At 38.0% G+C, this 144,179-nt stretch overlaps 1 non-coding gene across 1 annotated transcript; it reads right to left on the reverse strand.

Moving 5' to 3' along the window:
- Positions 1-71,044: 71,044 nt before the first annotated feature.
- On the reverse strand, positions 71,045-71,146 carry LOC119822051. Its single transcript, XR_005286660.1, has one exon. It is a non-coding gene; the product is annotated as a U6 spliceosomal RNA (small nuclear RNA).
- Positions 71,147-144,179: the final 73,033 nt, after the last annotated feature.

Here is a 144,179-nt window from a genome sequence, read left to right on the forward strand (position 1 = left end):
GTCTCTACTAAAATTTCTATTACATCTCTCACAGTATAAAAATAGTCAAAGCAATCCTAAACAAAACAAAGCTAGAAGCACCATACTATGTGATTTCAAAATAAACTGTAAAGCTATAAAAATAAAAATATCACGGTATTTGTATTTTCAATTATTTGGTAAACAGGGAGCCAAATAGAGAACACAGAAATAAATTCACACACCCATGTTCAGTTTATTATTAACTAAGAGTCCAGAAACATATTTTTTTCAACAAATACTATTATTAATTAAACATTATGTATTATTAGAAAAATTTATTGATTAAATAAAAGAATCTTAGCAAACTTCTTTCAAATACTCTCCAATTTTGAGATTTAAATTATTTAATTTTTGTAAAGTAATATATATTGTTAGTAATACTGGAGGAATATCTCTGAAGTCTTATTTTGATTTCTGCATTTTTTTATCTGTGGAAAACTGGAAACCATTACGGAGAATTCCTCTTCCCAGAAACCGAGTAGTAAATTGAGTGACTTGGAAAGCCCAAACCCTCAGCTTCTGGAAGGCTGATTAATTTACTGTATTTAAAGACATTTCAGTCTTTCAAAGGATTCGCTTTATCATTTTTACTTTCCTTTTGAATAGGAACTTGACCTTTCTATACAGTGATTCCTCTCATGTACTCGAGTACAATGCCCTTTCCTATTGAGGGTTTACAAAGGATCTTACAGTTTCTTCTTCTGGTATTTCCTTTCCCTTTTATTTCATGTTAGCGTGTGTGGGAGGATGCATGTGAGCTATAATACCCACATGGAGGCCTGTGACAACTTACAACAATCAATCCTCTCCTTCTACTATATTAAGGAAGGATGCTTAAAAGAAATCTCACACTACTTCAGAATTGAATATAATAGAGGGTTATTCATTTAGGGGTAGACGCACAGATCACAATGCTCTGCTCAAACAGGGAACAGCAACTAAATGCTGCAGCCAGAAGAGAGAGCGCAGACACAAGCTCTACATCAGCATATATAGGTTATGAGGTCCTGCCCAAGTGGGTGGGTAACTTCAAAGCTACTGGCTGCAGGAATTCCTGCAGCACTTTATTGTTCTCAGTATTCAAGTTCAGGCTTCCAGGCTTGGCAGCAAGTACTTCCAACCCCTAAACTATCTTTCTAGCCTTGGCGTTGCATGTTTAATAACCTCTCTGATGACAATTGGGCCAGGCATCAATCTTGTCAGGGGAGATGGCCTGTTTAGGTAATTTATCCACTATTGCTAAGAGTCTAAGGGGGGGGGGGGGTCCTTCCATAGACTCCTGGGATATTTCTATGTGCCAGGCTTCCACCAACTCCAAAATGTACCCCAGCAGTTCCTGTCAGCACTCTCCCTCTCTGCCCCTACCCCCAGCCTGATTGCTCATGTTCCAATCCCCACATGCCCTCAGTCTATGGTACCTTTATCTCTTGTAGTTCATTTTGGTGTATGGTATAAAGAGATGACATAAAATTATGTTTTCCCAGTGAACCAATTGTTTCAGAAATAGTGATAGAAAAACAATCTTCTTTGTTGATTTTTTTAGTTCTTATAATTATGCTTAATATTATTAAGGATAAAGGTGTCTAAAATATATGTCATCCTGTATTGATGAATCTGGTTCTATATCAACACCATCTTTAATTGAAGTGACTTTGTAGCATGTGAAGCAAAGCTAATTCCATTTAATTTCTGTAAAGTTTCTACAGGTGCGTGCAGAGCAAACACACGTAAGTGGGAAGGGTCGCAAGGCACCATCCGTACATCTATCTTTCTGCCTAGGCCCTGGGGAGTGTCACCCTGCTATCCCTGGTATCACCCTTTCTTAAGTCAGTGGTTCTCAACCTTCCTGATTCTGTGACCCTTTAAAAGAGTTCCTCATGGTGTGGTGACACCCAAGCATAAAAATATTTTGTTGCTACTTTGTAACTGTAATTTTGATACTGCTATGAATTATAATGTAAATATCTGATACGTTGTCCCCAAAGGGTCAGAATTCAGAGGTTGAGAACAATTGATTTAAGGGCTCTCATAATTTTATGTCTAGCTAATCTATCAGTTTGGCTCATCTTTTATTTCTTAAATTCTTTTGTCCAAATCACATCAGAGTAACTTTCTGAGCCCCCTTTGAGATTTGCAAAGTCACACTGCTTTGCATTTTCTGAGATTTACAGTTCAGTCCTCACCCCTACAACAACTCTGTTTATCCTCAGAGCCTCAACGAGTAGAGAGTGGTGGGCAACAGTGACTTGGGAAGAGGTGTGACAACATGACATCTAATGATATTTTGTTGGCTTTGTGAATTACTGTATGGGCTTGAAACACTCCTGTGTTTTCTGGCCCTTGTAATGTAGTCTCTCCATGCTTGGTGTTGTCTTGCTGGACCATTCCTGAAATGCTTTTGGCTGTTTCTCCTACAAACTTCACAGCACACAACTACGGGAGCAAATCTGTGTTACTGTATCCTTTCCCCAAGGCCCTGGTATTTTCAGGAGTGCTATCCAGTATTTCTTTGAATCTGTTTTCTGCCCAGATATTCCAAAAGAGAGGTACAGAAACAAATTTGTAGACATTTTCTGTCTAGTTAATGCACGTCTAGTGTGCAACAGACAATTTTTTAATACTTTCAGATTTTATTTCTTGATTTTAATAACGTGTGTCTGTGTGTGGTACATTTGAGTGCATCACCACAGAGGCCAGAGAGGGTGTTGGAGCACCCGGAACTGGAATATGTGAGACCCCTGAGATGGGTGCTAGGCACCAAAGCAAAGCCCTCAGCAAGAACAGTAGCGCAATTAACCCCCGAGTCGTCACTTCACCGGAAGGAAAAATGGGTAGGGAAGTGGGTACAGAAGGCTTGTTCTTCTAGGTTTTTCAATCAATGTAAATGATCCAAAATTTGAACACTGAACGTGATTTTCAAGGTCTTTTCGATTTACCTAGTACTTCACAGTGCAGGCCACGGTTAAAGGACCTCGCTCATTACTTGTTTTATAAGATGACCTGATATTTATCATAGAGCAAACGAATAAGAAGAAAATACAGAAACCTTCATAGCAAGTCACACACGTAGCTACTGCTTTGTTCCTTCAAATGAGTCATTCATATCTTTTCATTGTGAAATGGTTGCATCTTCTGGCTAAGGAATGAAAAAGCACTGTTTATTATTGCCATGACGTTTGTGTTTTCCCTCTGCTGTGACAAGGTGAGGAAGGCCAGAGTCGGAGGTTGGTTAGTCATGGGAGGAGGTGCAGCCAGTCCCCCATCTGTGATTTGCCTCCAGGGGTCACCACTGTTTCGTGCCCACAGGATAGATCACAGGCACATCCCTCCACATGTTATCATCACTGAAAAATTATACAAAGCAGACAATCAGTTCATGAACCCAGAAGAAGGACTTTCATGAATGCCTTCTAGACTGGCCAGACTGCTTGGAGCTAAATAATTAAAGGGATCCACAACAGGAGGGCGAATCAGCAAAACTTTCTGGAGATTTCCCATCCAGTCTTCCTCTTCCCTGAGCTGGAGAACTGTTAAGGGCTCCTTCATAAAGTCCCCTAACCCTGACATTGAACTTTGAAGGCCAAGGGAGTTTTCTTCTCATTTTGAAGATGACACATGAAACATTGTTTAAATTACAAGAACAAACTCCAACAGACCTCTGTGGCTTTCAAGCTTCAGAAACCACAGGAGGCTGGAGTGTAGGACTGCCTCATTGGAGATCAAAGGATGACTTATTCTAGTAGGTCCTAAAGGGCTTCTGGGTTTTGTCGTCTAAGTGGCAATGGCTTTTGTTAAAGCTTAGTTAGCTGTTCAAACATTAAAAACCACTTTGGTTTGAAAACGTTCTTGTATTAAAAAAACCAAAGAATTGAGGCAGATGAAAAGACAGGACTGCATAGCTACTAGTGAGCACGTATGACCACCTCTTCCTTCTGTAGGACTGCATAGCTACTAGTGAGCACGTATGACCACCTCTTCCTTCTGTAGGACTGCATAGCTACTAGTGAGCACGTATGACCACCTCTTCCTTCTGTAGGACTGCATAGCTACTAGTGAGCACGTATGACCACCTCTTCCTTCTGTAGGACTGCATAGCTACTAGTGAGCACGTATGACCACCTCTTCCTTCTGTAGGACTGCATAGCTACTAGTGAGCACATATGACCACCTCTTCCTTCTGTAGGACTGCATAGCTACTAGTGAGCACGTATGACCACCTCTTCCTTCTGTAGGACGCAGTATTTCTGAGGAGGTTCCAGAAGCATCCTATCGCACCACTGTTTTATCAGTGATTGTAATCCTGTATGTGTTCAAACTCTGAATCACTGAGTGATCACCCTCGTCATGCTTAATTCATTTGTCCAGCGTCCTCGGAGAAATAGTTCAGCTGACAGTGATGTTTCAGAATGACTGCTTTCTTTAAAGCTCCTGATGTTCCCTGGATGTGGCCTCGGAGCTCTATGAGCAGAAATTGGGTGCATTGGGCGTGCTCACATTGGGAGCAACACATGGATATTCATCGAGGTGATGGCTGCTTTGAGTTTTTGGCTAAGGGTGAAGACAGCAACAACCTGGAATCCCAGAGGCAGCCATTTCTGCAGAATTCGCCCTCTCCAGGATCACCTTGCAATTGCTCTGCAGCCACAAGCTCACTAGTTCATTCACAAAGCAGTATGAAACAGAAGATTTAATTAATATTTTTGAATCAGGCTCAGGCATTCTTCCTTATGTAATGTTGAAAGATAAAGATAAATTGATGTGCGTTTTGTTAATGTTGGAGATTTTTCTCCCTGACAATGGAGAGATAATGCGTGGAATTGGAGGGTTATAACAACCTGCATAAGAAACAATATTTTAGAACAAAGAGTGCTTTAAGCTAATAACTACCAGGCTAAAAGAACATCCACTGGGAAAGTTTGACGGCAGAGAGAAATGTGCCAAGGAAGTGGCAAAATGTAAGCACACACACAAAGCCGCAACTGTGAAAGCAGGCATTATCACAGTGGGTATAACCGCCATGGCTGAATTGATTAGAAGGGATTACGGGCAATCTAGAGAAATAAAATTAAATGAAAGGACTATAAACATTAGGGTTTAATCCTGTGGTTCTGAGAATAAGCCAAAATAGGAATTAGGCAAGATTGTGGAACTATTGTGGGGAAAAAATGATTTTTCTTCAATGTGTTTTGCTTAGTACAGTCCTTGAATAATAGTTTCCCTTCCCCCCTCAAGTGGAAAAGACTTAGCAAGGCAGAATTTACTTGGAAAAGTTTATATGTGCTGCACAGTACACGACTAAGATAGGATAAGCAGAGTTATGAAACAATAGCTAGCCTTCAGTGCTTTGAGAATCTTCTCTTGTAGCCCATCGGAAATATTGTTATGATGTATATTTTTAAAAAGCACAGGCAAGAGGAAGTCCTGCCCCACCCACCTAACTTTAAGGTTGCAAATATTGAAAAGAAGTCTGTTAGGCTGGGCACAATGGCACATATCTGTAATCCCATGATTTAGGAAGCAGAAGCAGAAGAATCATGAATTTGAGGCCAACTTCAATTCTGTAGGAAGACTGGTTGTCTCAAAACAAACACCAAACTGTTAATGATTAAGAAACAATTTCAAGAACAAAAGCAAGTATTTTTAAATGATTTATTGTGATTTTATGTGAATGAGTGTTTTGCTTGTATATATGTAAGTATACCATGTATGTGCCTGGTGTCCATGGAATTCAGAAGAGGGTGTCAGACATCCTCCTGAAACTGGAGTTATGGACAGTTGTGAGCCACCATGTGAGCCACCTGAGCCCTGTTCCTCTGCAAGAACAACTACTTTTAACTGTAGATTCATCTCTTCAGTCCTAAGGGGGAAAAACTGGATTATTTTGGTGGTAGTGAGGGGTGAGTGTGTGTGTGTCTGAGTGTGTCTGTGAGAGAGAGGGACAGAGAGACAGAGACAGACTGAGACAGAGAGAGCATATAGTGTATTCCGTGTGGCATATATTCACATGTATGTTCAGGAATGTTAGCTTTGCGTGTATGAAATTCAGAATAAGACATGGTGCCCTAAGTTTGCACTGGGTAAAGGAAAACACGTGTGTCTCCGTAAGACTAGATTTTCCCCTCAGAAAAGCAGTGTTTTTCCAATTTGACATTTCATTATTTTTGTTGAGTTTTTAAAAAGAAATTAGTTGATTAAAAGAGGAAAATGTCAACAGCAGTATTTTGCGGTAATTATCTTATGCTCAATTAAATTAATAAAGCATGTAGAGATGGAAATGCAATGACATCATTATTTGGTTGGAACTTTGGAAAAACTTTTAAAGAAAATTGGCCACAGAACTCATTTATATCATAATTATCAACGGATAGCAGAGCTCCCATCAAAAAATATTGCTGTATTTGTATTTTCTGGATAGATTAAAAATCCAAGTGTTAATTACAAATTACAAGAGTTAATACATGAGTTAAAAATTTGCCTGCTTAATTTTATAGGACATAAAAAGCTCAGATAATTAAGTTTTTTTTTACTTTATTTCATTGTTAGAAATCTTGAGGTTTTTACTGTGTAATTACAGTAGTGTGAAAAGAATTACAAAACTATTAATATTCTTGATAATTATTAATCATTAAGTTACCATTGAAAGTTGATTTTTCTTAACCTTAACCCTTAAAGTTAACTGAGATTATTTTAAGTATAAAATCACTTAAGTAATTAAAGCTATCTTAATTTCTTGAATGGCCACTGCCATCTCTGGAAAATATTCGTGTCTCTGTACATCTCTTAGACAAATTCCAGACTTGATTCTACATTGTATAACTTGATGTTATTAAAAATTGTCTGAATTACTAAGGGGTTGAATAGAATTTGATTAGTAACTATCATACATGAAATACTTAGATATTTGCTTTGGACAAAACTTGATTAGTTTGTATAGCTATTCAGATTTTAACCAAAATCTATGACTACCTTTTCCCAGGCCTTTCCTATTTGAATAGTTCACTCCTCCTCCATCTTCCAAGAAACTGAGTCTCGTGACTTTAGAGTGCACTTTCCAGTCAAGCATTTTGAACCCTCATCAGTCTGACTGATAAGACAATTATAGTGTTTGTATGAACTTTAAATTCCAATTTTAGCTTCACAGAGAACTCTTGATTTCTGTTACTAGAATCATGAGCAATCAACAGAAGGTGGAAAGTAAAGAGCAACTACTCCTAATAATTCTGGGTAGACATGCTAGAAATTTAAGTCAATTTCACACAACCATATCAGCTCAGCTGTTAAGTGATATGTGCATAGTGATTATTGAGTATAAAAAGGGATAAATCAGAGAGCATGCTAAGATATCTGGATACTTAGGATACACAAATACCCTTGCCCTTCCTATTTTCTTATTTATTTATTTGCTTATTAATTTACATGAGAACTGTGTATTATGTGGGTTCCTATGCTACTCTGTGTGAGTAAATGTCAGAGGATAACTGTGTGCAGTCTGTTCTTTTTCTACTTTTACATGGCTTCCAGTGATGAAAATCAGGTTGCTAGGCTGCATCACAAGTGTCTCTACCAGCTGAGCCATCTGGCTGACCTCTGTATTTGCTTTCAGAGCCTATTTGATACACCAGGACTAGATTCTGCCTCATGGGATTTCCTTTCATCACAGATCCTAAAACCATTCCTCCCATTCCTCCCTTGATTTAAAATCATTTCCTCATTCCTTCCATTATTGTTTTCTTGGTCTGCTAAATCCTTTCTACTTTAAGTCATATTGTGCTTTTAAAGCCACCATTTTAAGATTGGTGTTAATACAGTATACCATATTATTTACTAATTCATTATAAAAGATGAACATTATGAATGTGGAAGTATTTTTTAAAGCAATCTTCTTTCACATACACCAGTTCCCTCTTCCTCCCATCCTCCTGCTCCCCACATCTTCTCCATCCTCCATCCCCCATCAACTCCTCAGAGAGGGTGAGACCTCCCATGGGAAGTAAAGTCTGTCCCATCACTTGAGGTGGGGCTAAGTCCCTTCCTCCTGTATCTAGGCTGAGAAAGGTATCCCTTCATAGAGTATAGGCTCCAAAAAGCAATTTCATGCACTAGGGATAAATACTGGTTCCACTGCTAGTGGGCCCACAAACTTCCCCTGCCACACAACTGTCTCCCATATTCAGAGGGCCAAGCTCCATCTTATGCAGATTCTCCAGCTATCAGTCTAGAGTCAATGAGTTCCCACTAGCCCGGGTCAGCTGTTTCTGTGGGTTTCCCCATCATGATCTTAGCCCCTTTGCTTGTAACATCACTCTTCCCTCTCTGTGGCTGAACTCCGGGAGTTTGGCTCAGTATTTAGCTTTGGATCTCTGCATCAGCTTCCATCAGTTACTGGATGAAGGTTCTATGATGACAATTAGGGTAGTCATCAATCTGATTATAGGGGAAGGGCATTTTAGGTACCCTCTTCACTATTGCTTAGATTCTCTGGTCATCCTGTGGATTCCCGGGAATTTCCCTAGTGCTTGGTTTCCCACTAACCCCATAATGGCTTTGTTTTTAAAGGCATCTCTTTTCTTGCTTTCCCTTATCTTTCACCCAACTTGATCTTTCCAATCCCTCATCTTCTCCTACCCACTCTTCTTCTTTCCTCTTTTCCTCCCCCACACTGACACTTTACTAAAGAGAACTTGTCTACTTCCCCTGAGTGGGTGGGATCCATGTATTTTTTTCTTAGGGTTCTCCTTGTTTCCTGTCTTCTCTGGACTTGTGCACTGCAGGCTGGTTATCCTTTGCTTTATATTTACTATCCACTTGTGAGTGAGAGTCTGGGTTACCTCACTCAGAATTGTTCTTTCTAGTTCCATCAATTTGCCTGCAAATTTCAAGATGTCATTGTTTTTTTACCACTGAGTAGTACTCTAATGTGTAGATTGCCACATTTTCTTTGTCCATTCTTCAGTTGAGGGGCATCTAGGTTGTTTCCAGGTTCTGGCTATTATGAATAATGTTGCTATGAACATAGTTGAGCAAATGTACTTGTAATATGATTGAGCATCCTTTGGGTATATGCCCAAGAGTGGTATTTCTGGGTCTTGAGGTAGGTTGATTCCCAATTTTCTGAGAAGCCACCATACTGATTTCCAAAATGACTATACAAGTTTGCACTAGCATCAGCAATGGAGGAGTGTCTGCCTTACTCTTCATCCTCTCCAGCATAAGCTATCATCAGTGTGCTTGATCTTAGCCATTCTGACTGGTGTAAGATGGTATCTCAGAGTCATTTTATTTGCATTTCCCTACTGGCTAAGGATGTTGAGAAATTCCTTAACTGTCTTTTGGTCATTTGAGATTCCTCTGTTGAGAATTCTCTGTTTACATCTGTACCCAATTTTTCAAATGTATTATTTGATATTTTGATATCTAGTTCCTTGAGTTCTTTATATATTTGAGAGATCAGTCTTCTGTCCAATGTAGGGTTGGTGAAGATATTTTCCCATTCAGTTGGCTGCTGTTTTGTCTTATTGACTGTGTCCTTTGCCTTACAGAAGCTTCTCAGCTTCAGAAAGTCCCACTTATTATTAGTCGATCTCAGTGTCTTTGCTACTGGTGTTATTATATTCAGGAAGTAGTTTTCTGTGCCAGTGTGTTCAAAGATACTTCCCACTTTCTCTTCTGTGAGGTTCAGTGAGGCTGGTTTTATGTAGAGATCTTTGATCCATATGTTTTCCAGCATATGATTTAAAGGAATTAAAGGCCAGCCAGCTGAGGCTTATTTTAATATCAATGTGGTTAATGAAGAGCACAGAAGACATGATGCCGACCAAAGTGATTTTTATTATTGGTTTGATCAACTCATCTATATTTAAATAGTTGCTGAACCATATTTGTTTGTAGTTGTCTGCTAAACCCACTGTAGCTCATCATGGGACCATCTCTTTCACATGTTTCACAGGTAATGTAGCGGTTTACAGGTAATTTGAGATACATTCCTTTGCGCAGTCCATCTCAAAGAAGCTACTGTCCTTAAGGTGAAGTACACATCTTGTTATCTATGACTGTGAAAAGTATGGCATTTATACTTACATCCACCACAATTTGTGTTGAACATATATACATACATACACACACATCCATTATAAAAGCGATATTTGGAGATTTATCATTAGTATTTTTGGAAGTGTCTTTGCATTAGAGCAACAGAAGAAACTGAGCTACTAATTTTAACCTAAATCACCACAAGGTTTTGGTTCATTAACTTTATAGGTGATAATTGATTATATCCATAAACTTATTTGATGTGGGATTCCTCTCTGTATGCTGTGAATACCCTTGGTTAATAAGGAAACTGTCTTGGGCCTGTGATAGGGTAGAGTAGAGCTAGGTGAGGAAAACTAGACTGAATGCTGGGAGAAGGAAGGTGGAGTCAGGGAGAGGCCATGCAGCCTCTGCCAGAAACAGACATGCCAAAACTTTGCTGGTAGGCCACTGCCATGTGGTGATATACAGAATAATGGAGATGGGTTAAATTAATATGTAAGAGTTAGCCAATAAGAAGCTAGAGCTAAGGGTCAAGCAGTGATCTAATTAATACAGTTTCTGTGTGGTATTTCAGAAGTCTGGGCAGCTGGGATTTGAACAAGTGGCCTCCCTACAATATTTGTTTACAGATTTCACTGAAATTAAATGAAATAAAATGTTACTAGGGTGTTTAATCTGTGTTTAGACAATAACAAGACATAGTACCTTATGCTCCTCCATCTTTACTTACTTAGATTTGAGTACCTTATATTCTTCCATCTTCATTTGGATTTGAATCTATACACAACACATAGGGAAAGGGAATAAAGAACTCACAGAAGCATCACGATGGACAATTACATTTAGTATTGCAGGAAAATGCTGCACATTAGGAAATGATACTTAAAAAGTAGGGGGAACATGGGGGTAATTTCTTACAACTTCCAATGGAGGCTTTACCTTTACACAAAAATACTTTCTCAGGGACCATAAAAATGGGTGTGATCTTTAGAGGGAAGTAGAGTTAACTTTAAATTTTAACCTTGGATCTTCCTAGAAAAAATACCTTGGGCAACTTGCTCTAACTGGGCATCTAGTGGCCCAGAGAAAGGAAAATCATAACGTACTGGTAGTGGAGTTTGGGGACCTGGGATGCTTTGGTCTGACTCAGGGTGAAAGGCACTTGTCTTCATGAGTCATGAAGGTAGACCTATGCATTCCTGTGCTATGCACCTGATTTTCTAAGATATTTATTTGTTGATATACTTATGTCTTTACCGCAGCTTCCCCTCCCTCCTTTCTTCCTAGTCTCTCCCCTTTCCTTCCCTCTGCTCTTTCTATCCACTCCTCCTCCATTTCTATTCAGAAAAGAGCAAGCCTCTCATGATATCCACAAAACATCGTGTATCAAGCGTAGTCCCTGATTTTTAAACTCTGATGAATAATTGAGCAACAAAAAATACATCAATGGAAGACGGCTGTCAGCTGGATGACATAAGACTGCGAGTCTCTACTTTTTATTTCTTTGAAACAGGATTTTATTCTGGAGCACAGGCTAGCCTGGAACTTACTAATGCAGTTCAGGCTAGCCTCAAATTGTGGCATTTTTCCTTTGTCATTCCTCTTAATGCTTGAATTATGGGTGTGAGTCCCATATCTTGTGTGTGAGTCCTTTTTCCTTTTCAGTGTATGGAAAGCGGTACTTGTGAAGCTCAAGTTAATATATAGACACGTTAATACACATGTTAATATACAGACCCCTGACACATTGTGGACATGTAGTACAGGTTGTTTCTCATCAGCCTTCCATACTCCACATTTGTCTTCTTGCCTTCCATTCCCTTAGTCCTCTATGTAGCTTTTGTCTTCTTCTTCTTCTTCTTCTTCTTCTTCTTCTTCTTCTTCTTCTTCTTCTTCTTCTTCTTCTTCTTCTTCTTCTTCTTCTTCTTCTTCTCCAGAAAATATAGAATAAGTTTTGTGTTTATTTTGCTTCTTTAAAACTGAGCATCTTTATCTACTATGACAACATTTTTACTAGATATCTACTTATAGGGAAAAGGGATGGCTCATGAAATTAAGTAAGTTAGTTTAAAAAAATCTATTAAGCATCTCCTGGCACATCCATTTAATCATATATCAGTGGGTCGAAGCACCTGCTGTCACTCCTCCATGTCACCTTCTACTATGTACAGAACCCAATCACTTGACTGAACACTGGATGAGGTTCTTCTAACATGCCTAATATAACATTGTTCATTGGGGATTTTGTATGGAATCTTGGAAATACAAGGTTTTGTGTCAGATAGAAGTTAGTTTGAATCTTGTCCTTGTCATAGATTTAGTTGTGTCTGATAAGATTTCTCACACTGTCCATTTCTTGCCTGTTAACAGGATGATGTTCATACCTACTTGGGAAGTGCTTCTGTTAGTTTGCTATCACAAATTCTGCTTATAAAATAATTTTTAGATCCAGTGACATCATTTGTTACTTTTATTATTTTTTCTTCCTTTTATTCTATTTATCATTCACTTCTTGCAACTCTTTTCTCTTAATATCCATCCTACAATACATCCTTAATTTCTTCATTCATTTTAATTTTTTTTGGTCAGGCTGACTTTCTGAGTAGTCTGTTGCACTGAAGTTCACTTATATGTTGGGCATGAATTATACTGTTTTGATTATTGGCCCCCTAATGAAATTCAAATCCAAGACTGTTAGTGTTTAAATTAATTAGAAATGCTTAAATAACATTTTAAGTTAAAAAATGAAATAATACTTTAAAAAATATCCAACTACATTAGTACTTACTGCATTATATGTAGACTTTTAGTGTTTGTATGGCTCAAAGAAGTCACATAAGTTTATGCTGTAACTGTAAATTTATATAGTTTTTGAGTAATGAAATGTAATATACCTATGTAAAGAACTTCAGTATGCTGCTTTGTACATAAGAAGGAATGGACAGATATAACATATTCACCTCTGTTTTCACAGCTTGTGACTTTTGTGTTTGATAATATTAGAAACTTCTTAAGTGTCTCTTAAAACTATTTGAAATATCTGGTTTTACTCACTTTAAATTATATCTTAAAGTTGTATAGCACTGGGAGTTTTCTAATCATTGGTATAATCTTGTTAAAATTTTCCATGTTAATAAGATAGCATAGAAAGGGCAGAATGGGAAGATTTATTGGCCTAGGTGTTCAACTGGATTTGAGCCTGCCAAAAGAGGCTGTCTTTGCCATCCTCGAAACAGGAACAAGAGTGTATCAGTAACAGCAAAACATTCATCTTTGCAAGTCTGCTTACAAACCCAATTTTAATTCAGTTTCTCAGATTGCTACATTACTTTTTCACTCTTTCAGGTAACTGAATTTAATCCTTGTCTCCTTGTTTTGTTTCTTGCAGGACATATTTGAATGAATAGTTAGTTCTGATTTTTCAGAGTACTCTGCATTCTCTAGAAAGGTTGAATTAATGCCTCCTTTTGTTTTCTGTTTTTCTACCTTCTTGAGTGAACTATTTAAAAGTTAGACAATCTTACAACAATTCACTTTGCTTATGATCAAAGTTAATAAACTTGTCTGTTAGTAACAATTCATTTGTCTTATAAATGTAACACAGATACAATGTGAATTAACAGCTAAAGAGAGAGCTGGATGGCTGGATGGTGGTGGTGCACACCTGTAACACACCACTTGGAAGTTAGAGGCAGTTAGATCTAAGTGAGTTCAGTAGGAAGTAGGGGCTGCACAGTGATACACTGAAGAAGGAAATAACGAATAAGAAAACTAAATTTTGGGGCTGGAGAGATGGCTCAGAGCTTAAGAGCATTGCCTGCTCTTCCAAAGGTCCTGAGTTCAACACCCACCAACCACATGGTGACTCACAACCATCTGTAATGGGGTCTGGTGCCCTCTTCTGGCCTGCAGAAATACACACAGACAGAATATTGTACACATAATAAATAAATAAATATTAAAAAAAGAAAACTAATTTTTTTCAGTTATGCTTAATCTGTTGAATTATCAGAATAAGAGAATGTGCTGTTTGGTTCTGTGACAGACATATTGAAGCATATAATTATCTAAGGTCCAAGCTATCCAATTAATATAATACAGTTTTTATTCATTCATATTACTCTATTACCTTGAGTAACCAGATATCCTAGAAATTAGTTGCATATCAAAAATGAGGCTAACTCTGACAGAAAAAAATTGTTCTAGCTAGAATTAACCAATTTTGAATGCCCAAATATTTCAACAAAAGTTAACTTTGAAGTAATATTAAATTACTTTCCAGTAATAAAGTGTGTCAAACCATGACTTATTTTACTAATTTACGTTCAAGTTAGTCATAAAATCTGCTACATAATTGGTGTATTTTAATAATAAGTAAGTTTGGAAGCTAAAAAATGACCTCCTATAAATTTTAATTGGTATTTATTCTTAATAGCTAAGTGGATGCTTCACAGGTTGGAACTTATTAAATAACTACTTTAAGGTTAAGTAGTTTTTTCTCTTTCTTTCTTGCTCTTATAGAACCCAAATGCCAAAGTAACCTCATGGTTTGAGAAAAGGTTATTCAAAATATGAAATTTTTATACAAATTTATTTTCCAAAAGAAGTGAATAACTTACAGGTCTAGTTGCCTAGTCAACATCTGTTCTACACTGTTCCCATAAAAGGATATAACTAGTAAGTGTAATATTTTCATATTATGAAAATCACACTAATATGCCTTTATTTATTAACAATCTGACTGCAGGACACTTTTAAAGAAAGTTTGCACTTGAGACTGAGAATTTCACTTTCCAATTTTACAGATTTCCTGTAACTGGCCTGCTGTGTCAAATCAAATCTTTATGCCATTTCCATTGCTATTAAAAATTGCATAATCCTTGTTTAGATAGATTATTACACACATGTCAACTTCCTTGATAGTATAATATATCTTCACTGGTAGTTTCCCTTTTGAAAAATTTTAGTTTCTCTCTTTTTGTTAGTTCTTTACGAACTTCACCCAGAATACTTTGAACATATTCATTCCCCGACTCCTCCCATATTCACCTCATTTTCCTATGCAACCAACTTTGGGTCTTCCCCTTTTGTTCACTCCTCAAGTACAATTTGTTCTGTTCACATATTCATGGACATGTGACCTTCAACTGGTGTGTGATCCACTTACTAGAAGCTAAAAATTTAAAGAATATTAGATCTTCCCTTTCCAGGAGCTACCAATTGCTAATAGCTCTGTAGTGAGCAATGGGAATTCAGGCCCACATCCTCTCTCCATACTTGAATTTGGAATGACTTAGACTTACACAGATCTTGTGCATGCTTTCATAACCATTGGAAGTTTGTGTGTGTGTGTGTGTGTGTGTGTGTGTGTGTATTTCTGTCCTATTATGCCTGAAAACACTGTTTCCTTAGACATCCAGCACCTCTGGCTCTTCCAATCTTTCTGCCTCCACTTCCAGAGTGGTAGCTGAGCCTTTGATGGGAGAGTCTCCTCTCCTCTCCTTGCATACTCACCAGCATGTGTCAGTTATTTTCTTGATTTTAGTTATTAGGGTAAAAGGGTAGTTAAAATTTGTATTTATCAGATGGGCAAGGATGCTGAACATTCTTCAAATGTTTCCTGACCATTTGTACTCCATTTTTTTTTATAAACTACATGTCCCATTTTTAATTGGATTGCTTGTTTTCCTGATGTTTAGCTTTTTGAGTGCTTTGTATATTCTAGTATCAGGATTCTTATCTCCCATCCTGCAAAATTCAACACTAAATGAATAAAAGATACTACCGTAAGATCAGATTCCTTGCTTTTAACGGAGGGAAAATCAGTGGCACTGGAAAGAACTTTATGAACAGGACTCCAATAATATGGGCATTGAGACTAGCAGTTATTAAATAATATTTCATGGAACTAAAAAGCTTCTTACAGCAAAGGATACCATCATTGGCGTGAAGAGTCAGCCTACACAATGAGGGCAAAATCTTTAGAAGCTACACAGCTAACAAGGCGTTAATATCTAGAATGTACAATATATGAGCCCTCAGAGTCTAATCTGAAATTATTTAGGGTAAGATGTTGAGACTCAAAGGAGATTATAAAAATCGCAGTAAGAATACAGAAGAAGTGGAACACGAATTCCTTTATTGGTTGTTTTCCTAGTGAATTTGACTAGAAGACTTCCTAACCTTGATTGTGAGATAATGATTGCTGGCCTTCAATAAACCCGGTGGGCTTCATGCGGGGGGAGGGGGGGGAACTAACTCCTGTTGTCAAGATAAAATGTCAAGATAAGCTCAGTAGAGTTTTGGGTAAGACACAGGGATTTTGACTTTGGGTTAAAAATAGTGGAGAAAGAACAATAGCTTGACATTAAAATTTCAGATATGAAGACCTCATAAATATCCTATCAATGACCTCATAATTAATTACAATGAACCAAAACATATGTGAACTTATCTTTCCAAATGGGAAAATTAATAATACTTGTTTCCAAACCTTGAGGTCAACAGAAAGACTACACATTGTTAGTATTTACCGGTTTTGATACTTGAATCAAGAGGTACCAAAAGGAGATTCTACTAATTAATTAATTAAATTTAAAGATCCTTTTAAGTAATTTATTTGATCAGTAGATGGAGTTATGTATTATGTCTTTCCCAAATTATTTTTTAAAATCTTTGGGCATTATATGATGTGTGTGTCTCTATGTATATGCATGATCCTGTGTGTGAGTACAGGTGCACACTTGCTACATAGAAGTATGTGGAAGGCAGAGGACATCATGGGTTGTTGGTCTTTGCATCCTGCCTTGTTTGAGACAGGTTCTCTGTGTAGTTTGTAGGTATAGACAGTAGGTTATCTGGCCGAGGAATTCTGGGAATTCTGACCTCAGCAGCAGTACTAATATAATAGATGCATGCTACTAATATGGAATTTATGTGGGTTCTGGGAATTCAAACTGGGACACTTGTACAGCAAATATTTTATCTGCTGAGCCCTCTCCCAGCCTTTCTGCCTTTTTGTTTTGTTTGTTCTTTTTTGTTAAAGCTTTACCTTCCTCCCTCAACATGACCTCATCTGAAGATAAGGCTTTTACAAAGTATGGTCAAATAAGGTTGTCATGTAGAAGACCACAGCTATACCTGTAGTTTTTCTTTTTGAGATAAGACAACATTATGCAGCCTAGGAAGCCTGATTTCAAACTTCAACCCTGCCACCTCAGACTCCTGAATGCCAAGATTACAGGCAAGGACTATCACATTTAGCTTGTTTGTAGCTTTATAATAAAGGAGGTTGCCAGCATGACTAGATGTGCCCATGGATACGATAATGGCATGAATATTATGGGGCTAACCAACCACTCTAAAAAATGAATCTAAGGTCCACTCCTCAGGAGGAAACACTTATTTTGTACTGTAAATCTAACAAAATTCCCTTCACTGGGGAGTTCCAGGGGTAAACCTACTAGTTTTATTCTAACGAACTGGCACCGTATCCAACTGCCCTCTAAGTTTATATCTCAATACTCATTGATTAGAGCACCTCTCAGACACTGAGAGCAAAGTTTCTTCATCTAATGGATATCAGTTATCATAAAAATCTCACAAGGAGTCAAAAAGTGCAGAGACTGTGTTGATGGACTGCTCAACCACGATTGTACTACCTGTATCATATCCCTTTGCTCAGCCACAATTGTACCTATATCACCTCTGTTTGCTCAGCCACGACTGAACTACCTGTATCACATCCCTTTGCTCAGCCACGATTGTACTACCTGTATCACATCTGTCTGCTCAGCCATGATTGTACTATCTGTATCACATCCCTCAGCTCAGCCATGATTGTACTACCTGTATCACATCTGTCTGCTCAGCCATGATTGTACTATCTGTATCACCTCCGTTTGCTCAGCCACAATTGTACCTGTATCACACCTGTTTGCTCAGCAACGACTGTACTACCTGTATCACATCCCTCTGCTCAGCTGCAGTTGTCCTTCTTATATCACATCCCCCTTCCCTTTTATTTTGTTCCAGACAAGGTTTTTCTCTGGAACAGCCCTAACTGCCATGGAACTAGCTCTTGTAACCCAGACTGGCCTTGAACTCAGAGATCTGCCTGCCTCTGCCTCCCAAGTGTTGGGATTAAAGCTGTATGCTACCACTGCCCGGCCCTCAATCCCTTTATAAAGGCTCAAGAACCATTGTAGAGGAGGGAAAAGAAAGGTTGTAAGAAACAGAGGTGGGAGAACCATCGCAAATCAGTTATTTTGGACATAAAGCCAAGCCAGGCAACATGTTAGCAGAGAGAGGAAAGCAGTTCTTAAGTCTTTTTTCCCTAACTGAGGCTCTATGGACACTTCATGGGTTCTGAAGGAAGGAGAAGCAGTTTTCTTTAAGGGTGTGCCTACTGATAGGCTGATAACAGTTCAGTGGATGGTCTCTCCCAATAAGTACTTGTTCAGCATGAATTGGAGTCCATGAGTTATTACAAAAAGAAAGACATGAAGTTCAAGGAGGACTGGCCTGTGCAGCAGTGGGACGTGGGAGTAGGTCTGAAAAAATTAGGAGTTGGAGTAAGTGTGATCAAAACATACAAATAAAAGGTCTTAATTTGCCATATGAGAACTCAACAAAGAGATTTCCATCTAAAAGCTATGAAGAAAACTCTTACCCTTTTGGGCTTGAAAACCTCCAGAACTGTAAGAAAATACATTCTTGTTAAGTTGCAAAAATATGACACTCTGTTATGAAAGCCCCAAAAGACTCAGAATATTAATTTGCATTAGACAGTTATCTTAATTTTATCAGGATATGTAAGAATAAGTATTCCTTTGAAATGTCTTATAAATCTGTTCCTCGAGGAAAAACCAAAAAAGTAGACATGAAATAATAATCCAGAGATACAGATAATAGACACTAAGTTTTGTCAATTTTCAGAATCTACTCACCCCTAAAATGACATTGCCTTTTATGTTCAAGAATGAGCACAACATAGCTTTTCTTCCAACAGACCCAGAACTTAAGAAACATACTTTCTTATTCAAAGGTTACAGTTCTTTTTAAAAATCATGTGTTGAAGATATTTAACTGGATAAAGACTGAGACTTCTGTCTAGTCAGTCAGAGACCTTGTTAAGATGCAAGGTGGAAAGCACATGTGCTTTCATTTCCTTTCGCCCATGCAGTTCCTTTCCTCGCTTCCAGGACTTTCCAACCATTTTTCTGAATTTTTCTCATTGGGATGATTTGATTTCATGATATTAAATTTAACTTTCTATGTATGTTTTGTATTTTTCAGCAATCTGAAAAAATTCACTAAATTTTTTAAGAAACAAGTCTCGGACCAGGAATTCTTTTATGTGTATTCAGAAGACTGAAGTAGGTGGGGGTCAGAGGTCATGATGAGAGGTGAGGGTATTGCATTCTGTGTCTTAAATCTTAGTCTAGACTTGATTTGGATGTGTATTTACTAATCCTCTCACAGCATGGTCAAGGATTTTTTTAGCTTTTAATTATTGATCTAATAAAAAGATTATGCACAAATACTTTAAGAAATTGTAGACACTGAGAGGGGAAATTGTATAAAATAATGCATGAGACCGAGGATGCATGGCACAGTTTAACTTCCTCATCCTGGGTGGAGATAGAAGGTCACTGTCATACATGATCATCGGTGCCAAAAAGGAGATGATGCTGGAGACTGGTTAATCTCTCTCTGTTTTCAGGTTTGCCGTTAGAGTTCAATGAACTTTGATTACGCTCAAACGCCTTTGACTGTTAAGAGGAGTCTGATGACAAAAAAGAAAAGAAAAGAAATCAAATGTCCACAAAAAAATTCAAAATCCCTCTATTTTCTTTTAAATACAAGGAGAATAAACAAGCTAATTCAAAGATTGAAGGGGAGGGGAAGAGGCAGGAAAGGGAGCAGAGAAAAAATATAGAGCTCAATAAAAATCAATAAAAAGATATGTAGTATAATGTTTAAGAATGTTATACATTTAGAAATGGCTATAAAATCAACTTCTGAATTCTCACCCTTCCAGTGTGGGACAGCACCAACCAACCATACCCTGTAGTCGAATAAGTTCCCTTAATGTCCTTGGCTAAGCAGATTGAAATCCTAGAACACCTTAATGTACATTTTACATATATGCTTGTTTTTAAATCAGTTTTGCTACTTTAAAGAATCTTGACTAATACAAGGGGGATTAAGAGATTGTTGCAATATTTAGACAGATACAGAATTCCTATAAAAGACTAGTCAGAGTTGGGTGGTAGTGGTGCTTGTCTTTAATCTGAGCAATCAGAAGGCAGAGGCAGGTGTATCTCTGAGTTAGATACCAGCCTGCTCTAAAGAGTGAGTTCTGGACAGCCAAAACTACACAGAGAAACCCTGTCTAGAAAAATGAAGCAAAACCAAATAAAGCAAAACAAAAGACTAGTTAGAGCGATCCTTTCTTATGAGATGCTACTACTGCCCTACAACAGAAGAAGGCTAGGTTTTAGTCACATAGCAGGTAGTAGAGGCTTTTACACTACACAAACACTTACTGAGATCACTGTGAGATGCCACATATTCTCTCATTCTCTCAGATGTCACCAGAGGACCAGAAGGTCAGTATTCAATTCCAATAGAAAGACTAAATTCGCTCTAGAAATTGATAATATATTATTTTGAGTATTTGGGTATAATGAGAATAAGTTCTGATACTTATGTTTGTAATTTACAGAATTATGAATTTTGTATGATAGTGACACAGGCTACTTTTCTGGATGGTGTTTCATTTTTAAACCACAGTTTTTGTTAAACATATTGTTGACTAGGTTCATGTGTATATTAGTATTTGAAGCTCTAAAGTAAAGAGCTATTTGTACTTACAATGTTTTAAACCAATTTTAAACTAAATCTGTACCCACTAAGATATGTTTAGAGATATTTCTGAATAATAGTTGTCACTAAGTCATGTAACTGTGAGATTACTTTGTGCATTTGTTACTTTTCCCATTGCAGTGATTAAAAGAAACTTAAGGAAAAGAGGGTTAATTTAGGCTCACAGTCCAGGGTACGGCATCATGGTAGCAGACATGGTGAGAAGGACATGGAGCAGTTAGTGACCTGCCGTCAACAGGCAGAAGTCCGAGTGATGAACACTGGTTCTCAACTGGCTTTCTCCTTTTTATTCAGTCTGGGGCTTGCACACATAGAATGGTGCTACCCTAAGTTAAGGAGGGACTCGATCTTTAGCTCAACCTAGAAACTCCCTCTCAGTTGTCCAGTGACTGGTTGTTGGGGGATGTTATCTTAAGACGTGTTACATTCATTTATGCCGTGCAACATGTTTTAATGATGCAAAAATATGTTGCATTCTTTTATGTTGCATTTCTTTAATTTGGTGAAGCTGTGATATTTGGCATGTCTAAAACACCTGATTGGGCAAATAAATAGTTGAACGGCCATTAGTAAGGCAGGAGAAAGGATAGGCAGGGCTGGCAGGCATAAAGAATAAATCAGAGAAGAAATCAGGGGAAAGATCAAACAAAAAAGGAAAAAGAGAGAGGAGAACACCAGGGGCCACCCAGCCAGCTACATAGCCAGACATGAAATAAAGGAAAGAAAAGATACACAGAAATAAAGAAATGTAAAAGCCCAGAGACAAAAGATGGGATAATTTAAGCTAAGAAAACTGGCTAGAAATAAGCCAAGCTAAGGCTAGACATTTGTAAGAAAGAATAGCCTCTGTGTAATTTATTTGAGATCTGGGTTGCAGGACCCCAAAGAAGCTAAGAGTAAAAATCAACTAACAACAGCTGATCTCCTAGATGGTTCTAGATCCTGTGAGGCTGAGTCTCAATAAGAACCATCATCTGAACACAGGAGCTCCACTCTCTATTACAATGTGAGTTAGGAAATCAAAGAGCATGTGTTCTCTGTGTATACACAATTTCTCCAGAAATCATTCATCCATTCACCAATCATTTCTGAAGTTATTATTCACAGATAATTTCTTTAGTATATGAACATTTACTCTGATATTTGAAGAATAGTGATTTTCAGTAACACCATGTTTCCTCCTCTAATTAGTTGACATTTTTAAGGAAGACAGCTTTCCCTTTAGCCTTCTGTTTACCTATTAGTGTGCTAGGCTGCCCATGTGGACTCATGGTTCTCATTTTAATCATAACCTATCATCAATTACTGTCCTTCTTAATAACATATCTGACTATTTGATGTTTCGAGAGTTTAAGATTTTTCTGTGTTAGCTATATATTTAATCATTTTTAACAATAATAGAGACATTTTAAAGTATAGTCCTATCTGTGTATTTGTGTGATATTTGTCCAAGCACTATGGAAATTAATGAATCAAGATAATTTTCTGAGTCTGTCTTTCTAATCAATTGAAAAATTGGAAACATCAACAGAAAGAAACAAAATGAATAGCTTTATCTCTCAAAGCTATTGGAGAACTCAAATCTATTGGCCCAGGAGCAATCCTCCGACTCCACCCTGTGCCACAGTTACCCAGTCCAAGCACAGCTTGAGAATGAGGTGCTTTCCACATGAGGTCTGTGTCACTGCATTTACAACCCAAAGAAGCAGATCAATGTGTAAATTCTGCAAACAACAAACGTCAAGACTGGGAGAAGTAGGAGGGGCTGGACATGCATATTTTCTTCCGATCATCAACCAGATCCAAGGAATCACTAATGGGCAACTCTGAGCCTCGGTTTGTTTCATTTTTAGTTTTTTCATGTACAAAAATGTCAGTTCCTTTAACCCATCTGATGTTATGTTTAGGAATTCTTGAATGTTAGAAGATTAAACTAATGTGACTTAAGGAAGGAAGGGATTAAGGCATTAGGCCATGTGCTGTTGCGTCTAACCCTGAACTCCTGTGCAGAAAAGAATGACTTGGCAAAGGAGGACTCCAAAAGGCGAAATGTGGGGAGCTGGAAGTAACCAAGGGCTACTGAAGTGAGGGAAAAAAATCAAGAAAAAATGCAGAGCTGTTTGATTTTTGTCCTGTGGAAATATCCAGGATGGCAGAACCTGAACGGGGCTGCCTGGTCTTTCCCTCAGGCGTGTTGTGATGACCGCAGAGAAAGGGTTGGGTGCAGAGGCCTGGGGAGCAAGGTGTGGTGGGTGGAGGAGAAAGAAGCACTGTTGAGGTTTGCTGTGAAGGAGAATAGCTCCACGTGGAGCCTGTGTGGCACCTAGGGTAGGTCATGAAGCCAGGATCTGAAATTTCACAGTACCTGTGGAGAAGAGGGCAGGAGGAGCAGAGTTGGGGACTGGAGACCTCTTCTTAACTTTGTTTAGGTGAGGGGGTATGGGCCCAAACAAGCATATTTCTAGATTTCCAGTGGTGAGACATCGGTTTATCTTGTGGTATAAACTTTGCTAGGCAGACCACATAATCGCTGGTCCACATTAAAATGGGAATAAAGGAAAAAGTAGAGAGGTGAATACAGTAAATTAAATTATAAAATAGTAGGTGACTAGGAAACACTGTGGTAGAGATGCAGAGAGTGAAAGATAATTATTGCAAACAAACAGAATCCTTTAAAGGATTTGCCAGTATTTTCCTTGGTTGATAATTTTAATTAACAACATCATCAGTGAATTTTTCTAGTCTTGTGTTTCAAAACATAGCATCTATGGTCATACATTTTATAATAAAATAATTTTAAAAATAAAGTTGAGCTCTTAACTTTCAAGAGAATAGAGCTAATCTCAAGACGACATTTAAATCTTTAAGAGAAAAGTGTGAGCAAGCAGCTCACTGGAAACATATTTGACCGATTTGAGCAACTGACATGATGCAGGGCTGTGCTTGCTTTTCAGTGTCTGCCTAGTTTTTTCAATTCTTTATTTTTTTTATAAAAAATTTCCATCTCCTCCCCTCCTCCTCCCCCTTCCCTCCCCTCCCTTCTACCCATACCCCCACTCCACCCCTCTCCAAAGACAAAGAGCCATCAGGGTTCCCTTCACTATGTTAAGTCCAAGGTCCTCCCAGCTCCCCCTAAGTCCAGGAAGGTGAGCAACCAAGCTGACAAGGCTCACAGTGAGCCCGTCCATGCTGTAGAGTTCAAGCTCATCGCCGTTGTCCTTGGTTTCTCAGTCCTCCTCCACCGTTAGCCACATTCAGAGAGTCCGGTTTGGTCCCCTGTTCCATCAGTCCCATTCCTTTTAACACATTCCAGTTTCTTGTAAAGTTATAGGAGCTTGATCCTTAAGCTATCACTTTTTCCTTGTAAAAATGAAGTAATATCCATATGGAAAGTTAGCTCAGTTAACAGGACTTTCGGGATGTCCCTGAGTGTTTCTGTGTCTAGACTAAACACGAAATTGCATTTTCCCTACTATAATGCGAGATGTTCATGGATAATTGCATGGTGATTATGTCAAGATTCTGTCTTGTTGGGTTTTTTTTTTTTTTTTTGTTTGTTTGTTCATTTGTTTCAGACAGAGCTTAATATGTTTTATTTCTCAGGAAGTATAACAGGAGGTATAAAAATGCTTTTTTTTCTTGTCTATAACAGATATTAAAAGAAGACATTTGAGGCTGCTCTTCAGTGGTTCTGGTTTGGATTACTAAGCACTTCCTGCTCTTTTTCCATTTTATATTTAAGAAATTCATATCCATCGGCTCACAAAACCAGTGCTTTATGGACCCATCAAGTTGTTCTCTCTCCTCTTTTTTTTTTATTTAAGCTGGTTCCTAGCACTTTAAATCATAACCCCTGTTCATGTTACATTATTGTTGAGAAAAAATTTGGTTTTTGAGTTTCGTTTTTTTTTTTTTTGTGGGGGGGGATAGCTAAAAGATTTTAATGGTTATGTTGATCATATGTATTTCTCTAAAAGTATTTTTACTATTTAGTAAATATTGGTTCAAGAGCTTGATTTTAATTTTAGTCATCTTTATACATAGATAATATATATATATATATTAAAGATTTGTCTCTTTGACTTGATTTCCACAAACCTTCTGAAGGACTTTCTCCATGGTGACTTTTAGAGATATGTCTTGGTATGTAGCTGGCTGACTGGACTGGGATTAGAAATTTCAAAGTATTTTAAAGCATTTAGAATTCCTGGAAAACTTCAATATGGGTTGCATGTGGTCATTGTTTTGTTTCATATACACTTGGCATAATAGAGAAATTTGATCTCTTGGAATGTTTATCCTCAAATTATTTAAGAAGTATACATTTTAGCTTTCTTTAATGATTTACACTGTCAAAATTCTTAATGTATTCTAGGCCAAAAAGGATACAGACATGTCAAAGTGAATTATTTATGGTAGAACCCAAATATGAATGCTTCTGGAAACATAGCTAAGATTTTTCTTTTGTTTATTCAGTGGTGTTATATTTCTTTATATTGTCTTTAAAAGAAATAGATTACATAGTTTATTATTTTTCTTAAAGAAGCAAAAGAATATTCATTAATACAAATATTTTGAAATCGCTTTCTTTTCTTAAATCCAGGTCTAGGAAGGTGAGCATCCAAACAGACTAGGCTCCCACAAAGCCAGTACATGGAGTAGAATCAAAACCCAGTGCCATTGTCCTTGGATTCTCAGTCAGCCCTCATTGTCAGCCACATTCAGAGAGTCTGGTTTGATCACATGCTCCATCAGTCCCAGTCCAGCTGGCCTTGGTGATCTCCCATTAGATCAGCCCCACCGTCTCAGTGGGTGGGTGCACCCCTCGCAGTCCTGACTTCCTTGCTCATGTTCTCCCTCCTTCTGCTCCTCATTTGGACCTTGGGAGCTCAGTCCAGTGCTCCAATGTGGGTCTCTGTCTCTATCTCCATCCATCGCCAGATGAAGGTTCTACGGTGGTATGCAAGATATTCATCAGAGTGGCTATAGGATAGGACCAGTTCAGGTACCCTCTCCTCAGCTGTTCTCAAGGGGCATCTCCTTGGACACCTGGGAACCCCTCTAGAGTCAAGTCTCTTGCCAACCCTAAAATGGCTCCCTTAATTAAGATACCTACTTTCCTGCTCCCATAACCACCCTTCCTCCATCCCAACCATCCCATTCCCCCAAGCTCTCCCCATCCTTCCCTTCTCCCTTCTCTCTCCCCTTCTCCCCTTACTCCCACCCCACCTAAGCTCCCAATTTTTACCTGGCAATCATTTCTACTTCCAGTATCCAGGAGGATAACTATATGTTTTTCTTGGAGGGGGGAGGACCTTGGACTTCCCACTGGGCAGGGAATCCTGACTGCTCTTTGGACTGGAGAGGGAAGGGGAGGGGGATTTTATAATAGGAATGCTATTAAATTATCCTAAAAGCCTTTTATGATTTTATGATGCAGTTTAAAGGAAATAGCAGCCCTATTCTTAATTTATACAATTAGTAAAGTAGAAGGAAAAATCTACTTATGACTCCTTGTAGTTTCTGAATGACTCAAAACCCTATCACATGAAATATGTACACCCCAAAATAAGCCAAATATCTTTTAAAACTTTTGGATATCACAAGGATTTGGTTTCAGAGATGTATGCACTTGTAAGAGGTTTTCTATTATTTGTAAAATTCTTCTCCCACCTTCTCTTCTGTGTTGTCCATGTTGGTACACACCAGAACACCAAATGTTCTTTTCCACCAGAGACCATTGACTGGAAGATTCTTTTAAGTGATTGAAATTTAGTTTTCTGAGCTACTAATTCACTAGAGATATTCAAATTCCCCAGAAATGTTTTAAATTCAAAAATGTTTTTAAGCAGGGCATGGTGGTGCATAACTTTAATCCCAGAGCTTGGGAGACAAAGACAGGTAGGTCCCTGTGTGTTCCAGGCCAGCCTGAGCTACAGAGAAAGACTGTGTCTCATAAAAAGCAAAACAACAAAAATGTTTCTTAAAAGTTAAGAAGTCAGATGATTATAATATCAACATAAAAATACAATAATATTTTACTTGCTTGTATATGGTAGTAGAGAATAAGGAATAAATTATCAGTTTATAACACCCATATAATCATTTCTGTATTGCAGCCTTTCTTTGAAGTGAAGACCCCCATTCGTCAGGGTTCGGCTCCTGCACCAACACTTGTATACCCGGAGGCAGAAAGCCACTTTGTAGTGCTGTTAACCTAAGAATAAAGTTCCTCTGAGGTTTGCTTAATGTCACACAGAACTGACAACATCCATTACCAGGAACCTGTTTGGATAGATGTAAATAATTAGCAAGGTTACTTCTATGTTTTCCAAAGAAAAAATTACAATAGCAATTTTAAAGTCACTACTTTCAAATTAATAATATCATTCATTCATCAGAGCCATCACCTCAGATCTTGCAATCTGACGCACTTATCTCTGGACCTAAGTACTGGTTTGCACCACATAGAAAGGAGACACCAAAGCATGAAATGTATGTTTCAGGATTCATGCTCTTCAGAATCAATGAAAATAATTTCAATTTCCTGCTTTTTATATAAAGTATGCAGTCAAATCAAGTGTGAATATCATTATTAGAAAGAGCTTTAAAGTTAGACTCCTGCTTAAATTCACATTATATTGTTGAAACCCATTAAAAACATAAATTGTTCCAACTAGTGGTTGGTAAATATAAGAAATTGTATAAATTTAAAAATTACTGAGAAATTTATAGCAATAAACCATTGGATGCCCAATTTATTTTTGCTTCATAATTAAAGAAGTTAATAATAATTATATTTGTTTTCTCCATTGTTTCCCTATACCAGTAACTTAAATCTATGAATACAAAAAAAAAAAAAAAACAGCATTCATTGACACAGGGTGTGTTGGAAGCAATGGTAAATGTTTGTTAGGACCAGAAGAGTGGACTAGCTAAGAGGCACAAATCCTTTTTCTCTTTTCTTTCCTCGGTGCTTGGGCTGCTGATAATAATGAAGGAGGTTGCAAGCTGGGAGAAAACAGATTGTGGAAAATAGAATCTGTGTCTGCATGTGGAGACAGCCTTGCACCTTTATCTCTGTACCCTTTTAGTCTGGGATGTGGAAGTGGTTAAGTAGAGGAATAACATAATTAAGAAGTAAACTACTAGAGGCTTTTCTGATATTGAATCAATAACTGAAAATCATCAGATGAAGCAAAGGCTACTTAAAACCTCACATATTTCATACTCATCAGAATAATTAATATAAGAATACATTTTATTAGTTACAGTGCTGTTGAGAGATATGCTTATATGTAAAAAATCAAACATAGAACTTATAAAAAGTGCATCTGTGTAACAAGATTTTATTCAGAAAATTAGATTATATAATTAAAAACCAGTTAGGAACTCATATTGTGATTTTCTTAATTATCCTTTAATTTGCATCAAATGACATTGCTTAATGAAAAATCATTTTTTATTAAAATTGAATTGATTAAGGTAATTAACTTAATTGCCAAATTGAGCTTTACTATATCTGTTTGGAAAATTTTACACTAATACATTTGCTAATGGCGACTGTGAATAACTGCAAATATAATTCCTTTATGTTATATTGCTTATATTTATTATTTTTATTCATGCTTATAGGAAAGCATTTTCAGAGATAGGCACCATTACACACACTTCATAATAAAGAGAAATTAATTTTCCAAGGAGAATTACTTTATCAGTAAGAGAAAGAGCCAAGATTTAGGTTAGTCTCTGACATCTGTGCTAATGATCATGGGATTTCTCTTCTCACTTGGGAAATTATCTCACAAATACTCACTGAGCTCTTACAACATTCCCAGAAATTGAAGATACTAGTTCTGGGAGTGTAAATAAACCAAGAAAAAAAATCACACTCTGTCAGAGAATGCAGCGGGGGAAATTAAGTAAGTGAAGTATACAGTATGAAACAGATGTCAAAGAGAAAGAGGGGCCAGGAAGAGAGAACGTCGAGACAGTGGGTTGCAATTTTACGAAAGGTACTGATAGAACGAATTCTGAGAAGGTAACACATTGAGTTAAACCTTGCAGGGGCTGAACATGAGTTGTTATGGTTAGTTAGGGAATGAGCATGGTTGCCTGGCAACCTCAAGGCACATCAAGGAAAGCAGAGTGTTTGGAGTAGGGTAAATGGGATTACAGAAGAGTAATCATAAAAAAGCATTTTTGAAATATTTGTCTTTAATTCTTCACCTGTCTCTGTCTCTCTGTCTCTGTCTCTCTGTCTCTGTCTCTCTGTTTCTCAGTGTGTGTGTGTGTGTGTGTGTGTGTGTGTGTGTGTGTGTGTGTGTGCCCGAGTCTAGGCACCCAAGCTTATATGTAGCTTAATGTTGGAGTTGAGAATCAGACTAAAGTTCTCTGCAAGAGCAGTGCACATTCCTAACTTCTGAGTCACCTCTAGTCCCATGAAAGTCTTTTTTTTTTTTTAATATTGATAGGATAACTTGGAAGAATTGGGGAGAAAGATGTTGTGGGAGACACTGTGCAGGTACTGGAGAGAACAGGTAAGAATGGAATTTCAGGGGAGAGGTTGGACTTGCTGGGATGAGTGTATAAACAGAACTGCAGAGTTTCTCTGTTTTAACCTGAGATCAATTTTATTAGGTAGGAAAGGTGTGTGTGTGTGTGTGTGTGTGTGTGTGTGTGTGTGTGTGTTTGAATGCTTGGGTGTTTATGGATGTTTTCTTCTTATGTTCTCAGTCATTGAAAGTGAAATGTTTATGCATGGCTACATGGAACTATAAATATTTAAAGTAGGTGGTAAACCACACCTATTTTGTCTTGTTCAATTAATGCCTAGATCATGGCATAACATGGGCAATGACCTTTTAGAAGCTGTAGATGGTTGATGTCATGGTTAAGTAGTCTCATTGTTATTACAGTATAAGCTATGCTCATATATTTATACAAAATAGAAAAGCTATTTTTCTCTTTTCCTTTTATTTCTCAGAAATAAGGAGACTTTTCATCATAATTAAGCTCATATTAGAGAATAAGAGATTCTACCGCATGTACTGTTGTTGGCATGAGAGCCAAAACATTTTTGTCTAGACAGTATGGGTGCTCTGTAACCGCACCAGGGACTTCCTTGGTGACACAGTAGAGGGAGAAAACATGAAATGCATGTTTGTGCTTTCAAATATCACATCCCAAGCACCTGATAACATTACTTGTCGAATTATTTTAAAATCTCCCACTGCCTTGGGGAACACTTGAAAAATAGATTTCCCCTTTCTCTCCCCTTTGTCCTTACTTCTCTGTGAGCAGGTACCATAGAAGTGCAGGGTGAGATGTTTTTCAAGGGGAACAGTCTCAAATGATTCCGAAGTGGAGACGGTTGAAAACGCTGTACATTTATGCTACATTTAGAATGCTCTGTGAACTTGAAAGGATGTTTGGAGCTCGGTTTGAAAACAGCGGGATTTAGTGTAATAGATTTGGCAGAGGACTGTGTGCAGATCATGCAGCTGACACACTGATGCAGACCCAGCGGACTAACACGGACCATGTGTTTGCTCTGGCAGAAGACTTGGAAAAATAATTTGGGGAAAGGATTCTATTATTCAATGGATTTCACTTATGTTGTTCTTTTGTGGGGTTGTTGAAAATTTTCTAATCATACTTGCAAAGGTAGAGCTCACAAAGTTCTTCCAAGTGTCTGGGACCATTTTTGAGCCTTCCGTGGGGGGAGGGGGAAAGATGGAAGAGTATACTTTCACTTAGTTTATGTTTTAAGTATTCACTTCCCCGAAATAGGCTTATGACTAGTCATGTCTCAAGTGATAACACATCTATAAACTTTTCCTGTTTAAAAGCAATATTATAACCTTCCCCTTATCAACCATAATAATACAGTCATGAGATATAGAATTTTCTATCTAAACTTCAATGTCAACAACAGTGCTACCATTTCAATAATGTTTAAGTTTACCATTTTAAACCTTCGTTGTTTGCATTTTTAGTCATTGAGTTGCTTTTATATTCAGATGTAAGATTTAGTCTTGGGTCTTGTTTGTAAGTAAATTATTTGAATATTGCCACACAGTTTCAAAAGGGTTCCTTGACCTATTAAAGTCCCGGAATTATAACTGTTTACTAAAATTTGGACACATTAATGACAGGATGAGGTTGGGTCTGGAAAGAGCTCTGATTCCATTTTATGGGCTTGAAAATTACTTCAAAGGCTACCCCGATCACTATGACATAGACTTGTTGAATGTACTCCTAAACTGACTCTAGGAGCCAGGCACACTGTTTTCTCCTCTTAGTTTGACTTTCTATTTAAAACAGTTTTATTATTCGTGTGTGTGTGTGTGTGTGTGTGTGTGTGTATGTGTGTGTGTGAGTGTGTGTGCATGCGCACCCATGTCTGTTATTTTCAAATGTGTGAAAGTCAAAGGACAACCTCTGGGACTTGAATCTTGCCTTTGCCTTGGTTCGGCAAGGACTCTTCTTTCTGTCACTGTGGAATACACTTCAGGCTAGCTGGTCCATGACTCTGTAGCCAATTCTCCTATCTATATCCTCCATGTCTCTCTGGGAGTACTGGGATTACAGACACACACTACTGCATCCAACTTCTTACAGAGGATCTGGGAATCAAACTTGGGTCCTCAGGCTTGTCTGTCTAGCACTTCACTCAATGAACCATCTCCCAGCCTCGAGCAGCTTGACTTTTCGGAATCTTGTTGCTAAGCCATGCCATTCAGTAAACTTATCTAGTTTCTTCAGAGAGTATGACAAATTCTTAAAACGATAGCCAGTTCAGTGTATCATTCGATTTCCCATACAGAAAAGAATTGCATGCTGGTTGCCCTCCCCTCTACCACATGAGTATATCTCATGTAACCCTGACTGTTCTCATATTCCCTATGCAAATGAGATTGGCCTAGAACTCATAATTCCCCTGCCTCTACCTCTCAAGGGCTTGCGTTATCGATGGTAGGTGTGACACTACACCTTGAAAGGCTTAGTAAGTGGGGAAAAATTATTTAAAGACCCCACCTCTGTATATTGATGTCATTGGATAAGCTAGGCACTGTAAGACAAAGTTACATACAACGGTATGTTTGGGGATGGAGGGATGGCTCAGTGGTTAAGTGTACTTGCTGCTTTTACAGAGGTTCTGAGTTCAGTCCCCAACACCCGTGGTCACCCACAACCATTTTTAATTCCAGTTCCAGGAAGACCTTTGGATTCTTCTGTCTTCTAAGGGAACTACGCATATATGGTACGCTTACATACACACAGGCAAAAGATTCATACATGTAAAAATATATTTTTAAAGACAGATATGCTTATACCTAACTAATATCCAAGGCTGTTATAACAATGTGACATGGATTATGCAAGGTGTGTGAGATGTTTTTCATTCCCAATAGTTGCAACCTGACTGTGATTATGCAAATAATTAATCTCTTGCCTTTGATAAATGCCTAAAGGGAAAGACATTTATTACTTATCCTCATGTCTTAAAATAGATGTGAATTTTGTAATTGAGTGATTGCCAAGAAGAGTTGTAAAATTCCTCATCTTTTCTATTTATTGCTTGTCTTTTGGAACATTATTGTGTGTTAACAACCCCTTCATGTAGGGTGTTGAACTCGAGTTGAAGATGTAATGTAGTTCCCCACAGGGATTTGGTCAGGGTTGAACGTGAAGGTTAAGTACCATGGTCAGCATATTCTTACAGGTGTAGGAAGAATGTTCAGGGAAGAGAAAGTAATGTTAACAGGCAGTGGGAGAGGTGTGTGTCTAATCCACAAAACTTTCTGCAGCCAATTTTATTATCTCCATTTTATTAATAGGAAACAGAAGACCAGAGTCTGAAATCAAAAAAGATAAAGCTAGTATGTATAAAGGTTAGAGTTCATACCAGGATGGTCTCCTTTTAAAGACATTTGTTCTTTGTTATAGAGTTTTCTCATAGTGGTGAACTGGGAGAATTAACTTTTCTTTTTGAAGCTGTATGGGTATGCTTTGTGTTCTCAGGGGACATTCTATAATTTATGAACAGTACTTGCCTTTCTTATTTTGTATGGGAAAGAATTTTAAAACAGAGATTGTGTAATCTTCATAAGGCTGTAAGTTATTAATTTATGAAAATGATTCAAATCCAATTCTGGATAGTTTCCAGACTTGACTTTAATATATCCTAGTAAATGGAGATACATGAAGCAAGCACAATTGGTACACATACCTGGACAAAGATATAGGGAGGTGGTTAGACCCAGTTCTGGGAAAGCAGAGTCTTTGAGGCTAAGTGCCCTTACTGTACACTGTGCAGGGGGAATCAAGAGGTACACAGTCTCAGGATAAGTCCTGAAAAATGCTCATCATCGCAAATACCCACTGGTGAGACAAGAAATGGAGCCTCTGTAGAAGAGAGTAGACTGCCACTTTGCCGGAGATGGTTAGCCATGACAGGCTTATCAATTTACCCATAATTTTTAGTAGGACCACATCTATTCTGCAGGTCTGTGATGAGATGGGTAGAGACAGAAATGAGATACAATTGTACTGGTCAGGTTTATGTCAACTTGATACAAGCTAGAGTCATCAGAGAGGAGGGAACCTCAACTGAGAAAATGCCTCCATATGAGATCGAATTGTAGGCAAGCCCATAGGGCATTTTCTTATTTGGTGACTGATGGGGGAGGGTCTGTGGGTAGGGTCACACATGGGCTGGTGATCCTGGATTCTCTATAAGAAATCAGGTTGAAGCCGGGCGGTGGTGGCGCACGCCTTTAATCCCAGCACTCGGGAGGCAGAGGCAGGCGGATCTCTGTGAGTTCGAGGCCAGCCTGGTCTACAAGAGCTAGTTCCAGGACAGGCTCTAAAAAAACTACAGAGAAACCCTGTCTCGAAAAACCAAAAAAAAAAAAAAAAAAAAAAAAAAAGAAAAAAAAGAAAAAATCAGGTTGAAGTAATGGGGCACTGAACTGAACAGAGAATTCTCAACAGAAGAAGTTCGAATGGCCAAAAGACACTTAAGGGCATGCTCAACCTCCTTAGCAATCAGGGAAATGCAAATCAAAACAACTTTGAGATACCATCTTACACCTGTCAGAATGGCTAAAATCAAAAACACCAATGATAGCCTTTGCTGGAGAGGATGTGGAGTAAGGGGTACACTCATACATTGCTGGTGGGAATGCAAACTTGTGCAACCACTTTGGAAAGCAGTGTGGAGGTTTCTCAGGAAATTTGGGATCAACCTACCCCAGGACCCAGCAATCCCACTGTTGGGAATTTACCCAAGAGATGCCCAATCATATTACAAAAGCATTTGTTCAACTATGTTTATAGCAGCATTATTTGTAATAGCCAGAACCTGGAAACAACCTAGATGCCCTTCAGTGGAAGAATGGATGTAGAAAGTGTGGAATATATACATATTAGAGTACTACTCGGTGGTAAAAAAACAATGACATCTTGAATTTTGCATGCAAATGGATGGAAATAGAAAACACCATCCTGAGTGAGGTAACCCAGGCCCAAAAAAATGAACATGGGATGTACTCACTCATAATTGGGTTCTAGCCATAAATAAAGGACATCGAGCCTATAATTCGTAAAAAATCCTAGAGAAGCTATATAAGAAGGTGAACCCAAAGAAAAACATATAGTTATCCTCCTGGATATTGGAAATAGACAAGATTGCCGGACGAAAAATGGGAACATGGGGGTGGGGTGGGATGGGGGGATGGGGGAGTGGGGAGAGGAAAGTGTGAAGTGGAGGATGGGAAGAGCTTGGGGGAATAGGATGGTTGGGATATAGGAAGGGTGGATATGGGAACAAGGAATTATATATCTTAGTTAAGGGAGCCATTCTAGGGTTGGCAGAGACTTGACTCTAGAGGGGTTCCAGGTGTCCAGGAAGGCGCCCCCAGCTAGTTCCTTGGGCAGCTGAGAAGAGGGTGCCAGAAATGTCCAGATCCTATTGCCATACTCGTGAATATCTTGCATATCACCATAGAACCTTCACCTGGCCTTGGATGGAGAAAATGACAGAGCCCCACATAGGAGCACCGGACTGAGCTCTCAAGGTCCTGATGAGGAGCAAAAGGAGGGAGATCATGAGCAAGGAAGCCAGGACCGCGAGGAGTGCTTTTACCCATTGAGACGGTGGGACAGATCTAACGGGAGACCACCAAGTCCAGTCGGAATGGGACTGATGGAACAGGGGACCAAACCGGACTCTCTGAAAGTGGCTGATGGTGGAGGAGGACTGAGAAACCAAGGACAATGGCAATGAACATGAACTCTACAACATGGACTGGCTCACTGTGAGCCTTGTCAGTTTGGTTGCTTACCTTCCTGGACTTGGGGGGAGCTGGGAGGACCTTGGACTTAACATAGTGAAGGGAACCCTGATGGCTCTTTGTCTTTGGAGAGTGGTGCAGTGGGGGTATGGGTGGAAGGGAGGGGAGGGAAGGGGGAGGAGGAGGGGAGGAGATGGAAATCTTTAATAAAAAAAATGAGGAAAAAAAAAGAAATCAGATTGAGCTAGCCATGGGAGGCAAGCTGGTAAGCAGCAATCCTCTGTGGCTTCTGCATCAGCTCAGTCTCCAGGTTCCTGCCCTCACTGCTTTGGGACTGTGGGAAACAAGTTGCTTATGGTCGTGTTGACTCATCACATCAATAGTAACTCTATGACACTGTTCATGGAGGAAATCTGAGAAGTCAGAAATGCTCAGCTTCATGGTTGAGAAATGAGTGAGCATTCACGAGAAGGCGCTCTCTAATACCATGTCCTGCTCAATAAATTTTGCCTAAGGTTCTCACTTCTGCCATTTCCATGAGATAAATACTGTGGGCCTACCCATTTTCGTTTTTCTTCCCATTCCTGGATATTTTCTTTCTTGGCTCAACCATGCGTTCTTTCTTTCCCAGATTGGGACCATGTTGCCTGTATCTGATCAGAAACTGCCTTTGCTGCCAATGTGAGTGTAGGCTTTAGTAAATTCACCCATTTGTATGAACACACACACACACACACACACACACACACACAGAGAGAGAGAGAGAGAGAGAGAGAGAGAGAGAGAGAGAGTTACTTGAGTAAATAAAACTCAATCAGAAGGAAGGAAGAAGAGAGAGAGGGTAGGAATGAAGGAAGGATGGAATGAAGGAAGAAAATAAAGGTAGGTTTGGGGAAAGTGGTGGGCTATCCATGGAGGAAGACAGTGTAGGAGCTGAGACTATGAGATTGTAGAGTTAGCCTTTATTCTATAACTGGTAAATATTACCCCAAGTCTCTCCTCCTTTAACCATGCATTTTCTTCTATCTAGAATATCAACTCATCATTTTTTCTGGAAAATGTTTACTTAATTTTGACAATACAGGTCAAAATATCATTCTCTTGCTTCTTTTCCTTACCTAACCTGTGTAGAATTGGAAACTTTCTTTTGAAGCCTTTAATTTAGTATTTCCTTAGGTACTTATTGTAGGAACTATTGCTGAAGTATTTTTAAACCTTGTATCTAAGCATGAATTTAATAACCTTGTAATATTTCTCTGATCTCCTTTGACCTCAGGTTGAGAGAGAACAAAACACTTCATGCAAAAATAAATACACATGTGTTGATTGAGAAAGCATTTAAAATGCAGCAGAGGCTCACTACTTCCTTCAAGTTCCCTCTCCACCACAGAAGATCTGACCAACTGCCATCTCAGTTAAGGTTTCCGAAGACCTCCCCTTGGCCACCAGAATAAACTATCACTATTCTTAATTTGTCTACTTGATGTCATCTACAGGTTTACCCTATGAGAAGCACTGCAAGGAGTAACTGAGTTTCAGAAGACTTATTAGCACCATTATATGAATTATGAAGTCTGATCAATATTAGAATCAACAAATCCTTTGCAGTTTGTGACCTTTTACTTGGAAAGAGTGGTTATGTCTGATTGTATTTGAGTCCAATGACCTGTTTCCGATGATATCAGTCAACACCCTCACCATTGTTTTTAATTGGAGAATTAGTATTTTATCAAAAATTTTCCTTTTGGCCATAAAATTTTGATTCAGCAGTAAAGTTGGATTTATTGACTTGGAGAACAGGGATTTTTTTTTCTGTTTCATGCCAAGTCTAGAATGTGCAGGGCTTTTCAAACATCATTATTTTTTCCATTAACACATCCAGTGGGAACTGTGAGCTTTGTGAGTAGATTTATCCCTGGTAAAATAAAATAGTGATAAATTCATTAACAGCTGTTTTATCTTCTTGTCCATTCACTGAATTTCCCATATGCACATTCACAGAAATTAAATATCAAAACTATAAAATTGAAGAAAGCAAAATGAAGTGCAATAAAAGCAATTAACTGGTAACTCTAGAGCAGGGGTTCTTAACCTTCCTCAGGCTGTGAACCTTTGACACAACTCTGCAGGTTGCAGTGATGCCCAATGATAAATTTTTTTTGCTGCTTTATAACTACGATTTTGATACTGTACATTGATCATAATGTAAATATCTATGTTTTCCTATGGCCTTAAGTGACCCCTGCAAAAGGGTCTTTTGATTTCCCCAAAGGAGTCATGACTCAGAGATTGAGAAACACTCTTCTAGAGTCTCCATGTGAGAATAAAAAGGCTTCCTTGTCTTTGCTTATTATTTATATTCTCAGATAACTCCTGGGCCTTGAAACTATATTGATCAAAGATAAATGTGAAACAGAGATCCATGGTGTGATTTAATCCTTGAAAATAAAATGTCTTTATCTTTGGAATCAAATTTAGGTCATAGTTTTGTAAATGGTGAAGCTAACTCTGATTATTCAAGACTATCAAGTTTTTAGCTTTTGATCTGTCATAAATACTTGACTTGCACACTGAGAAATGTTAAGAGATCATTATGTAACAAATACCTTCAAGTAAGATGAATGGAAACTTTAATAGTATGAATCTGGTTTGGCATTTTTCTATCATCTTTTGCTTCTAGTCACTCATACGCAGATATTTTAGGAAGTATTTTTACTGTTTTTCCCCCAAAAATGAGGGCTGCAAGATATCTGTTCATTCAGCTTAAGCAATCAGGTGGGGATAGGGTAAAGGGAGTACTGAAAGAGACAATGGGAAAGGGGTTCATTTCAGGGTCATGTAGAAACCTGTAAAATAAATAATAATGAAAAAATAAATAAAATAAGGAAAAGAAATGCCTTCATAGAAGCAGCCTGTTGATGTCACTTTCTATATGGTTTATTGCTTTTATGATCCCTTCCAATGTTCTCTTTCCAAGCATATTTTTTTCTCTTTTCTGGAAGATTAAGTCATGGACTCAATTAAGTTAATATTTTTTTAACCCATGAGGCCATAATGAATTTATTGTACTCTAAATAGTCTCAGGACACCATCACTCAAGCACTGAGAGAAGCCAAATGTGAATGTGAGATTTTTTTTTTTTGCCCTTAATATCCTTGATTCTTTGTTCCAAACCCATTTGGTTACTCTTAAATAAACTTTGTATAATGAACCGAGGATTTTTATTTGAGTCTACCTACTCTTTTCAGAATTAAGGACAATGAAAATTCAATTCTGGCCAACTACAGAAATTTTAATGACCTGTCTAATAGTTGGATTTAAGCATAGACACCTGCCACTGGATTGACAAAAGCAAATGCAAACTCATTGCCAGCTGTTGGAGCCAAGGGAATGAGGAAACTTCATTTTTCATGCCCCATCAGCAGAATGAATTGTTCCACTTAAGTGAATTTCCATATAAGCTTCGAGCTTATCTACTATAACAGACATCAGCGTGTGCTAGTGTCTTCCTGAAAACCCTTCTAAGATGTCCCCTTGATTAACCACCACTGCATGGCTTTGGGCCTTGCTATTATAGATTTACTTCTATTTCATTTATGCTTCACCGATGCTAGTATTTTCTGAGCTTTCTGTCCCCTTGTAGTTCAGGATTCTTGGATATCATGGAGGACATGCCACAATCACTCTTGCTCACTGAACCTGGAGTTGACAGCCAGGAAGCCCCGACTGTCCTCCTGTCTCCATCCCCAAGGAGTGCTAGCCACACATCCATGCCTGACTCTTTCTGTGGGTGCTGAGAGTTTCAACCCAAGTCATAAGCTTCCCTGTGCAGTGCTCTTACGTGCTGAGCCATCTCCCCAGCTCCCATGTTTCTTCTTGGCAAGCTCAATCATCTTTAAGGGTAACTCAGTAGTTAAGTTACCTTGTCAAATGGCTCAGTGAGCTCCACACTAATTCGTTAGATCCTCTGTCCTGCATTTCCATTGCTTCAATGTTTGTTTTCAGTATAGAATTCTGTCGGTGCTGTTTTAAACTTATCTCTCTTGTTTCTGGTAACACTGGGAGCTAAGAATGCCCAGAAAGGAATGCACACCAATAGTGCTACTCCAGCAGACCAAACCCAGAGAAAAACATTCTCCTGTCTTTAGAATCTTTTCCAGTGCCCAGCACACAATGATGCTGATATCTCGGGGTGCTTCAGTATGTGTAAGAACTGGGACTAGCTGCTAAAAGAGTGAAATAAGATTTTGAAATCTGAAAGCAAAGGGTTATCTTCAGGCTGAGCTCTTCCTGGAAACTCAGGGAAGGAATGATTCTTTCTCATGTCACGTCCACTTTTCAGTGCCTGTCGGCCTCTCTGGTGTTCCTTAGCCTATAGCCTCATCACACCCATCTCTGTTTCCATTTTCACAAGGCTTTCTCTGATGTGGTCTGCCTCTAACTCCATCACTTCCCTCTTCTGAGGATTTATAGGATTGCATTTAGACACACTCCCCTTTATAATGCAGATTAGATGCCTCTTTTCAAGACCCTTAACTGAAACATTGGTTTGTCGTATGTTAGAGTTTGCCAAAAGTAGCAGTCACAGGTTCTAGGCATCAGCACATGAAATGTCTTTGACAGCTATTATCAGTTAAATAATATCATGTTAATTTATTTTCAAATTAAAAATTCCACTTACATTTTTACAGTTTCAAAATACTGAATTATATTCTCTGAAGAGATTACAAAACTTTCTTATACGTCTGTTGTCTTAATCACACGATGACTTTTGATGGCAATTTTATATCTTTTAAATTTGTTAAATGTTTTTGAGAATTATATGCAGTAGTACTGTATTTATATTATTTCTATCTTACTCTCTCCCTGAACTCTTATCGTAGTCACCATTGTATTGCAGTGAAGCCACACCATGATGAAAGCAACTATATAAAAGAAAACATTTAACTGGGGACTTGCTTATAGTTTCAGAGGCTTAGTCCATTATCAGCATGGAGGGGAGCATGGAACTGTAGCTGTAGATGAGTACTATATCCTGATTCTTAAGGGGAGAGAGAGGGAGGGAGGGAGGGAGAGAGAAAAGGGGGGGCATTTTGGCAGGAGCTTTTAAAATCCCAAAGCCCTCCTCCAGTGACAGACTTTGTCCAGCAAGGCCACACTTCCTAATCCTTTTAATCCTTTCAAATAGTGCAATAGTGTTACTCCTTGGTGTCTAAACATTCGAATATATGCGCCTACGTGGCCATTCTTACTCAGACCTCCACAAACTCCTTTAGTGCTCTGCCCCAATCCCTCTCAAATTCATGACCTCCTTTAAATTATTGTTTCATACTTACATAGGTGTGTGTGTGTGTGTGTGTGTGTGTATTATTATACTGAATCTATTTAGTGTTGCTCATACATAAACATGTTAAAGAATAATGAGTTAGAATTGAATAATCCATCAAGGGACTTATCTCACAGGTATTAATTGCCAGAAATTCTTCATTTAGGATTGGGGCTCTATGGTATAAGGTGAAAGGGTCAAAGAAAAAAACACCCTGCCCCTGACTAGACTCAAGACCTGGGCCAAGGAAAAATACTGTGACTTGGACTTAACCCCAGGACCAGGGCTTGAAATCCCACCAACTCCTGAGCTTGCCCCAGAAATGGGCCACAAAAACCCACCAAACCCAAGCTACTCAAGAAAGCTCTTCTCCTTCCCACAAGATAGTTGTTTCACGCATATGACCAGTTGTAAACTTATGTGATGATCTCTATCAGCTGCAGAAAGCAACGTCTTCGGTAATTTGGTAATAATCTACATTTATTTGCGGATATAAGGATAGGTATTTTGAGTGCAATTAGGAATTATGCCAGTTTGAAAGTGACAGAGTAGTAGATGTTTTTCTATGGTCCCTGATGTCACCAGCCACAGGCTAAGTTTACAGTACCAGGTATGAGTTCCCTCCCAGTGAGTGTACCCTAAGTGTGCCTTAAACCTGTAGATGGAAAGGCAGGCTGTGTCCCGCCACCTGGATAGCTTTACCCAAAATAATTACACGGAAACTGTATTCTTTTAAACACTGCCTGGCCCATTAGTTTTAGCCTCTTATTGGTTAATTCTCACATCTTCCTTTAACCCATATTTAGTAATCTATGTAGCACCACGAGGTGGTCACTTACCAGGAGAGATCTTAACATGCGTCTGTCTTGGAGAGGAGAAGCATGGTGACCTCATATTGCGACTGCCTGAAGTGTCTGCCTCACTGCCTTCTACCCAGCATTCTGTTCTGTTTACTCTGCCTACCTAATTTTCTGTCCTATTAAAGGGCTGAGGCAGTTTCTTTATTAAACAATGAAATTAACACATAGACACTCCTCCATCATAAACCCAATTAGGTGGGTGTTGATCATCCCCAAGATATAAATACTAGTATTCTAACAGTGGAGGAAATCATATCATGAGAGTCATTGTTGCGATCTGTAGGCTGGATAGAAATTTGGATTTCTTTTCTCTCTGTGAAGCTTATATTGCACATTCATTTGCTAGGAGAACTAATCCTCAGAAAGGAGGCTTTCAGGTTAGTTACAACTCTGTTCCTCTAAATCATGTGTTGGAAGTGTATGACGTCTTCAGTAATAGTGTCTTCCCTTCAAGGTCTGAGAGGCAACCAAGGGCCATGGCAATAGCCTATATTATTTTGGGATTCTCTTGGACTCCCATGACCAACAACAAAAAAGGAGACTTCCCATCCCTGATGCTGGCAGTCTATGGCTCTTAGGGAAAGCATTACCATTTCAATTGTAATAAATCCATCTAAATTAATTATGTATGTGCATAAATACACTTATATGTATATATTTTGTGTCTATTTTGAAATAAACATAAAGATATGTTTTTACTTTGACTTTTTCAAGCATAGTCACTGTTTTTATTCCTCTCTCTTCCTTTTTTCTCAGTCATCTCAGAAAAATATTCACCCCCCACATTTCCCATTTCCCTCTGGCTACTACTCTTCCTCCTGCTAGAGCTTCCATGACATGGTCTTTTTTTTCTTTCTTTGTTTTTGAGGTTACTACAGGTTATATATATGCACATCTAAAAGACCAGAGTTATATAAGAGAGAACACATGGTGTTAGTCTTCTGGGGTCTAGATTACCTCACTCAATACGACCTTTTCTACGACCATACATTTACCTGCAGATTCCAGTTTCTTTTACAGCTGAATAAAATTCCTTTGTGGATGTACCACACTTCCATTATCCATCCATCAAGTGGAGAATATTAAGGTTGTCCCTACCACCTAGCCATTGTGAATAGAGCCTCAGTTGGATGTTAACATCTTTAGAAATTTGATAAATATATATTTAAAGAATGAGATTTCATCTTACTTCAGCCAGAATGGTTAAATTAAAAAGAAAATGATAACTCATGTTGATGAGTGTGTGGGAGAAGGGGACAGTTATTAGCTGTTGGAGAGAGGGAAAAATGGTACAGCCACTCTGGAAATCAGTGTAGGGAATTCTCCAACAGTTAAAAACGGATTTGTTATTTGGCCAATGCTCAAATACTACTTGGCATATGCTCAAGTTCATAATTCTTGCTAATTTTTTTTCTAATTTTCAAAATTAAATTGAGCACTTGGTGATTGGTTAACTTTAGACACCTGAATGCTTAGGAGAGTCCTCTAGCTCCTCCATAGGTGTTCTGAGAAGGCAGTAGTTACTGCATATTATGTAATGTGAAGCTGTGCATATAAATAACAGGTGACTCTTTTTTTCAAATCACATGGTAGGGAAAATGGACATGAAAGAAACCTCATTTAGAGAAACTGCAAATGTTTCATGTCTAAAAAGTTATTAAAATCTCTTATCTTTATTGTAAGAAGTTGACCTCAGGTTAACTTTCTATCTTCATCCCCCTGGAAGCTGATAAAAATGATATGGAAATGCTACTTTCAGCAATGTTAGATATGAAAAGAAGTTCTGCTGGCCATGGAGATGGTTTGGTGAGCAAAGGTGCTGCCATCATGTCTGATTCCATGAATTTGATCCTTGAATGACAGGGTAGAAAGAGGACACCAACTCCCAAACATGTGTCCTCATCTCCACGTGCACACCGTGACACCCATTCACAAGCACATGCTTGAAGGCTAAAAAATGAAATGTGATTTTAAAAATAATTTGGAGGCTAGGGAGATTTCTTAGTGGTTAGGAGTTGTGGCTCATCTTACAGAGGATGGGAGTTGGGTTTCCACCATCCACATTAGGTAGCTCTAGGAGATCCAGCATTCTCTTCTGGCTTTGGTAGATACTAGCATGCATGTGTGCGTACCTGTCAAACACACACACACACACACACACACACACACACACACACACACACATTGTTTTTCAAATTGACCTTTGATTGGCAAATTTTATCCAGCCTCGAAAGAACAATTTTATAAAAACACAGCAGAAGGAGAGAGAACATGAGAAAGAAAGTCAGGAACGTGAGGGGTGCGTTCACTCATGGAGACAGTGGGACAGAACTAATGGGAGATCACCAACTCCAGTTGGAATGGGACTGATGGAACATGCGACCAAACCCGTCTCTCTGAATGTGGCCAACAGTGGGGGCTGACTGAGAAGCAAAGGTCAATGGCGCTGGGCTCTGATTCTTCTGCATGGACGGGCTCTGTGGGAGCCTTCTCAGCTTGGTTGATCACCTTCCTGGACCTGGGGGGAGTTGGGAGGACCTTGGTCTTAGCATAGAGTAGGGAACCCTGAGGGCTCCTTGGCCTTGAGAGGGAGGGAGGGGGGGTATGGGTGGAGGGGAGGGGAGGGAAGGGGGAGGAGGAGGAGGGGAGAAGATGGAAATTTTTAAATATAAAAAAATAAACCATGAAAAAAAAACACATTAACTATGAATAATGAATATGGAAAGGAAAGGATGCTATATGTTCTTTGGAATCAACGGTGGATCAAATGATTCAATAAGATAGGAGGAAAAATAAGCTTTCTCCATGACAAAAGGCGACAATTGTCACCGCAACCAGGAAAAACAGAAGGGAAATGGCGGTGGGTGAAATGCTGCATGAATGGAAGACACCAAATGGAAGGACATACCGTGGTAACAAGCTTGTGTGTAAGGAGCAAGTATGTGAAGACACCAAATGGAAGGACATACTGTGGTAACAAGCTTGTGTGTAAGGAGCAAGTATGTGAAGTGTGGAAGTTTTAAAGTTATGACATATTAGAAATTTTAATGGTACTCTGTAGAATGATCATTGACCCAGATGTCAAAACTTTCTAGAATCACAAAATTATCTGAGGCAAAAATAAGACTAAGTTGCTAACCCCCATACCTGGAAGAGTTACCAGACCAAATAACCAGCAAGCTTCTATATACTCACAGATAAATGATCTAGGACAGAAGTGGTGCCTTCTCCAGGCTCTGAGATGGTTAATGGGTAAAGACATGCTCAGTACTGGAGGCAATGGTGTTGTAAAACAGGATGCACTGTGCAGGGCAATAAAGTAGGGATGCATGTTCAGAAGCTAGGGCTGGATGCTCATGATGGCTGACAGGGACCTGCATGGATTGAATTAGGATCGCAGGAGAACAGCTGGAAAAGAGGCAAAGAGCTGTGCAGGAGCTGTCACTAACACGAGGTGGTTAGGTGGTGCAAGTAAAAGTCCTGGAAAGAGGACTCAAAGATGCAGGAATTAATGACCTGACATAGCTAAACTCTAATGTAAAAACTTGTCTGTTTTTAGCAGAGGCGGATGAGAAGCATTACAGGGCAATTGAATTAGTCAGAGTTCTAGAATAGCACCGATACATACATATTATTGCAAAGGGGATTAAAACTGTCTTCCAGAATTCAGGGTGTGTAGTTCAATAGAAGTAACTTGCTGGGCATACTGAGAACCAGATAGCTTCTTAGTCCCTGATGCTGAGTGCCTAAGCAGCCCCAGATTGGTAATGAAAGCCTGGGTGATTTCTGGAGGGCCGAAGATCTTTAGTCCATCCTAGGAGGCCAGAGAAGCTGGCTCCTGGGTTCAGTGACAGATGAAAAAAGCAGAGGAAATGAAGTCACTAGCTGGGAGAGAGGGAGAGGACAGGCAGTTCCAAACAGCAGCTTCTCCTTCGGACCATATTATCTGGGCTGCATTTCAAGTATTCCATACTCTAGGGAGAGGTCTTCCTTCCTCAGTTAATCCTTCCAGATAGTATTCTTACAGACCTATTCAGAAGTATGTTCCTTTGTTTATTCCTGATCTAATTAAATTGAAAGCCAAGTCCCAATGTAAGCTAAATTGTCACCTCTTAATGACAGGGATAAAGGACATTTTGTATTATAAACTATGTCACCTCAAAGTTTACTGCTTTTAATTTGTTTAGAGACTAGAATTGAATTAAAAATTTGGCAAAGTCAAATTCTTCTGTTCAGCAAAATTCTCTTTAAAATCCTACTTGACTGTTCCTACTTCTAGTTTTCTACCTAGGTTTCAGAGAGTTGCATAGACTATTTGTTTACACAACATCTTTTTTTCAGAACAAAAAACCCCTGAATTTTCGTTGTAACAAACCTCCTAATCCATTCCTTCTACCTATCTATGTTGAGAGAAAACTTTATTAAATGTTTGAATAAAATTAATATTTTAAAAATACTAGGCTAACTATTGCTTGCTCGAAGTAAATTCTGTCTTGTGGGGAGACGTGTGTCAAACACTCATTAGTTTTTCAGTTTAAGTATAACTGTTTATTTTTCTCCTCCTGCAGTGTGCACACGCCTGTGCAGCGTGAAGATCGGAAGCCAGTTTCTTTCACAAGCTGGGCCATGAGTCTCCCTCTGAGTCAACCCCAGCTCTTTCTTTAAAATTGTTTGATTGGCCCGGAACATAGGTCAGTGGGTAAAGCGCTTGCTACAGAAGCATGAGACTTTGAGTTCAGATCCCTGGCATTCACATGAAAAGCTGGGTGGCATGGTGGTATACAGCCAGCACAGCAGCTTGAGTGCTGACAACAGTGCAGGAAGCAAGTCTCAGGAGCTTGTTGGGCATGCAGTCTAGCTGAACTGGTAAGCCCCAGAGTCTGGGAGAAACTGGCCCTGTATTTTAAGAAAATAAAGTAGAAAGCAACATATGTGGGCTCCAGTGCCTCTACTGCCCCCAGCCCAAATGCATACATCACATATGCACCGAAGAAAATGAACAAAACTATGTTGAGACAGAGTCAGACTTGCTGTCCTTCTTCCTGAGGAGCTGCGGATACAGGTATACGCCACTTTGCGAGGCCCATTCGTTCATGTTTTATAAACAGTTTAACTTTGAATATAAGATTCTGCTTTTCACTCTTAAGAATCTTTTCAACCAAGAACTCGTGTGTGTGATTCCCACTGCTCTGTTCGCACACTGCAACTCAAATGTGTAAGCACATGCTCCTCCTTGACATGTTTATATTCTCGGGGCTGGAAGAGGAGTAATCACTTCCAGGTCCATCATTCCCGATACTTTGAAATTGGTTAAGAAAAACTTAAAGTCATTTTAGTCACCAGAAAATTGCAAAACAAATTACTTTGATTTCTTCTTATGACAATCAAAATGACCAACATCAATAAAACAAATGGCGCATCATGCTGGCAAGGATATAGAGTAAGAGGAACACTCATCCATTGTTGGTGGGAGTGAAAATTCTACCGTGACTATGGAGATCAATGTTGTGGCTCCTCCAGAAACTGTGAATATATCTACTTCAAGATCAAACCATACCACTCTTGGGCTAATACCTAAGGTCTCTACATCCTACTACAAAGACACTTGCTCATTCGTGCTTATTAGTGCTATATTTACAATTGTTAGAAATTGGAAATAGCCTAGATGCCCATAAACACATAAATAGATAACAAAAATTTGGTACATTGTATAACATACTAATATTCAGCTCTTAATGAAATCGTGACTTCTCCATGGGAAGTGTATGGAGCTATAAACAATAATCTGAATGTGAGGTAACCCAGTTCTCAAAAGACAAATATGATATGCATGTTCTTATATGTGGATATTAGCTGTTAAATCTTTGATAAATATACCGTAATCTATATAACCAAAGAATTTTTATATAAAGGACTGGGACAGTGGTTCACAAGGAAGAGGAAATAAAATATAAAGTTTGGAGTGACATGGCATAGATTGGAATGGAAGCATAAAAGGAGAGGAGGAGGAAAGAGGAGCATAAAAAAGGAAACACAGGGAGGGATAGCTAAGACTCGGGGCCATTTGAAGGTCATATGAAATCATACTAAGATTCTCTAAATGTGTGTGTATAAAAAAGAACTCTATGGAATCACCAAATGATGGGAGAGACAAAGCCCCATTTAGATATCTCTCACCACCAAATGAAAATTTCAGTACCCACAATGGGTTGCCTCAACTGGGTTGTTGGCCAAAGGTACCCCATATAAATCTCCATACAACACTGCTGGTTGCTCTCCATAAACTGATGGTAAGGTGCTATTGCTGAAGGCAATACATATATCTCTCATTGGACACAGAGAAGTCAAGCCGGTGCCTAGCTAGAGCCTTACTGATACTGACTAGTTAGTATTGAAAAGTAAACATCAGTCCAACTATAAACCCTTTGATTTACATGATGCAGGATACACTGATGTAATAGTGGCCCTAAAGCTTTGGGAATAACCAACCACCATCTGATTGGATTTAAGACCCAACCCATAAGATGGAACTCATTCCTCACATTGATGGCCAAGAGACTAAGATTCAATAGTGTAGAGGAAAACCAAATAATACTATTCTGCTAAACTAATACAGCAATAAAATGACTCCTAGTAACATTATGCAATATTCATATATATCAGTGTTTTGATTAGCCATTACCAAAGAAGTTTCCTCTCTGTATTAGGTCTAATACAAAGGGTTATATTTGGACAATATGCAGAAAGTAAAAGACCTTGAAATACTCAGTCATAAATCACTATCTTCATCAAACCCTCAGGGCTCAGGGAACTAGGCAGAATAGGAGACCAAAAGATTGTAAGAAGCAGAGGTGATGGACAGTACCAATGAACCAGTGTCTTCCAGACACTGCAGGACTGAAACACATATGAACTCAAAGGAGATGTGCATGCACAGGGCCTGCACAAGTCCAAATGAGATGAGGTTCCAGTGAGGGAGGTAAGTGGCCATGAAGTCCTATTGATAACTGATAATTTCTCTCTAATCTCAAAAATGAAAACTTAGGATTTTTTCAAGTGGTGTATCACTAGTATATACATGTAAGTGCAGCTCTCATGCCTAGCAGTAGATGACCAACACAAAACAAAGTCAATGGTACTTTTTGAAGAATATTTGTCTATATTTATTTGAGCTTTTTTTTTTTTTACTTTACTTGTGTTTTGATTGCATGTTATCACTTCTGAGTTTGTGTTTTCAGGAGTTCTGTTTGTGCATATGTTTTATGTTTCTCTCTGTGTGTTTGTGCTAAAATATTTTCTGTGTGCCATGATCCTGTTTTCTTAGAAATTTTTATATCATTCTTGGTACCATAAATTCATCACTCATTATGCCAGGTTAAAATTTGCAGCACAGTAATGTTCTCAACAGGTTAAGTGACTTTCATCTCCTCTGTCTGGTACATTAACTTTCTCCCCTTGACTATATTATAAATGAATAATGGATACCAAGATCTTTGAACACTTCTTAGCTACTCAAGTTTTCAAGAAATTTTTGGAAAGCAAAAAATCAATATTCACTTACTAATTAAAGAACTTTAAGTATATACATTTTTAGTAGATATGTACACCTTGAAATAGGCCTACATAAGTGATCAAAGCTTGCTTTTTTTTAGTGCTTAGCAGTTTATAGAGAGAAGGTGAAAAGTGTGATAATAGGTCTTGTTAAGTCTTACAGAAATAATTTAACCAGCCTGATATGGGAATGCACACCTGTAATCTAACACTCTGGAAATCTGATGCAGGGGATTGTTATAAATTCAAGTCCAGCTTGGGTTAGACCATGAGATTGAGGCTAGCCTGTGTTACAGAATGAGAGTCTGTTTCAAGACAAAACACTAAAAGAAAGAAAAAAAATTATATATCTGGTAAGTCTTTAAAAAAACCTGGAAGCTTTGTATTTGTGATTTATATATTTGGCTAGTTTAAGAAATATTTTTAATATTTAGTATATAATTTAGTATAGTGATCAATAATGGATAACTTTAAAGTTGTTTTCCATTCTTTATTATTATTCTATTTAATTAAAATAATTTCAGAATTTTTCCCTATAGGTCAAAAAGAAAGGATAGCTAAGAAATGAAACAGATTTTTATCAACTTTACATTTTTGTAAATGTTTTCTATGGGAGAAATATTATTAAATATGATGAAATTAATGTTTTTAAATGAAAATTTATGCCTCTTCATCGCTTTGATCAATTCTATGAAACTAAAATGAAAATTTCCTTTATCTCATGCAAATGTGGAGATAAGCCATTATTAGCCTCTTTCCCTTAGCAATGAGAAAAGTTTATTATACTCAAACTTTGAATTAAAGCATGAGAATATCACCGTGATGTAGCTTAATCTTAGAGTTATTCTAGAAAGTTATTAGAGTTAAAAATATGTTCCCCAATCTTTTAATTAGTGATAGTATCTGCAGTTAGTTAGCTCTTACTGTGGAAATGACTGCAATGTAATCTGACGGATGAGGTCACTATCACATTTTTACAAGAGACAATTGCAGGCCTTGCCTGGAACCAACTCTTCAATAACTCATCATATTGAATATTCAGGAAAAATCATGAGAGTTTAATAGCATTTCTAAAACCCTCAAGTGTTGAGATAGATGTCAACTAGGGGTTTAGCCAAGTTGCTGCTTTGGTTGTAAACTGGTTTAAATTTTATTTAATAGGATTGTTTAATAATGTTTGATTTTCAAACTAACCGGAAGAGAACATTTTTTCTGTGATTCTGGGATTTCAGAGCCCAATAGTCCCTTTCTCTAATTACTGCTCTCTGTAATTGATCTGACATTTAGCTTCCAATGCCTGAGCTAAGATTGCAGTAGGTAAGCTACCACAAAATGCCACATGGGTTTTCTTCTTTTGTGTACTAATAACAGTTTAACTGGTTTCTTGTTGATATCTTTGGAAAATGACTTTTGCTCTTCATCTCCCATTATCTTAGTCAGTGTTCTATTTTTGTGAAGAGACATCATAACTCTGGTAATTCTTGTAAAAAAAAGCATTTTAATTGGGTCTGACTTACCCTTTCAGAGGTTTAGTCTATTATTAGCATGACGGGTATCATGGCAGCACACAAGCAGACATGGTGCTGGAGAGATAGCTGAAAACTCTGTGTCCTGCAATAGGAATTCCTACCATCAGTAGGCTTTAAGTTACCTGCCCACTTGGTAGGTATACTATGTAAAGCACACATCTGGCCTCTTTTCTTGCTGCAGGATTTGGTTGTTGTTCCCCGTTCCAGCAGAGGATTGTGATCTGTGAGTCTACCCCTAAATAAACAACTATTATACTCAATTCTGAGTTAGTGTGGGATTTCTTTTATGCATCCTTCTTCAATGTCCAGATCCACAGGCATCAGGAATAGAGAAAGGGATGCTGGGCACGGCTTGAGTATTTGAAAACCCAAAGCCCACACAGTGACACACTTCCTCCAGTAAGGCCATACCTTCTCCAACAAGGTCACACCTCCTAACAGTGCCACTGTCTAGTGACTAAGCATTCAAATCTATGAGCCTATGGGAGCCATTCTTATTCAAACCACCACACCCAACTTTGCTGAGTCTGCCTATCCCTGTATATTCCCTGAAACTATCCTTGTATTTATCAACCATCACAGCACAAGAGGAAGAGACCGAATATTAACCCTAAATGAGATATGTATAATAACCTCATCACCACCAAAACTCAGAGAACATCTGAGGAGGAGGAGGAGGAAGAAGAAGAGGAGGAGAAGGAGGCAGAGAATGTAAGATCTAAGGGATGTGGAGAAACTGTGTCTTCTGGTCATGACCTGGGTATTGAAATCTGAACTCACAGCATCACAGCAGCCGTGGTACCTGCAAATGACTTAGAGAAGATCAAGCCAACAAAAATCCCAGCATAGAGGTGGTAGATGATCTCTATGTTTGACCCTTTACTGAGGCAGAATTGGTAATGGACAGTTGTTGGAACGGGGAAAAACTATTCTTTTCGGAATATTGTCACTGGTAGGTGTGGCCCCATAGTCATGCACATATGGGCAGTACGAACTGGATTTAGTGGGCTATATAAAAAAGGATATAAAGTTGGGGGAACGGAATGTAAGTGAATATGGGGGAGTTGGAGTGGAAAATGGGGGTATATATGATCACATTTCATTATATACATGCATGGAATTCTCAAAAACAAAGAAGAATTGTTTTAAAGAAGCACGATATAACTGTACTTTCAGGCAAATCCCAGCCTAAGAAAGAAATGCATTAACCACTTCTAAATCCACCATGTCTAGCTTTGTTTTTGGCATGTAATTTGAGTTTTGGAAGATTGCTAGCTAAATTGTACCACTTTGTCTTGAAAGAAAATGTTGTGTTCACCTTCCTGATCAGGAAACAAATTAGCCACTGCCAAGTAGTAAGGATTTAACTTCATGAGTTCTCAGTCAATAAAATGGAGCTTCTCTTTAGAGCTGAGTTTAATTCACACAATTAGTTTTGTGCTTATATTTACCAGTCCACTATAAAATTTGCCCAAGCATAGTCTGCTTGACCAGAGCCTGTTGTAGAAGGAGGCTTGTTCATTTTCTGGCCACCTAGACTCCCAAAATAACCATACAGAAACTGTATTAATTAAATCACTGCTTGACCCATTAACTCTAGCTTCTTATTGGCTATCTCTTACATATTAATTTAACCCATTTCTACTAATATATGTATTGCCACGTGGCTGTAGCCTACTAGATAAAGTTCTGGCATCTGTCTCCGGCAGGGCTACATGTCTTCTTTCTGACTCTGCCTCCTTTCTCCCAGCATTCAGTTTAGTTTTCCCCATCTAGCTCTACTCTACCCTATCACAGGCCCAAAAGAGCTTCTTTATTAACCAATGGTATTCACAACATACACAGAGGGGGATCCCATATCAAGAGCCTTTGCATTCTATTTTTCCTAAATCCTTTCACCAAAGCCAGGTTCTCATCTCAGCCTTGTGTCTCCCTGGATGATTGGTAGGCACTTGCCCCCAAGTACTTCATTTTGAATCAGATTGATACATCAGTGTAAGCTCAAGTACATGTATATGGATACACCCATACACACAAAGTCCAACTTAGTCACAGATCTTTGTACTTCTGGTTAGAATCACAGAGCCTTTTTGCTTCATGTTTTTGCTGAGATATACTGACTAATAGGGCAGTTCTTTGTGACATTTCTTTTTTTTCCCAGTTTATTTATTTTTTATTAAAAATTGCCATCTCCTCCCCTCCTCCTTCCCCTTCCCTCCCCTCCCCTCCACCCATACCCCCACTCCCTCCCTCTCCAGGCCAAAGAGCCATCAGGGTTCTCCACACCATGTCGAGTCCAAGGTCCTCCCAACTCCCCCCAGGTCCAGGAAGGTGAGCAACCAAACTGACAAGGCTCACACAGAGCCCGTACATGTCATAGAGACCAAGCCCATCGCCATTGTCCTTGGCTCCTCAGCCAGCCTCCACCATCAGCCACCTTCAGAGAGTCCGATTTGGTCGCATGTTCCATCAGTCCCACTCCAAGTGGACTTGGTGGTCTCCCATTAGATCTGTCCTGCCGTCTCAGTGGGTGAACGCATCCCTCATGGTTCTGACTTTCTTTCTCATGATCTCTCTCCTGCTCCCCATCAGAACTTTGGGAGCTCAGTCCGGTGCTCCAATGTGGGGCTCTGTCTCTATCTCCATCCATCGCCAGGTGAAGGTTAAGGCTCACAGTGAGCCCGTCCATGCTGTAGAGTTCACATTCATTGCCATTGTCCTTGGTTTCTCAGTCCTCCTCCACCGTCAGCCACATTCAGAGAGCCCGGCTTGGTCCCCTGTTCCATCAGTTCCATTCCAACTGGACTTGGTGGTCTCCCGTTAGATCTGTCCCACCGTCTCAATGGGTAAACGCACTCCTCACGGTCCTGACTTCCTTGCTCATGATCTCCTTCCTTTTGCTCCTCATCGGGACCTTGGGAGCTCAGTCCGGTGCTCCTATGTGGGGCTCTGTCACCTTCTCCATCCCACTCTTGGGAATTTACCCAAGAGATGCCCAATCATATTACAAAAGCATCTGTTCAACTATGTTTATAGCAGCATTATTTGTAATAGCCAGAACCTGGAAACAACCTAGATGCCCTTCAGTGGAAGAATGGATGAAGAAAGTGTGGAATATATACATATTAGAGTACTACTCGGTGGTAAAAAACAATGACATCTTGAATTTTGCATGCAAATGGATAGAAATAGAAAACACCATCCTGAGTGAGGTAACCCAGGCCTAAAAAGATGAACATGGGATGTACTCACTCATAATTGGGTTCTAGCCATAAATAAAGGACATCGAGCCTATAATTTGTAAAAAATCCTAGAGAAGCTATATAAGAAGGTGAACCCAAAGAAAAACATATAGTTATCCTCCTGGATACTGGAAGTAGACAAGATTGCCGGACAAAAAATGGGAACATAGGGGTAGCGTGGGATGGGGGGAGGGGGGATGGGGCGAGAAAAGTATGAAATGGAGGATGGGAAGAGCTTGGGGGAATAGGATGGTTGGGATATAGGAAGGGTGGATATGGGAACAAGGAATTATATATCTTACTTAAGGGAGCCATTCTAGGGTTGGCAGAGACTTGACTCTAGAGGGGTTCCCAGGTGTCCAGAGGACGCCCCCAGCTAGGTCCTTGGGCAGCTGAGGAGAGGGTGCCAGAAATGTCCAGATCCTATTGCCATACTCATGAATATCTTGCATATCACCATAGAACCTCTTTGTGACATTTCTATATGATGGCCACAGCTGTTTTCCAGTTAACTACACAAGGATGTTTTCATTTCCAGTAAGTTTAAACAGCTTTTATGAGGAGTATGCCAGTGGTAGAGGCCAGCTTTGTTTCCTGATGAGGATAATAAAAAAAGTACTTTCTTTGGATTGCCAGTAATCATGTTGTTTGTCATCATCCTTTGTAACTTTAGGGATTGCCCTGGGCTTATGAACTGTATTGCAACCCATTACATGCAGCATTTCTGTAGGTCCTTCTACCATGATTTATTATCATGGTAATCATCTCTGATTATCAGTAGGTAGTTTCAGGAAAAGGACTTAGGCATATTAATTTGGAGGACTTTCTTGAATTAAATATCTTGCTTTCCAGAAAATGTGTGGCACCTTGTGTGTTTTGCCTCAAAATGCAAAGAACTCTGCTCCCCCATCAGCTTCCCTTCTTTCTCCCTTTTGCACATTAGAAGAGTTACAAACAGGTTTTGCACGTAACTCTCACTGACTAAAACTGTGGAAGCGGATCTTGCCAAAACAGTTCAACTCTGCAATTAGTCACTTAGTGCTAACACTTTCTTCAGCTCTCCACAGAAAGGAGCCTTGAGGTGACTGATCTACCCTCTTAAAAAATAGTTACTAATGTTTTCAAAGAAAAACATTGCTGGGTTTTCAGGATGCTGCATGGTCTTACAAAGTGTTATTTTTAGAAGCGTGCGAAAGCTTCACAGAATCGTTCATTCTGCTCCAAGGCCCACCACGTCACTGACAAAGTCCAAATTGTAAAGTGCTGTTATCATCTGGTTGACTTAACGTGAACATCTGTAGAGCCCTGCTCAGTAGTCACCCTCCCTGCTTCTCAGTTTTCTTCTAGGAGCGCTCTGCCGCAACGCTGCCTTCCTTAAATCTTCAACCCTTCTTTCTCTACTCAAGGAGATCTTGAAATCTCATTTTCTTCTCTGGCTATGACACGGGGAAGTAAGTATATTTTCTTGGATTTATTCTTGAGTAAATATATACTTTTTGCAATATTAACTATTCTACCATATGTATCTATTTGTGAAGGAAATAAGGGTTTGGCTCAATCATTTGCGTACTATTTAGAGAGCATATGCTATTGCTATTTTTTTAAATTTTAAATTATATTTTGTGTGTGTGTGTGTGTGTGTGTGTGTGCATATGCAGGTGTGTGGTTGTGCACATATGAAAGTCGGAGGACAACTTGCAGGAGCTAGTTCTCTCCTTCTAACATGTGGGTCCGAGGGATCAAACTTGGTTGTCAGACTTGTGGAAAACTGCTTTTACTTACTGAGGCATCTTTTTTTCCAGCCCTTCTACACTGTTTTATAGAGTTATTCTTTATTCACAGTTTTACTTTGTGAGACAGGATCTCATATAACCCAGGCTGTGGTGATACTGAACTCACTATGCAGCTGGTGATGACCTTAGACCCCTGGTCTTCCTTCCTTCTTTCCTCCTCCTTCTCTTCTTCCTCCTCTTCTTCCTCCTCCTCCTCCTCCTCCTTCTGCTCCTCCTCCTATGAGCTGGGGTGGTTGGTGTGGACCATCTCTCCTTGCTCTGTTCATAAGGTTATTCTTAAGGAGCTGAAGTAATGCTCATTTAATTCATCTTTTCATTCACTTTTGTACTAATTGTCTTCTGTGTTCCAAAAAGGATTAGCTTTATTTATAAAGTTGAACATGCTGTAATTGCATATTAAATAAATAATCAATCAAGAAGTTGGGACAGGAAAAAAGAACCACATTTTTGCCTGAAAGATTTTAACTTCACAAAGCCAAAAGAGACTCCTGTATAATTTATGGTTTTACATGACCATGAGAACATCAAAACAATTATTTCCTCTTTATTTCAGAAATAGATTCTACTCTGAAATATGAGCTATGCAGCGCCATTCAGGCAGTTTCCATCAAATTCATGGCAAATTGTAGAAATATTTCCCAAGACTCTTTTTTACAGACTTCAGCACAGGCTTTGTTTGGATGAGTATCCAACAATGTGTGTGTGATAAATACATAGTTCCCCAGCAAGGATCTAATGACATACTTCAGACCATTAGGAGGTGAGGCCTTATGGGGAATTGTTGAACTCCAGTATGGTTGCTTCTGGGCTAATGATGTAATTTGTTTGCTCTGTCTCACACTCTAATCACGATGTACTGACTTCAACAATAGGCTGACTGATCTTAGAACTGTACATCAGAAGAATCTCCCCTTTTATTTTTGGATTTTTGGTTTTTGCTGTTGTTATTTTGTTTTTATTTTTGCTTTTGAGACAGAGTTCCTCTGTGTAGCCGTGGCTGTTCTGAAATAACACCCTGTAGAACAAGCTAACCTAGAATTCAGAGAAATCTGCCTATCTCTGCCTCCTGAGTGTTGGGACAAAAAATGTGCTCCACCAAAGCCCGGCTTTATAAATTATAAGTTTATGAGTTAATTTTGTCAGGTTTTTTTTTTTTTTTGTCACAGTCACACAAAAATGCTTCATATTGTAGGCAATGACACTATACCAAAGAGAGCCGGTTAAGCTCACATTTGTTCATTTACACAAGAGCTGTTTTCAAATTGGAAACCTGTGCAAAAATATCCTACTAAGATACCTACCAAAGAAATCAGATTTTATATGATAAATCCTTTGTAAATACTAAACATCTGTCTTCATGGACTATCAATACAGGAGGTGGATTGCCACAAAAACAATGCTAATAAACTAATGAGTAGAGGAACTCTGGGTATAGGGTACCACTGTATGCAGAGAGCTGGAAGAAAAGACATTTGACAGTGAGGGTCTCTGGAAAAGGGACTAGAGGATGCTTCATTTCCGACTTATAATCACAGCATCCACTTCACGGCTCAAGCAATGTTTATAGTGAGTGTGACAGCCACAGTGGGTGTTAAAGAGCTTCTGATTTCCTGGTGACTGAAGAAATACAGCTGCAGCATGCCTTCCTGACGTGTTTCCAGGATTCCTTTCTGGCTTCCCCATTTCCCTGTACAGGCCTGCTCTTGACAAACTACTTCTCTTGTTCCATGGGTAGGTACCAGGCTCCTGAATCGTCTCTACCTCTTCCAGCAACCCTGCCCCCCACTTCACCTCTACAGTTAAATTTCATTTAAAGACACACTCTACCAACCAAACAACTTAACGGACCTTCTTCCCAAAGTTTCCTTTGAACACATCCTTCCTCTACATCCCTAAGTTCTCATCGGTTTGTGGCACTCATCAGCTTACAAGGAAATAGTCACATGAATGGTTTTCCTCTTTCTTCCAATGAATACTCTCTTACATCAAACTTTTCATGTTCCTTTGATGTTCTTTATGGCACCCAGCATAGGTATGAGAGATTACAGGTCTGGTAACTTGTTTTTGTTGTAACAAACTACCTGTGTACAACAGCTACCTTTTTCTTTGGGAATTAGGCATTTCTTCAGCTCCACTTGAGGTTGGCTGGATTGGCAATCCTGTGAGGACTCATTCAGGTAGAACATGGAAGTTGTGTCATGCAGACCTGGCAGTTTATCCTGGATGTTGGCTAGAATATCAAAGTGCCATAGGCTTCTCACAGCACGGTGACTGAACTATGGGAGAAAATATGTACAAAACCAGAGGCCTTACACCGCCAAGTTCCTTGTCTGAGAAATAAAGTTGGGAAATAAAACTAACAATCCTGTTAAAACTGGGATGGCTACAATATCATTTCTTGCCACATTAACTGGGTCAGGGATACCAGAAAGCCAAACCAGAGTTAAGGAAAAGAAAACTGATGTGAGCAATCAAGATTCCCACTGTATGGAGTAAGCTCATTTTTTTCAACCTCTATTAGGAAGCATTTCTGTGAGCATTGCTTTAAATATTAGGGTAACAACAATGAGGAAAAACATGAAGTAGGCAGAATTTCACATTCACAATGAAGCTTTCACTGGCTAGGAAAAGAAAAAATAAAACGAACCAATGTGGTAGATTACACGACAACGGATGCCGTGGATCACATGACTGTGTTCTGTGATCCATTTAGTCTCTGAAGAGCATCAACAGTGAAAACCATTACTGAGAACCAGACTCGGGAGTAAAGATCTTACATGGACAATAAAGAGTTATATGAACATATGTGTGTGCCTCAGATCACTGAAAATTTAAAATGTACTTGTTAAAGCCACACATGTTTTGGTATTATATATTATCTGCTTTGTAGATACGCCTCTGAGATAGTTTTTCTCTTGAAGTAGCATTCTCTACACCTAATTTGATTAACTTAAATATATCGACTCTTGTTTATTTATAGAAGTAGAATTTGCAGTTTGCAAAATCACTGTAATATAAAAACAGCTTCTAAAGTGAACTAAGTTTGTTCAATGCAAGTGCTAGCTTGAGGAAAAAAACACAATAGGGATACTTTTAATATTAGCTTTATCCTTAAATTTAGATTAATAGTATTTGAAAATGAGCCATCTATAAAAACTTAAAGATGTACATAATCATAAGGCAATATATGATGCAGACCAGAATGTCTAAGTCTGGTTAAGCATGCCACTTTCCCCATTGATCTCTTATTTATGATCAGTAATCCAAGATCTCTTCTTATGGCCTTTTGGAAGGTACGAGAGAGTATCTACCTTTAGGCAGTGCTATGTGGTAGCTGTTAAACATCTGTGCCATGGAGTACATCACCTATATTGCTCTGGAGAAAGATGTGAAATAAACATGTTATTCACCAGAGGGCACTGTTGTCATCTGAAATGAATTGTGTAAGTGTTCCCAGGCACTTAGCCATTTACTTTGTATGAACATAGTCCTTTCCATTTTTCCTTGACTTTTTTCCTTGTCTCTTACTTTTCCCAAAACTCAACTGAAGTATTCCATATTGCCCTCATGATATTTTGTGTCAACAAATATTAGAATATTAATAGTGAATATTAATAGTGAGCATGAATTATGAATATATATGCCTGATTCACAAACTGGTGTGAGCACCTATGAAAATTTTGATACATTACAATACACATCCTGTCTTAAATTTACTTAACATTTTTATCATAGTGACTTTGGATCTGGTTATTACATGATGTCTTGTGTATAAATGAATAACTATATAGTTTTATATTTAATACATAGATTGTGATAGTATATCCTTTGTTTGTGCTGTTTAATTTCTATTTTCTAATGGGAGGATTAGATGAACTCACAGCACCATAAGTCATGACAGAATTTAAACGATGACAATGATAGGTGATCATCTTCACTGCTAATTTTTATTAGATTTAGACTGATCTCAGATTGTGGAATGGTTCTACATGAGTCTGTGAGGGCCTTTCAGAGAGGGTCATGTCATAAAGATGATTTATTTTACCTCCCTGTGAATATAAATAATACCTGACCCATGTTCTGAGTTGTGTGGATTATAGGGCTGAATCCACACAGAGCTGGGCACATGGCAAGTTCTTATTTCTGTTGTGGTTTTGGCCCTTGAGTTTGGCTACCTAGATCTCAATCTGGGCTCTATCATTTATCATCTAAAGAGCATTCAATGAGTTATTCATCATACAAATGTCCCACATGGTTAAAGTGGTGACGCCATGTCATCTCTCATGAGCTAATCAGTTTTCATACCTGTGACAAAACACCCGAGATAAATAGCTTAAAAAGAGGACAGGTTTAACTGTCTCTGTTGATTTGGGATCACTGTGTGCAACAATGGAACAGCAAATATGTTTATGTAAGGGCATCCTGGAAGCAAAAGAGAAGAGAGGGAGAAGTCAGAATCAAGCCTTCCCATAAAGGCACAACTCTGGTGATGATGATGTAACTTTCTTGCAATAGGACCCACTTCCTAAGCCCTTTAGCACCTCCATCAGGCTGGCAACCAAGCTTTTAGTGTATTTGAATTCTAAAATCTAGCATATAGTTATAGATTTACTTAGTGTCCTCGGTGAGATAGCAGAACATTTGTCACAAGGTTGTTAGAATTTAAATATAAAATGATCACAGAAACTACTACATTACAGGCTTTGTCCCCATATGGTGACACCATTGAGAGGTGGGCTTTTGAGACATGACTGGATCTTAGGGTTATCTAATGACAGACTAACCCAATGACACTAAGTGGGCTTTTGGTCCGTGATAGAAACTGGGGTAACTGAGGCTGGATTGGAGAAAGTAGGTCATTAGGAGTATATCTTTACAGAGTTTGTCTGTCCCTGTAGTCTTCTGTCTGTCTGCTTCCTGGTTCCCATGAAGTCAGCAGCCTCTTGCTCGGTCCCAACTTAGAAACCTCTGAAACCATGAGCCCAAATCAGAGTTTTGTTACTGAATGTTCTCTAGGGTACTTTGCCCACACCATAGATGACTGTGCTCAGTAAATACTTTGTATAATTTATTTTTGCCAAGATGAGTTTCACCTACTGTATGTGTCTTTCCAACAGTTTCTAATATGTGTTCAACACAGCTACACATGGGGTTTCATTTTCATTCTGCTAACCATGCTTCTACCCCTGCCATATCCCCATCCCACTGCCTGCTGTCTGATTTAGATCACTAGAGATGTACGTTCACCTTTAGATTCACACAATATCTATCACTTGCAGGAATGACTGCCTGTGCTTAACTACTGAAAGAATCACTGAATATGAAAACACTCAATCTGGCTTATGTATGAATGAATAACTGTAGTATTTTATAAGCAGGACACAGATATGTGCTAGCATGTGTTTTGTCAGTGAGATGTATCTTTTAAACTCAAATGGGAGGATTAAACAAATTCTCAGCACCATAAATCATGAGGGAGTTTGAACTCAGACTGTGGCAGGTGATCTTCGCTACTCATTTGATTGGAGTTGAAATGAGCCCATTGACTATGGCATATGTCTGGATGTGTCTGTGAGAGCCTTCCGGGGGGTGGTTAAGTAAGAAGGATGATCTGATTTGAGTATCTGTAAATTCATTGGATCGTTGCCTGCAAATAATCTTTCTTCAATGTTTTATTTCTTCTTGTTCTTTTTGTTCTTGTTCTTGTTTTTGTTTTTGTTCTTCTCCTTCTCCTTCACCTCATCCTTATTCTTTTTTTTCTTTCAAAGTAATTATTTCCATCAGAGATAAATTTGGCAAAGTTATAGGTACCCACGTGGAGGAAGGAGGTAGCTATTTGTGAGGATTTTGATACACATACAGTAAGGGGCCATGGGTCACATGCCCATTGGAAAGCCTCATGTTCTCCACAGACTTCTAGTCATGTGAGGCTCCAGCTTAACAGTCTTGAAAATTTTTGTTTGAGGTTCTTTAAACTTAGCACTGACCCCAGTCCAGTACTTCTTTTGAATTTTTCTCAAATGACCCTTTTTAATAGAAGAGTCCACATGTATGTGATGGCTCTATAATAAAAGTTCAAAAGAACCGAAAGGGTTTATTTGGAAGATATGATCCTAGAAACAGAATACTAAGAAGCACACAGGATTATGTTTTGTTTCTGTGTTTGAGTGTATACAGTGTCTGTGTGTGTGTGTGTGTGTGCATGTGTGTATTTGGGTACACATATGTAAATCATGGTATATGTGAAGGCCAGAGGACAGCCTTCAGTGTTGATTCTCACTTCCTGCTTTGCTTGAGGCAAAGTTTCTTTTCTTATTGTTTCTGCATACAATAACCTGACCCTTAAGCTAACAGAATCCTCCTGCTTCTGATCTTGTTGTGAAAGTGTTGGGAATCCAGACATTGTTACTCCCCCCACTCTAATGTGCTCTCCATATTTCCACAGCAAGAGCTTTCCCCATTGAGTCATCTCTGCAACCCCAATAGTAAAGGATTCTTATTCTTTAAATCTTTTTCTGAGGGATCTCCCCAGGTTCTGTTGCTTTCTCTCCAATCCTACCGTCCCTTGTCTCTTCAATCCCATTTCTCTCAGGAGAAAAAGAAAACAAATCTCCCACTTTCTCTGGAATAACAGCTCAGCCGCCTTACACATCGATTTCTCTATTTTATGTTTATTCTCTGGTCTAAGCTTTCACAGATATTTTCCAATGATAATAAATACCTTGTTAATCGTTTGGAAGAAAATGACCCTCAAAGGGAGTGGCACTATTAGGTTTGCCCTTGTCGAAGAAAATGTGTCACTGTGGGGTGGTCTTTGAGGTCTCTTTTGCTCAAGCTTTAGTGTGAGAGTCAGTTGACTTTCTGTTGCCTATAAAATGTAGTATTCTCAGCTCCAGCACCATGCCATTAACCATTTATAACTAACCATTTTAATATGAACACAAACATTTATAAGCAAACAATTTGGGAATTTGGGCATTGTTTTCTCCAAATTACTTCCAACTGTTTATTGGGCAAGTTATTTTTAGGGTTCATGAAGACCTTTTGGGGTGTCTTGTTCCATCAAACCACATTAGTGTGGAAGGAATGCTCCTGTTCTCTGCGGAAACAAAAGCAGAACCTCTTTTCCAAAGTAACATATCCTTAGACACAAATTTTGAAGTCAAGATAACTTTAAAATATGTATGTTGGCTTAGCTTAGCAGCCCCCAGAATCAAATGTTTTCTAGCAGTTAACTCATTAACAGTCAAAGAATCCAAAGAAAGCATAATAATATGCATAATATAGACTTTGCATATATTCTATCTTTATGTGGCTTAGTTTTTTACTTTATGAATTTTTAATATTTATTATCACTACTCCTTTAATCTATGATTGTCTGTACTTTTTTTATTTTGTAAATGGAGTCTGTGTATTCATGTCTCAGTCACCCCCACCTGAATAATCAGACAAAAACTATATTAATTACAAAAGAGTTTGACCAATAGCTTAGATGTTTTCCTAGCTCATTTTTACATTTTAAATTAACCACTTTCTATTAACTTGTATATTGTCATAAGGCTGTGGTTTACTGGTAAGGTTCTCACAGCCCCATGGCTTCTCCCTGGCTCTGCCATCTTTCTCCCTCTGTTCAGTTTAGTTTTCTCACTTACCTATGATCTGCCCTGCCATAGGTTAAATCAGCTTCTTTATTAACCAGTGGTAATAAAATATATTCACAACATACAGAGGGGAATTCCACATCACTGTATTTCTACATGCCACCATGCTCCCCACCAGGATCATAATGGGCTAAACCTCTGAAACTGTAATCAAGTCACCCCAATTAAACATTTTCTTTATAACAGTTGCTGTGGTCATGGTGTCTCTTTGCACCAATAAAAAACCTTAACTAAGACATGAACAATATGTTAACAGATTACTATTATCCTATTTTATTGAAAGCAGTAACTTTATTGACAATAATTTGAATGTTTGCTTCTCAATTTACTATTGAAAATTTAATATAAAAGTAAACATTTTTGTGAATGCTTATTTTTTTCAGATCATAGATTATTTGGTAATAGTTTTAGTATAATGCTTACAACACTTTACTATTACCTTGATTTAAATTTTTTAGTGAAAATATTGTCATTGGCCATATATAATACAGGCATTATAAACTGGGAAAGTCTGAGGAGTGTTTAGTTCCTGTCATCACCCCTTTTTGAAATTTAAAAGTCATTTTCCACCTGTGCTGCTGTTTCTTGTAAACACACTTAAGTTACATCTTCTGTGCAAGCATTTGTATTATCTATAGATTCGACAAAATCAGGTTCATTACCATACACAAATCCATGCACTTACACAGTTTTTCCTCTGTTCCTCTATTATTTATTTATGCCTGTTTCCACTCAAAACCATCCAGTCACACCTCAAAAATTCCTCATCCCCCAATTTTTCTCCAGGCAGAAGAAAGAAAGGTTTCCACAGACCTGCTCACCAAGGACAGAGCATATATCCTTCCTTTCTGTGGAGAGTGCTACGTACAAAGAAATACATAAAAGGATGGATGAAATCATTTTGAATTCCAATGCATTTATGTTAAAACAGAAAGGCTGGCATTAGTATTTGCATTCCACTTTGCAAACACCGAAGGGTATAGTTGTTAACCTTCCTCATACTCCATGTATCTACAGGGAGTGCAGAATGAAAACAGCAAGAGTATAGGGTCCCTCAGGACTTCATGCTGTAAGTGTGTTGGCCACACAGGCATGGAATACTCACAGATCTTTCACAATGAGGGTAGGTGGAGGGTATTGATTTTGGTCAGTAGGACTCAGCTTTTTAGCAACTCCCCTGCACCTTCTCCTGGTCCCTTCTTTGTTGGTCTTAGATATTCACCAAACTCGAGGTTGCTGTTCATGGTTCATTTAGTGCCTATCAATCATGCATTGTTATTCCAGCAGTGCAGAAGGAGCATAGAAAGTTTATTAAATTTAAAGATTGATGAATGTTGAAAGTTCCATGACTGCCTTGTAGGTTTCAGTTTTAATAACTAACACAGAAAACCATGCCTCAGACCTCTGCTGCTGGATGGCTCAGGACTAAGGGAAAAAACTCACAGAAGAGATTTCCAATTAGAAGTGAACAAGCTCACTCTGCTCTGTTCTGGGGTTGTTTCAATAGTTTAAGCATAAATAAGGCTTTTTTTTTTTAACCCGAATCCATCTCAATAATGTTGTTTGAATTTGAACAAGCTCTCTGAATTTCTCTCCCATCACCTAGGGGGCACAATGGAAACAGCAGTAACATTGTGTATAGGGGGTGGGAGGACACATCACTGGCTAACACCCTGACTACTTTTGAGACTTAACATTTGTACAGGGACTTTCTGGTGAAGATCTTAGCCTGTGTTAGCACATGCAATGACAAGCATTGCTATTTACTGGGTTGGAACCCAAAGCTTCCAAAAGAAAAAGACTAATAAACTCTTTGATGCAACATGTATCTACTGTCTGCTAGACGAAGTGCTAAGGTTTTTACATCCGACAATGTGACCAATAGCATTATTCATATTCTTTTGTAGGTGAATAAATAAAGATGCTTAAACATTTACTCAAAGTGTGAGGCAGATGATTTTGTTTTATAATGTATAATTACACATTTTGAAAAGTGCAAGTGATCTAAGATACTTTCTAGGATGTCTTAGCATCATTTATAATTTTTTTACTTCTGTTGTGAAATACTATCTACAACTTGGTATGCACCTTTTTTCTCCTATTACATTCATCTTTCTCAGGGTTAGAGCAAGTTAACAGTTTAGATCATAGCAACATCTTTGGAGGATAGAAAGGGATGGAATTGTTTTTGCAGGGGTAGGGGGTCATGGATGCTTGCTGAACCAAATCATTCTAAGTGTCCTGATTATAAATTTATAATCCTAAGATTGTTGTGTTGTGTTCAAGTGCAGTCTACATCCTTTCTTCACATTTGGATTTGATGTTGCCAGTTAAGAAATTACAGGCCTTGACTGCCTGAGTTTTTTGAGCATGTGTGAAAATCATTTTTAGTCATTTAACCAACATTATAGGAAAGAGTTTTCTGAAAGAAAACAATGGATTCTTGTTGAATTATATTCTTTTTCAATACTTGCACTATTTTAGACTTTAGATATTACTTCTCTATTTGAGCATAGACAATTATTTATTGAGGCTAGCTAAGAAACATTAGATATGTAAATGAGAAAATCAGTGTGAAAGACAAAAATTATTACTTTATCTTTTAAGATTTATGTTAGTTTAAATCATTTAGGCATTACAACATATTTCATAAGGAACTAGACATGCCTTGTCCTAATACTATTTTAAATCAACATATAATTACAAAGCCCTGATTTTGTAATGAACACCAAATTAGATGCAATGTTTTTGCTGGCTCCCATCTTCTCTGTCATTGGCCTGAGAAGTCCTTTTGTGTGGTTTCAGTTCCACTTTGGGTTTAAATGCTAAAATAGGATGAAACTGGGAGTTTGGTTTTCTTTGTCTTCTTTGAAACTAGGTCCTCATTGTTTGAAACTTACCCTTAATTTCTAAGTGCTGGATTCACTTCTTGCTGGTCTCCTTTTTCTTTGTGAGTTGTCCAGTCTGGAAATACTGACCACTGTGAGCCAAAACCCTTGTCATCCAAATTTGACAAAGCACCTCATGGTGCAGCTGTTCCGTCAGGTCTACCATCCCTTCTTGCTGTTGTCCTGATTGGTCTTGCCCTCTGTAGAAATGTCCATGTTTGCTGTTCAGTCTTTAGTCAATAGCACAGGTGACTTGAGTCCTTGAATTTAGTCATCCAAAGCCTAAATTACAATTCTTGGTTTTTCTATTTTACTGTGATTTATGGGAATGGTTAGTTTAAATTTTGACTGAACAGTTTAATTTCCTCATCAGCTGGATTGTAAATGCCTTTGGAAAGCTTTCATTTATTTATTTATTTATTCTACTTCTTTGATGAAAGATGGAGCATTGACTATGTTACATTTGTGATTATAATAGAATCTCTTGGTTTGGATTGTAATGATTTGATAACATTCTTTTGTTACGTGAAGTAAAATGGGGATTATGTATTTCTAGTTCTAGGGAACGCTGTGCAGGAACCTAGAAATGATTTAGAATTTTATCGTTATTTAAAATTTTTGTGTACATATAGGTGTATGTGTGTGCATGCCATTTGGAGTTGTGCTAATCTTCTGGTAATTTGAGTCAGAACCTCTTGTACTCAAAGAGAGCTGGCTCATACACATCCAGAGATTCTCCTGTCTCTGCCTCCCATCTCACCACAGTTGTGTTGGGATCACAAATAAACGTTGCTAGATCGTATTTTTATGGGTTTTGACAAACCAAACTTCATGCTTGTGTACCAAGCAGTTTATCCAGGAAGCCATTATACTTAATACCTGAGGCAATTAAACTCAAAAATGAAAATTATTATTTGACTTACTCTCCTGGATGTTTCTGTTTAAGGTCAGTAGCTCTAGTGATTTGGGCCTGGGGTAATGGTGACACTTCATGGTAGGAGCATGAAACAAAATGGTTAACACTTCAGCCAGAAAACGAGAAGAGGAGACAAAGACGAGATGAGAGACACAGTCCCCTTCCAAGGCATCTGATGAGCCAAGGAGTTTCTACAAGTTTGCACCTCCTAAATGATCCAAGATTTCCTGGTAATACCAAAACAGGACCATGTCAATAGGACACATGAACTTTAGCGATATTCAGCATTGAAACTATGTCAGATTCCTCACCAATGAAGGGTGTTCAAAGGATCTATTGATAGATTTGGGGTAGCATTGATCACTTGCATCCAGGCAATGGGAACTAAACAACAAAACAAAGACCCATAACAATAATTGGGTTGTTTATTGCACAGCAGTGGCTTGAGATAATATTATTTTACATCTTAGAGATGTTTAAAAATGAGAAAAAATAACGATATGTTAGTAATTGATTGGCCTTTTTGTCTCCATAATTTTGGACATTTCCTATCCAAAAGGTTATTTTATGCCATAATTTTACTTATGAAAATTCATCATGTAAATTTTGCCTTTTAATCTACTAACAAAAATTGTTGGTGTCTGAATAAGATGTCCCCCATTGTCATATGCATTTGAATACTTGGTTTCTAGCTGGTGATGCTGTTTGGGAAGGCTTATGGAATACTGACTTTTTGGGGGCGTAGGTCTATTGCTGTGGACATACTTTGAGGTTTCAAAAACCACATGCCATTCAGAGTGTGTTCTTTCTGCTTCCTGCTTATTATTAATAAAGATATAAGGTCTTACCTTCCAGCTCTAACTATCACACTTCCTTTGTCAATGCATCCCCATAGTGATGGAGATCATCTCTGATCCCTCTAAAACTATAATTCTGGTAAAAATAAACCTTTTTCTTCTATATTTGCCTTGCTCATAGTGCTTTATCACAACAATAGAAAAGTAGCTAACATAAATGTGCCATATTAGCAGAACTGGGAAGTCAATGCGTTTTTGCAAGAACAAGTTAATCCTTCATGTTGTTATTATATGTTCTTGCAAATAGTCTTTCACTTGTCTTTATCAATATTTTATTAGAGAGTTTCACACATTTGCTTGTGGCGGGAGTATGCACTTTTCCTGTGGTGTCTTTATCTGGCTATGGTTTCAGTATGCCTGGACAGTCTTTGCAGTGCCTGTGCTGTCTGATGGTGGATTTGCAGTGTTTATTTTTCATGTAGTTATAGAATCTATCAGTGAAAGTCAACCAGTTCCGTAGTAAAGAAGCCACGAGTGTGACTGTGGCCACTGTAAGTGCCCTTCACATATTTCTATAGTTTACTTTTACAGGAAGGCAACACGCCCAAATGAAGTCAGACGTGATCTCTAATCCCCACGCCCTTAGTCCCACAGGATGACATCAAGCTGCAGTACGGAAAACACAGGAATGCACACTCAGCCATGAAGAAGGGGCCTCGCCTCTCATCTATGTTCAAAAGGCTTCCAGAGAAGCCTCCAGCTGTGTCCCAAGGGAGTGAGCAGTTAGAAACTAAGAAGATGAATGAGAAATCGCCTCTCAGCAGCAATTTCACACAAGAGAGGACTGACAGTGGGCTTAGTCTGCTTCTCATCAGGCATATCTCCCTTTGTTCTAGGATGCTGTGATATTCGGGTAGCAGATGAGGTAGAGCTAAGCCAAGTCTTGCTTATAGGTTTTCCTGCCAGCCACGTGGAGATGCTCAAGGTCACAAGGGAGCCATGGTAACATTATCATTAAAAATTCATGTGGTGAGCCTTGGCTTTTCTTTGTGAGATGATTTTTACTTTTGTTTATTTACTAATTTATTTAGAGGCAGGTCTCCTGTATACCATGTTAATCTCAACTTCATACATTGTGGAGTTGAGAAAGACCTTGAACTTCCATCCTCCTGCACCCTCCCCATAAGTGCTGAGGTTACAAACATGACTTATCATGCCTGGTTTTTGTCATGCTGGGGATGCAGTCCAGGGCTTTGTTCATGCTGGCAAAGACTGCCCATGGAGCCACATCTCCAGCCCCACAAACAACTGACTTCCAAATTTAACTTCTTTCTTTATGGTAGGCTTAGCTAGACTTTCTATACTCTCTTTTGTTATAAAAACCTTCTTCAATTAATGTCGATAACTTCTTTCTTTCTAGAAAGTTCTTCTAAGTTTTTAAATTTGCTGGCAGAAGACTACTCTACAGTCTATTTCATTTCTGTTAGAGTAACATTGATTTCTAATGCTGGCAATGCTCTCTATTTTTTAATAACTTACAAAACAGCTAGTCTTTTATTACATTGAATTTAATTATTTAGTTTCTCAAATCAGTGTTTTTCCCGGTGATTTTTATTTCTTCTGTTCTAATTTCTTCAGATTCTTTTTTGCTGCTCTTTTCTGGTTTTCTTAGGTGGAAACATCTTAATTCATAGTATTTTAGAGTTTGGCTACATTCCTTAAATTAGGATATTTTGTGTGCTCATTTATTATTTGACCTGCATTGTATTCTCCAATGATACTGCTGGATAGTGGTTTTTCATTTCCAGACTAGGCTAAAAGTATCAGAAGATACACAATACAGTTTGATTAGCTGAGTCAAACATTTGCTAGTGACAGGGCTTTTGATACTTCCAACATGGATTTCACTCCATACCAACTTTTCCAGCCAAAGTTAAGAGAGTGGAATGTTTTGAAGGGCCAAGAGCAGAGACATGCAAGGTCTCTGCAGGATTTTGGAAAGAATGATTAACAACTTGATGAGAAGTTTCTCTCACTATAGACAATTGGAATGGAGCACCTGGCACTTCAGTGCTGCTGTCCTGAAAAGGCACTTTGATTCCTCATTTCCATGACTCATGGCCAAAGAGCAAAAAAGTGGTCCTAAGATAACAAATAGCTGTGTCTGATGGGATCATAATTAATACAGATTTGGAGAGTTTTGCATATGTTAGCAAAATGCTACCATCTAAGGGACATGGTATACATATTTTTAAAAAAGAAACGCAATTGCATTTGTTTTATTGATATCTGAAATCTTTGTAGAAGAAAACATATAAGTATGACTGTAATATTTCCATGACAAATGTGGGCCCAAGAGTGCCTGGGATCAAATCATTGATTGTATGGCTTTTGTTTCTGGGTAGCAATGTATTCCATGATACTGACTTCCACTAATGTAATAATTTTGCTAGATTAGCAAGGATGAGAAAGAGAAACCAGGACAAAAAAAAAAAGGTTTCATGTGCTTGAATCTTTTAGTTTCACTATGAAAATGAGAGTGGCCAAGGTCCTCCCAACTCCCCCCAGGTCCAGGAAGGTGATCGACCAAGCTGAGAAGGCTCCCACAGAGCCCGTCCATGCAGAAGAATCAGAGCCCAGTGCCATTGTCCTTTGCTTCTCAGTCAGCCCCCACTGTTGGCCACATTCAGAGAGACGGGTTTGGTCGCATGATCCATCAGTAGGGAACCCTGATGGCTCCTTGGCCTGGAGAAGGAGGGAGAGGAGGTATGGGTGGAGGGGAGGGAAGGGGGAGGAGGAGGGGAGGAGATGGAAATTTTTAAATATAAAAAAAAAAACCATGAAAAAAAAAAGAAAATGAGAGAGGACATGTTAAACTTTTTAGACATTTATCTGTCTCAATAGATAATAGTCATGGCAGCTAACCCAAAGTGTCTTATATAGCTGATGATCTATAGGATTGGAGGTGAGGAGTAGGGACAGGGAATGGTGCCCACACCAGGATAAAAGCAGATGACTTAGTAGCATCTGTAGAGAACTTCACTGGGTCAGGAGTATCCTAATGTTCCCTTCTTTCTTTTCTGAGCCCTCAGGCTGCTGCTTATCCTTTGGTATGAATATTTTTCATGTTGAAACTCATACATCAGCTATTTCTGTATATGATGTTTGTTTTTCCATTCCAAAGATCTTGGGTTTTTGGCTTTTCATTATTTTTATTGTTAATTACTATTATTATTTAAAAATTATGGAACATTTCACAAATTTGCAACATCCTTGTGCAGGTTCATGTTCATCTTCTTTGTATCATTTCACTTTTAGTATATGGGACTGTAAAGCAAGCATTAGGTTTTACATTTTTTAGACAGGGCAGTAACCATTAATAACATGATTTATGAAACTTGTTGGTTATACACAGCAACTGGACAATGACTTCACTTTTGATAAACTAAAATGTATATATCTACATGCATACATAACTATGGAATTTTATGTAACAAAATATGAATACTATTCTAGCAATTAAATTAAATTTATTATTAATTATTAAATTAATTAAATCCTTTGCCTTTTATTTTATAAAAATTTATTCTGAAACAAATGAACAAATGAGTTTTAAACCTTAAGTCAAACCCACACTGTTATAATAGCTGACAGTGTTAAAAAATATACATTGGATAGGAAAAAGGGCATCATATACTTACACTGACTTAATTACTGTACTGTACAATGTGGCTTCCTGTACATTCCCTTGCTTCAAGTCTAATAGATTTTTTCTCTGCCTTACATGTAGTCATTCTACATTTTATATAGGAATCATTTATAAATAAATCATAATTATAATATTGTCTTGTTTAGCTTCCTTAAAATACTTATAAAATGGGACTCAGTGGAATAATGAAGAAGCGTTACGTGCCAAGGAAAGGCCTGTGAAGAGCTTGGAATTTGAACTGAGGTTCTAATTGAATGAATTAAAGAAATTCGTATGTATTTTATACCCAATATTGTGGTATTCTCCTCTAGAAAATAAGAGGTGTTGTCCTGGAAATATCTAATATATTATTATTATTATCATTATCATTATTATTATTAATTTTAAAAATATTTTGTGAGACATGGGTACCACAGCATATGCGAAAGTAAAAGAACAACTTTGTGGAGTCAGTTCTCTCCTGCTCCTTTATATGGGTTCTGAGGATCTAATTTAGGTCACTAGATTTATGCAGCAAGTCCTTTTTCTCATTGAGCCATCTCATTGGCCTGAGACTTCTTCAGTTTTCTGTATTTCTGTATTCATATTAGAAGCGATAATACATTTCTACAGATGTTGTAATGAATGACACGAGGTTGACATGAATTCAAATTAAGATATATTGTTTAACAAGTTTTCTAGATTTGTGGCTGTGATCTGTTTTTGTAATTCCAACTGATGTGCTTGCTCCACACTGAAAAGTGTCCCTGATGTAAGTCAACAATAACTAGCAATTATCAAAATGGAGAGAGACAAGAATTTGTAATTGTTTCTACTTTTTAGTAATAAACCATGACTGTGTTTTTGGTATGTTTGGGAAGTTTTACAAGAAACACTTCAGTGTTCTGTGAGGACAATGTTGAGGATGGAAAACACTTGAAAATATACAATTATAGTTATTATTTGACTCTCAACACTGCTTTTCCCAAGAGCCTTGCTGTACTCAAAACATTTATTTCCCTCCTCATGCCCATTCCTCTCTGTGTGAAGCCATTACTTTACACTGGCTAACAGATTTTTGTCCTTTAGAATAAACTAGTTTAGTTCAACAGTAACCCAGCCAAGGAAACCATGAAACAGGCAAATATTTTCAGTGTGTGGACTGTCATCACCTTCACCATTAATTCTTCCCAATTTTGATGAAATAAAATTTCATTGTTGATATAATAGTGTTCCATTAAAAATTTAAGTAAAGTAAGAATAAATAAAGAAGAAAGCAATACATCACTATAAGTGCTACCATCCTAAAATAATCATAATAAGCTCCAAGTATATATTTTCCCAACAAGTATCTATACCTCTTTGTGAATATAGAGACATGGGTCTCACTAAAGTTTATGAATACAGGAATAATTTTATAAAATGGGATCCTATAATAAATGTTTGTAATATAGTATTGACTCAAGTGAGCAGGGAGTATAATGTCTTTTTACACAAAGCCCATGTAAGCTTCTTGTTTTCCTGTCATTAAGTATGACCAAAACTTGAGCTATCTGGGCCAGCAATCTCACTCCACTGCTCAGAAACATAAGTGATTTCCAAACTATATTTTGTAAGTTAGGAACCATATTATTATTATACCTGGCAAAACTAAGTTAACAAGAAAATCTCTTTAGTTGGTTTATAAATAAATGTTTATACAAATAAAGGAATTCTTGAGTTTTTTGGATGATAGTAGTTAACCTGAAGTATTTTTATTCCAGGGAATGTGCTACACTACCAGTAATTTTAATGGTGTTGCTAGTGAAGATGAAACATGAGCCAGCTAACTGTCATCTTGTTGTTCTTGCTTAACAGTTTGGCAATGTAAAAGTCATGTGGATTGACTTTACTAACAGACTGAGGTAGAAGAAGCTTCATGTCTATATCATATTCATTTCTAAAAACTCAAAATGCAAGTCTACATTTAATCAAACTGGCAAACTTTTGTTATTTGCTTTTGGGGCATGGTAACAAACTTTATTACACAACATGTTATTAGGTAATTTTTTCAGGAATGTAAATTCAGTTTTAAGGAGATGTTTAAAGGATCTGGATGATTGTGTGATCTTTTCCTCATTTTGTAAAGTTTCCATTATTAAAATCCTCATACTTCATAACTCATCATTAAATTACTAAAGTCTAGCAAATTATAACAAAATATTGGTATAATGCATTCTTTCTAAAACTGCTAAAGTGTTTTGCAACCTGAGCAAAGTTTGACAAACTCATTTATAGTAAAATAATAACAATCTTGGTGAGTATATTTCTGACATGAAGTGAATCATATGAATTTCTATAGATGTGTTTTACTCAGTTGCCACTTTCAACAAAGATTTTTGGTATATATTGCTAGAGCAATAAGACAGCTACAGGAAATCAAGGGGGTCCAGATTGGAAGGTTAGAAGTCAAAGTGTTATTATTTGCAGATGATATGATAGCATACATAAGTGACCCCAAAATTCTACCAGGGAACTACTACAGCTAATAAATACCTCTAGCAAAGTGGCTCGATAAAAGATTAATTCATTAAATCAGTGGCCTGCCTATATACAAATGATAAATGAGCTGAGAGAAAAATCAGGAAAACAATGCCCTTCACAATAGTCACAAATAATATAAAATATCTTGGGGAAACTCTAACCAAGCAAGTGAAAGACCTATATGACAAGAACTTCAAGAAACAAATTGAAGATGATATAAGGAGATGGAAAGATCTCCTATGCTCATGGATTGGTAGTATTAATATAGTAAAGATGGCCATCTTATCAAAAACAATCTAAAGATTCCATGTAATCCCCATCAAAATTCAAACACAATTATTTACAGAGCTTGAAAGAACAATACCAAACTTCATATGGAAAAACAAAAGACCCAGAATAGTTAAATCAATCTTATACAATAAAAGACCTTTCAGAGATATCAGAATTCCTGATTTTAAACTGTATCACAAATCAATAATAATAATATTAAAGATGATGATGATAAACACACGGTACTGGCATGAAAATAGACAGGTTGATCAATGGAATCGAATCGAAGATCCTATGTACTCCTGATTTTTTATAAAGAAGCCAGGAACACACAATGAAAAAGAGAAAACATCTTCAGCAAATGGTGCGGGTCTAATTGGATGTCAGCATCTAGAAAAATGCAAATAGATTAATATCTATGACCTTGCATAAAACTTATGTTCAAGTGATCAAGACCTCAGCATAAAACCAGACACACTGAACCTGATAGAAGAAAAAGTGGGAAATAACCTTGAATTTACTGGCATAGGAGACAACTTCCTGAAGGGAACATCAACTTCCTGAACAGATACTGAGATTGACAATTAATATATGAGACTTCATGAACATGAAAAGCTTCTGTAAGGCAAAGAAACGATCAACAGGATAAAATGGAAACCTCACAGAATGGGAAAAGATTTTCACCAACTTTACACCTGACAGAGGGCTAATATCCAAAATATATAATGAATCTAAAGAAAGTAGAGATCAAGAAACCTAATAATCCAATTAAAAATGGAGTTCTTATCTAAGCAGAGTATTTTCAACAGAGGGATTTCAAATGGTTGAGAAACACTTAAAGAAGTGTTTAACATCCATAGCCATCAGGAAAATGTAAATAAAAATGACTTTGAGGTAGTAGTCCTCTTGTTGTGATATGTTCTCATGAGTCTTCAGTGTTTGTATGTACCTGTGTATCAGAGGGCCTATCTCTGCATAGAGCAACAAAACATGAAACAAACAAACAAAACACCAGATTAGGTAATTTGTAAATCCCATGGATCTAATCTATCCACTCCAACACCAACAGAGAGACTGACTTCATTGCTTTTGATTTTGGTCAATTTCTGCAGATTAAGAGACTTTCCAAAAGATAATTATTATTAAGTAATTAAGAATCCATAGCCTCAGCATTTTCTGCATGAACTGACTTCCTACATAACGACTTTTGTCTTAGTTTAGTAAATGTCATGCTTTAATCCCAAGATCCCAGATCATGTGGTAGATCTGAGAGCTGCTCAAACACATCTAGTTTAGTGGAGAAGCTGCCTTCAGAAGGGGTAAGGCATCATGGAAGCCTTGAATGCTTACAAGCATCAGCTGGTAGGCCCAACTTAGTGCTACTGTCTAGCTTTCCATTTCAAAATATGACATTTTATTTCCACATGCAAACTTGACATCTGATGGCTACCCAATGTAATATCTTTGTACTAGAATTAGAAAAAAATGGGGTCACCTAACTGATGTGGGAGAGTCTTCTGTTTGTGTTGATTTCATTCATTAATAAAGAAACTGCCTTGCCCAGCCCTTAGGTGGGTGGAGTAGACAGAACACGAAGAAGGAAGTGAGGTAGATGGCTCAGACAATTGCCCCGCCTCTCCTAGGTGTGGCAGACCACCGTGCCTCTCCTCAGTGAGACGCTATAGAGCCACTCACCAGGTCAGACATGCTGAATCTTTCCCGGTAAGACACCACTCGTGGTGTTATACAGATTATTAGATATGGGTTAGTCAAGATGTGAGTAACAGGCTGAAACTAATGAACCAGGCAGTGTTTAAATGAATACAGTTTGTGTGTTGCTATTTTGGGGCATAAGCTAGCCGGTGGCTGGGAGCCAGGCGGGACAAAAAGCAGGCCTGCCTGCAGCTCCATCACTACACCTAACTTTGGACTTTCAGATTCAAGTGGTACATATTAAATAAACTTCTTTATTAAGGTTTGAGCTGCAAAATTTTTGTTATAGCAATGAAAGAGGGACTGACACAGGAAACTGGCATCAAAAACTGTGACCATCTCTGGCCCAGAAAACTAGAAGTTATTAATGGGTTCATAGCACTTTTGGATATTCTCTCTATGCTCACTTCCCCCAGCCATTTTCCTATGCTCAGCTGTGAAGCAGGTCTGCAGTTGTTCAAACAAGCCCAGGCATAGTGCATTCCAGCAGCAATACATGGCATTGGTTCTGCATGCACAAATAACACAAGACTTAGTGTCACGGGCGCCTCCCCTCAGTACTTTAATGGAAAACCTGATGGGGTCAGGTAGAAAGCAATTTATATAGGAAGTATCAAATGGGGCATGTCTAATGAAGCTATGGATGTGCAACCATACTAGGTACCTTCCCCTAGTAGAGATGAGCAACATGGCACACACACCTTGGGATGCTGCCAACCTCAGCATGCTGCCCCAGTATGCAGCAATGTGGTCTGTGATTCAGAAAGTAGAACCTTCTCAACTGGTTTAAGGACTGGCCTGATTTATGATCTGCTTGCTCAAGTACACTTGTCTGTGATGTTTGCCTTTTAACAGTAGTTTTTAAATTTGCTAATTTTTTAATGAATAAATTTTTATGCTTCCAGAGTTCAGAAAGATCCTTCTAAACTAAAAGATTTTTAAAAAGTACCATGTATTGAACTAATTCCATGTTGTTTCTTACTTATTCATTTCATTTTGTCAAACATTTCAAAGCTTCCTTTTCTATAGTATTAATTTCAGTGTTGTGTAAGACACAAGATGTTTGCAACACAAATATCTATTTACCCAAGATAGGGAACCAGCAACTGTCCTAAGTAATGAGTATATCAAAGTCCAACATGGTGAACTGATGGATTGACTGGGATTATTTACAGGGATATAGATGAGGGGTTACTTATGAGAGCAGGAGTAACACAAAGACAGGCGCATCACCAAAAAGCACATCCCAACACACATGATGATTGGCAAAACTGCAAAACCCAACAACTTTCTTCATGATTCCAGCAGCTCTGATTTCTAGGCAGCTCTCAGAAGTCATTTGTTGGAGCTACAGCCTTGAAGAGGGGCCCAATATATCTTGTTAGGTTTAGGAACTTCTTGACACTTGGAAGTTGTTTACTTCCTAAATCTCAAGAGACTCCAACTCTACTTTTTAGAGGGCCTGTTTCAATTTAGAACTCCTCGAATCCCAAGGAGCTTCCCTCCAGTATAGAATGTTGTAACCAAGAGATAATTGCTGTACAATATTTAATTCTAGTTTGTCTAGGTTTGGTTGAGTTTCATGCATCAACTACAGTCCTTGAGATCTTTGATCTTTTTTTCTGGGAGGGCCTATAAGTGTTAGGATATCTTAAGTATTCCAATCCATTTGATTTCTTTTGTTACTTCAGGAAGTTTTCATGTTGGCTTTAACTATGTTTTCTGTATCCTTTGTTGAATGTGCCACATCATGTGTATTGGTTTCTCTGGCAGACCATTTGTTCCTCCTGCATATCTCACATTTTATCTGTTTCACATTTTATTTATTTATTTGTCTAAACCTTCAGTCTATTTTGTTCATGTAGACTTGGTGCCTGATGCTTTCTTGCATATCTGTAGCTTCATGCTTATAATTTATTATTGGTATAAAAAGAGCATTTGTAGTCTGTTTCTCTGACTTTGGGATTTCTTCTTACATTTTATTTTGATATTTATCTTAGTTTAGGCTCTGATGGTATCAAATTTATGCTCTTATTAAGTTCTTTTATAGCAATATATCATTGTGGGAGTGATCCTTTATTGGGATTGTCTTCTCCCCAAATAAAGTCTTTGTTTGGTTTTTGCATGCCATGATCTTCCCTAACTTTTTTTTTCACTTCTCTGCTAGTAGTGTGTGTGTGTGTGTGTGTGTGTGTGTGTATTGTAAATTAAGTCAAATAAAAGCATCTTTGAACATTCCTTCTGTGGGACCTGATTCAGAGAATGAGCGATACAATTAGCCCATGCTACCTTATCTGAGACACATTTCTCCCTATGCGTGGAGTATACAGCCATCATATTGCAATGATTGAGATTGTAGCCATTTATTTTCAGATTAGCCTGTTAATCAGGAAGACCCAAGAAAGAAGACTCAGACTTTAATGAATGAAGCCTCTGCACAACCTCAGATTTTGTGATTGTGATTCTGGTCTATATCTGATTGATGGTGTTCTCTATACTCTGGTATTTCTGGGTTATCCTCTAATTAGGGTAAAGCCAGTGTAGTGGAGAACAGAGATAATTTGGCTGTACCTGCCAAGAGTCCAAGGCCAATGTCTAATAATATTCTAGGACTATGTTTCTATACTTTCTTCCTCCTTATTTCTCTACAGAATTTATGATATTGGTGAGAAATTTCAGAATATACTTTCTTTCTTCCTGCATCATAGCATTCTAGGCGCTAGTGAAAGTTCTTCCTTTGCTAGCCAGAATCCTGTTTTTTGTCAGTTTATAACCTGACTCCATCCCCCCTTCACTTAACATTAATTTCTAAATGCCATCATGAGAGTAAATGTTACAATGTTGGTGAGTGACTCAGTAGGTAAAGGGATTAAGGCACTTGTCATACAAGCCTGCCAGCCAGAGTTTGATGCTCTCAAATACACATAAAAATGCCAAGAAGCATCAACTCCACAAATCTGTCTTCTGACCTTCATATATGCACTGTGTGATGGACTCCCACATAGACATTTATCATGCTTCTACATGCACATGAATAATAATGACAACAATAATAATAATAAAATGTAATTTTGCCTGTATCTACAAGAAAAATACAGAATTCTTGTTGTTTAGTGTCTGTTCCTTCTTTATTTGAAATTGGAAAAATCTAGTCTCGTGGAAACAATGATTTCAAATGTCATAGTAGAGTGTATGCCAACCATTCAGAAATGACCACATGGTTAATTTAGTTAATAGCCTAAGGGATGTTGATGAATTAATATTTTGTTGGGCCTGTTCGTAGCTATTTATACATCCATGCATAAAAAGTAACTTGGATGCTTTGTAGAAATGTCATTATATTGTCAATTAAAATTGAGATCTGTGTTATTTTTAATTGTTTTACACTTTTTGATACTTAAACCTATTTTAATATTTTATAATGATGACATTTTTCATTTATAACTTCCAAGTACCACTTTAATGAACTAATGGTGACAGACACCTGTAGTCTCAGTTACTTGCAAGATTGAGGCAAGAGAATAGATCTTTAAGATCAAGGTAGATAATACGAAGAAACTCTATCTTGAAGAGTAAGCCAGGAAACATAAACAAAGCAAAAATAACAAAAGAGATGGTAATAAAAATTATCTTTAGCATGTAGATCTATTAAATTTTGAAGAAAGGCAATTTTTATTCCCTTAAGTATTGGAGGAGTGGTCTTCAGCCCCTCAGTTACCATTTAACTGACTGGTTCTGGTTCAGACTGGAGTTCCACATTTTCACTTTGGAAGTTTTGTCATTCATACTCAGACTGCAGGAAAATATGGAATTATGAGTCAAACATCTAGTGTTTTGTTTATTTATATTGCTAAGAGAGCTTAGGAGAAACCATACATGGAAAGAAAACAGTTCCTAGGCCTGATCTGATTTGTTTTATGTTTGAAGGACTGGAATTTATGACATGATAATAAAATGCTTCCCTAACTTTGAGGACCAGCATATGAAAGTGTGTGAGTCCTGCCTGTTGAGGATATTACATATTATGAGAAAACAATCTCATGTATGGCCACTTTAACAAGTAACATGTTATAGTAAAGGAGGTACATAAGCTTTCTGTTTACTTCTGCTACTGTAGAGTAGATGTGGGTGGAGCATGAGGAAACTGACTTGCCCACATTCCTTCCCTCTTACCGTCCTTCTGCCCCACCATCAGCAGCTAACACCCTCTCCCTCTCACAATTGTTTCTCCTGCTTTCTATTGTACTTGACAGCCACTCAAAAGGCTTCTCACCATTCTAAGAAATCCTATTTCTGTACTTTCTAACACTGTGCTGAAGAACGGGTTCCCCATTTCTGTACCATTTCTTCCTCTATCATCAGTACTTTTGTACAGTAGTTGATTTCTTTCCCTTTTAAATTTGAAAACATTAAAAGTTGCTGTTTTCCAGCTCAACCAATATCATATGCTGTATGACTATTGTGTGTTGAGTTACTATGGTTACTTTTCATCTCTTTCCATGAGATCTTTAACATTTTGAGCAAATAAAAAATGTTCCTCCTTTCAACTCTGATAGATCAAGACAAGATGTGTCTAAATATTTATAGTTGAAAACTGCAGTGAAGTCACAGTTCCCTTTTCTGAATCTTTTCTACTACCCAGTAATGACAGTTCAGTGGGACAGTCATGCTCCATGTGTTTTTGCTAACCTGATATGTCTCAACTCTGTTACACAATAAGACAGAGACATAGCAGTAACAAGTTGTTAGAACAAGGTCCCTATGTATGAAAGGGTTTACATAGCTGTATTAACTTCTGTTCATTCTTTTAAAATAAACAAAAGATCAATGTAATTTTAAACATTTTTCAAAGGTAGCAGAGTTAGTTTTTTTTCTATGTTTAGCAAAAGTTTTTTTGTACTGCAGAAGGAGTCTTCATTAAGAAAATTATAGTGTACATTGCATTTGCAACTTTATATGTATGTTCAGATTTATACTAGGACACTATTATTGGTGATGAGAATTATAGCAAGTTTCTGAACTCTATCTGGTCTATCTTGGAAGAAGAAAAACATGGGAAAAAACAGGTCACCTTCTAGTGAAATTGCAAATGAGACCCACCATAATTATAAAAGAAGATGAATTGGCCAATTTAGGGTGTTTCTTATATCTTCTTTCCATGTTCGAGTTTCTACTTTTCCTTTTTTTCTGTTTGAGCAGTAATGTATTATATGTCATTGGGCAGAAGAATCACGTCTCTGTTGGGAAGCAGAAGACAGTTATCTCCTTGTGTGATGTGTGTTAGTGAAAGAGAATTCATTAGATAGCACATTCTTTCAGGCACTTAGAAATAGAAGATGTCTTTTAGGCAAAGATAAAGTAAAGCAGGCTATAAAGCAGTTACTTAACAAAGGGTAGATATGGAAGTTAGCCTCTAAGAAGCACATAAAAAGATGGCTACCACTTGTTGTGCTAGAGATGAATAAGTTTAAGGCTAGAGCCAGGAACATGTCCAAGGTGCTGAGTGCCTACAGGGTTAATCTTAAAAGTAAATAAAGAAGATCTGCTCTGTCAAGACTGAAGCCCTGACTGGAAAAAAAAATCACAGAATCTGGTATATGTGATGGAGGTCTAGACTGTTGTCTTCAAGCCTGAGTTCCCCTGACTCTCTAACTTAACATAAGAAGTCTTGATATTAGAAGCTAGTGTTTCTTCTTAGCTTGAAAATGAAATAGACCTCTTCCACTCAAGGCAGCAAGCATACACCTCAAAACCTACTACACCTGGATCAAGAGTTGCTTCACATAACAGTCTGAGGTTTACACTCCTCAGTGTTTATGGAACCTTCCCTCTTTGTACTGCAAGAGCTGGAAGACCATACCTTGGATTGATTTCTGGTTCTTTCCCCAATGTAGCTGGGAGATACAGGGATGAGGGAGGGCTAATTGATTGGCAACTTGTTTCCAGAAAGCGGACTTTAGAAATTCTCTTCTACAAGGATGATTCTGGATGCATCAGAAAAGAAATGGATTATTCAAATAGCGGGAGTTTTTTGGCTGCTAGAGACATTTAGTCAATGTTTGGATTGTAAGAGGCAGAGGATCTCCTATCTAGATTTTCAGTTCTCAGTTGTCATGGAAAGACAATCATAAATAATATACAAAGGAGAATGCCTATCTTTATTTTAGTAATGATAGATTTACAAACATAAGGAACAATTTGAATGTGACCCATGAGTTATTGTGCAGTGAATGTTTGCCTTACAATAAAATAAATTGGAAACATCAAAATTTCCATGGCAAGTAAAAAAGAAAAATTACAAAAGATTTGGATAAGGGCTCACAGCAGAACAGGCAAAACATGGAAGTCCATACAACTCACCAGAGGAATATATTCTGTGACAAGGTCCAAAGACACCATACTAACTAAATGTTCCTTAGACATGTGATGTGAGATGGGAACCTGCCTCACTGAGTAGTTCTGTAGTCACTATCTGTTGCCAGATATAGGCGATGGGAAAGAATGCCATTGTGAAACCTGCAATCCTGTTGACGAAGGGCACTCGACAGGAGTGAGTGCCAGGCAGTAGCATTTGTGAATCAGAGGCTATTAATGGGCATCCATGGCCTACCTCACAGGCCCCATCATCTACTCAGATAGTAAGTCACTCATAGGGCTCTATCTGAGGAAGAATTGCAGTGAGTAGCACCACTCATGATGATAAAAATTCATGGATGTTAGTTTATATGCAACCACTTTGGAAATCAGTGTGGCAGTTTCTCAGGAAACTGAGAGTCAACCTACTGCAGGATACAGCAATTCCACTCTTGGGAATATACTCAAGAGATGACTAATCATATTATAAAAGCATTTGTTCAACTATGTTCATAGCAGCATTATTTGTAATAGCCAGAACCTGGAAACAACCTAGGTGCCCCTCAATAGTAGAATGGATAAAGGTTTGGCACATATACACTTTAGAGTTCTACTCAGTGGTAGAAACCAATGACATCTCAGATTTTGCATGCAAATGGATGGAAATAGAAAACACTTTTTTGAGTGAGATATCCCAGACCCAAAAATATGAATATGGTATGTACTCACTCACAAGTGGATTCTAGCCATAAACAAAGGACATTGAGCCTATAATTCATGATCCTAGAGAAGCTAAATAAGAAGGTGAATGCCAAGAAAAACATATATTTATATTCCTGGATATTGGAAGTAGACGAGATCGCCGGGCAAAAGTTGGGAGCACGGGGGTGTGTGTTGGTGGGGAAAGGGGAGATGGGGAGAGAGAAGGGAGAAGGGGAAGATTGGGGAGAGCTTGGGAAAAAGGGATGGCTAAGATGGAGGAAGGGTGGATATGGGAGCAGGGAAGAAGATATCTTAATTAAGGGAGCCATTTTAGGATTGGCAAGAGACTTGGCTCTGGAGGGGTCCTCAGGTGTCCAAGGATATGTCCCCAGCTAGGTCCTTAGACAGCAGAGGAGAGGGCGCCTGAACTTGCCTTGTCCCATAGCCACACTGATGAATAAGTTTCTGTTTATACTGACAACCTGGCTCTTTTAACACCCTCATTGGCCTGGGGAAGGTCAAGTGACTCAGACATGAAGGATCTCCAATATAAGCTAATTGATGTGGAATGTCTTTCTGTATATGTATTGTTTTTACTGGCTGATGCATAAAGCTGGTTTTGGCCAATGGCTTAGCAGAATAAAGTCAGGCAGTAAATCTAAACAGAGAAATGTAGAAAGAGTAAATGGAGTCAAAGTTATTATGCCATGTAGCTACCAAAGGAGAAAGATGTCAGAACCTTACTGGTAAGTCACAGCCTCGTGGGTTAATTTACGAGAGAAGAGCTCGCTAGGAATATTCCTGACCCATTGACCAAACAATGCTGTAATTAATATTGTTTCTGTATGATTATTCAGGTCTGGGTGGAAACAAAACGCGATCTCCATCTACAGCTAATGTTCCAGATATGATGTCATTAACAGAGTAGATTAACAGAACATCAGATGAATTGCTGTAGTTATTGATTTGAAAAGTGTGTCCTTTCTAATCATAATCACATCATAATCATAATCAGAAAATAAACCAGAAAGAGGCACAGGAAATAGATTAGAGAATAGTTTTACACTTTTACTCAATATTAGGGCAAGTCTCTTGTACTTTGTCAGTCACACCAAGCCTATTAGAGTTTTCCACACCCATCATCAGCTTTTTCAGATGTTCCTTAATTTTTTGGTAACACAACCTTTGATACCTATCAACACTGCAACTTTCTGGGTGATCATGTAACTTCTCCAGGCTTCATTCATAGATATGAAAAGTAATTATGTGTTGGCACTAGTATGAAGAATTAAATGACATAAATGTTCTGTCACAAGTTAGATACCAAACAAAAATATCAAAAGACTTGGACTTTGTGAAATAAAATTAAGGGCTTACCAGGAAAATAGATTTAATTCAAATACTACACCAGAAGTAATATTGTAATACAGAGAACTAGTTACATAGTTGAAGTGGTGATGGTGATCAAATAAGGGACAAGGAAGACTCAAAAAAATAGCTGCAGATAGGTTTTAGTAACTAGATTTCACAGGACAAAAGACAGAACTGTTGTTACTATAATCCAGGGGCTAGGTTGATGTAGGTGGTGGGGACTAGAGCCAAAGTGTGCTTTTCTAGTGGAGGCTGAAGCCAAAGAGGAAACACATCCTTATTCAACAGAGCTGACGAAAGCAAAGGACGAGGAGAGAAATACTAGGGTAAAATGCCCTTCTGCCCTCCAGTGTTTTGCCTTTTACTGGCAAGAAGCCATATGCCCTGGAGCCAGAGAAATAACACCTGGAGAGGTCAGCTTAGCATTTAAGAAGGATCTAAGGCCGATGGTGTTTTCATTCATAAGAGGTCATGACATTCACCCAAGTCCTTGTGGGTAGGGAAGGGTTTCCACAATGGAAACATATTCTCACTCTCAGCTATTTTGGAATTAGGTTCACCTCGACATAGCAAACCAGCAATTGAGAAGACTAGTGAATTGAATAGCCAGCAGCAGCAGCAGCAACAAAGGAATAAGTTAAGGATGCTCTCAACAACATGTGTGAATCTCAAATGCATTGTGCTAAGTGAGAGAAATTCAAAAGCATACAAACAGCGTGCTTCCATTATAAGAAATTTTAGACAAGGTAAAACAATGCAGGTAGAAAGCAAATTAGTGCCTCCTATAGGACATAGGGCAAACACAAAGAAATACCATAGACACACAAGGAAACTGTTGAATGTTGATGGTTTGCTCTACTTGGATTGTGGTAGCACAGGTATCTCAGAACTTACCCAGTCAAACATTTACAACAGCAAAACCAGCCACACATACACATATTCTTCCACATTTTCTAAAATAGATAAATAAATAATTTTGTGTCCTTAAACACAAACATTTTCCCATTTTCCAGATTTCCTACCATTATGTCTTCTCAAAAACTCAAGAGATGAATTGCTATCATGTGAGACTTGCCCTCTAATCCAACACCAAGTTATGTCAGAGAATCCAGAGCTCTGTTTGTCTAACAACATATCCTAACAATAAATGGGATGATTGAGTGTGTTTTCTGCCTCTTCCTCAGCTTCCATCATGGGAAACTGGTGTGGGGCTCCCAGAAGCTGCAGGTGTAGTGTTGACATTAGGTGTATCAGTGATTGCTACGCTATCTCCTTAACAGTAAAGCTGGGGGAAATGACTCTGTCAGGCGCTCTGCAGTCTACATGAAGGCATGTTTGCGGGAAATTATTTCCAGAATCAAGAAACTATAAACTGCATGACCTCCCTGGAAGGAAAACTTGAAGAACCCTTGCCTAAAATAGCAAAGCTGGACTTCTAAGTTATGGAAAATGACAAACACATTAAAAACCTGGAAGAAACTTCTCAGGAGACTAAAACAAACACCACAAAGTCTACTGCAGGGGAGAGTGCTGATTTAACTCAGTATTGTTGTGCAAACTTTGGGTGTTACCAGTCAAAAGTCTAGTGTCCTGGACAGCCTGGAGTCAAAGGAAAGGATGCTGAATGAGATTTGGACCACATTGATCGAGGAGCTGACTTCATGTCATATGACAATGCCTTCAAATGTTAATGTGGATAAAATCTGTAAAGTGTGCTTGATGATACCCTGCAACTCATGGATGCAGGGAGAAACTTGAATTCCCTTTGGATGGAAGAGGTCTTCTGAAGAGAAAGAAAATCCTGGTCTCCTGGAGCAAGGCCTAGAGATATAGAAGGTCAGTTCCTGGAAGCGACATTATTGCATCCATTCTAATTGTAATGACCACAGGTGGATCAGCTTTTCTCCTTAGGCATGTTGAAGGAACACCAAGACAGCTTGGAAGGAGGCCTGTCAGAGTCAGAGTCTTATCTTGGTTCTGAACTAAATGCAGAGAAAGACTCTGCTTGCTACTCTTTGTTAAATGTGGGGCTTTCAAGATGAACCTTTTTGTGTTTGGAATCGGTGCATTTTGAAGGAGTCTCGGGTTCTTAATTTTTTACCTCGGCTACAGTGTGCAGGATCAGTCATTTGTGTAGCTATTTGATAGCTGCTTAAAATGCTTCACTAAATGTTTTAATAAATCCAAGGGGTGAACTTTACATACTGATTAATAAAGCTCAATGAAACACTGTACATGGGTTTCCAGCAATAGGTAAATACTTTCCAATGTAATTATAAAGTCTTGAAGCTGTACTTCAAAAGAGTTGGAACTTTGCCAGTGATGTTTACAGCACTTTTTTGGAATATCAAGGTGGCAAGGTGATGAGGAGGTAATTGCTTTTTCTGAAGTGTTAAAACAGAAACTTGAGAAATTTAGATAACTCTTATATTGGAATATGTGTGTGGTTAAATTAGACTCTAACTCATCTAAATATCTCAAGAGTAGAATTTAACAGTAAGTTATCTGCAACTCATAATAGTTCTTGTTGATTAGGGAAAACATGGGGGAAAATGTTAACGCTTGATTCTTATTTCTAAGGTTTTTTTTTTCCTGTTGTGTCATGATTTTAATTTCAGTATCTCTTCTGTCATAGTCTGTACACTTCTGTTCTCTTTGGTCATATAGAGGTTGCCCATGAAAACTTCAGACTAAAATGTAGAATTAATATTGAGAGGCAACAGGCAGAAACCTATGCTGGGAAGTTGTACAGAAATGGAGATTGTGATTTAATCCTTACAGCATTCTTGGATGTTGGTTGGCTTATGTGTCTGTACACTATCTGCCAGATCACATTGAGTGAGCTCAGTTTCATATTCCTGTGGATTGATTTCATGAATGAAGAACATGCTAGAACCTGGGGTTATCTGTGATGAGAGATGATCTTTTTCTGGCTTCAGCGGCTGACTGATGGCTGGAAGACCATTCTTTAAATGAAGGAAATTAAAGCCGGGGACATTGGTGTGAAAGCTCTTCACGGCAAGCTGAAATAACATCTGGCTACACTTTAGGACTTGTTGGCAAGTGTTTGCAGTCCCCTGGAACCAGTTCAGGCTGTATTGGGAGGAGGATTGGGCTGCTGCTGTGAGAACAGTGCATAGAGTTCTCAGCTCACACAAGTGGATGCCAAACATTCTCCTGTGTATAGAGAGAAGGATGTCTGGGTGGAATGAGTGCTTAGCATTAAAAACCAAAACCAAAACCAAACAACAGCTCTCCAAATATAACAAGTAGGCAACAAGACTGGGTAGTGACTACCAGTTTCTTAGGTCTTCTGAACTTTGTGTCCATACTTTTTATTATTTCATGTACTCAAAACTGTCAGACTCTAAATTCATCTATTGTGGTAGAATCTGCCTTACAAATACGTCCCTTGAGTTGATTGATTCATGTAGACTCATGTGGAGAACCATGACTAACTTAAGTAAAACCTAGCGTGGTAAACATTTTGTGGAATGTCTATCAGAATCACAGCAGCTTAGCTCGGTATTTCACATTTTAAAAAAATGCTTTTCATGTTATTTAACCATAACTTGCATTGGAACAACTCCTTGGTTAAGTGTTCTTCTGGGCAGAGTGTTCTGAGAAGCCGTAGGACACTCCAGGGACACTAACGTTCAGAAGAATGAGGTTTTGAAATACTTCTCCATTAGTTATATCTCTCCGATAAAAGACATTTTTAACTGTTAGTAAAGGAACATGAATTCCCCCTTAACTAAAGAAGATGAAAACTCTTATTAGGTATTTCATAGAAGAAGAAAATTCACTTTTATATGTTCTCATCTATGCTATTTTATTTCTGCTCTAGTTTTTCATGAGCTTTAGAATAGTTACTTCTGTGTTTTCTAAACTGATTTTTATTAAGATTGAATTTTTAAATATTAAACTAAATTTTTTAGAATAAAACATACTTCCCAAAAGAAAAAAATCTAGATTCTAGTGCTGCTGCCTAAGTTGATGTTAATCTCAATTTTACTCTACAAATTGAATTGTATTTAGTCTGTTAGTTACTTCCATACAGAGCCTATGTCTGCCTGAATTTTAAAAAGAACCTCCAATTATGTGTTTTCTTGTCATGTATGCATATATGAATACATGTACAGATCATTACAGTTTTCACATGTGTCAATTATTTTACAAACTAGTGAATGCATACTTAAGTATTGTGCACTTACATGTATTATATGTGTATATACATATGTTATATGCATGTGGTTTATTGATAGCCTGAACTGCATGAAACCGCCTTCTGCTTTGCTTTTTATTATGCTGTCTCCATTTGCTCTTCCCTCTCACGTGATATTTTTATGCCTTTAGGTCACCTTCAAGAATGAAAAGCTTGGCCGTGCGGTGGTGGTGCACGCCTTTAATCCCAGCACTCGGGAGGCAGAGGCAGGCGGATCTCTGTGAGTTCGAGGACAGCCTGGTCTACAAGAGCTAGTTCCAGGACAGGCTCTAAAAAAGCTTCAGAGAAACCCTGTCTCGAAAAACCAAAAAAAAAAAAAAAAAATGAAAAGCTTGTTTGTATCACAACACCGATCTCACCTTTTCAATGTTCACTTCTTTCTTATTTTCTTTTTTGTTTTCTTTCCTTTTTTGTAAGTTTATTTCTGTTGACTTTGTCATAGGGGTGTAAAGTGGAAAGAAACATCATCTCTATGTAGTGTTTCTCCTTTCCTGTTTTACGTTGTCTTTTCCCTCAGTTAAGCAAGGGAGGAGGAGCAGCTTCCACCTTCTGACTCATCATGAAGGCTGTTTGGGAATCACCACTTCACATGTTAAGAAGATATAGAGAACAGAGAAGTCTGAGAACTCCACTAGATCTGTAGGGGAGGCCAGGACATGGGGCAAAGGGACTCAAAGCTGACTTGCTAGATGAACCTGCCTAAAAAGCCCACTGCTTTTGGAAAACTGAAATGTGTTGGGAGTTACTGGAGATTCTGCTTGTGGGAAAGTTGAAGAATTAAATATTCCAGGGACACAGCTGTGTAAACTTCTATCAGTTTCAAATTCAGGACTGTGACCAGGATTTCACAGTTATGTTGGGGAAAATCCCCTTTGCTTTAGGCAGGGGAATGGAAGAAAATGCCTTTCTTAAAAAAATTACCTGTGTGTGTGTGTGTGTGTGTGTGTGTGTGTGTGTGTGTGTGTGCATGTGTGAGCATGCACACTAGTGTGGCTGCACATGGAGGCAAGAGGCCACACTTGGGTAGCTTCTTTGTATACGCTCCAGATTAACTTCTACGATACCATCATCTCTCGTGCTGCTCAGCGTTTGGTTAGACTGGTTGGCCTCTGATCTCTGGGGATCCACCTTTCTCCCCTCCTAGGGCTGGGATTACAGATGTGCAACTGTTACATCGTGTTGGCGATATGAATTTAGGTCTTTGAATTTGTAATCTGAGTTCTTCATCAACTGAGTTATTGCCCTAACTTCTCAATTAGACTTTTCTAAAACACACTGGGGAGCTGTCTTCTTAGAAGTGCCTGCCCTAGAAAGAACTAGGCATAATTTTACAGGCAGTACCCAATTCTATACAACTTAGTCTTCTATGTTGGCAAAAAAAAAAAAAAATTCCCTACTGCATTCTACTTCACACTTCGACTTTGAAGACTGGAGTTTCCAATCTGGACCTCTTCATCATGTCTTATCTCAAGAGAGGGGAATGCAAACATGTTTGTGACCTTCACAGGGAGGGACAAGAGGCAAGCCACTTGAGTTTCAGACTCTAGGACCCTCTTCTTCTACTTCTGTCTTACCACATTTCAAAGGGTCTAATTACATTGCTCTTAGCTATTGAGGAAAATTATGAAATCTGCTAAAAAGAAAAATAAAAAGCTTCACAATTTGAAAAGACAAAAAGAACAGAACCAGATAGGGCAGGGGTAATAACTGAACATTACTGAGAATTTAAAAAGAAAACAGTGGTTGGTTTGCTTGGTCTTAGCATAGAGTGGGGAACCCTGATGGCTCCTTGGCCTTGAGAGGGAGGGAGGGGAGGTATGGGTGGAGGGGAGGGGAGGGAAGGGGGAGAAGGAGGGGAGGGAAGGGGGAGAAGGAGGGGAGGGAGGGGGGAGGAGGAGGGAAGGAGATGGAAATTTTTAAATATAAAAAAAATAAACCATGAGGAAAAAAAAAATAAAGGCGTGAGCCACCAAAAAAAAAAAAAAAACAGACAGATAGTGTGAAAAGAAAGATAAAATTATAAAAAATACTAGAAATAAAAGTACTATAATGAAAGGATAATTTCTTGATAAACTTAATAAAAGAGGACTTGATATAAGTATAAAGAATTGCAGAATTTGAGAAGATATTGAAAAAAATCAGAACTGAAAACAAAGGAACTCTAAGTAACTTAAAAACAACACAAAAACAATAAATCGGAACCGAGCAACAACTGCAGAAAGGGTAACAAACATGTAATTAGAATGTCAAGGGGGAAATCAGAAAAAAAAAGACATATTTAAAATGATAAACGACAAGTTCCTCACATGAGACAGTTGATTATAAATTCAGGCAGCTGGAAAATATATTTTTAAAAAGGGCCAACAACAAAGATTCTCAAAAGAAACCTGTATCAGATATATGACAGTCAAAACCGAAATTCAAAGCAAAACAGAGAAGTCACAAGATGGTTGGGGGGGAGGGAACCTTACCTTTAGAGAGACAAGGTAAAGATTATACGAACTGCTTGACAGAGACCCTGAAGCAGAAACTGCATGTGAGAGACGCCTCAAGCTTTGAGCTCTATAACCTGCAAAAGTATTGTTAAGAAATAAAAGAGAAATAATGATTTTATTCTCAGAAGAAGAGAAATTGAGACAATTTATTGCGATTTGACTTTTCTTGCAAGAAATGTCAAGCTTCCTTTAGAAAGAAGAAAATTAGGCATGTCAGAAACATAGACATACATCAAGGAAAATATTATTGATCTGGCATGACAACTTCTTCAGAAGAGTAGAATAGACAACACAGGAGAAATTCAAGATGATGCTGGCATGATAATGTCTTTTCAGATGCTATGTCAAATGTATAGTTCATGAGAGAAATGGCTGAAAAGCCATACGTAATTAAAATAAAAGCTTTGCTGTGCAAATATTTTAAGATGCTGAAAGGACTTTCTCTGAGGAAAGGACCAGCACATCAGCTGGTTCTCTACTGCTGTGAATAAATTATGTCCACAGCCACATCGGGAGGGAAAGGCTTTGTTTCCTATCAAGGCTCTTCATGAAGGGAAGTCAAGACAGGATCTCAAGACAGGGACAAGGGGACAGGAACCGAAGCAGAGACCGTGGGTTCATCAGTTGCAACAAATATACATCTAGTATGGCTCAAGGTGAAGGGGAAGGGCATATTGCCTTGGTATCAGAGGCATGTAGGAAATTTTCCTCTCACAAATCTAAAACTCATCTGAAAAGGGCTTTTTATAATTTTGCTTGTTTTTGAGAAGAAAAAATGGAAAGGGGTAGATGTCAAGGATGGACTCGTTTCTGGTCCTTTGGGCTTTTGATGTAGACGATACAGATTTTCTTTTAAGAGGTATACATGAGTTCTTTGAGGCAGTTTATGTGTGGTCAGTGGAGTTTCATAGTTCTGTTGGGAGGGATCAATTATTCTCCAAGCACTCCTTAGAGCCTGTCCCTAACTGTACAGACCAAGCCAACCTATATCTGGCATAAATTGCTGACAGTTTTAAGTCTGGAACTGGCAAAATATGGTGAAAAGGCTGCCTTCTATTGCTTCTCACTAATATCTACCCTTCCTGCTCTTCACTGGGATCATCCAGATGTCGCCCAGTTGTGCCACTCCTGTTCTACTCTTGTCCTCACCCACTTTGCTCCTTTTTCAAATCTGTGTTGAAGACCAATATGTGCAGTTTTTAAACTAATAATTTCTTTCTCTCTCCATCCTCTCCCTCCTTCTTTTCACCCAACCCCTCTTTTTCTGTCACTCTTCTTCCTCTTCCTCTTATTCTTATTCTTAGTACCCTTCTGTGAGTAATAATTTTCACTAATCCTCTCCTAAAACCTTATATGGAGGGAAAATAATAAACCTTCCCCAGAGCACCACTTTCGTTCTGGTCACTCTGTTTCAGAGACTCTGGCTTCTTGTAATTATTATGGGTACAGTGGATTCAGTACCAATCTGAGTTCTTACTAGTTTAGAACATGATAAATTTTTGTACTGACTTTGGTCTTACCAATTCCAAGGCAGGTCAAAACCTATCTCATTCATTTTGCCATACATGCAATCCAGCCCAACCAACTTCAGCTCTCTACACACATGGGCACATAAATATGCAATCACATTAACTTTCCATCATATGGTCATGTGAAAAATGTTTTTAAGATTAACCAGAGATCTGAAATTATTTTCTTAAAATCACCCTCGACTTTTTCTCTCTGGGTCTAAATTCTCTCATACTTTGTACATTACTGGCCATCAACAGCACTCTGCATGAGACTGATGCTCCAGTTTACATAACTCTGCACACTCAGATGCAGTCCCTTCCAAACACTCCTTAAATCATTCTCATTTACTTCCTATAGCAGCTTTTTAAACATAGATGTCCCTTCCTGCTCATCATCCTGGTTCCATTACATAACACATACACTCTTCAGACTAACTCGATTTAAACAGAGCTCTCAAGGGAATGTTCATGTGTTTTAGAAAGCTGTTGTATTTCAGGGTTGACCAGAGGGAGAAGCTCCTCAACACCCTTCCAAGACTCCAATGTACTCTCTCACGTTCACTGTCCAAACTTTCACAGCCTTCTTCACAAGCTTGGCTTCGGTCACACCAGCCTTCTCCTGCCTTTCATGTCTCAGTAACACACACCCATATAGTCTCAGCAGATATTTCTCTTCGATGGTCCAATCTCACCTAAACAGAGAGTGAGCTTTAAGTATTGCCCTATATTCTGGAGGCTTTCTGTAATGCTGCCACAAAAATGATGACCAAATGAAATTTCATTTTCCTCACATTCTGCTTTGTCCCTTTCAGGCTTGGGATGCAATTCTCAACAGAGAAATATACAAAGGCTAACAGATCCTTATAGAATCCAAACAGCAGGGGAAGAATTTGTTTTGTTTCACAATCTCCCTATGGTGGTAAGACAACACTGTGACCAGGGTACAGAAATGCTGACTCAGTGTTTACCCATCCTGGAGTGTTAGTAGGGGTGCCATCAATCTTCCTACACCCTCGCCATGGAAAAGTGCATGAATTGGCTAATAAATAAATAAATAGATTTGATAATTGAATTACCCTTTACTAGATTTTGACTGTGTTTATCACAAACACTTTGTTCTTTCTTTCTAAAGTAGTGTATTACTTTAGGGACTAATCCTGCAGCTCTTGCTTACAAATATTAAGTTCTATAAGTCAATTCTAGATTATAAAACTACCCTAGTATCATCAGCCCTGCGCCCAACTGCACTCCTTTCTGTTCTCAAACCATACTAATAACAAAGATTTATTGAAAAAGTAAAGGAAGAAGTTATTGTCTTTACTTTGGAAATGAGATTCAGAATTAGTTCCTTTTTTCTGGAGTAGTTGTCTGAGCCACAGGTTGAGAACTATTGATGTAGAGGATTTGATTTGTGGGGCTAACTTCTCATGTTAATATTTCATGGCAATTTGGAATGTGTTGTTAGTTTGGAAAATAAAGAATGCAACTTCTTCTTGATGCTCCCGAATTACTTTGTCAGTCGTCCCCTTTAATGAATGGATATTTTAATAGAAAGAATTTATAGCACATTAATATCATGTAACTGTTGGGATGTGGGAGCTATCTTTGCTTGGAGAACTACGATTAATTCCTGAAATAAGTAATCTTATTTTTTTTATAAAACTTCAAAATAATTAATAAGAATTTACTATATAAACCAATTAAAGTAAATTTAAATTAAATTAAAACAAAATTATGAGCGAAATTAAGCTTTTTGTTTTATTTTGTGCGCAAGACTTATAAACATGTTCATCTTTTATTATAAATAAAGAAAACCAGTTTTAACAATGCAGTCAGAACTAATAGTAGTGCCTAGCATATTTACACCATTTCTTTATCACTCCTGCCTGATTCCCTATGTCCCTAATGTTCTCCTGACTAACTATTCTATATTTATTCCGGTGGCCTACACTATGATCATCTCAAAGAAGTGGCATATTAAAAATGGAAATAAATTATGTGGCTTTCCTGTCTGAAGCCTTCCCAATGGCATACTTTAATTCGTAGCCCTTGTCAGAAAACTCCCAAGGACATGTGCGCTGTCTTCCACTAAGGCTTCATTTTCTGTTGTTTTCTTCCTCAACTCTTGCTGTCCTACATTGGATTTTCCATGACCTCTGAGACAGAGCGTTCTTATGTATACCAAGATCTTTATGCTTTCAATTTCTCTTCACTGAAATATCTGCTTTCAAATACTTTTAAAATACTTTGAGGCTCCTCTGTATCATTCCCTTGCTTCTAAAATGTACATCTTCATTCATCTTCTAAAATGATTGGTTCTTTTAATGATGCTCCATTCTCTCGCATGGCAGTTTTGGTCATGATTATTATATATAATTTTTTTTCATTAAAAAATCAGTGCTTAGCTGGGCGGTGGTGGTGCACGCCATTAATCCCAACACTCGCAAGGCAGAGGCAGGTGAATCTCTGTGAGTTTGAGGCCAGCCTGGTCTGCAAGAGCTAGTTCCTGAAGATGTGCCATAACTACTGAGAAACCCTGTCTCAAAAAACAAAAACCAACCCCCCAACAAATCAGTGCTTTTTTTTCCCCAATATAATACAAATTTCAAGATGGCAGGAATCTTATAGTGTTTATCCTGTATCCTCTGATCTTAGTACCTAGCCAGCATTAGGGCTTCAAAAAAATTTGCCTAAGAAGCTAACAAATCAATATTTAGCATTATAAAATGTATTGTGCTTCATTCATCTTGTGACACAATTAACCATTTTAATAAATTATTATTATTATTTTTCTTTTCTGAAAAAACTTCTTGTTGATGTCCCAAGTAATTTGATGTTAAATATTTTAAAATATTTATTGATATTTATAGATAAGATTAACCTATAGACATCTGTGTTATCATTAAAAACACTGTAAAATAAGCAATCTTTCTACAGCTTTCTAAGTCTCATGTTTTTCCATTAAAGAATGATTTCTTGAAAACTTAGAAGAACACGTCTATGAAATTACTGAGCACAGTACAATTCTCCAATTGTTTAAGTCTTTTAAATGTGTTTTTTTGTTTGTTTTATCCTGAAATTCACTTTATAGACCAAGCTGACCTTGAACTCACTGAGCTCTGCCTGCCTCTGCCTCCCAAGTGCTGGGATTAAAGGCCTGCACCACCACTGCACAGAAAGTCTTTTCAGTGTTAATAGAGTCACCAGATACTTGACTTCTTCTTGTTCAAAAAGAATGCTTATTTGTCTAAAAATGCATCTAATTAGAAGTTTCAAGTTTGACATCCTGGTACTTCATTTAATTTATGATTTTAGATTGTAAAAAAAATCTGCCTATTTTCTGCAGTTTTACTCCTTTGTTTCCAGTTATATGAATCTGTGTGTGGTCAATATACTCAGCTAGTTATAAGTCACTTCCCTCAAGAAAATCCCAATGTCTCTGAATTAACCCTGCTTTGCCTGCCCTTCACTGGACACCCCCTGCCCTGTCATTATGTTCTGAATTAACCACAGCATTGGGATATCATTCCTGATTACTTCCGTTCCTTTGCGGTCCAATGCATCACATTTTGTTGTAGAGAAAACATTGTATAAATAAAGCAATTACTGAGGGAGAAAAAAAAAAGCAAAACTAAATACATTATTTGCTTGTGTGTGGTTGAAAGGAACTTGCACACAGTTTCTGTGAAACTTTCAGTATTTCTTAATTTAATAACCAGTTAAAAATGGATGCTTTATTTAGCGAAAATTGATTAAACTCTGCAATTACACATACTAAACTATTTTGATACTGTATTTCACTGTACAATGGCTTTATGAATTCCAAATACTGTTTTGTGTAGTGTGGGCGCCAATCTGTAGAAATGGAGCGGCGGGGCTGTGTCTCGCCTCTCGGCTAGCTTTACCCAAAATAATTACACGGAAACTGTATTTATTTAAATACTGTCTGGCCCATTATCTGTAGCCTCTTATTGGTTAATTTTTACATCTTTTTTTAACCCATATTTAGTAATCTGGGTAGCACCACCGAGGTGTGGCTTACCAGGAGAGATCTTAACCTGTGTCCATCTCGGAGAGAAGCAGCATGGAGACTCACTGTGGAGACTGCCTGAAGTGTCTCCCCTACTCTACTTCCTTGTTCCCACAATTCTGTTCTGTCTACTCCACCTACCTAATTTTCTGTCTCTTAAAGGGCCAAGGCAGTTTTCTTTATTAATTAACCAATGAAAGAAACATAGACAGATAACTCTCCTCCATCAGTTTTGATTTTTACTGTTTTACTGGCAAAACTTCACTGCAGATCTGGCTGCTTTTTTTTTTTTTTTTTTTTTTTTTTTTTTTTTTTTTTTTTGGTTTTTCGAGACAGGGTTTCTCTGTGGCTTTGGAGCCTGTCCTGGAACTAGCTCTTGTAGACCAGGCTGGTCTCGAACTCACAGAGATCCGCCTGCCTCTGCCTCCCGAGTGCTGGGATTAAAGGCGTGCGCCACCACCACCCGGCTAAAGCTAACCTGGCTGCTTTTTAAAGATAGCTATTTGGGCATTAACTTGTGGCAATTTAGAATTACAGAAAATTTTAAACAAGGAAGCAACATAATAAAATTTAAGAAGATCACATTTAGAAGCAGGAAAACCATTTTTGAAGAAATTTCAATTGTTCCCTGGAGATATTGCCTCTTGCTTAAATGACAAGACTTGGTGTTATGCCTGATTGAACATACTAACAACCAAAATGTACAAGACTCTGTTATGGAATGGATATTAGGCAACGCAGGACAGTGATTCCTGAGAGACTATAAACAAGTGGACCAAGGCCTAAAATTCCCCCGATTTCATTGCTCCAGTAAAATTGAGAATGAATCCATGTAGAACCCAGCAGACCCACAGGATGATGGGACAGAGCTGCCGATGGAGAAATGAAGGTATGGTGAGACTTATTAGCCTTAACCTCAGGGCTACTCTAATTCTGCAGTCATAAAAATCCAAACACAAACAAAGATCAAGCAAAAATAAAAGAAGACATTAAAGGCTTTGCTTCCAAATAACTGAATTGCAGAAAACAATCAAGAATATTTGTAGTAATATAACAACATGTAGCATGCTTTTGAAAATCTATAATGTCTGGAATAAAAATTCATTATATTTTTGGAGATGCTGAAAGGCACAATCAATGTTGGAAAAAAAAGACAATCAGTTAAGATCTATCCAGGCACAAGGAACTTTTAGACATGGTCAGTAGGAATGTAAGTTAGATCATCCTCTATGGAAATCAGCATGAAGATTTTGCAGAAAAATAAAACATAAACAGCCATACAACACAGCTGCATCATTCTTTCATGGATCTATACCCATGTCAAAGTCAGCACCCATAAGTGCACATCCACACTACTGCAACATCATCCATAATTGCCTGAATATGGACCAGCCTAGGTATCCATCAGTGAATGAGTCAGTAAGAAAATGGAGTGCATATATACACAATGGAGTATTATTCAGCCTAACGGATGAATTCAGTCATGCCATTTGCAGGAAAAACATGGAATTGGAGATCATAAGTGAAGTAACCCACAATCAGAAACATAAATATCATATGTTTTCCCTCTTGAAGATCTAGATTCTTACAAAAAATTACTTGGAATGTAGAGGTAGTATTGTTTGGGAAGAGAAATGGGACTTGGATAAGAAGGGAAGAGTTACAAGAGAGGATAATAAGGGTATACATATGATCAAAGTACATTATATGTATCTATGAAGCTTTTAATGAAATCCAACATGTTATACAATTGCAAATGCTAATTAAGGTAAAATAAATCTATGCCAAAATTCAATAAACAATTATTAGAATTAGTGGATAAAACTTTTAAAGTTACAGTTTTCTTATAGGAAATTGATCCTATATAGAACAAAAGTTTAAAAAGACACCCACACCATACTTTTAGAAATGAAAAGGGTAGAGAAGGTAAATACGCTGGATGAAATAGCAAATTAAATGTTACAAAAGAAAAAAATGAAGAAAAGCTTTGATTGGAGAAGAAAGCAATATGAGCTGTGTAGACAGAATATAAGAAATGGTCTGGGAAGGGTATCAGTGACCTGCTCAATAGCCTCAAGACCTTCACGACTGATACACCTCATTGGATTTTGCAAAGAAATGACAGAAAGAAAACAAAACAAAGCAAAACTTCTGATTATGAAGAGGCAACATTAGAAAAGTTCTAATATTTAAAAATGTATTTATTGTAGAGTCTGTACATGTCTCTCTCTCTGTGTGTGTGCATGTGAGTTCGGGCTCTTTCAGAGCTGTGGGATTCTCCAGAGCTGAAGTATCAACAGGTTGTGAGCTGCCTGGGTGTGGGTTCTGGGAACTGAACTCAGGTCCTTTGTAAACAGAGTATGAGCTCTTAGCTATCCTGCAAAGTACAATTTCTGACCTGGTAATTTATGAAAACAGAATTACAAGTTTCTTTTTTATTTCCTCTAAGTAATTCAATTAAATGAGGTCACCAAAAATATTTCCAGGAGAGGGAAATCACTACCTTCGAGTGTCTTTCAGATGAAAGCAGTAAGAGCACTTTGTGTCCATACCAACATCTTGAAAAATATCAGCTCTGACTATAGTTAAATTTCCCAAGAAGTCATTCAACTAGAATTGTGATTAGGCGCTCTCTGTCTCTGTCTCTGTCTCTCTCTCTCTCTCTCTCTTTCCCTCTGAAAATGATATATGTGTATTCTCTTTTCTTGTTGCTTTTTAGTATTCCAGAATGTTTTTCCAAATAATAGTTGTTTACACAAATTTGCATATTATTTTTCTGAGTCTTGTAAATTAGCATCCCTAACTGGCTAAAAGATATTCTGCGTTTCCAAGATCCTCTGTGGTATTCATCAGAGTTACTCAAGCTGAGTACATTTTTTGCTAATACAAATTTGTTGCTAAGCAGACTTGGTGCATCTAATTATGTAATGCTTATCCGTTTCCCTAGGAAACACCCCAAATTTCACAATATTCAGGAGCCCCAAATTCATCAAGTGAATGTTTTATGCTTCTTCCTTGATACTGGGCAACGGAAGTGTCCATGATGAATCAGGATTGATTGCTTCTGTTTTTGTAACAGAGAACTGAAGTAGAATTCTCATGAAATGAATAATGAGTACAAATAAGTCTTTATTTTAAAGGGTGTGGATTGCAGCTTAAGTTAGCTTTTGGGTATGAAGGATGCTTACATTTCAGAACTTACAATGCTTAGAACAAAATGGCATCTTACATGTGATCTTTAAATTGCCATTATGTATTGACTATGCCATAAATGCAGGTCCTAAATTTTGATAAACTTGGTAGAACTTGTATCACAAGCTGGATGGGCACCCTGTCAGTCTTGACTCTAGAAATGACACCTTCAAGATGTATTACTTCACTCTTGGAAAGATGCAGGTTAGCCCCCAACTGAACGTTGGCTTTTTTTTCTTTTTTTTTTTTATTAAAGATTTCCATCTCCTTCCCTCCTCCTCCCCCTTCCCTCCCCTCCCTTCCACCCATACCCCCTCTCCACCCCTCTCCAAGACAAAGAGCCATCAGGGTTCCCTTCACTATGTTAAGTCCAAGGTCCTCCCAGCTCCCCCTATGTCCAGGAAGGTGAGCAACCAAACTGACAGGGCTCACAGTGAGCCCATCCATGCTGTAGAGTTCATGTTCATTGCCGTTGTCCTTGGTTTCTCAGTCCTCCTCCACCGTCAGCCACATTCAGAGAGTCCTATTTGGTCCCCTGTTCCGTTGGCTTTTTACAAAACAATGCTGATGCACTTAGAATTTTCTGTTGAGATCTTTTCTCTTGATTCTTCCTATTGAGCAGGCTTCCAATATAGCCACTGGAAAGTGAGTTCATTTTGTCCTCACTGTGGATTATAACTTGCTTTTTCTGATTTCCACCATTTCTTATGGTGGAAGGATTCATGTGACTTTCTCAGAAGACACTCTGGATTCTCTGATTCTAATCACCCACTTGGTGCTTCTATATTACTTGAACCAATGTATGACATCTTTATCATAAATTATTTTAATATTGGTACTTTTATCTCCAGGCATTTATTTTATGAGCTTAATTTTCATTAATGTTACAACTTAATTTTACAAATCTATGGACTCAAGGTTGTACAAGTTTGTATCTATGGTCATAGACTTCTTACATTCATTAGTTTGAGCATTCATTAGACTGATTAGCATGCACATACAACTTTACTTATGTGATTGCTATGTGTGAATGTTAAAAATTAGGATGGGTAAGATAATGTTGGCCTTATAGTATCAGCTACTATTCTATGGTCAGAAAATGTTAAACGAAATGGAATTCTCAAGAACAGAAGATCATGCTGGATATCTTTAGGATCATATCAAGAAGATGTATAGAACCTCTTTGTTCCCCAAGAGATAGTTAGAAATCAGTTTAAACTCATTTATTTTCTTGATATTGTAAAACAAAGTCTACAGGGAATTTCTCATGTTCACAGCTAAAGCTAAAGCTGACATCATCAGCAGGATATAAGACATGGATCTTCTCTGTTCTGGTGTCTTCTAAGATCTCCTCTGGGTGCTGAAGACATGGATGTATACAAATAAATCCCTTAATAACACAAGGTAATTTATCTTGCATTGACAGTTAAAAACAAGTATTTATTTGTGTGCAAGACACACTAACTGAATGATGCGCTTAGCCTCCTTGTTCATCCTGATGGACGTTATACACTTTGACTTGACAGTCAAATGATTCATCTTTGGTTTGTTAAATTATTCTGTACAAAAGTAGGACTTTTGTATTGTTTTATTTGGGATTATATCTCAACAAGACAGAAAGTTGGTGCCACTAAGTTTTGTTCTCTGAACCACTTATCATCTTACTCTTCAGAGTAACATTTAGCCAACATAGAAGAAATCTAAGAAGTGTTACTCCCTCCCTCACCCAAAGTTTTTCAAGTTACTCTCCTTCACCTTTCAGAGAAAATAATCATTTTCATAAAAACCATAATACAGAGAAATTATTCAATATTTAAAACTAAAAAATATTTTTTTTTGTTTTTTCAAGACAGGGTTTCTCTGCAGCTTTAGAGCCTGTCCTGGAGCTAGCTCTTGTAGACCAGGCTGGTCTCGAACTCACAGAGATCCGCCTGCCTCTGCCTCCCGAGTGCTGAGATTAAAGGCGTGCGCCACCACTGCCCGGCTAAAAAATATTTTAAATTAAAAAATATAGAAATGATTACTTTTTATAATCCATTTTTGACTCATAGCATTTCATATGTAACTAAATAATTTTTATACTTTCTTTTCTTTATCCAATTTTAGATTAATGTTACTGATCCAGTCCTTTTTTTTAAGCCCTAGAATTTTCTATATGCAGATTCAAAGCCTTGGCTGTAAGAATATTTTGCTGTTGTTGTTGTTGCTGGATATTGCGAACATTTCCCTTTTTACTTTTTTATTGAGACTATAGAAATTTAAATGCTAAGTTGAAACTCAGATGAAAAGTTTCATGTCTTGTTCAGTTATAACAGAAACACAAAACATAGCATGATGAAATTTGACTTTCCATATAATTTTCTTTATAAGGATATAATTTTTTATCATTTACTTATTTCTGAATCATCTTTTTTATTAGAAGTGTCCATTGACAGTAATAAAGCTTGAAGAACAAAATACTACCTATATTTAAGTAAGCAGGGGGGTTATTATATATTGTAAAGAAACGAACTGCAGAACATGCAGTTTGGGTCTTTGAGTCATCTGCTATTTCCCACTATTGACCTCAGCAGGTGTGAGGAAGTATAGTAGGTGTTGAAGGACACACAGTCAGAGAAAGGAAAAAATATCAAAATCAAGGACAATAGGTGACAATCACTTAGATTCATCATGATGTGATTTACAACATCAGGAAATTCTGGATTCTCCTGTCTTTTCCTTTCTTTGTGAAATTCATGAGCAGAGAATGGGATTGAATCAGCCACAGGAATGTAGAAAATAATGTAATAAAATAGTAAGGCATTTGATTTTCTACATGCAGTAGCAAAGGAAGGAGCTTGCTATTTTTTTGTTGTTGTTGTTTTTTTCAGTGTCCAAATGTTATTTCATTGTTTCCCATTATTTCCCTTTGGGAGTTTCTTTGAAGAAACATGGAGTCCTTGCTTTGGTTTTCATCGTATGTGTTAGGAGCTACATTTACATTTTCAATAGTTTCCTGTGTGTGTGCATGTGAATACATATGTATGAGAGGGTATACTTAATGAAGGGATGCATGTGCATGTATGTGTGCTTTTGTGTGGAGGCCAGAACACAATCTCACATATCAGTCTTCAAGTGCCAACCACCATTTTGGAGACAGTGTCTCTCATTAGCCTGGATCTCACCAAGTAGGTTAGACTGTTTTGCCAGTGAGTCTAGAGATCTACCTGTCTCTGCTTACCCAGTGCTGCAATTACAAGTGCACACAGCCCACATGGGACTTCTTAAAATAATATAGAACATTTTGTTTTACCGTTTTGCAAATATATAATAGATTGTGAGTATATTCACACCCATCTTTTCTCCTTCCTGTTACTGCTGAATCCTTTTTCTTCCCTCTCATCTCTCTCTCTCTCTCTCTCTCTCTCTCTCTCTCTCTCTCTCTCTCTCTCTCACACACACACACACACACACACACACACACTGACACATGCACATGTGCACACACACAGAGTGTGAGTATGTGTGTGTGTGTGTTTAGATCTTGCTGCTGTGAGATCATGAGGGCAGTGCCTATGTCATTGTCAGAAGCCAGCATTTCATGGCACTCCTCTGCAGCTCTTAGATTCTTTCTGACCCATCTTCCACTACCTGAGCCTTGCAGCGATGATTACAGATATTCCATTTAGTGTCAAGTACTTCCTAGTTGTGTATTCTCAACACAATGGCCAGTTATAAGACTCTGCATTAACTGTTGGCTCCCCAGACAGAGAAACTGCCCTGATCAAGACTGAAAGACACTTTGTCCTATGGGTATAAACATGAATGTTTAGATGGCAGCTTGACATTTAACAAAACATTTAACAAAACAACAAAAGTGGCTGTGGGTCTTCTGACCCCTTGGGTCTATAGCCTCCTAAGTCATGAACTTTTAACCAGTTATATAATGCCAGGCCTATATTCTCTCCTGCAGAGTGGACCTCAGTCCAACCAGAAAGTAGTTGATTGATCCCCAAATAGTACTTTTGCTATTGTTCCTTCAAGAATATCTTGCCTGAGCGGTTGCTATTGCAGTTTTTAGGATTGATAAGTGGGTAACGCCGTTGATTGTTCTCCCCTGGCAGCCAGCACTTTTAGGTCTGTGAAAGCTGGACAACAAAAAGGAGTTTCCACTCTGTGAGTTCGAGGCCAGCCTGGTCTACAAGAGCTAGTTCCAGGACAGGCTCTAAAAAAGCTGCAGAGAAACCCTGTCTCGAAAAACCAAAAAAAAAAAAAAGAAAAAAAAATGGAGTTTCCAGGTCAGTTCTAACTTCATTTCTCTGTATTTACAACAAGAATGTGTGGTGTCATCAACTATAAAATCTCACCATTAGTAAAAACTTTAGATAGAATTGCAACTATCTATTCCATGAAAAAAGAGTCATTGAAACCAAATTACACATGATAGAAATAATAGTAACAAGAGCAGAGCAGAGGAACAATGGCAAGATAATGAAGATGTATTGACATCTGGTCCTGGAACTGTGCTTTCTGCTTCAGGTTGAACAGCACTGAAACTGCTTTTCTAAGAAGTAAAGTTTGTTCATAAAATTAAGAGGCAGAGTGATGGCTCACCATCTATTACAAAGAAGCTCGTTTCCTAACTTGTTATTCACCATTTCATAGGACATGCTTACATTTCCCATTTCAGTTACCTTTGTTACTCTAGTATCAAGCATTCACTATTTCCTCCCATTTATCCTACAGTTCCATGGCATTTCTCTGAAGAACAATGAAAGTAGTCAAAGACTCCTAGTTCTTAAACACTGTGGCTTAACAACCAGACTACTGCCCAAATCTAGAACAAGTAAATAAATAGGATGATAGTGTCCACAGTAACTGATAAGTAAAGACATGGATGGTCTCATGGCAAAGAACAAAGTTAGAATATATTCTTTAGAACCGGGTTCACTCCTGAATATACTTCCAATTATTTATTTTACTGTTTTTAAAATAACCACTCAGAGACTCAAAATGTGGCCTATTTAGATCCACAACCATTTTAACTGTTTGCAAAAGGAGGTGAAAAATTATAATACAATAGTGAAAATAACAAAAATATGCAGTGTATGGGTGACTTACTGGGTTGCCATATGAATCAAATTCAATAATGTAAACCTCTAAACCTTACAACCTAAATAACTATTACTTAACAAAAAATAACCAAGGAATCTCCGTGTTCTCTTCTACACAGAGGTAAAAGAGGAATGCGTATGGACTTTGCTGGAAAGAATTACAACAACTCAGCTCTGATCAGTACTGTGAAGACAGAATGGAGAAAACATATAGAACCTAGCCTAATAAAATGGGATTGTGCGCTATCTCAGTTTGCTTTCCGTATAGCTGCAGAAAGCTCCTGCTTTGATATCTGTCTGGACACACACAATACTTCCTACTGCATGACAAATGCCTGGAGTGGGAAGCAGGAAGGAGTAGGTCTGGCCAAGAATAAGACTCCACTACATTTTATAAGATGCGTGGGGGTTGGAGAGCAGGCAGGTGGAGGGATCTGGTTTCAGAAACCTTCATTTTCCTGAACTGATGGGACACAGCCTCTCTTTGTGGTTCCATTTGCTACAGATCAAGAGTTTATAATGAGAAGGTTTCTGGTTGAGCAGATACCCATACTGGGGAAGATTTACTAACTTAAAGTTTAAGGTATTGCATAGCCAGGAAGCTATGTTTGGTCTTGACCTGCTTTACAAGAGATACTTATTTGATTTATTCAATCATAGTGATTCTTCAGGTCAGTGGAGTTTCTTGTACTATGATTTTTTTCTACTAACAACCAGAGCGCATTTATTTCAACTCAATTAACTAAGGGTCTAGGAAAGATTAATTCAGCATTTAATCATGATTGTAAGTTCAGGAACTCTCCTTTATCTCTCTCTCTCTCTCTCTCTCTCTCTCTCTCTCTCTCTCTCTCTCTCTCTCTCTCTCTCTCTCTCTTTCTCTCTGTCTCTCATGTGTGTTTATATGTGTGTGCGTGTGTTTTGTTGGAGATCTGACCAAGAGTCTTATATAAACTAGTATAGAACTCTACTGCTAAGCTACATTTTCAGTTCAGAAAGAACCACTAACATTCATTCTTAGTTTTCAAATTCTAATCATACCAGCATCATAAGGAACCCTGAAGACTACAAACTGTTTGCAGAAACATAACCTAATTTTATTTGCCCTATATGTGTAAAGTAGATACATTTGAACGTGCCAGTGCCAGAGGAAGAAAATGAGCAACTCAGTGCTCCCATGCCTTAGTCAGGCTGTGGTGCTGAGGAGAGGGTCAGTCTCAGATCCTTAGCTTCTTTACTTCCAAGATCTGTGAAATCAAGAAACTGTGGGTCATTACACAGTGTCAGTGAGGGTTCGAATATGCAATGTAAAGTAATAAATGTGGATAAAATGTCAAAATATTTAGACCAAATTGCTCCCTTTGGTGTCTGTCATTTCTGCCAGGAGAGCACTGAGGCCAGGAAACTAGTCTCTCAGTGGGAATTATAGAAAGAAACCACTTGAATCACAGCTTAGACATTCAACCCAACCAGACTAGTCTTCAAGAGCTGACTTCTAACCACAGCTTGCAGAGTCAACATGAAGACATCAATAAATCACATTTATCAAATGTCTCTTTAAAATTACATTGGCATTTTGCCTTGTGAGTACATGATTTTATGGCTCTTAGACTTAAAGATGGTAACAAACAACAAAATGGTCAGAACTATGTGGGAGACAAAGTACTATGTCTGTGTAATTAAATTTTACTAGGAAAATTTGGAGAAAATTATTGTGATTTCAAGTTTCCAGAGGACACTTCATATTTTTGTAGGAAATATTTACTGGTCTAATATTATGACTTATCTGGATATGGGTCTTTTTGACAGTGTATATGACATGTGTATTAAAATTATTAGAGGGGTGATAAGTAATCTTTTATCTTCCTCATGTTTTTCATATGTAGATATCTTTTGAACATTTATTGGCCATGGTTTAATAATTATCAATTCATGATATTGAACATTTGTATCTGGCCATTATTTATAGACTGATTGCTAACTGATGTACAGTAGAAAGGTTATAGTTTTATTGAAATAAAATTTTGAAAGTAGGCATGGATCCTTGGACCATGGTTTTATAAAATTTTAATAAATAGTTCTAGGATGATTGAATCAATAAAAGGGGTTTATCTCTGGGCCTGTTTTCCTTTCACAGAAAGAGAAGATAAGAACACTTGTAATCATGAGGAAACTTAGAATCAGCCCTTGCATTAACCCTTGCCTGAAAGCAAAAGCTTCCTCAAAGTGATAGGCATAAAACATTAACTTTCTTCAGCACATCCTGTTTTATTACTTTAATTCATTTTAGATGAAAGTCTTCCTAAAATGCTATTCATGGTGTCCTGTTTTTAAATTGACAGAATCCACTAGTGTAAATCACGCTAGTAAAAGCTGGTATTTATGGTCTTCCTCTGTTCTCAGAGCAATAGTGTCACTAATTCCCTCCTGTTTTCAGGAAAATAAAGCACCGATAGGGAGAGCAACATTCAAAAGTCAAGCATCGTGGCATAGAAATGCAAAGGTTTGAATTCAAGCATTTAGTCTCCAGAATTCCTGTGCTTAGCCCTAATGCAGTACCACTAGGGGCACGAAATGATTATGATCACCAGTTCTGACAAGCTTCCTGGCATGATGTCTTAATTATATAATAGTTCACTGAGATGGCTTACAAAACGTACATAAGATCATTTATCTTCCTGTTTATAAGCTGATGTTAATGTGTTAAATATTGTTAGCATTTTGAGAGGAGAGGGTTTTAATACCACATGTAATTTAGCTAGTCTGTGGTTAGCTTTACACTGGTATATCATTTTTAGATGTTCATGCTTTATCGCTTTCTGAAGTGGATGGAAATTATATTCTCTTACTTGTATCTCCAAAACATATCACCTCACAGCAAAAGACATGCTGCTGACATCTCACTGACAGGGGGAATGGTCCGTGTGAGCGATAGCAGGCCCGGCCCTCTTCCCGGACTTCGCCTTTTATCTTCTGGGTGCCACCTCACCTACCTTCTATAGCCTTGCTGGGCAAATTTTAAAATGACAATTCTGTCAACCTTTTCATGTGATGAGGACATCCAGAGTGCTACAGTTGCCAAATACAGAAAATGTCATATGCCACAGTCCCAAAGTCATTTCTGTTCTGACTCAGCTGTGACCAAGGACACACACAGAGGCACGTGAGAGCCTTGACACTTGTCCTGAGAAGATACACACTTTCTAAAGAAAGAAAACTATTTTGAAACTTCTGGATGTGACAGCCTTTCTTGTTCACACTCAGTAAACACATTAGTTGGATTCTTTTGATTATCAATTCGCAGTTCATTTTCCGGTAGTACAGGTATTGATGCTGTTTTTAGCATTAAAAGAAAGTCTGTAGGCAAATGTGGAATTTAGTATATCATAGGTCTTATGATTACACGGCTGTGGATGATATCCTTGTAACTACTATAATTAATAAAATTTCAACTGGCTATTTTTTCTGTCTGGCTTCAAGAAGAGGTCCTTTGAAAAATAATGAAGTGCAGACTTGGATCATACTACAGACGAATCATATTTCACATTATTGAATTCTCAGACTGAAGAGCTCATAGGACACACGAGGCCACCATCATGAGTTTTCAGACACCTTGAGCCAAGCACTAACAATGTATAATCCTCATTTTGATTTTTTTCTTTCCCTAAGGGGCAATGTTTATTTCTCATATAGAAAAAAAAAACAGGAACGATATCAGTAAAAACTATCATGGTACTGATATAAAACCATCAGCAAGTCTGAATATGTGGTTGTCTATTGCTCTATGTGCTAAGTTGAGGTACAAAAGAACAACCATTTTTGAAAGGTGAGGCAGAAGTAATTTCATACCATACAAATGCAGCAACTTGCTTCTATTTCTTTTATTCTGACTATGAAATAGGAAAGTGGAGATAGAAAATACAATTAGCTAATATGACTTTTTTCATGTTTATTTCAACACAATACTCTATAGGAATGATGTGTAGCTCTTATGAGCTCCTGAATGGCTGTTCTAGTATTTTACCTTCAGCCTGAGCAGGTTACTTTCCTCGTGACTCAGTTTCTCCACCACTAGAATGGAAATAATACAAGTACCTATTACATTGCCACTTCAAATGTTTAAGATGATGCTTAATAAAGACTGTTGTTTGTAATAATGAATCCTGAAATTAAACCGTGGAAGAAAGTTAATGGGGGATACAGATTTCTGCCTTCTGAGAGATATTTTTGACCTAGAGTTTAGGATGGTATTTTGAGATTGCTGTGTTAAGCAGAGCTCATGTGGCTGTTGGGTGACAATATCGTCAGAGACACTGAAACATTTCACATGGTGAGCTGAAGGAGAGCCAAGACCTCCAGCGAGCTCTAAAGATAGACCATCAGCCCGCACAGAACTTGTCTCGTGCTTGCTTACGATCAGGCATAATATGATACATTCAGTAAGCCTTTTATAGGATAAGTAGAGTGTATGAGAACATGGTCATGAGGCTGTAGTCCATATAAAACCTTGGGTGTCTGACTCTATATTATGCCAATTCTGGTCACGAGATCCCAACTTTTTCTTCTACTCCCTAGAGAGGGGATTGAAGCTGTGTTAAGTTCAAGAAGTACATAGCCACCACATTTTCATTTGAGCCGGGTGAGAGAGTTGTTTCCAGTGTGGCAGTGTGGAATGGAATGCATAAGATAGTAGCTCTTGGTCAAGAGACTGACCAAAACACAGGGAGGGAAGGTAAACACTGAGCAGAATGTTCAGGCCAGGGGACCATTAACATTCTCAAATCCTTTCTGAAAGAACAGAGGGCTATGGACAAATAAAATCAGCCAATGAAAAGCGGGCCACTTTCAGGGTACTTTGAGCTCCTGGACCTGAAGGGGAAAGTCCTCGGCATCTGTTTTACCATGTTATTAAGACGAGCAGTGGTCATGCAAACACTCTTAAGCTTCTTGCATAAAGCGTGTTTGTTCTGACACTTCCGCAACTCCAACTTATTATATTACTCTTGGTTGAGTCAAAGTGATGGAACATAGCTGGGAAAGAAATACACAATCTGACTAACTGGTTTTATTTCAAACTCAGTCTTTTCAAACAGGCAGGCATCGCTGCTCTATAGTCCTGAAGCAGTGCCCCAAAGTGCTCTCTTGCCTTTGTGCCCTCTCCTGGTCCTTTCTGTTTGTCTGCTGGCCAGATGTTGTACTGTCCAAAGAAACATGCAGCCCTTTGCCAGAACACCATCTTCTCCCTCAGCAAGCTGGAGACCTGTGCACACCTCTCCTGCCACCTCTCCAGTCTCTGCTTTGTCTGCTTGCTCTGTCCCAGGCTTAGCTCCTACATCCTTGCCCTTCTCTCCTACATTAGCCTAGTATTTCTTTCTATTGGATATTACTCCCCACACTGAATTATATTCCTAAAACTGTGTGCAGCCCTCAAACAACAATATATTGACCATTATTTTTCTGTCCTATCAAGACATCTTGAAGGAGTTAATCTTCTCTGCATCTCACTCCAGAAAACCTGCTCTTCCAGCCCTCTAGAAGAGGTTCCACCAAGTTCAACAGTGATGAATTCCATGGTGCCTGCCCCCAAGTTACACTGGCTGTGGGAGGACACTGCTTTTGTCCTCACAAACTCTCCTTGGTGTCTTCCACCTCAGAGTCCACATCACCTCCACTTCCTTTGTCAGCCTGACTTTCTTTCCCACCACTTTCAGTTTGGATGCACACTCTATTCAGTCCTGGGGCAGCTCTTCTTATCTAACTCAGCCTCCAGGAAATACCAATAGTGACTTCATATTCTGAGAAAACTTGTGCTTATAACTCCTTCTCCTTTACTGATAAAAAAATCTGGACTCTATATCTAGTTGTAGAATTAGCAGACACATTGGCATATCATGATTTCAATGTTCTTGGACATTTTTATTAATGTATCTTTTCTGCACATACTATTCCTCGCCCATTCTTATGGATATCTTCATTCATGCAGTTAGAACAAGCCATACCTATCAGGTGGGTTTCCATTTTTCCTCTCATGCCCCACATCAACTCCACTAAGCACCATAGTCAAGGGGCCTTTCCATCTTTATCACTGGGAGGAAATGATATAGGACTAGTGATATTGCTTCATACATATTTGATGGACTATATCAGAGTAACAATTTGGGCCAGGACTTTTGTCTGTGGAAGGATATCATATTTGCTATTTCAAACCTTGTAACTTTTAGCAGGAAATATTCAAGAAATTTGTCTATTTCATCTGCACTGTCAAATGTGTCAAAATGAATTTATATATAATATTTCTTTATTATCCCTTTAGATTCTGGAGTTATTTGTCAGTTCCCTTAATGCTCTAGTTGATAGATTCCATACTCTGGTTTTTCAGTTCAGTCTAGCAAGAACCTTATTAACTTCGTTACCTTCTTCCAGTGACTGTCTTTTTGCTTCATTATATATGAAGTAAAGAGACTGTGCTTTTATTTTCTGGCCACCCAGACCCGAATAATCACACAAAACTATATTAATTACAACATTGTTTGGCCCATGGCTCGGGCATAGTCCTAGCTAGCTGTTACATCTTAAATTAACCCATTTCTATTAATCTGTGTATTACCATGAGGCTGTGGCTTACCAGTAATGTTCTGGTGACCTTCTCCTTCAGTAGCTATATGGCATCACTGACTCTGCCTTCCTTCTCCCTGCATTCAGTTTAGTTTTCCCATCTAGCTCTATTCTGCCCTGCCATGGGTCAAAGCAGCTTCTTTCCTAACCAATAGCAATAAAGCATATTCACTGCAAACAGAGGGGAATCCCACTATATATATATATATATATATATATATATATATATATATATATATATATATATATCTCCTCTGTTATATGTTGTCCCTATTAACTTACTTTGGATTTACCTACTTTTTCTACTTCTGATTTCTCAAGGTAAATCCAGAAAAAGTATTCATTATATTCATTTATTACTGCTATTAAAAACCATGATTAAAGCAGTTTATAAGAGGTAAATTTGTTTGTATTTACAGTCTACTGGGATAAGAGTCTATCAGAAAAATAACCTTGAAAGGTAGCAGCAGGCAGGCCTGGCAGCAGCAGGAACACATTGAGAGCTCATATCTTAAACTGCAATCATGAAGTAGAAAGTGAACTGGGAATGACACATGTCTTGGAAACCTCAAAGCCCACCCCTGGTGATATCCTTCCTCCATGAAAGCCTTCCCAAGCATCACCACTAACTGGGGGTCAGGTTCAGATGCCAGGACCCATGGATTGACATTCTCTTTCAAATCACCACAAAATAATCGCCACTGATTTTTAGAGGTACTCAATGCTTTAGATAGTGGGGTTCATATATATATATATATATATATATATATATATATATATATATATATATCATCCTGAAGGTGGATTATGGCTATTATTATATAGTATATTAAAAATTAAAATAAATCATAATTATGTTTACCCAGTGCACTTAAAAACAAAATTGTAGTTCTAGTACACATTAACATAGGCAGCTTTTTGTGCTTTTTTAAAACAAAAATATTACTAAGAGTTCACATTACTTTGTATTTTGGCAAATTATCAGGCTTTATAAATGACATCTGGATTCTGCTGCAACACTTAATCTGTTGAAATACATTGTTTTGACTGGAGTATAGAATGAAAAGTCAGTCATACATAAATATATAGTTGGAAAAGAAGATTTATTTGGATAACTTTTCAGAAGAATGCAGATTCTCTTATGATATGTGTCAAAATTTAGTAAGTAGTAGTAGCTTTCAAAAGATTAATTGCAATGTGAAATCTGAAACCATAGCTATGTGCTCTCAGAATCACTTGTTAAACTCTACTGGCTGCCAGGATGGGTGGTCCAGGTCTGTAATCCTAGCATTTGGGAGGCGGAGGCAGGAGGATCTGGAGCTCAAGCGTATTCTCGGCTGTAGAGTGAGATCAAGGCCAGCCTGGTCTACACGATACATTATCTACTGGCTTACCTGAAATTTTTACTGGCTAAATATGCATGTGCCATTTGAAGACCACTTCATTCATTTTTAATACATGGTCTTCTGGAGTCTTCTAAACTTCAGTAATCATTTGTTTTCTGTCTGATATGATTTGAAGTAAAAACAACCTGGGGATAAAAATAACATTCATCTCACAATTCTTACCTCCATGCATTAGTTTTGTTAAAGGCAAGTGCTATGCCTTGGCATATGGGTCATGTGACCAGTGCCACTTTGCCATACAAAATACCAATGAAATGTGTGCATCAGGGCTTTTATGTAATGCTTTATCAACAATAGTGCTAAGTAATAGTGGCACTTCCTTCCTTACTGCAATTGTATGACTGTCCATGGTGCAATGATACTACTAGAATTAGATAGTGAGGCAAACCACTGCCCTGGCTTGTGTGAAGACGATCACAGTTTTACTTCCTATTGCCTTTGAACTGTTAGCAAAATACCAGCACAATCAGTTACATAGGGAAAATAACATAGCATAAGTAGCGCGTGCCTGTGGTCTATATAGTTGCACATACATATATAGAGAACAGAGGTTTAGAGATCCTTGTCAAGAGCCTTTTGTATCATTTTCTATCATTTTTGTATACAGGTTTCTTGCCAAATCTGGATCTCACTGATTCTGTTAGACTGGCTGACCAGCAAGTCCTCGTGGCCTGCTTGTTTCCGCTACCCCAGTGCTGGGAATTAGAGGTACACACCACTGGGCCTAGTCTATATGTGTTCCAGAGACTGAATACAGACCGTTACACTTTCATGACAAGCACTTGATCCACTGGTCTGTCTTCCCAGCCCTGCAATTTGCTATTGTTATAATATGTTTCATTAAGGGTCTTGGGTGATCTTCAGATTACTATCCAGTACTGTTTGATAACTCTAGACCCATATCTATCACTATGCACAAAACTCAAGTCCAAATGGAGAAAGCACCTCAACATAAAGTCAGCCCCATGAACCTTATAGAAGAGAAATGGGAAGTAATTTAAAGGCCTCTTAATCTAGTCATCAAAATGACTGAACAAGCCTGAACAAGCCCTCACTCAGTTCCCATCACCACCCAAATTCTTAAGGTGTTTGGTGGGTCTTTGCAGGGACACTCTTTAACTTAAAATGGTCTGCTATGTCTGGTTTTATCAAATTTTACAAGGCCTTCCTTCTTTCTGCTCTGATGTATGTATATCCTTGGATGTTTTACTGGTGTGGTTATCTCCTACTTCTCAATTTCTTTTGTAACAGAAGGCTAATTATGGTCAGAATTGAGAAGCTGAAGCTGTCTAACAGACCTTGTCAGAACAGACAGACCCTCTGCTGCTGTGGAAACAGAGCAGACAGTTTCATTTTGTTCCACTGTGGTAACTGAGCATAAAAGGGTCAACTGATGTGGGAGGGTCTTCAGTTTTAATAAAGAAACTGCCTTGGCCAGCCCTTAGGTGGGTGGAGTAGACAGAACAGGAAGAAGGAAGTGAGGTAGATGGCTCAGTCAGATGCCATACCTCTCCTCAGTTAGTTAGACCACCGTGCCTCTCCTCAGAGAGATGAGAGATACAATGAAGCCAGCCACCAGGTCAGACATGCTGAATCTTTCTTGGTAAGACACCACTCATGGTGCTACACAGATTATTAGAAATAGGTTAAAGCAAGATGTGAGAATTAGACAATAAGAGGCTAGAAATAATGGGCCAGACAGTGTTTAAAAGAATACAGTTTCCGTGTAATTATTTTGGGGCATAAGCTAGCTGGTGGCCGGGAGCCAGGCGGTGGGAAGCCGGCCCACAGCTCATCACTACAGTCAACGCTGGGTTATTGATGAAAGCAAGTGAGTTTAAAATAGAAGAAAAGAGTTCTCTGAATGTTTAGTTCTTAGCTTCCATCAAGTAAAGTTGCAAAATACAGCTGAGGTCATTTTCATGGCTTCTTCTGGGTTTGACTGTGAATATCTGTCATGGCAAGAGGACCTCTGATAGCTAAGACTTTCGCTAATTAGTAAAAGTCATTGAGGTAGAAAAGGGGCAGTTTCTTCAGAGGATAGATTGAAAATTTCAGCTTTATACCACATGAAGAATGATATATCATTATCAAAATATTGTACACACTTATTCCAATTGTAAAATAAATCAACAGTAAAGGCAAAAACATGGCCTTTAGTTTCTTAAAGATTTATTTTTTAATTATGTGTTTGTGTGAGAGGACAGGGGTGGTATGTAGACATGAATTCAGTGACGTTTGAAGACAAGAAAATGGAGCTAGAGTCCCTGGAGGCTGAATCACAGAGAATTGTGACTCATACGGCTTGTATTCTGGGCTCTGAACCCAGGTCCTCTGGAAGTTCATTCACTGGTGTTTTTAACCTCAGCTCTCTCTCCTGCATCAACTTTATTTCATTTTATTTATTTTGAAACATGGTATCACAATGTGACCCTGGCTGGTCTGAGACTCACTATGTAGACAAGGCTGACCTCAAACTCGGAGATTCACCATTCATGCCTCCAGAGTGCTGGAACTAAAGGTGTATGACACAGACATATAGATAGGACACAAAGACAAGTGAAGGAAAGCAGAAGGCTACCTGCAGTTTAGCGCCTAACTTGTTACCAGTAAGACAAAGGTTAGTGGGAATATAGTGCTGTTTAAATGAAATCAGTTTTATATTAAAGACATATGGTGCAGGAAGTATATTTAAAATAAACTTTCTCAAAGGAGATTTGTATTTTCCTCATGCATTATTTTTCTTTGTCTTGTTTATTCTCCTGCTTTCTGAGGGTTTGAGTTTACTGGGGTATTAGAAGTTATTTTAGACAGAGGATGTGATCGAAGGGAACACTCAGAGACAAAAGCAGAAATTTGAAAAATTGGGATGATGGAATATAGAAACACATGAAATGGTGTAAGGGGGAAAGGAATTGACACACTGAGGATAAGTGGACAGTAGAAATATGCAACTATAAGAGGCATGACCAAAAATTTTATAAATATGATGTTTTTTTTGATAAAAAACTAAAATAGAAATGAGAAATCTAACCATTTTCAATGTACTGGCTAGTTTTTATGTCAAGTTGCCACAAGCTAGAGTTATCTGAGAGGAGGGTGCTGCAGCTGAGAAAATGTCTCCACAGGCCTGCAGGACATTTTCTTAGTTAGTGCTTTAGGTAAGAATGCACACTTCATCTTTGGTGGTTTCATTAGTCTGGTGGCTCTGGGTTCTGCAAGAAAGCAGGTTGAACAAACAACAAGGACCAACCCAGTAACTGGCACACTTTCATTGCCTCTGAATCAGCTCCAGCCCCAGGGTTCCTTTTTGAGTACCTGCCTTGACTTCCTTGGATGACAAAGAATGATGCAGATGTGTAAGTCAAATAAACTCTTTCCTTCCAAACTTGCTTTTGGTTATGGTGTTTTGTCATAACAACCATAACCCTAACTAAGATATTTAGAAAATAAATCTTGAAGAAAAGCCTTAAAAAGTAGAGCAATTGTGTTAAATCACGGACAGGGAACAATCTTGCCATAGGTATATCAAAGACTGACACAAGATGGGATCATAAGGAAGCTTAAGCATCTCAGAGAGCGGAAGAGCTGCAATGTAGCAGCTTTAGACACCACCTGTTGCTAACTCAGTATCACAGCTGTGCAATGGGATTAGGGGCCACTCTTCCCAGCTAACAACCATGAGAACAGCTTAAGAAGAAAGGAGCAGGGTAGTTTTGGATATACAACCATCTCTTATTTCCCAGTTTCCGAGAGGCTTGATGCTTTCCAGGTATCTTCTAAAAGGATCCACAGAAAGGCCAAATGAAACACAGTGGGTGAACAAAGAAGCAGTCAAGTCTGGGTGTTCCTAAGCATCCTTCATAAATAACAGACCCAGGCAGGAATAAATCCTCAAGACATACTTTACTGACTTCTGTCTAAAGAACAAAATGGAAGGAATTAAGTAAATTAGTCAAAGAAACTTTGAATATCAATTTTATGAAACATTACAAGTAAGTTCGATTCCACTACTAGATACAAAGAGGTGAAAGACGTAAACTACATGGCAGAGATGTATGCTGAATATTAAGAAATGCGAGGACAGGTGACAATTATGGAATACCTTAATCCAAGCTTTCCCCTCCTCCAAGCCATTCTTTTTCCTCTTTCCTCCCTTCCTCTTTCTTCCTCATTTCCAGGGTACCATAGGTTCCTACACTTTCTCTTTAAAAATTCATTTGTTAGTTCTTTCAAGATGATTTCATCTGGTATAGATAAGCTAATTCTAGACTAGATTCCAGATTTCAAAAATAGCTTCATAATATAAAAAAGTTTTATCAAAAAAACCAAAGAATTTCAGCTACACAGACAAATATACACTATCATTGATGGAGGAGGGTCTTCTATCAATCTGTTGATTTCATTGGTTAATTAATAAAGAAAACTGCTTGGCCTGATAGGTTAGAACATAAGTGGGTGGAGTAGACAGAACAGAATACTGGGAAGAAGGGAAGTGAGTCAGATGCAATGAAGCTCCGACCCAAGATGGACGTAGGCTAGAATCTTCCCGGTAAGCCACCCCTCGTGGTGCTACACACATTACTAAATATGGGTTCATCAAAATGTGAGAGTTAGCCAGTAAGAGGCTGAAGCTAATGGGCCAAGCAGTGTTTAAATGAATACAGTTTCCGTGTAATTATTTTGGGTGTAAAGCTAGCTAGCCGGGTGGTGGGACACAGTCCACCATTCCATCAACGTATCATCCCCTTCAAATAACTATATATACATATATATATGTGTGTATATATATATACACATATATATATGTGTGTGTGTGTGTATGACAATATGAAAAACAATTGTTTAAATATTTCACTACAAAGATATTCTCTATATGTTATTGTAATGAGCTGTGGGCTGCATTCCCGCCGCCCTGCTTTCGGCCTCCTGACTAGCTTATACCCTGAAATAACAACACACAAACTGTATTCTATTAAATACTGCCTGGCCCATTATTTTCAGCCTCTTACTCACATCTTGACTAACCCATATCGAATAATGTATGTAACACCACAAAGGGTGTCTTACCGGGAAAGATTCAGCACATCTGACCTGGTGGCTGGCTTCATCGCATCTGGCATCTCTCTGAGGAGAGGCACAGCGGTCTGCCTAACTTAGGAGAGGCGTAGCATCTGACTGATCCTTCTACCTCACTTCCTCTTCCTGTTCTGTCTACTCCACCCACCTAAGGGGCGGTCTATCAAATGGGCCAGGCAGTTTCTTTATTAGCCAATGAAATCAACTCAAACAGAAGACTCTCCCACATCATTTCCCCTTTTTCTGTTTAAACAATAAAAGAAAGGCTTTAACTTTAACATAGTAAAATTACATATAACAAAATAGTTATCAAGTAAGAATTAGTTACAATATTATATCCATTTTATCTTTTATCATAACAAAGGAAAACTTTAACTATCTATCCATTCTTCAACTCCATCAAAGACTCCAGAAAGATATAATACTACCTAAGTAAACAAGAAATAATCAAATTCCAAACTCTAGAAATCACAGAGACATCTTGCTACCTGGACAGTCACCCAAAGTTCTTTTGTACTGTTGGGGCATCCGTCTTCGGCCTACAGGCCCATAAGTATCCAGCAGACATTTCTATGCAGCAGAAAATTTCGAAGGCAATTCAGTCCCTATCTGCTGTGTCCTTCAGAATGTCTCGCAGACTCTTTCTTGAATCAGGAAACCCCAAAAGATCATCTCACATTTAGACAAGTTCAGCAGTTCTCTCTCTGTGGGTTCTTTGTGCCCAGTCAATGCATCCGTCCAGGCAAGAGCAGTTTCTTGCCCAAATGGCTATCAAACTCAATATGGAGCTTCTTCAATGCCCATCTTCCTTTTGAAGTAGTTTGGTGCTGCCAGGAGCAGACGTGTCTCATTGTCATGAAAAACCCTAAGTTATTAAGACATTTAAAATGCAATATTCTGTAGTCTTTGGAAGATATGAAGTATGCCTATCTAACTGAAATATATCTCTATATATCTAGAAAATCTAACATAACTACAAGCTTGACTATTATCAATGATTATCCATTAACAACCTATATTTCCTAATTATACATTACATTTTAAAATGAACTACACATTCACAATACCTTAATCATTATTAGAAATACATATACATATAACAAAATTGTATCACTAAAGCAAAATCCATATTAATGCAAATTATTCATATCTATATCATATCCCCCTTTAAATGTAAAAGAACATTTATAAACAATATTTGGGAATATGGGCGCAGTTATTTCTCTCCAAACTGCTTCCTGCTGAATGGGGACGCTGTTAATCAGATCTTTCATGGTGTAACCTGTGTGCCAGGTTCATCTCAGTCATCAGTTGAGCGAAGTAATTTTTTGAGGGTGTTCATAGCAACCTTTTAGGAGGTCGTGGTCTATCATACCATATTGGGATAGAAGCAATCCAATGGGTCTCATTTTCTGTAAAAATAAAAGAAGAATCTCTTTTCCAAAGTATCATATCCTTAGATCCAAATTCTGAAGTCAAGGTATTTCCAAGATATCTTTCTTGGATTAGTTCAGCAGCATTTATAAACAAGTATCTTTTAGCAGCTGTTGCTCCTTCCTCAGCATTCAAACAATTCAAAGAGAGCATAATAGTATATAGTATCAAGATTCTCTGTGTATTTTCCATCTTTGTGCAGCTTTATTTTAACCTCTATTTCGTTTATTTTTACTTTTATTTTTTGAGACAGGTTCTCTGTATATCTTTGTCCTGGAATAACTCTGTAGACCAGGCTGTCCTTGAACTCTCAGAAATCCGTCTGTCTCTGCCTCCCCAGTGCTGGGGTTAAAGGTGTGTGCTACAACACCTTGAACTCACAGAGATCTTTCCGTCTCTGCCTCCCAGGCATTCAGATTAAAGGTGTGTCCTGCCACACTTTGAAGTCACAGAGGTCAATCTACCTCTGCCTCCCAAGTGTTGGGATTAAAGGTGTATACCACAACAAACTACTTCCTTTTTCTTTCTTTCTCTTTTTTTTTTTTAACTGTAAGAACTTTAACTTTTAGCCTGCATGTATTTTTAACTCACTGCAAACCATTTAGAGGTTTTCTTTGTCTTTGAATCTCTCTTTACTGTATATCTCTCTTTTTCTGACCACACGAGTCTTTAATTTACCAAGCAATATAGGTAGGATTAAAGCCGTGGCTTTGACAGCTAGATCCAGCCCATTCCTTAGCTTTCCTGCCTCATGGCAGAGGTACCGGCTATAGCCTTGTTTCTCACCACAACTCTGTGGCGGTTCAAGGTCCCTGCCAGCAAGCAAGCTGCAACAGTGTTAAACAACACTCAAAAGCTCCATAGTCAGGACCGCCTGCTTGAAAGAGTCAGAGTTTGCCCTGGTGGGACGGCCCAGAAAGCTGGCATTTTAAAATGGCACAGCTTTTTTCCTGCTACGGCTGAAAACCGAAAAACAAACATTCAGCTTTTCATCAACACCATTTAAGTGTTTCATGGCAGGACCTCTTAAAAGAGCTGCAAGATTTTGCAGCTAAAGCTGAGTCAGGAAGCCTCTCTTAAATGAGAGTGCTTTCTTACCTCTAGCAAGCAAAGCCAAACCTGAGAAATAACTGCTACCAAGAAAACATGCTTTACTCTATTCTTTCCCAAGCTTTCTCAGGCTTTCTGTGGATTCAATTATCCACGTGGGCGCCATTCTGTAATGAGCTGTGGGCTGCATTCCCGCCGCCCTGCTTACGGCCTCCTGACTAGCTTATACCCTGAAATAACAACACACAAACTGTATTCTATTAAATACTGCCTGGCCCATTATTTTCAGCCTCTTACTCACATCTTGACTAACCCATATCGAATAATGTATGTAACACCACAAAGGGTGTCTTACCGGGAAAGATTCAGCACATCTGACCTGGTGGCTGGCTTCATCGCATCTGGCATCTCTCTGAGGAGAGGCACAGCGGTCTGCCTAACTTAGGAGAGGCGTAGCATCTGACTGATCCTTCTACCTCACTTCCTCTTCCTGTTCTGTCTACTCCACCCACCTAAGGGGCGGTCTATCAAATGGGCCAGGCAGTTTCTTTATTAGCCAATGAAATCAACTCAAACAGAAGACTCTCCCACATCATGTTATAGTCTGAGATTTACATAAGAGCTTTTGATAAAACATACCAGTGAAAACCTTTTTTAGGTAATTAAGGTCATTGGTAATCATTGTCCCGTTTATTCTGGTAGCTGATGGACATGAGGTTGGCAATATTTATTTTTATGTATTCCCCTCGAGCAAACAAGTGAAGGTCTCCTCATATAAGAAGGTCTGGGCACTTCATGGTCTTGACCTCTGAGTGTTAGTCATTCTGTTTCTCGGGACTACTTTGCTACTTTGGTCAAGCTCATAGCTTGTAGCCAACAGCTTCATGGTAAACATCCATCTTTTCTGGCACTCCTCTCAATTCAGATATCAGAAAGTTGGGTGGCACTCTGTAATAATTGTCTAAATTTACTTTTTTTTTATAACCCATAAAACAATTTCCCCTAAATTATTGCCTTTCAGCCTTTCCGACACTCACTGACGTTGTCAAGGAGTGCTATAATTTCCTGAGAAAGAAAATAAACTCTAATAAGTAAAGGAGACTACAGTTAAGAGTAACAATGACAAAATCATCAACACAAGAGCCCAAGTTTTCCAAGATGTTCTTTCTAGTCCAGTTTTTTCGTTTCAGCTAGATGGCTTTTCTAGCCATGTCTCCACAGTCTATCACCTCTTTCTCTATTCTTTGAAATATAACTTTCTATATAACTTTGTCACAGATACAGAGGAAAGGATTATGATAACAACTTAGCCTACTAAAACGTGAAACAGCAACTTCATGGGGCCCATCTGATGTGAGACAAGGGAATGGGATTCTTGGTCTTTTTATTCCACAGAGTAATCATGTGTCCTTGAACAAATAAAACAACCTGTCTGGCACTCAACTTCCTTATCTTGAAAGAAAGAGAAAGGAGAGGGAGGGAGGAAAGAAGGGAGGGAGGGAGGGAGGGAGGGAGGGAGGGAGGGAGGGAGGATGAAGGGAGGGATGAGGGAGGGAGGGAGGTAAGCAGGAATGAAGGACTGAATAAGATTCCTCCTACACAAAAAGCTCTGAAACATGAGGAAAAGTCTGCATTCTTTTTTTTTTTTCTTAAGTCGCTATGTTGCTTCTTCTTAGAACTGTTGGAAAGAGTCCCCAATAGCAATATCATGGCTGCCAATTCTTTAACAGTTTGGACAGTTTAGCACTAACTTGAATCCACCTGTGGGAATAGATTTGGAAGGAATACAGCAGCTCAGTTTGCTCTCTTTGTATTTTCAAAACCACTAAGGGAAGCCTGGTTGAAACGGGTTCTGGAATAGCACAGAATACTCCTTCAAACTTCACAAGAAAGATAATTCTGTGACATATTAATGAACTTTGATCATATTCCTATTTTCCTAGTGCATTGTTTTGCAATTCAGTTATGTTGGCACACGACAAAAAAAATCAATATGGTTACAATCATCTTAATGAAGACACTTCAACATAGGACACAGGTGCAGTCTATTTGAACATAGCTAGCACACTTTATTTTATATGATTGATGAATTGCCAGCTCAATTACACTGACATCAGTACAGCTGGCTGACTAATCTGCCTTTTCTAACTCCTGGGAGTTATGTTTCCGCTGTTATCTTCATCATCAGCACTCGAGGTTAGCTTCAGGAATTTCCAAAGGGACATTGTCACTCACAGTCAGCAACACCCAGTCCATACCGCTGTGTCCTCTTGAGTCCTCTTTTGCTTTCCTTTATCATTTACAGGTGATTCTGAGGGCCTCACATCTCAGCAGCATCCATAACCGCTGCCCACATATGTATATCTGGGTCTACCAGACATACCTGTGGTTAGCCTCTTTTTTTTTTAATTTCTGTATAAAGCCAAGTCAAGTAGTTCAACAGGCTAGATGTTAAGGTTCACTTCTTTCCTTCCAGAAAACATCCTGCCATCCAAACATGTAATTAATGTAGGCAGAAGCTTGTATTCCGGAAAAACTATGCTCTATTTCAGGAAGAGTCTGTTGGTAAAGTCAGTAGCACACCCACCTAGTTGCCACCACGTTTCACTAACGGAAGGCATTTTTTCTTATTCTCTGAACATGTAAGGTCAAGTCTAGTCATTGTTTCTATATACATTATTTGGGTCCAAGATTCATCCATCTCAAAATCAATCTCAAATTGTCTAATGAATGCAATCCTCTGAAGAATGCTGGAAGATTTGTGTCAGTTTTCATGGTATGAAGAACTTCCAGTGCCCTTTCCAGAGTGATTTAGTTCCTCTGCTTTAGTATTCCATATTGTAATCTGTGAAATATAATATGTATCTCTTACATTATAGGAATCAGAAGTCAAATGTCTGCAATACATCTTAAGCCTTAAGAAAACATTTTCTATGAATATATAATGGTTTCTCACTAATTCACCATTTATAATTCATTGATTCTGATAGTAATTTTTTCTGATATTTAAATTAAATATTTAGAAATGTAAGTTTCCGAGTGTTTTATTTAAAGAAATATCATGGAACTGGTGAGACTGCTCAGTTGGTAGAGGTGTAGCTGTTAAATGTGACACCTATGCCTGATTCCATAGAACTACATGGTAGAAGGAGACAACCTACTTCTGTAGGTTGTCCTTTGACCTCCACATGCACAGAGCAACATGCATGCATACACAAGTACAAACACATACAATAAATAAATTGAAATGCAATTTAAAGTTAGATTTAAAATGTGATGGCTATATCTACAACAAAACTCTTCTTGAAGATTATCTGTGAAATTTATGGAAAAGCAACATAGATTGCCAACCAGAAATCAGTGAGAAATGTTTCTTCTGTTTTAATGGGGAATATTCATTGATACCTAAGAAAAATTCTGTCTATTATGGCAGTAAAACCACGACTGTTTTTACCAAGCTACTTTTCAAAACTAATTACTGGCATACAAATAAATGCTCCTCCCTCCCATTTACCCAGATCCAAATGGATATACTTTTCCAGAATTTTACAGAATGCATAAGTAGGAAGAAAAGAATTACAACTATTTGCATTCACTTCCTTAATTTTAGGAGTGCCTTAGCATTACTAAGGAATTCTGTTTACCACTATGACTCCAAAGGGCAGGAAACCCAGGAGCAGGTAAACTCCCGGGTTTAATTGGAAACTCTCCTGTATACCCCATTTTAAGAAATTCAGACAGTTTTTGTTACAGTAATCTTTCTTGGTAATCCTTTGAAGAATCAGGGGAAATGAAGAATGTGCTGTGCTGATTTTTCTTACCATCTGTGACTATACACACCCCTAGACCATGAAAAACATAACTGCAAGGAACATTCTGGATCATACCAAATCCTTCCTACCTACTTCAAGGAGTTAAAGCTCATCAAAAAGGTCCTGGGAGACAACAGAACATCTAATATAACTCAGCTATAGTTTTTTTCACCAAGACCAACTTTAAGCAGACTGGTTTTCAGAAAATGGACAGAACTTGTCACCTGCAAGCAGAAGTTAAGGGACAAGCTTCCAAACCTTTCATCTGAGTCTAGTTACAAAAATCATGGTGGGGGCTAATGAGATCTGAAATTCTCCTGGTCCTGCAGAAATCTCTAGGGCATGCCTACATGAATATCACTAAAGACACTTCATTGAGATGAAAGCATACTCTCATGGTCCTGCAGAAACCTCTTGGGCATGTCTGCACGAACATCATCACAGACACCTCACTGAGATGGAAGGATGATTAGCACCAGGGGACAAGGGAAGGATCTGCGTGGTGGACACACCATTCCAAAGGCCAGACTCCTCAGAAAATGCTGCTTCTGCTTTTTTTCTGTAAACACAGCCCAGACAGCTCTTCTTCCTCCTCTTTTGATTTTTCATCGAGACAAAGAAATTTTCATTTTGCTGTAGCTTCATTTCACACTTTAGATATCAAAAAATTCATGGTACATTCAATTAAATTTATATTGTTTAATCCTAGTTTTCTGAATTTATCTAATTTATTATCTGAATTAATTATATAATGTCAAAACAACAGTGTGTGTGTGTGTGTGTGTGTATGTGTTCAGTTCTTTTGGATATATCTTTGACGTGCTATTACTGAATCATATGGTGGTTCTATTTTAGTTATTTATCAAAATTTCATTTTTTATAAACAAAGTACTCTAACATTAACAAAAAAATATATGGTGGTTCCCTGTAAATGGAGACTTTTCCCCATCTACCCCAGTTCCACTGTACCGGTTTTTCTCTGCTAGCTGGTCCCCTCAGTCACTTATAAGATAACCATTCAGAGGCTTAATATTAGTTGTAATTGTTTGGTCAATGGCTTAGGCATACTACTGACTGGCTCTCACAATTAAATTAACTCATTTCTGCTAATCTGTGTATTGCCACATAGCCATGGCTTAACCAGTGATTCCCTGGCTCATTACTCCTTTGGCAGCTATACTGCATCTCTCTGAGTCTGCCTCCTTTCTCTCTGTATCTCTGTATCTTTGTTTGGATAAAACAAAGCAGTTTTTTCTTCCCAAATGGCTAGCCCAGCCACACTGAAGGCAAACTCCATAACAAGCTTCTTTGATGTCCATCATCCTCTTTGAAGAAATTGGTGCTTCCAGGAGCAGACATGTCTCACTACCAAGAAAAGTTGAAGTTTTTAAAACAATTTAGGTGCCATATTTTGTAGGGCTTTGAAGTGTTTGAAAATTACCTATCCATCTGAAATGTATCTTTGTATATCTAGAAAACCTAACATGTCTAGAAGTTTGACTACTATAGATGACTATTAATTTGTTTTTCTTAACTATACATTACATTTTAAATGTGCTGCACAAACATAATACCTCAAACAAGAGTAGAAATATACATATAGTATAGTATAATAAAATTGACCATAAATCTGTATCAGTAAACAAAAATCCTTTAAACAAGAATAGAAACATATGTACAGTGTAAAAAAAATTGACTATAAATTGATATCCTTATACCAAATCCACACCAGTACAAAATATCTGGGATCAATAGCTGTCTTTTTGTCTTCTATTTCTATATTTCCCTAAATATAACAAGCATCACAACCTACCAAACAAAACACAACAAAGGCCACCCACAATCCCCCTAACTCCTGGAGATGTGCATGCCATTTTCTCCTAATTGCGATCTGTTTAGAGGTATTTTTGCCTGAATCTGTTCTTATTGGGTATCTGTGATTCTTTCCCATTCCTTGATAGTTAATATATGGAGACAATGTATTCATTAACAGATAAAAATAAACCATGGAGTGTTGGTAGACAATGAAAAGCTTCTATATCATTAAAAAGAAGAAATTTCTACCATTTAGTACAATGTGAATGAACCTGTAAGGACATTACACTTAAGTAAAATAAAGCAGATGAAGAATAACAGAGATCTTAGAATATCACTTATCTGCAGTATTGAAGGAAAGACCAGGTGGTGATTTCCTGAGACTGGGATAATGCAATGGGAATTGCGGAAAAGGACACCAAGTTCCAGGTAGGTGAGAGGGATAAGCTCCACTGAACTATTAAACAAATGATAACTACAATAATAATGTAATTTTCTTCACCGAAAAATATCCTGAGATTCATATAGAATCATAAAGGATCCAGAGGGGTCAAAACAATTTTTGAGAAAAACAAGAAAATGACTAACAAAGAAAGGCTGGAGACATCCACACACCTGGCTTCAAATCACCCTGAAAGGCTGTAATCATTAAGCCAGTGTGATACTACAAAAACACAGAGACCAATGAAACACATGGCGAACCCAGAATGAACCCACATTTACAAAACCAATGCATTTTGTCAAATGTGCCAAGAACATAATGTGCAGAAAAGATAGTACCTTCAATAAATAGTGCTGATTAAACTGGATGCACTTATTAAGATAAAACTTAACCCCCTCACTAAAACGTCAACTCAAAATGGATCAAAGATCCTTATCTTAAGCCTGAAACGTGGAATTTCAGTGAGAAAATACAGATGTACTCCTGTGCCTGTGTAGTTAACATGTTTTTAGACAGTGCCATAAACTGAAGCAACATGTGTAAAAAACAGACAAATTAGGATATAACAAACTCAGAAACATCAGAAAAGCAAAGGAAACAAAGAAGTAACCTGGAGGACCTTTGATGGATGAATGGATAACACCAAACTTGCATATTTCTAGAATGAAATGTGATCTAGCCATTAAAAAAAATGATAAAATCCTGTCCTTTGTAGCAACATGGAAGGATCTAAATGTCACACTGAGTGAAGTAAGCCAAATATGGGATCATAAACACTGCATGTTCTTACTCATTTATGGAAACCATTTATCTCAGTCTAAAAGCACAGAATGACAAAGTCGGTGTTAGAGGTGAAGAAGAAAGGTAAAGAGAACAAAAAAGAAATGAAAAAGGACTTGCACTTCGAGGATGTAGGGGGTGAAGGAGTAGCCAGAGTAGGGGCTTGATGGTCAGGGTCAGTATACATTTTATAAAGATTTGGAAAGAACCACAGTGAACCTCATCTACTCATACAACTAATACATAGTAAAAATGTGGATAAAGAGCTATGCAATGTGCATTCCAAAGTTGATTTTAAGAAGCAAAATTTTCACCACACAAAATTTAATATCTATGATATCTATGTAGGGAATATTATTTAACTTGTTTAAGAGAATTCACTATGCAAATACATTTTAAAAATTCCATTGTAACCCACTGTCATACACAGTATTATTTGTCACTTGAGAACAGAATAAAATTTAAAAATAAAATCTACATTTGAAAAGGGTTCAAGAAGAGGCATCATGAGGTGGAGCGTACAATAGTCAATTATCTTCAAAGAGAGAAGTTCATACAGGCATCCTTTTCAGGGCCTTCTTCTGGCAAGTTTCTTGTATGTTAAGATCAAAGATTCGACAGAGATTAAAGACTTCAGCTTCACCCAGAGGCAAACATTAACTAGGGATAGCGTTTTACATGGGAATATTCATACGGTAACTTTTATCTCCTTCTCTTCATCTATGAAATTTCCCTAGACACTTTAAAGAAAATGGAATAAGATTTTGTGGTTTTGTCTAGGTTATGACCCATTCAGCAAGGGGATGAAAGACAGAGCCAGGATGATTATGATAAATAAAATGACTTCACAGGTTGTGTCATCAAGACATCAAATTCTAAAGTCTGAGTAGAGAAATAGAGTTTTGTGAAGATGTTTGTAGCAGGAAGGGCTAGTGATGGAACTAGGTCATGTGCTTTCCTAGATATTTCACTGGGCAGTATCTGGGACATAATTTGTAGTTCCGACAGTTGGGTATAAAGGAAAATGTTAAGGCTGCTTTGCAGCTCGTGCTGATATTCCTGCACTAGAGATGGACCATACATGATCTCCAACCCTGATCTAAATGGCAAGTACAGATTATATTTTATTCAGGCAAGAGGATATCTCTGTGCCATGCAGAATATTGTATCCCAAATGTTGGCAAGTGACATGTGGGAAACACAATTTATTTGCTTTGCCTTTCTTATCATTGATGTTTATTTTCATTTTTAAAAATGGTGTATAAAGGGGGCTGGAGAGATGGCTCAGCGATTAAGAGCATTGCCTGCTCTTCCAAAGGTCCTGAGTTCAATTCCCGGCAACCACATGGTGGTTCACAACCATCTGTAATGAGGTCTGATGCGCTCTTCTGGCCTGCAGACATATACACAGACAGAATATTGTATGCATAATAAATAAATAAATATTTTAAAATGGTGTATAAAAATATCAGATGAAAAGAAACCAAGAGATCACTGATGACCTCTTACCCCCTGCCACTCAGAGGCATTCACTCTGATACCCTTGTGGAAGGGGAAACCCTGTTGTCAGGTTCAGGATTTAATGTATGGACACAAGGCCTTGAATATTCAAGAGAAAGAAAACATTAGTAAAATTCTATTAGCTTTTAGACTACCAAAATATAGTATGCTGATGTGTGACATTTAAGAACAATATAAATACAGAACAATGTTTGATATCTCGGCCTCTCCTCTGAAGAAAATAAAAAAAAAAAAAAAAAAAAAAAAAAACATGGCTGTATGTCCCAGGATTTGGGGCAGGATGATCTCCAAGCTGAGACGTTGATTATAACAATTAATACATGTTTAATTTTTTCAGGTCTTATCAGACACACAAATCCCAAATGAGCTCTTTCCTATCCATAATTCTCCGGCTTAAAATTTCATATCTTTCCCAATTTTAAGTATTCTTTTTCTTAATAAAATCTATGTATTTGTTTCTCTCCTAAGCAGTATATCAACCCCATGAGTGGGGCTTGGCAGACTCTGGTACCTGGATCTCTTATGTAAGATTTTCTACACTAGTAAGAAAGGAGAATAAAACATTTTTTAAAACAAAGAATTTTTTTTCAATGCAGAGTTCTAATGTTAAAGACGTATTCTAGTAAATAGCATTTGTTTGGTAAAAAAGGGTAAAGACAAGACAAAGTCACTCAAAACTATTTTTGTCAGCTAGAGCACCGCAACAGACTAAAGTATAGACAGTCTGGAAGTCTTAACGAAGTTGTCACTTGAATTCAAAGATAGTGATTTCATCCTATATTTGGACAAGGTTTTCTTTTATTTACTTAAAAAACAAAGTCCTTTGTGAGCAACTTAGTCTGAGAGGGATAGTTTTCTGTTAGATGTAATTTTCTGTCTTGTTTATTCTCAGATTTATTATAAAGTATTCCTACCTAAGATTTTTTAAATTATTTTAATTTTTTCGTCTTTTAAGAATGTCACTTTAAAAATGCATGAATCAGTTCCGCAGTGTAGCATGAATAATAAAAACCCAGAGACTGATATTTGGTTCAAACTGAAGAACAGAAAAGAAAAACAGTGAGCCACTACCTCAGACTGAAATGGGTGCAGTCCTGACTACATTAATCCCAGACTGAAGACTCCACTGGCCTTCACTCCCTCTGATCTTTAGGCAAGATTTGTTTATTAAAAACACAGATAATAGACCACTATACCATGGCATAATGGTTAGCACTCTGGTCTCGGAATCCATCATTCCTAAACTTAAAGGTACAACTTTAAACTTTTCTCTGTACCTTCTAAAAGTATTTGAATGCTCAGGACCATTCAATCCTGCATCTAAAACATAGTTCATGTTGCTGGTGTTTTTTTTTTTTTTTGATTTGTTTTTTTTTGTTTTTTGTTTTTTGTTTTTTTTTGTAATCACATCACCTTGTGATGCATCTCAACACAGTTTGTTTTTGTGTTATTGTTGTTGAGGTAACGTTTCCAGTTTTTATAATAAAGGAAAATTGAGGTTTGTTCAAAGCGGAGTTTTGGTGAGTATTTAAAATTTAAAGGCTTAATTATTCTGTTAATCATTTGCACACATTTTAAAATGTGGTCTTTGAATTTCTGCCAAAAGCTTTCTATTTTTGTTTTACTAAGAAATTGGCTTACAGATTATGGTATTGTCCATACTCTGGTTTGTGATCCAATTCACATGGTCCTGGCAAGTTTTATACAAATAATTTTACGAAGGTTCACTTTCTTTCCTTATTATTCCTCACATGGGACCTGAGATCTGGCAACCTACTAAGACCAATTATAATATCAGTTAGACTTGAATCAGGATAAGGGCTGTGATGTGTTCAACTGTATAATCCATCCCTGAGATAGTAATGGAACTTCTATAGTAATATTATAATACTGGTTAGTGGAAGTGAGAGTTTATTCAGTCTTTGGCTATATGAAATTTGAAGTGTGATCTGATTTCAAGAAGTTTTTCAAGATTGGTAATTTTTATGTAATTGAACAGGATGTTAAGAAAACAACCAAGTATTAGAGATACACATGTATGGGCAATGTATTTATGTCAGACAGAAAATAATTTATGCTTTGATTGATCACAAGACTATGTAGTTATGAACACATGTATGTATATACATATACTTGTACCTTTGTACTCATTTGTGAGGCTGACCCAATCTTTCTGCAGTCTAAATACAAAACTGGCTTATAGGTCGATCTTTGTTTCTGTCTCTTATCCAGATGTCCTCATTTACTCTCATCCTGTCTCAGGATCTAAGCTTACGCCACTGAGTATTTCGCCTTAAGTCCACGTTACAGGTTCAATGGCTTAAACTCATTCTCTTTACAATAGCTATAACAATCTAGCACTGCCTAGATTCATGTTGAAATCCCTATCTCTAGTGTGATTGTGTATGAGAATCTGCCTTCTGAATTAGGTCACTATGCTCAAAGGGATGCTACAAAGCTCTCTCTTCTTTGCTTTCTTACCATATGAAGACACAGAGAGAAGACAGCATTCTCCAGTCTTGAAGACTGTCATTGTCAGTGCCTAACTGTACTGGTACCTTAGCTTCAGACTTCTAGCCTCCAGCATTCCATGAAAAAAATATTAATTATCCATAAACTACATAACCAGTTATATCATCTAGAAGTAAGACACTCCCTTTAAGTTAGCTCTTAGGCTGATAACTCATATACATAAGAATTTAATTTAAAAAATTCTTTGAAATTTTCATAAATATATACAATGAATCTTAGCTAATCCACCCACATCCCACCCCATTCCTCCAACTCCCTCTACATGATCCCATGCATTTCCTTTTCAGTTTGTGTCCTATTATTGTTATTTTCTGTAGCTCATTGAGTCAGTGCTTCTACGTGCTTGGTTGTGGGATTATCCACTAGGGCATTGGCAATCTGTCAGTAGCTGTCCTTCCCCGAAAAGGTGACTCCTCTATGGGCCATTAACTGCCCATAGTTTCTCAGCTGGGGTGGTGCTTAGAAGGTCATTCCTCCTTCCTCAATGCAGGAATTTTTTATTGGTTTGGTATTGTGCACTCCCTGTACAGGTATCCACAATTGCTGAGCTTATGTATACAACAGCTGTGTCCTGTCCAGAGGACTGTATTTCATTGCAAAACAACTGTTCCCCAACTGTCACATTGTTTTCTGAGCCCCCAATTGGGAAGATTCCATAAAGACTCATATGAGCAATAATGGTCTCAGAATTTTGACCAGTTATTAATTAGTTTCTGAAACAACCACTACCCATTGCAGTAAGAAGCTTCTTTGACTAAGGATAAAAGCAGATAAATCTATGAAAATAATTGTAAATTTGTAGAAAGCAGTTTGATAATGTGAGCAATTAACAAAACAACATCAAAAAGTTCCCCTTTGGCCTATGAATTCCTTTGGCCATTGTTTCAACCATAAGTACACTACCAGGTTTGAAATTTCTCCTTTGGAAAAGACATCAATTTCAACCATTGAAGTCATGATTGGTATCTTCATAAAAAGTCTTGATACTATTGCATCAGTGGGCATATCTTGCCTGATAGTGTATTGTAGCATGCCTAATCCAGTACTAAGTAAGACAATGTTTTTCCCTCCTCAGTGTTTTTGCATGGCATTTACTAGAACTAAGTTAGACAGTAGACAATGTTGACTTATCAGTTTGATAGTGAATTCTCTATGTCCTACCTTTAAAGAGAGTGGCGTCTTCAGCAATACTGTCTTACCATATAGTTATAGTCCAATCAAGAGTGGTAACTATGGGCTGTCTTGTTTTTGTGTTCTGGGACCTCCCTGAACAATACTCAGTGGAAGGTAACCTGTGCTTGGTACCATATCCTTTGAGAGCATCACTGTTCACCTCTACAGGCCACTATGGTTCAGACTCTCCCCTTTTATGTTTTTAATTAGCTTATGAAAAAGTAGGATTTTATTAGTCTTATCCACACAAACTTAGTTTTAGTTAACCCACACACTCTCCTTTTCCCACACCCATTTCCGCTGTCCCTGCTTAAACCTTAGCTTCCAGTACCATCCCTTCCTGTTGTTTCACATTTCACAAGTTCTAGTATCTCCTCTGACTTTTTTTAACTTTAATTTCAACATTATAAGCTATCATGTGGCTTCTTCATGCAGACTTTATTTTGCTCAGTGGGTAGGTACTTCTCTGCTAGCCTGGTAACCTGAGTTCTATCCCTGAAACCTAAAGAAAAGGAAAAAGAATAAACTAGCTCCACAAAATAATCATCTGACCTGTACACACATGCACACTCCCATGCATATTCTGAACACAGACAGAGACATACACACACACACACACACACACACACACACACACACACATATCCCACTCAATAATGAAAATAAGATTCCAAAATACTTATAAATAGTAGTTTCAATTATATGAGGTCATGAGGTTGGGTTTATGATTTGATGTAAAAAGGAAGAAAGAACTGAGCTTGCTCTGTCTCAACTTGCGATTCTTTCATCATCTCATAATGTAGCAAGGAGACTCCTACCAAAGCCGAGAAGATGGTGATGCCAAACTTTCCAGGCTCCAGGGCCAAAACTCAAACACTTGATATTAGAGAACTTAGGAAGGAAGAAATGAACTTCCCAGTTTGCTCATCATATAATTATTTTTATAGAAAATATTGAGAAATCCATAGAAATATATTCCTTGATTTGTTTTCTGTTGCTGTAACATCTTTCTTGAGAACAAACTATACCTGTTAAATGAGATACTCATTCACTGGATTATTTTAATTTATATTGGACAAGAAATAACTACTCTACATAAAAAAGAATAATCTGCCTAGAGCTTCTAGTGCTATGCTATGATCAGAAAGAAATGTTTTATGGCGGACTAGGGATATAATTCAATTGGTAGAGTGTCTGCCTAGTTTATATGGTAAGCCTGATTCAGTCCCTAACCTTGAAAGAAAAAAAACAAAATTATTAAATTTCTTTAATCCTCTAGTTTCTTGAATTTACTCTAATGTTCAAATTTAATTTAATCTCTAAGGGTGCTCTCTGTTTCACTTGTGTGACAATATATACACAAGACTGATGATTTAAAGGTGATGAGCTTGTCTTTCCTTCCTGCCCTACAATTCCAAAGATTATATCATGCATTAGTACAAAATATGATATGAGGAGCAGCAATTTCCAGTTGCCCTTTCCTTGTCACAGACAGTGATGATTCCTTCCTGTAGAAGGTATGTAGAGATAATAAAATCATTGAACAAGGAAATTCCAGCAGAACAGTGAACAATTACTTTGGCTCAGCTGTTTCTGTGAAGTGAAGTGGGGGACAGGAAGAGGAAGAATTTGTAACAAAATAGAACATGGCCACACACAAAGGTCTGACTTGTTGTGACAGGGAAATTATTTATAGATGGCATGGAGCCTGGAAATGATAAACTAGCTGAAGCTCAGACATTATTCACCTTTAGCTTTATCAATATTGAATGCATAATATGGGCAAGTATCTCTTTCTCTGGAATTCTTGCATGACGTCTTTATTTTATATTTATTATTATTGTTGTTATTTTCTTGTCATTATTGCTTTTGTTGCTTTTGGAGAGAAATGGGTGCATATAGAAGTCAGATAACAACTTAAGAACTTTTGAGAGTTGGTTTTTATCTTCTACCTCATTGAAACAGGGTCTCTCTATGCAATGAATTTCAGGGTAGTTATTATACAAGCTTCTAGTTGATTTTACTCTCTTCACCTTGCATCCTGACTAGGAATACTAAGATTATATATATTCTGGCACCCAGCATGGGTTTAGGGTTAGGATTAAGGTTAGGGTTAGGATTTAAGGTTAGGGTTAGGGTTAGGGTTAGGATTTACGGTTAGGGTTAGGCTTAGTACTATGAGACAATGGTCTTTTATCCTATAAAGATCTGTCACTTGTATTAGTTTAATAAAATGTTGATTGGCCAGTAGCCAGTCAGGAAATATAGGTGGACCAACCAGTATAGGAGAATTCTGGGAAGAGGAGAGGCTCAGTCTGCAGTTGTCACCCAGTTTCAGAGAAAGCAACATGAGAATGCCTCACTGATAAAAGGTACCAAGCCACATGGCTAACATGGTCAAGAATTATGGATAAATTTAAGAAGTAAGAGTTAATAAGATGCCTGAGCAACTAGGTCAGATAGTTTATGATTAATGTAGACTTCTGTGTGTTTCATTGGGACTGAATGGTTGCAGGAGAGGGTGATACAGAAACCTCTGTCCACAATGTGCCCCCCAACATCTGGCCTTTTCAGTTGGTTCAGGGGATCAAACTCAAATTGTCAGACTTGCACACTAAACACTATTACCACCTGAACAATCTTCAAGGTCCTTACTGGATGCTATTAGTGTTAATTTAAGGATAAAAGTCTACCTTGGACAATTAGTATAAATTAGTGTAAGGATTAGGTGGGATATGGTGGTGTATATGATATGCCTAGTCTACAATACCAATAACAATCTTGTCTTACTTTCTCCCCTCATTTTCTGTTTTCTCATGTTGTTTTACAAAAGCTATGCCTACACTCAAAAACAGAAAGTTTGTGGTAGGTGTGTTGGTTGTAGAGAGCCTGGCATTTCCTTGAGTGTTCATGAACTCTTCTGGAATAAATGGAATAGATGATGCTAATGTGGACCATGAGAATTAATAGAAACCAGCTTGTAACTTGATGAACAAACTCCAGAAACATTGTCTGCATCCCAGCATGGACATATGATACTAATTCTGAAATGGACTCTAACAAAGAAATTTAGGGTTTTGCTCCAGCTCTCCACTAAAATTAGGTTCAAGTAATGAATGCATTTGATTACTCACTTTGAGGGTATAACTGTACAGTTCCTGGTCCTTGACAAATGATAGCTACTAAAGAAGGATAATTTATTTTCACTTCTTTCATTTAATTTTGGAATACCTTATGAATTATTCTATGAAGAGTGTCTGTAGCCTTCTGGTTGTGCCAGTCATTATACAATTGTTTATGAGTTGAGCTCATTAAAAACTATGCCAGACAGGAAGAACTTAGCATCACAATAAATGTCAAGGAAGCTTATACCTCAGAGCAGTGGGAGTCTGTCACAAATAATCATTTCTGACTGAGATTGTTTCACTCCCAAAACAAGGCTGAGGGGAAAATAAGAAAGAGAGTGTTTTCTTTTGGATGCTTTAATAACTGATATTTGACACTTACCAGTTTCAAATTTAGTAGCACATTTGAATATTCCTATCAAAGAGTGATGTTCCACCTGACTGTTGCCCTTTCTGGTAGAAAAGTTTGATGAGCTGTGTAATTAGATAGATACTCCCACCTCACCAGAAGTGTGGTAATGGTTTTTATCATTCCCATTATTGTATACTTAACTATGAAGCATACACTCTTTTGGCATCATAAGCTCTTTTGATGGATTTGAAATGTCAGTGAAATTTACAGATTGCACATTCCAAAAGATAAGAGGGAATTAATGTCTCTGCAAAGGTTTTTAAGCATAGCTTTTCTTGCCAACATTAATATTTAGCATTAATGTGCCTGAGTGTACAGAAGCAAGTAAACACGGATAAACATAATCCAAATTAAATTGCTGAAAATAATACTTTTCATGTGGCTCCTCTGGTCTTATAGGTAATAGCTCTTGATGTACACTTTGAATTATTCTCACTTGTATAGGGATGTCAAGATAATGTTTAAGCAGTTGAAACACACATAGACACATGTGTTTTCTGTTCTATTTTGTTTTTCAGTAGCAACATGTATAGATTTAAAGTCAAATGAATCAGTAAAATGGTTATAGAAACTTAATATGAATTCTGAAGATGGAGTATCAGAGCATCATTGCTATTTAAGGAATTTTACATGGTTTAATATGAAATTGTCTGGGGTTAGTATTTACTTTTTCAATTTCTTTCACATTGCTCACATATGTATCTCATACCAAGAAATCTATTCAGCCTCCACCATCAGCCACTTTCAGAGAGTCCGATTTGGTCGCATGTTCCATCAGTCCCATTCCAAGTGGACTTGGTGGTCGCCAGGTGAAGGTTAAGGCTCACAGTGAGCCCGTCCATGCTGTAGAGTTCACATTCATTGCCGTTGTCCTTGGTTTCTCAGTCCTCCTCCCCGTCAGCCACATTCAGAGAGTCCAGTTTGGTCCCCTGTTCCATCAGTTCCATTCCAACTGGACTTGGTGGTCTCCCGTTAGATCTGTCCCACCGTCTCAATGGGTAAACGCACTCCTCACGGTCCTGACTTCCTTGCTCATGATCTCCCTCCTTTTGCTCCTCATCGGGACCTAGGGAGCTCAGTCCGGTGCTCCTATGTGGGGCTCTGTCATTTTCTCCATCCAATGCCAGGTGAAGGTTCTATGGTGATATGCAAGATATTCATGAGTATGGCAATAGGATCTGGACATTTCTGGCACCCTCTCCTCAGATGCCCAAGGACCTAGCTAGGGGCGTCTTCCTGGACACCTGGGAACCCCTCTAGAGTCAAGTCTCTGCCAACCCTAGAATGGCTCCCTTAAGTAAGATATATAATTCCTTGTTCCCATATCCACCCTCCCTATATCCCAACCATCCTATTCCCCCAAGCTCTTCCCATCCTCCACTTCACACTTTTCTCGCCCCATCCCCCCTCCCCCCATCCCACCCCACCCCTATGAGCCTTGTCAGTATGGTTGCTCACCTTCCTGGACCTGGAGGGAGTTGGGAGGACCTTGGACTCAACATAGTGTAGAGAACCCTGATGGCTCTTTGGCCTGGAGAGGGAGGGTGTGGGGGTATGGGTGGAGGGGAGGGGAGGGAAGAGGGAGGAGGAGGGGAGGAGATGGCAATTTTTAATAAAAAATAAATAAACTGGAAAAAAAGAAAATGGCAAAAAAAACAAAAAGAAAAAAAAAGAAATCTATTCAGATAAGACATAAGTCAGATTCTGGAGAAAATTAATATCTACATGGGCTAATACATATTCTAAGGGTTATGGAGTAGAAGTTGCAAGATGGCATGCTATATTAATTTTCTGTAGTTAACGATTGATGTGGGAGGACTCAGTCCATTGTGGGTGGTGCCAGCCCTGAGCTGGTGGTCCTCATTTCTATAAGAAAGTGTGTTGACCAAACCATGAGGAACAACCCAGTAAACAGTACCCCCATGGCCTTTGCATCAGTTCCTGCTTCCAGTTTCCATTTTCCTGCCCTGTTTAAGTTCCTGTCCTGGCTTCTTTCAGTGATGGATTACAATGTGAGAGAGCCAAATAAGCCTTTCCCTTCCCAATTTGATTTTTGGTCATGGTGTTTCACCACAGCAATAGAAACACTAAGAAAGTCAGCTGTTCTCAATAGAAAATGGCCATTTTGGTTTATTATATGGTGTCTGATATAAGACTATCAATCAAGCTTTTTGTATTTTTTTGTTCATAAATTTTCAAAGAGAAATGTCATTAAAGCACTGGTGGAATAAGAAGCCACAAAGGGGGCTGAGATGAACCTCAGTGAGCAAGTACTTCCTTAACATTTTCAAGGGGCTTATTTTTATCTCCAGAACCAGAAAGAAAGAGGATTGGGGAATGAGGGTCTAAGTTTAGATCCTTAGCACCCAGCTAAAAGCCAGGCAAAATGAACATCTGCAAATCCTATTCTAGGGGGAGGCAAAGACTGTAGATAAAAGGGGTTCATTGGACAACCAGTCTAACCCAATTAACAAGCTCAAGATTTAATCAAAGATACTGATCCCAAAGATAAGGTATCTGGCTATAGAGGAAAATATGTGATGTGACCTATGGACTCCCTCATGTGCATGTGTGGGTAAGTACATGCCACACACATATCCACACATATTGGTATAATACACACACATGTACATGAATATACATGCACAAGCAAGTGCTGTTAAAAACAATAACTGTGGGCAAATTCTAATTGGTCCTCATAATAAAAACTGGAGCCACTTATCAGAGTAAATGCTGAATGATCAGAGAGGCGAAGGAGCAAGCCACAACCAACTCTTACCTTGCTAACTCCTCAATTAAAATAAGGGGCCAAGGACCTGTCTCTTGCTGCCTTATATCCTGTATCACTTCCTGTCTGTTGGTACAAATCACCAGACCTCTATGTTTAAGTAGTGGCTAGTTCTGCTTTCTGACTCTCAGGCAAGTTTTATTTGTTAAAGCACAAACAAAATAACACCATATTTCTCCCTTTTTGTCTAAAATAAAAAAGAAGGTTATAATTAATATTTAAAAAGCTATATAGTTTTTCTATATATACAACATATACAGGCAATAAATACACCAGCAATTGACAAATTCAGAGAAAATACTCCATATCTGTCCTAGGTTGACAAGTCCAAAAAGTTCTTTCTACCTAATTCACTTTCTATTCTAACCTGCATCACCAAAACTACATTTTAGTGTCTCTCAACATTATACAGTTTACATTTCTTTAGTGAATTTATTTTCTGAATCTGGTAACAAGGAAAACTATAACTATAAAGTCTTCAACTTATATTACCTGAGTAATCAGAAAGTGCAAGTAAGAAAATTCTAAAAAATGCAAAAAATGACAGAATCATCTGGCTGCCTGGACACTCACCCAAGGTTCCTTTGCAATGTTGGGGCATCCATCTTCAGCCTACAGGTCTAGCATATCTGACAGACTTGTCTGTGAAGCAGGATATTTTCCCTTGTCTTGGCAAAGTTCAGCAGTCACATTCTTTTGTGTTCTGCTTGTCTAATTTGGACAACATACTGTCAGCAGTCAAGGAAAGAACACATTTTATTCAGTGGCTTACATTTTGTGCAATAAAAGTAAACTACATATGAGTTTCTTCAATGCCATCATCTTCTCCAAATTACATTGGTGCTTCCAGGAGCAGACATGTCTCGTTGTCATAAAAAAGTACCTATGCTATTAAAAGATCTTAAATGTCATATTCTGTAGATCTCTAAAGTGTTTAAAGATGACCTGTCCATCTAAAATATATCTGTTTGACTTTGACTGTAATAGATGACAAATTAATAACTTACATTTCCTTATTATCCTAAATAGTTGATAATAATAATTTTAAAGGACTAGAAGCTTGCATTATATTGCTAAAAGAGTTATTCAGGTTAGGTATGGTCTTGATTCACTGCAGACAACATTTTAAATGTCATATACAGCAGATATCAAAGAGATTAAAAGACCATAGTTTGTTATATACATCCAGAATACAAAAACTTAATTCCTAGTTAACAGATAGAGACTCAAACCTGAAATCATGTACACGAGCTAGATGAAGCCTTTTTCTAGAATTAATTAGTACTCTATTTGACTATTAATATTATGACAAAAAGTTTTATATAGACAGACAGACAGACAGACAGATAGAGATAGATAGATAGATAGATAGATAGATATTAATCTTATAAATTTTGAGATAATAGTTATACCTTAAGGAAAGCTTTAAAGAACCAAAATAAAGCCAAAGGGTTATGAGATTAGTGGAAATAAAGTAGGCCCTTAAATTTGGTTTTTCTTCTGTCTCTTATTAGGTGACTCTTCTGACATGAGACAAATATTTTGAATTTTACATGTTTGGGTTTAGAGAGGGTGAGAGTCACACTCTCACACCAAAGTCAGCTTTAATTTTTATTTGAACTGGGACTACAAAATGATTACTTGTGTTATATGTCTGTAGAGAAAAGTAGAAACAAACATTTGGGAAGATTTATAAAATTTTATCCTATTGGAGATGTGATATGTTAATGCACTAATTTACTCCTTTTCTCGGCACATATTTTCTTGATGATTTGTCCTTTTTATTCACATGTGTTATTTGTCCAGTGATCTTTAAATTCCTTAGTTGGATGCCTTCATTCTCCTTAGAAGAAAAAAACAAAGTCCTACCAACCCCAACCCTAACTTTGGGGAGGTTTGCTTTTGGTAACCTGTTCACTTTACAAATTGAACTCTCATGAGTATTCCTAGACACCTGGGAACCCCTCTAGTGTCAAGTCTCTGCCAACCCTAGAATGGCTCCCTTAATTAAGATATATAATTCCTTGTTCCCATATCCACCCTTCCTATATCCCAACCATCCTATTCCCCCAAGCTCTTCCCATCCTCCACTTCACACTTTTCTCTCCCATCCCCCCATTCCCCCATCCCATCCCATCCCCAAGTTCCCATTTTTTGTCAGGCAATCTTGTCTACTTCCAATATCCAGGAGGATAACTAAATGTTTTTCTTTGGATTCAACTTCTTATTTAGCTTCTCTAGGATTTTTTTTTTACAAATTATAGGCTCGATGTCCTTTATTTATGGCTAGAAACCAATTATGAGTGAGTACATCACATGTTCATCTTTTTGGGCCTGGGTTACCTCACACCATAGAACCTTCACCTGGCATTGGATGGAGAAAATGACAGAGCCCCACATAGGAGCACCGGACTGAGCTCCCAAGGTCCTGATGAGGAGCAAAAGGAGGGAGATCATGAGCAAGGAAGTCAGGACCGTGAGGAGTGCGTTTACCCATTGAGACAGTGGGACAGATCTAACAGGAGACCACCAAGTCCAGTTGGAATGGGACTGATGGAACATCCGACCAAACCGGACTCTCTGAATGTGGCTGATGGTGGAGGAGGACTGAGAAACCAAGGACAATGGCGATGAGCTTGAACTCTACAGCATGGACGGGCTCACTGTGAGCCTTGTCAGTTTGGTTGCTCACCTTCCTGGACTTAGGGGGAGCTGAGAGGACCTTGGACTTAACATAGTGAAGGGAACCCTGATGACTCTTTGGCTTGGAGAGGGAGGGAGTGGGGGTATGGGTGGAAGGGAGGGGAGGGAAGAGGGAGGAGGAGGGGAGGAGATGGAAATTTTTTTATAAGAAAAAAAGAATTAAAAAAAAAACAAATTGAACCTTCTTGATTTGGGGATATTTGTTGTTAATGTCTCCCAAAAATTATTGCAAGCTCTCTCCCAAGGTCCACTTTCTGCCCATAATTTCTCATTTTCACTATTAGTAAAATGTACCACAATTTCTGCTGACCTATTTTTGCTAATTAATGAGTCTCTATTTCCTTTTAGATTCAACTCAGAGAACTTTTCCATTAAGCTTTTAATTTTTTTACTCTATATAGTAAAAAGAACAATTCTAAGATCATATCTTCCATCTGCATTATCTGATCAAATAAAAAGCATTTCTTAGTTTTATATGTTACTTTAAATTGAATGACCTTACTGTTTGATGAAATATTATCTCTTCTAATTAAGAGTTCTCTCTTGTTCAAATGTAATCATTATCTGCTGTGGAACAGTGGTCTTATATCCTGTCACTTGTATTAATTTTAATAAACTGCTGATTGGCTAGTGACCAGACAAGAAGTAGAGGCAGGGCAATGAGAATGTTGGGAAGAGGGAAGCACAGTTTGAAGTTGTGACCCAGACACAGAAGAAGCAAGATGTGACTGCTGGTTCAGTAATTGTTCATTTATTAGAAGTTATGACCATCATGGGTATACCTGCCCAAATAAAGACAGATAATGCTCCAGCTTATGTCTCTAGGAAAATGAAACTTTTTTGCTGATTATAATATTAAGCATGTTATAAGTATACCTCACAATCATACAGGTCAAGCAGTTATAGAAAGATCAAATCAAACTATAAAGGATATGTTAAACAAACAGAAAGGGGTGGAAAATGCCCCCAGAAATAGATTACATAATGCCTTGTTAACCTTAAATTTTTTTTAACACCAGTGAGAAAGAGACAACAGCAGCAAACTTTGGATAATGGAAAAATCTGCGGAACTAAATGAACTGGTTTATTTCAAGGATGTCCTGACCTCGCAATGGAAGCCAGGAGATGTGCTATGTTGGGGAAGGGGTTTTGCTCTTGTTTCTACAGGAGAAGAAAAATTGTGGATACCATCAAAATTAATAAAGGTTCAATTTGAAAAGGAGAAACCTCTTGGAAAGGAGAAATGACAGCTCATCCACAATGATGATAATCATACAGGTGGTAAGGAAAACATAGGATGGGGACAGGGTTCTGTTCTTATCCTAGCAGGAAAACACTCATCTTTGAAAATATCAAGGGACCCTAGATGTTTGAATACTTACAGATGGAAAAATATCTACCCAATAGGGACTATCAAGAAAACCGAATAGGCTCTGTAAGTATAAAAATCTAAGATATAAGTTTATATTTCTAAACTTATAGAGCTGGTTTTGGAGTTAGACTCTGGCTCAGTCCCTCTCTAATTCCAAGCTTGTTGTTAAGAGAAAAGCCCAGAGTTTCTGGAGTTTCTCTCTCATGTCAAGAACCATGATATGAAACAGAAAGAAAAATGAATTTAGAAAACATCTTTGCTTTTCTTCATATCTATTTTTGTCTTTATCATGCCTTTCATTGAATATATGTCCATATAAATAATGTTTGCATTTTCCACAATGAACAATGAGTTTTTCTGGCAGTGATATTTGACATTTCCAGAGAGAAGATGGAACCCCATAACAACTCCACCTGGTTGATATGACATCATGATGCTGATAGCACTACTACAAGACCTGTTTCAGGTACCAGCTGCACAAAACAGTTCCAAATTGGTTAGCTGAAATAGTGCACATCTTTTACAACATTCTGGCCAAACCTCCACAAAATTCTCAGAGACTATTTGCAATTTTACCAGATATTGATCTTGAAATTAATCTATCATTTTACTTTCACAGGATCCCTTAGAAAGAATGCTGCCCCCATGACAGCTGGATGTAATTCTAGAGGACGACCTACCCTCTCCCAGCACAGTTTGTCCTCAGACTTAGGGATATCATTTAGGGGTTGATTATAATTGGTATATGGTTGAGGGTTGAGGGAGAAATTTTGTAAGCTCGGGGATCTTTAAAAAAAAAAACAAAAAACAAAAAAAGGAAAATTGGATGATGGGATAATAAATTGGTATTTGTGAGTTATTGTTTATAGACAATTACATTGGATACAAAGTTAAATTATATTGAATATTGTATGCATGCATGCTTCTACCTCTGTTTAAAGCATTATATATATATATATATATATATATATATATATATATATATATATATACCAAATTGCAGTATACATTTCTACCTCTGATCAAGATACTTATACATTGTTTACATTTGGAGGTCATTGCACTCAATTACTGCACAGTTGTTTATTGTCTTAGTCTTTAAGTTATATAGATATTAAGAATTATAGATCAATAGTCATCTATATGTTTG

The sequence above is a fragment of the Arvicola amphibius genome, chromosome 8 (assembly GCF_903992535.2).
Source record: "Arvicola amphibius chromosome 8, mArvAmp1.2, whole genome shotgun sequence".
In the NCBI taxonomy this organism is placed as follows: Eukaryota; Metazoa; Chordata; class Mammalia; order Rodentia; family Cricetidae; genus Arvicola; species Arvicola amphibius.